This window comes from Rhinoraja longicauda, chromosome 35 (assembly GCF_053455715.1).
Source record: "Rhinoraja longicauda isolate Sanriku21f chromosome 35, sRhiLon1.1, whole genome shotgun sequence".
In the NCBI taxonomy this organism is placed as follows: domain Eukaryota; kingdom Metazoa; phylum Chordata; class Chondrichthyes; order Rajiformes; family Arhynchobatidae; genus Rhinoraja; species Rhinoraja longicauda.
Window position 1 is genome coordinate 11564502 of NC_135987.1, and position 121896 is coordinate 11686397.

General features: G+C 41.1%; 4 protein-coding genes across 5 annotated transcripts in view; 3 read left to right on the forward strand and 1 right to left on the reverse strand.

Moving 5' to 3' along the window:
* The window catches only part of LOC144610112 (protein transport protein Sec24C-like), a 54588-nt gene extending 5543 nt beyond the window's left edge, over positions 1 to 49045 (reverse strand). The window contains exons 1-20 of one of the 2 annotated variants that reach the window (XM_078428673.1): positions 48988 to 49045; positions 35389 to 35594; positions 31383 to 31521; positions 27588 to 27766; positions 26702 to 27106; positions 26027 to 26148; positions 23833 to 23901; positions 22310 to 22421; positions 21066 to 21193; positions 16401 to 16539; positions 15853 to 15968; positions 14405 to 14529; positions 13229 to 13420; positions 12318 to 12411; positions 11300 to 11416; positions 10461 to 10631; positions 7373 to 7469; positions 6468 to 6613; positions 4481 to 4619; positions 1588 to 1706 (exon numbers count right to left, since the gene is read on the reverse strand). In XM_078428673.1, the coding sequence (XP_078284799.1) occupies positions 1588 to 1706; positions 4481 to 4619; positions 6468 to 6613; positions 7373 to 7469; positions 10461 to 10631; positions 11300 to 11416; positions 12318 to 12411; positions 13229 to 13420; positions 14405 to 14529; positions 15853 to 15968; positions 16401 to 16539; positions 21066 to 21193; positions 22310 to 22421; positions 23833 to 23901; positions 26027 to 26148; positions 26702 to 27106; positions 27588 to 27766; positions 31383 to 31521; positions 35389 to 35557 (2778 nt within the window). In that variant the 5' untranslated portion in view covers positions 35558 to 35594; positions 48988 to 49045. The remainder of the gene's footprint in view (positions 1 to 1587; positions 1707 to 4480; positions 4620 to 6467; positions 6614 to 7372; positions 7470 to 10460; positions 10632 to 11299; positions 11417 to 12317; positions 12412 to 13228; positions 13421 to 14404; positions 14530 to 15852; positions 15969 to 16400; positions 16540 to 21065; positions 21194 to 22309; positions 22422 to 23832; positions 23902 to 26026; positions 26149 to 26701; positions 27107 to 27587; positions 27767 to 31382; positions 31522 to 35388; positions 35595 to 48987) is intronic. The other variant, XM_078428674.1, reaches the window with a different exon arrangement.
* A 5778-nt stretch (positions 49046 to 54823) lies between these two features.
* LOC144609945 (uncharacterized) lies at positions 54824 to 77792 on the forward strand. Its single transcript, XM_078428349.1, has 4 exons — positions 54824 to 54981; positions 75514 to 75665; positions 76729 to 77678; positions 77788 to 77792. Exons 1-4 carry the CDS (start codon positions 54877 to 54879, stop codon positions 77790 to 77792), a joined length of 1212 nt encoding a protein of 403 aa, XP_078284475.1. The 5' UTR covers positions 54824 to 54876.
* On the forward strand, positions 77658 to 91154 carry LOC144610021 (synaptopodin 2-like protein). The gene is made up of 2 exons (XM_078428475.1): positions 77658 to 77885; positions 85452 to 91154. The coding sequence occupies exons 1-2, from the start codon at positions 77813 to 77815 to the stop codon at positions 88292 to 88294; spliced, it is 2916 nt and encodes a 971-aa protein (XP_078284601.1). The 5' UTR covers positions 77658 to 77812; the 3' UTR covers positions 88295 to 91154.
* Positions 91155 to 105730: 14576 nt separating this feature from the next.
* myoz1a (myozenin 1a) lies at positions 105731 to 121547 on the forward strand. Its single transcript, XM_078428551.1, has 5 exons — positions 105731 to 105822; positions 106474 to 106643; positions 112549 to 112801; positions 114523 to 114706; positions 121316 to 121547. Exons 1-5 carry the CDS (start codon positions 105747 to 105749, stop codon positions 121545 to 121547), a joined length of 915 nt encoding a protein of 304 aa, XP_078284677.1. The 5' UTR covers positions 105731 to 105746.
* Positions 121548 to 121896: the final 349 nt, after the last annotated feature.

Sequence of the window (121896 nt, forward strand, 5' to 3'; positions counted from 1 at the left end):
CAGTTTGGAGAACTGGCATTTGTTGCTTTACAACTAAAAAAGTAAAGGGAATCTGAATGAGGTTTCATGTTTAGAATGTGGATGCAAAGAAGTGCAAGTGCTGATTTTTTTTTTTTTTTTTAAAGACAAAGTACTGGAGTAACTCAGTGGGTTAGGCAGCATCTCTGTTGAAAATGGATAGGTAACATTCAGGTTGGGACCCTTCTTTAGAAGAATGGTCCTAACCTGAAATGGCACCTAATCCATGTTCTTCTGAGATGCTGCCCGACCCGCTGAGTTACTCCAGTACTCTGTTTTTTCAGGTTTAAAATTACTATTTCTGACTGGGTAAATTGTTAAACATCAGTAAGCTAGTGAGAGGACAAAACAAATCACACCATATGGCTACTTAGATAAAAATGACTCATGGGGGAATCCAGATAGGATCAATGATTATTTGATTGAATACAAAGACCTTCAACTCCGAGGCTCTATATTTTTCAACTATTTTTTTGATGGAATTTCCAACTTTTCCTCACATCAAGATATCCCTCTTTGCGTGGCAGCTAATGCTATATCTGGTGTTGTCCTTTCCTTACAGCGCCGAAATTTGTAGGGGCTGACTAAGGAAGTTCCAGGTAAGGTCCAGAGTACATGCTCCCATCCAATCAAGAATGCAAATTTAGCATGTAATCTGTATTAATATTTAAACAGCTTCAACAAATTATGTTCTTCACAGAGGGAAACTGGAGCAGGGGAATCATCTGGTGCAAATATTGAATAATGTACATTTAGGTTAGTTTAGAGATACAGCATGGAATGATGTCGTTCGGCCCGCTGAGTCCACATTGACCATCAATCTACCGTTCAACTAATTCTCCGTAATGCCACTTTCTCATCCATTCCCTACACATAATGGGCTTCTTTTTTACTGGGGTCAATTGGCCTACAAAGCCACACATCTTTGGAAAGAAACCAGAACATCCAGCAGAAACCCAGAGGAAGAATGGGCAAACTTCATACAGACAGCCCCAGAGGTCAGGATCGAACCCGGGTCTTTGGTGGTGAGAGGCAGCAGCTCTACCAGCTGCACCACCCAAGAATACTCAGTTACTTGTAAAATACAAGGAACAAACGAGATTAAACCAAGTGGCAAATGTGGAGAAAAGCACCAGCGCAACATTGCTAATGATAAATTCAAGATTTCATTAGAAATGCTCCCGAATGCCAGTACAAAGACTTCAACACTCATGCTATGTTCCTCTCTAAGTATAGGGTGTGATCACATAATAGTCTGGTGTGGTAGTCATGTAACAAAACTACTGGATTCCAATGTTTTAATCCCATCATGAGAAAATTAAGTGAGAATAATCAATCTGAAATGAAAGGCGTGCCAATAAGCACAAAAATACTGGATTGTCATAAAAACAATTATGGTTCATTAATACCATTTACAGTTCAATATTTTTTATCTCCCAAAATAGTGCTGACAAGGCATTCAAGGGGACTTGAGGATAGGCAATAAATGATGGTCTTGTCAACAATACTGACCGTTTGTGAATAATAACCAAAGTAATTACAATCTAATTTGCAAAAAAAGACTCTTACCTGTCCAGCCGAAGATGGACTTGCACAATTCTTGCGGTAGCATGCCAAAATCTGAGCAGACTGGTTAATTAAGGACTCCCGTACAGTCTTTGTGGAGTTGTTCAGAACAGCGCGATAAGCTGCAAAGACATTTGAACTGTTAGATAAACTGCATGAACAACATGACAGCACATTTCGAGAATGGAGGGCTTCAAAATAATATATACTGTGCAGATCAATATCTTAACCCAATTACTATTCTGACAGGAACAATTTAGAAAACTTCAAGGTTCCCTCAAGAGAACACGGATGATAAGTATCATAATTCATTGGGGTTCACTAATCCTTCATGCTGTTAATATGTGCGAGTGTTGAGAGGAAAATGGGAGGAAAATTATTTTTATTTTTACATTTTATGAAGATGATGAATAAAAGAACAAAGATTACTGGATCAAGGGAAAATATGTTTTTTTCATGTTGCTAAATATTCTTTCCAATTAGAACTGAAATGTAAGGTTTCAGGGGGATTGTTGAAGAAAAAAACAAATATGATGCCACCCATTTTGGCAGAAAATTAGAAAATTCAGCTCAACATTTGAAGAGTTTAGCTGTTCAGAGATGTACATGAATCAATAGGAAAGCAAAGTATAAGGAAACTACATCATAATTAGAAGAAATTGTAGGTTGGACTTTACAACAATCAGATCTGAACACAGTAAATATGCCATACTGAGAGGGCCAGACAGAGACCAAATATGGAATTGCATGTCTAGTCCAGGTCTTCCGACCCAAAGATGAGGGATTGCAGTAATAGGATTGGTAAAATGGGATTGGTTTCTGCAAAGAGTGATTAAATAGACTTGACCTATAATCTGAGAGTTGAGAAAAGTGGTAGGTAATCATAATGAAGATGCAAGTTCACTTTAGGCCTTAGGGCTTGAAGATCGACACATTTCCCCTGGTTGAGGCATTTAGTACTGGGGGCGTCAGTCACAAAACACGGGGTCAATCAATCAGGACCTAAATGAGAAATGTCCAGTCAGAGTCTGGTGAACAGTGTAAGAGGCTATAGATACATAGGTTAGAATGGAAGTGGGATTGTGAATTAAAGTGGCAGGCAAATGGGTACTTCTACAGACTGAATGCAAGTGGTTTTCAAAACAATTAACCAATCTGCATTTGGCTTCTCCATCATAGTGGAGATCACATTATGGGAAAGAGTCTGAAGAACAGATGTTGCTTTTCCTGTAGTTGTTTCAGTAATGCCATAAGGCAGTAAAAAAATGAGAATTCAGTTCTACTTCTGAAAACTTGCTTTTTTTGCCTATTTCGCACCATTGGTGGAAGATCTCGTATTTGAAACATGTTTTTTTTTTCCCTCTCTCCACAGATGCTACCTGGCCTACTGATTGCTTCCAACATTGTTTTTATTTCTGATTTCCAATATTTTTTTAATCTTCCTTTACTGAAGCCGAATGGTCTACTCTTATTATTATTTATGTTTAGCACTGTTCACATATAGCAAGGGAAGCTTCATCTGTTTCATTTAGCCTCAGTAACTTAGTGTCCGAACACATGCACATTAGTAACCGACCAAAGAAAAGCTGCCTTCGGCAGTATGACAAATTAATTACAAAAACCTTTAAATTTAAAGATGATTTACTGTTACACATACAATGTATTGCATGAATGTACTGTTGGCCTTTGAAAATAATGTTTTCTCAATTCTTCCTGAAGCACTAAGAATCCTGCCTGATAGCACACATAAACATCTTCGCAGAGAATTTATCTGCACTGGCTTTGTTCCAGGAAACATGAGCTGGCAATAAAGGTAGCAAAGCAAAACCAACTTACTAAATAACATGCATCAATTAGCTGGAGAACATGATTTTTTTTATCTAGCCAATAAATTACATGAATCTCAAGGATTTTTCAGGGTTCACTGTATGACTCAATGGACATTTCATTTTAAAACTGCACATGAAATTAAATTTGAGGAATAGATAGTTTTGCATGTAATGAACTTGGGGTAGCTAACAATTATTTGAAACCACAACCCAGCCTTGGATTTTGATGGTTTCTATAGCCAACTGTGGTGTCACTTTTCTCTGCTAGCTTTCACCTCTCATCTTCTGTGGGTGTCAAATGGAGGTCGATTCCATGGCACAGGTGCCTCTTTGGGTAATGCAAAGTGAGCACTACTCAGACATGCAGGTAACCAGTCAGTCTGGACAGAGTTTTAGAAACACACAAACTTATAAAACCCATCTGGAGGAGCCATTTATGCTTAATTCAGTTATTGTCATGGTGTTATGGCTATGTTTTAATATTTCTAGTTTATGTCTTTTTTGCCTGCTTGTGGGTGTGGCTTAATGCGTAATGGGGAGTGTCTAGATGGGAGGAGGCTAGCGTGTCGACAGAGGTTGTGGGTCAGTTTAGACTCGGAGAATGGTGAGCATACAGTTCTTTACCATGCGCTCGCACAGGTTATATTTGTAGGAACCATACGGTAATAACTGCAAGATTTCTAGATATTGTTAGAAGAAGAAACAGTTGATAAAGTACGGAAACTGATGAATTACTGTGATGTGTGCTATTTTAATAAAACAAATTAATGAAGAAAAGTTTGGAAGATTCGTTTTGTCATATCAGGGTGCGACGTGTGCGTAAGCTACAACTACATTTCATCCCCGAGAAGTAATGGCTATCGAAGTGGGATTTCGAGATAGTATAGAAACTGCCATTACACCATCTTCTCCTCATGCATGATGGATGTGCTTTGCTTAGAGAGAATTGAGAACTGACAAGTCACATCATTTTACAAGGCAAGGTGAATAACGTTTGCTGAACACATCTCACTATTCAGCACATAAATACAATTTTGGAATACAGCCAATTTTAGCAGCAGCCATACCCAGTTTTACGAAGAAGTTGATAAGTGTGTCGGTCTCACAGTTTCTGTACAGGTCAGCAAGCTGAGTACAGCAATTAAGGGAAACATTGTGTATGCGTAGCCTCCTCTGTCCACTGCAACTGGTGTAGAGCAAAGCACACTGCAGAGGAGAAAGGCGAGAAAAAAATGTTAATTTAGCAAATGCATGAATATATAAAGCTGAACAGAAACCAAAATTTACTTGAGGAAAAATCAGAGAAATGTGGTCTAAGTGGAGAATACAAAAACAGACCAGCATTTTAAAAGCACTTTTTACGTCCCTTTTCAAACATCCCAAAACACCTCACAGCCAACTCAATACTTATTAAAACCATGGTCACTTTTGTAATAGTCAATTCACGTACAACAGCTTTGCCAAATGGCAACATAATAATCATGAGATCTATTTTGGTGATTGGGAGACGAGGGAAATATTGTGGCTGGGACACCAAGACACATTCCTGGTCACCCAAAATAGTGGCAGATCTTTATATATCCACGCGAGAGAGCAGCCAGGAGACCTTAAACAAAAGACACTATTTATCAATTCCTTCGCTACCACACAGTGGTGTCTGATCTGATTCTTTCCTCCGTGTCTGGAGTAACACATGAACTTCCAAACATTGATCGTGCTTTCCATGGAGCTTTAGCTTCCAAAGTAGTTGCAACTTAAATTGAATATGAATACAAATCAGTGCATTGATTGATGTAAAAGGAGGAGCAAACCTAATAGTAACTTTTTTTTTAAAAAAGTCCAAATTAATAGGAGACTAGGAAAATACACAGAGGCATGAAAAGTGCTGTGGAGTGTTACCAAAATTACTTTCTAAAAGGTGGAACATGCACAACAGATTTATAAGCTGACAACGCGCTGAGGTAACTCAGCAGGTCAGGCAGCATATCTCTGGAGAAAATGGTTTTCCAGAGATGCTGCCTGACCGAGTTACACAACCACTTTGTGCCTTTTTTTTTTTGTTGTAAACCAGCAGCTGTTTCCTGCGTTGTAGGATTTCACTACTCATTGAGACGTAGTTTTGACCATGTCCATTAGCCTACCGGATTATTTAAATGGCCCCATGCACTCAAAATGCAAGCGGCAAATTATCCACCGTTATACAATTGCAGGGTATATTTTACAAGTAGAACCCATCTGATTGAGGGTGAAGAATTCACGTTAATACAACTCAGCTTTTGTTTCTGTAAGACTGTCCCGAGCAACAAGTGCCAGGCCAGAGTAGTCTTGAGTACAAAGATCTACACTAACATTCCTGTTAGCTAATGATATCAGATAAAACGTTAAACCAAAGTCCAACTGCTCTCTCTCATGGAAGGATAAGCAGTGCAGAGTTCTTTTAGGGGATCAAAGTGTCTCTGAAATTCCACTCAGCAATTCCTCAAGCAACATGCCCTTCATATTATCTAATCCTCATCAAACTGCTGCGGCGAGGATCTAACTGTTTCTCACATTAGCTATTGCACTTCTTTTAAAGTATATTTAATCAATGATGCAAACAAAATAATAAAACTGGGTTAATAACAAATGAAGTACACCACAGTGCAATGAGCTCAATTTGTAGAGTGCTCTGGTCAGAGTACTTAGTTCATATCTGATTATACAGATGCAGAGCATATATTCATGTTCTAGAGGCAATTCGCTGAGGCCTACAGTAGATATTAGAGAGCAGAGTTATAAGCAAACAATGAAAATTGAATTTTTATCTTGACAATGACTATGATGCATAAACGAGGTAGTTAAATACCAATCAATCGACAATAGACAATAGGTGCTGAAGATGGAATATCAATAGTCGTGGACTCAGAACTAGGTACAGGAAAAGAAAGAGTGGCAAACGCTATCATCACCAAATAAAATCATTCAAAATTCCCCAAATTTTAAAGCATTTATAAATATTCAAAAAAGCTACAAATTTAAAATGAATTAGTCATAGCAATCATACAAAATTCTCACCTGAATTTGAGCTCCACTGTCTTCATTCAATTTATCATCATGTTTGAACTCCACAGTGATGGTTTTATCACAGTCTAATGCCGCCAACTCTACGTCAGTTGTGTTACTCATGTAGAACGAGCCAAAGAAATCAATTGCTCTAATCCCTGGAATCAAAGCAGTATTTTTTTTCTCCAGGTGAAACACATAGAAATCAGCTTCAGTCTCCACTTATCCAACAATTAATCTTAAATGTTATATCTGCAGGTTTTTTTTAATACTAGCACAATACGTAGTGCAGCAGGAGTCAGGCATCAAACATAAATATCTAGTGCCTCAATGGGAATTCTTCACACAGGAGGATTTCATTTGCACCATTACAAGGCCTCCAAGTATGCCAAAAGTCATAACACGAATTTACAAGCAGGAAATAAATATTTAAGATGGTGTACATTCTTCAAATAAAGCTGAATTCATTAAACAGCAAATAGATTATTTTTTGGCTAATAGCTGAATACGATACAAATCAATCTTATTATTTATCTGACACAAATGCTTTCAGATTAAAACACTATAAATAATATAACGTGTTTCCACTATCAGCACTTTGCAGATTTGTCTCTGTTGATCAACATTTAATTCCAGATAATTCAACTTGCATTCAGCAACTTATGTTGCTATTTAATGCAACTATTCATACCTATAAATTGGAAATGCATACTAGGTTCAGCAACATACATGCATGAAAGCAAGTCAGTGGCTGGGAGAGCAGACTCCTTGAGAAACATTTTTAAGTGCAAAGGTTGAAGGTTAATCACACGTAAGGAAGCTGTTGAATTTGTACTCTGGACTATCACCTTCTCACAAGATAATTTCAAAATGTATACCAATTATAGTGAAAGATATCAATTAACAAACCAACATACCTGTACTCGTGCGCACCCTCATCACAGCATCAAACCCAATCACTTTTCTAACATCTCTGTGCAGATCATTTAGGAATCGCTCACCATCTGCTTGTGCCTAGTTGGAGAAAAAATACTTTAAATATCTACACATTAAGAAAATGCTAGTTGGTTTTGCTTTTCAAAGTTTAGTTTAAGTAGTTTACTCGGAAAAAAACTACTTGATAATGACCTTGCAGAAATTCAATTTTAGTCTTCAGAAGGCAAAAGTAACAGAAGAATTAAAATTAAGGGTAGAGATTACATATAGTTGAACAGAACACAAACCGGGAATTAGTCAGCATGCTCAGGGTTAAATAGCCTGAAAAAGTAATGAAGGTACAATTTATTCTAATGTTCAGATACCAATGCATTTATTGAGTCTTTGCTTCATTTATTGCTTTTTTCATGACTACTGACATCATTAGTCCAACTATTTAAAAAAAATCAATATTCAAAACAGATTGTGTGATTAGATTATGGATTTTAAAAACTGGATCGCCAATCCTCCAGCTGTCTCCAAGAACAAATTATTGTTTCTCCAGAAAATTGCTGCAATGAACAAACCAGGAATAATATCAAACTGGATAAAAGTTAATTGATCAAAAAACAATTATCTATTTGGTCAATATGTTAACTGACTTCTGATTTATTTTTTTGGTAGGCACAAGGGCAAAGAGAAAATCATTTGAAGAAAATTAAAATAACAAGAAGTGGCAAAGCCAAATTAAACAATGCAACATCAAACTGACCCTTTCTTTACTTTAGGACAGGTTGTAAACACAAGAATTGTGTCCTTTCTTCCCTTGAAATGGACAAACAGTTCCCAGAAAGGTTTCACCGTGGGAATGTTGATCATCAGTTTAAACCCCAGATTCTCAGCAAGCTCTTGTTGAATATCTCAGGAACAATATCAGCGAGGTCTGTTGAATGGTAAAATGACTATAGAGCGCAAAAAAACCCCATCATGTGGACATTATAAAAAAGTTATTTTAAGGTCAGTCACAACTGATTATAATTTTGAAAAGCAAATGAAATGCTAAGGATAAAGTAAAAATAAATACAAAGTGAGGCAGGGATAAATCACTTGGCTCCCATGTCCGCTTGGCAATAAGATTGGATTTGGTGGTCATTTTTAAAAACTCTTCACTTGTTCTGATGCAAAAAGGCTCAGTGAAGTCAAAGATCATTCAAACTCAGTCTCGGTTGCAGCTCCTAGACTGTGGAACAGCATCCCTCTCCCCATCAGAACTGCCCCCTCCATTGACTTCTTTAAGTCCAGGCTCAAAACCTATTCCTAGTGTTTGAGGCCCTCTGAGGGGGAGCTGTGAATTGTTTATGTATGTGCTGTTCTGTTTGTGTGCCATTGTATGTTCGTTCTTAGTACCAGATGTACAGCACTTTGGTCAACGTGGGTTGTTTTTAAATGTGCTATACAAATAAAATTGACGGCAGTCAAAAATCATCAGTGAAGCAGATGGAATTTTAGTAGTGCCATCAGTTCTGGGTTACATTCCAGAGAATGATTTCTTCGCAAGCCAGAAGTGTTCATTATTTTATTGCTACCCATATCGTATTGCTCTATATGCACTTCATATTATTTCTTCATTCCATTTAATAGTCAACCTCACACTACCTATAATTAAACTAATGGAATATACACTGTATCTCATCATTAATGAATACTATGAAACATTTTATAATTTGTTTAATAAAAGCTCTAAAAATGCACACACTTGTGCAAAGTCAGATTTTGTAAGTCAGCTTATCTTATCCTGGGGAACCCCATGGTTCCACATTACCATTAGCTTTTTAATGCATATTTATTTGAATATTAAAATTTTAATTATCTAGCTGTCAGGCTTTGGATATCAATCCAGTCATTTAATTATTCCACTGCACCAAACGTTAAAAGCTATGTCACTTCAGTGGTCATGGTCTGGAGTAAGATGTAGGTCTGAAAGAAACAATTCTTCCCTTCAGTAAGCTTCCTCCACATTTATGACAATCTGGTAGCAATGTCATATGGCAGATCACAATTATAAATTTCCCAATTGCTGTGGCAGGATTTACACTTGTCCAACACACATCAGATTGTCAACGAGGTAATAATCAAAATGCTATCATTCCACATCAACATGTAGTGTTACTTCACAATTTAAAGTATGCGATAATCTTGTACAATGATGAGCAAGACAGCATATATACTTCACTGACCAAAAGAGGCAACTGGAATTCTAAACTGTCTGTTAACTCTCAAGACCCATAACTCTTCTCAAAAAAACATAAATTTAACTTTTCCTGGCAATCTCTTAATACAAGATGATAGTTGTATCAATGAAAGTTCTTGCTAGTTGGAAGCTGACATGGTGTAGCCTAGAAGGTCTCGGCTGTATTCATTCCATTCCGACATATTGGGTGGCTAAAATGATCCCAATCCCACTGCATGCTTGTGGGTTTGCTCAGAGTTTTCGAAACGCAATCAAGTTCTCTCTCTTTAATAATCAAGCATTGAGTACAGATTCTCACCTACACACAGAGAGAAAGCTAAATGCTTTGGCTGTTTGTGGCATTATTTATGTAAGAGCAATCTCTGGTCAAACAAATAACAGCAGAAAATTCCCCAAGGGAATAAGGGTTTGAATCCTTCAATTATCCTTGGGTGCAACAATTTTGGAAAGAGCAAAGGCTTTGAAATGGAAACCACCCACAGCTGTTTCATCCAATCGACAGCCATCAGCAGTACGACAGGTGTGACCTGCACAAAATACGCCGAAGGAATCTGGATTCCACAGGCACAATAGACCGAGATGTTTCCAGAAAAATGTATATTTTTGCTCTCAAATGCACCATTCATTTTTTTTTTTAAACCAAAAACATTTATGCTGCAGTTTATTCCAAGTATTGCATCTCCAAATTATATCTTCACGCCAGTTATCTTGTGACGTGAAGAGTGCATGTTTCTCAATAAAGTTTGATCATTTTACATTGATGGAGCCAGTTCCATGCCAAGCCTTTGAATGAGAGCTGCAAAATTTCTCTGCAACTACAGTAGTCTGACAAACATTACCTGGAAGTATGTGTACTTGTAAATGGAACCTCCGGTCTGATGCGTAACCAGTCCCAAGGTTGCCACATCAACATATTGATTAGGGAACAGGAAGAGATCTACACAGCAACCTTGTGTCACACACTCCTTGCCCAGGTTATTGTAAAAGCTGGTCTGAGGTTGAAACAGTGTCTGCAATAAAGAAATACATACAAATAATATAAAAATTGTGTTGATGTTGAAAAGTGGAAAAAGTGCTAAAGTGGCATATGTTTGGAGTTAACATTCCAGATCAAACAATTAAAGATAAAACACAAAGAACAGAAGGAGGTGGGGAGAAAACAAAAACATCTGTGACAGAACAAGGGGAAGCAGAGATAATAGGACAAAAGACAGCAAAATAAAATGCAATCTGGGGGCTTTAAAGAGATTAATAATCACCAAGGAATAAGGAGTCAATTAAGACTGCCAGAAATTCTGATTATTCGCAATCATTTTCTCAATGTTATGGCTGTAATATGCCGAGTCAGAAAGTGAGGCACAGTTCATTAAGCTTACATTGATTGCAAGTAGAAAGCAGAGTGGGGCAGAGATTGATCAGTGTCTAACCACTCCTGTAAAAACAGGAAATTCAGTTGAATTGTCTTGAAACCTGCCACATATCATTAAAAACCCGATCCTTCAGAGGCATTTGAATCTGCCTTTCCCCAGCCAAATGCTGATTCAGTGTCCTCACTGAGCCAGATACTCAAAGAACAAATGTTTTAATAAACTGCTCAGAAAACACAGTTCTTCAAATACCACTGCCTCAGAAATAATGAGCTTCAATTAATGTAAACCCATCTTTAAGATTATCCTACCTTTTCTTTGTCTGTGTTGAGTAGCTTCTTGTCATCTCTATTCTTTAGCTTTCCAGGAGCCTCAGCAAGAGGCAGGGTTGAGTGGAATATGAACAGTTTGCCAGCACATTCAGCTGCCTGCAAATACAAAATGTCATCAGCACCTTATTAATCAGTGGAGTAGAGGAATGGCAGAACTCAGGGGAAAATGCTCAAAAGGAAATAAAACTCTACTGAAATTGCATCGATTCATCCCAGTAACAGCAAATTTTCTCCAACGAAACAGTGTTCGGCACCCATATTTTTAGGTGTGAGCCAAGGCCAACTCCAATCTGAGGGCAGCTACAGAGTCATACAGCATGGAAACAGGACCCTTGACCCGATCTGCCCATGCCGACCAAAATGCTCAATCTAGACGATTCCCGCCGACCTGCATATGGCCCATATATGTCCCTCTAAATCTTTCCGTTGTGTACCTGTCCAAATGTCTTTTAAATGTTATAGTACCTGTCTCTTCTGGCAGTTTGTTCCATTTAGCTACCACCCTCTGTTGACCCACAGGTATCTTTTAAACTGTTCCCCTCTCACTTTGAACCTATGTCCTCTGGTTCTTGATTCCCCCAAAGACTCCCCTCATGAACCTAATACACCTCTATAAGATCACCACTCGTCCTCTTGTGCACCAAGGAATATAATCCTAGCCTGCCCAACCTCTTCCCTATAACTAATTAATTATGACCATTTTTGCTATGAGGCATGAGATATTCAGTGTAGGAAGGAAATGCAGATGCTGGTGTAAACTGAAGATAGACACCAAAAGCTGGAGTAACTCAGCGGGACAGGCAGCATCTCTGGAGAGAAGGAATGGGTGACGTTTCTTCAGACTGAAAGGTCTTGACCGAAACGTTACCTATTCCTTCTCTCCAGAGATGCTGCATGTCCTGCTGAGTTATTCCAGCTTTTTGGGTCTATGTGTGATATTCCACCCGATTTGCAACCAAAATGCAGATTCTGATGTGGATATAAAAGGGAGACTTACCTTGAGGGCTTCCAGGCCAGCTTGAATAACAGGTCCAAAAACTGTCTCCGTTTCTCTGGTATCACCAAACATCTCAGGAATCTGTTCTAATAAACTGAAAATAATAAATGGCATTATTAATTTGATTTTACTTTAAGCCGATCAGCAAGGCTGCAATTCAGTTACATGAACTGTATTATGGGAATTCAATTGTCAATAGGAAGAAAGAACCAAACATAACAGCTCAAAATGCAAAAGAGCAGAGAAGTCATTTAATTTTAAAGTACAAGGATCTGGTTTTGGTCACGCAATCCAAAGGTCACGAGTGCAAACTGCACTACGGCAAATGATAAAATCAAACTCCATGACGAAAATCCGAGCATCTGAAAATGAATTCCTATCCATATTGCAGGATTGGAGTAGCCACAGAATGAAGGGGCAACAGCTATATCTCAGCAACTGCAAGCTGTAGCAATGATACTAAAGTATCAAAACTTCAGATCTTTTGACTCATTAAGTGTAAGAAAATAACTGCAGATGTTGGTACAAATCGAAGGTATTTATTCACAAAATGCTGGAGTAACTCAGCAGGTCAGGCAGCATCTCAGGAGAGAAGGAATGGGTGACGTTTCAGGTCGAGACCCGAAACCTCATCCATTCCTTCTCTCCTGAGGTGCTGCCTGACCTGCTGAGTTACTCCAGCATTTTGTGAATAAATACATTTGACTCATTAATGTCAGCTCGCGAATACAATTACCCCAATATCATAGGAACAAGCTTTGTAATTTTGCAGTTCATGGTGCAGTGAAATTATCACTCAAAATCTTACACTGATGTATTTTGCTGTGTAGTGTTCTTGTAAGTAGTTGTTGCAAATAGTTTTCTAATATGAAGGACTACAACATAACATCCTCACTAGATGGGTTTCTTACCTGTTTATCACAGCCCGTGACTCATTCACATTGACCAGGAATCCATCAAGCAAGGGCACAAACATGTCAGCTACATCGGACACCACCATCATTTGTGGCTGAGCCAACGAGCTCTTAACATTGTAAAAATGCAAAACTTTGTTATATGTTACAAAGCCAACCCTTATTGCCGATTCTTCTGCATTGCCCTCCCTAGAAGAGAAACAAGAAATTCAAACACTCATTTTTTAGAAACTACGTTTGAAATTGCAAAGGCCCCTAGTGAAATGCCTTAAATAAGGTACTCTTATGCTTGAATATGGGTAACGCACAAGTTATAACAATGGTCTCAAAGAAATATTAAATACAGACGAGACTTCCAAACAGGCAGAAAAAAGTTCAAAATTATGAATAATTTTAGATTGAAGGGAAATATGATGTGGTGTCTCCAAGGGGGTGCAAGAAACATTTAAGTGAGTAGGAAGGACCAGTTGATGCTGGTTAAAAAACAAAGATAGACATAAAATGCTGGAGTAACTCAGTGGGACAGGCAGCATTTCTGGAGAGAAGGAATGGGTGACATTTCGGGTCGCGAAGTCGGGTGGGGTCTGAAGAAGGGTCTCGACCCGAAACATCACCCATTCCTTCTCTCCAGAGATGTTGCCTGTCCTGCTGAGTTACTCCAGCATTTTGTGTCTATCTTCAAGAAATATTTAATATACATTAAGCAAAACACAAATGGCTAGAGGAACTTAGTCAATCTGACAGCATCTGTGGGGGCAATGGACAGGGCTGGAACCCTTTTGGCCTGGAATCCTTCTTCAGTCTAAAGGAGGATCTCGACCTGAAACATCACCTGTTCATTGCCTCCACAGATGCTGCTCGATCTGCTGACTTCCTCCAGTACTATGTTTTTGCTTAAGATTCCAGCATCTGCGGTTCCTTGTGTCTTCATTTTTATAGATAAGTTGTCTCAGTCTGCACACCACACAAGGAAAAGGGCAGAGATTTATCATCATAGCAGAGAAACTGCAAAAGTGGGGTTGCTCACTTTAAAAGAATAAAATAATTTTCCTTTTAAAAGTGTTTAGTAGAATTTTCAGCTGGTCTTTTAGTTAGACTTTCTTGATAAGAAAATGTTGAGAATCAACAGTGACAGTAATTTCCCTTTATGCAGAAACCTCAAAATGATCTTACCTTGGAAGGAAATCCAACAGAGTTTTAAGCTCCTCACATAATAGGTGAACCAGCCCACTTTTCAGTGCATTGTAGGATACATCGATCATAAAGATGAAAGCAGGAGGATTAGGAAATTTATTGTTCTGGAAAATAAATCATTTAAGTTACAATTGAAGAATTATATGTCCATTTCAGCAAAACCATTTGCATCAACCATCTTGCATCTGTGTAGGCAAACATTGCAGAGACTGAAGCCCTTCGTGTATATTAGAGCTGCACCAATTTATAATTAGTCTTTAACAGAAAGATTAAAAATGGGGACAACCAAACTTCATGACAAGGTTCTGCTGAAGCTATACCCGTATGGATATGCCCCGATTTTTATCTTGACAAAATAGGACACCTGGAACAACGGATACAGTAGATGAAGTTGGAGGAGGTGCACGTGAACCTCTGCTCACCTGAAAAGTCTGTCGAGGTCCTTGGATGGAGTTGAGGGGGAGGTAAAGGGAAAGGTGTTGCATCGCCTGTGGTTGCAGGGGAAAGTACCTGAGGAGGGGATGGTTTGGGTGAGAAGGGACAAGTTGACCAGGGAACGGTCTCTGCGGAAAGCCACTACTGGCCACATCTTCCCATCTCCACTCCTTTCTGCTTTCCGCAGAGACCGTTCCCTCCGCAGCTCCCTGGTCAACTCATCCCTTCCCACCCACACCACCTCCACCCCAGGTACTTTCTTCTGCAGCCTCAGGAGATGCAACACCTGCCCCTTCACCTCCCCCCTCGACTCCATCCAAGGGCTCTGACAGTCTTTTCAGGTGAGGCAGAGGTTCCCCCTCCCATTCCCAATCTGACCTTTCTGTCCTGGGCCTCCTCCATTGTCAGAGTGAGGCCCGGCGCAAATTGGAGGAACAGCCCCATATATTTCGTTTGGGTAGCATTATGAACATTGACTTCTCTAACTTCAATTAGCCCTTGCTTTCCCTCTCTCCATCCCCTCCCCCTTCCCAGTTCTCCCACCAGTCTTACTGTCTCCGACTACATTCTATCTCTGTCCCACCCACTGCCATGACATCAATCTGAAGAAGGGTCTCGACCCGAAACGTCACCCATTCCTTTTCTCCAGAGATGCTGCCTGTCCCGCTGAGTTACTCCAGCATTTTGTGTCTACCTTCGATTTAAACCAGCATCTGCAGTTCTTTCCAAAACATTTAATTATTTCTTGATTGGTCTTGGTTTGTTACCCATCAATATTAAATGGTACATATAGGAGACAAGAATTTACAAGTAGAAATGTAGTTACCCACATCAATTAAATTAACATATTATTTAAAGCCATGGGGTGCAATTTAGAAAGCTTGGACTAGATCTGCCAAATGGGCATTTATGTAAATCAAACCCTTAATTTAAAATCTAACTTCAATGATAGGGGTTTGCAGATTAAGAAATAGGTAACATATAAAGAATACCTTGCAGTAGTCTACAGTGGCTAAAAATTCATAGGAACCAAGTGACAGTTCTGGTCGATCGTAGTAGTCCATTCGCTTGCCGGTGTGATCCAAATGTTGGAAATAGTGAGGCAGTACTGAGGAAGGAGAAACAAGAGTTACAATGTGCTATTGGGTATGCTAGAAAGGTAGGATGGGAATCTGGACAAGTCATTCACAACCTCAAAGTGCGAGTCACTAAAAATGCACAGTTTCAATTTAATCGCAGAATTATCAGTAGCATAGAGATTAATTATTTTTAAGAATGTCAAAAATGATAACAAATCAAATATCTTGCAGGGCAAGTAGTTAGAGATCCTGGAGGCTGAGTAATTTATACACATACCCTCAATAGCTCCTGTATCAATGGGCATGGCAGGCAGGGAGGGCATATAATCTCCGACATATTCAGAAGTTAGTATTAGCATGGTGCTACACTGTGCTCTTTCATTCTATTTTTTTATCATGGGAACATTACATGAGGGAGACGTAATTGAGAAAAAATATATAACTCCCATTCTACTAGTTACCTTCTGTGACACAACTACAGAATGCACATTGGAACCTCCGCCCTCCTTCAATAAACTGCATGTAAGGACACATGTAGGCCTTGCACCTATTGCATCGTATTGGTCCAGTCTCTCCATGATCTACAATGAAAGGATGTGCCTGCAATTAAACAAAAAAAACAAAAAAACTTCAGAACAGTTCCACAACTAAGCGCTTCAGAAAATGACAGACATTGAAATAAAACACTTTTAAAAACTGCATCAACCTGGGAATAATTTGCATTGGACTGCACAAAACCTTTTTATAGTATCATTTAAAGTAAGCCTATTTATGTTGCACCTATTATATTCATTTCTTCCTTTTCTGTGCAATTGCTTCCTTATATGTTTAAACAAGTCAGCCATTTTGTTGGTAACAAGAACATTATTTTGGGTGGCGTGGTTTAAGGGTAATAGGTGGCCAGTATACCTCGAGAATTTCCAATCTCATCAAATTGTACAATCAAGTCATGAACTTGGGAGGAAATGATTGGGAGGAAGTGGAGAGGGTCTCCACCTTCAAGTTCCTGGGGACCACCATCTCCCAGGACCTCTCCTGGACTGCAAATATTACAACGGTAGTTAAAAAGTCACAGCAGAGACTGCACTTTTTAAGACTGCTCCGGAATAACAAACTGAAGGAGAATCTGCTGGTCACCTTCTACCGCTCCACCATTGAGAGCGTACTGGCATACTGCACCATAGTATGGTATGCTGGTTGCTCAAAATTATCGGCTGTCCACTACCTTCTCTGAAGGACATATCCAGCTCGCGTTGTCTAAACAGGGCCAGAAATATAATTAAGGACAGCACACACCCAGGATATGAACTGTTTGCTCTCCTGCCCTCTGGGAGACGCTTCAGGAGCCTAAGGGCCAGAACAAACCGACTTAAAAAGTTTCTTTCCCTGGGCTATAAGAACTGTGAATGGAAATACTTGACTTGATGTGACTCTCACTTTCGTTGCACTTTTTTTTAATATATACAGCATCTTAGGTGCAAAACTCATTTATTATTTATTAGTTTTTATTGTTTTTTATTGATATTGGTACTTGTGTTGGTTCCTATGTTTGTGCGATTGTTTTTGAAAGATTTGCACTGTCGCACTGTTTCAGATGTAGCACTTCTAATTTCATTGTACTGTTCGTACAATGACAATAAAGGCATATTATTATTATTATTATTAACAGCCATACAGGACAGAAGGAACCTCAGTTTAACATCTAAACTGCAAGACCCTACCTCCCCTGTACCAAAGTGATCATTGGACACCACAGGTTCAGTCACGGATACATAATATGGGAATAAGCCAGTAAAGTCCAATCAAAGATAGTCCGAGGGTCCCCGAAGAGGTAGATAGTTCAGGACTGCTCTCTGGTTGCGGTAGGATGGTTCAGTTGCCTGATAACAGCTGGGAAGAAACTGTACTTGAATCTGGAGCTGTGTGTTTTCACACTTCTATATCTTTTGCCCGATGGGGGAGGAATAAATTGAATGGAGGTTGGTTAATGTGATGGTCTCGGCTGCGTCCACAATTTGCTGCAATTTCTTACCGTCTTGGATGGAGCTGTTTCCAAACCAAGCTGTGATGCATCCCAATAAAATGCTTTCCACGGCACATCTGTACAGGTTGGTGACAGTTGTTGGGGACAGGCCGAACTTCCTAATCCTTCTTAGGAAGTAGAGGCATTGGTGTGCTTTCTTGGTCGTTACTTCTATATGGGCAGTCCAGGAGAAATTGTTGGTGATATTGACTCCGAGGAATTTGTTGTTTTTAGCCATCTCTACTTTGGCACCATTAATGCAAACTGGGGCTTCCAGAAGTCAATCACTACCTCCTTTGTCTACTATTATGTACCATTTGATATTGCTCCTCAGATCTCCTAAAAGGAGGCAATGCTAATGGACTTCAAGTACTTAAAAGTAGATAAATCACCAGGGCCTGGCCAGGTGCAACCAAGAGCATTCTGGGAAGCAAAGGAAGAGATTGCTCAAGCCCTGGCAGATATTTTTGGATCTTTCTTAGCCATTGGCAAGGTAACAGCAGACTGGACCACGAATAATGTTGTGCCTTTATTTTAGAAGGGCTAGAGGCCACATAAATACAGACGAGTGAGTTTTACAACACAGGTAGGGAAATCACTGGAAAATGATTTAGTTGCACTTGCAAGGGCAAAGACTAATGAGTAGTCAGCTGGGTTTTGTTTGCAGGAGATCATGGGTCCCGGATTTAATTTGAGTTTTTCTTGAGGAGTTAACCAAGGGAATGAACCATGGCCTAATTCTACTCCTATCACCTTTGATCTTATGATTCACAAGGCAGTGTGGTGGATGCTGTCTTCATGGATATTAACAAGGCCTTGGATAAGGGCATACGGAACGAGTTTTCAAAGGCAGTAGTACAGGCAGGTATAATTACAACATATAAGACATTTGAAAAGGTATACTGACAGTGAAGGTTTGGATAGAAAGAGGCCAAATGGTAATAAACAGATATCTTGGTCATCATGGACAAGTTGAGCTGAATTACCTGTTTCCGTGCTGTGATCTAATGATCGGTGTCCTCATTGTTACTAAATTGCATTTACTAACCTAACTCCAACAGCAGACTTGGAAGTTTTCTGCTGATCTAAGACAAACCATGTGCCTTTGATAAGGTTTATATTTAAAGTACCAAAATGTTGTGGAGAAAGGCAATATTTTCTTGTGCTTATGGACCCTTTTCTCCCACGTAAAGTATAAAGTTCACATCCCATCATTAGGTTCAGCCCAACATTTGGAGGTGAAAAGGCAAAATCAGAATGCAATTTCTTCAAATTTAAGGGATCATGAACTCAATCTCCAAATTTCACTACAGCAGAATAACTGAGATCTCATCAAGAAACTGAACCCTCAGATTTTACAGCTGTGACTACTAACCTTAATGTAAAATTAATTCATGTTTTCAGTCTGAAAATTCTTGATCTACTCCAAATTTAACTTTAATTAAAGAGTAAAATAAGTGTATTAACTGCTTCTCAAAAGTGCATGATATACAAATTTGAAATCTCCAAACCAATGTGCTGATCAAGCCACTCCAGCATGGTGTCACTTACAGCTTTTGGATTCATTTCAACAGCTGCAACAGACAAAATGGAACCATCATCACAAAGAACTTGAACAAAATATGACTTTTCATTACTACGTGCATTAGTAATGCTTCTGAAAGACTGTGCATTACTACCTGTTGCTGGGGTGATATTTCCTGAGAAAATACCCTATCATACCCATTAAATAAGTTGCTACCTGTTCGGTAGCCTACCTTAACAAAACTATTTTCTGTGGGGTGAACATGGACTTAATTTTTTCCTTGCCATTAAAGGTTTTATGGAACCGGATAGCTAAATTTAGAGTATTTCCGTAGACAAAAGGTTTTCCTACCCCATAACTGGGGTTCAATGCTTGCTGTTGGCACGTTTAGCAGCTGCCAGTGCAGACATACTCAAATACAGGGAGATCCAATTTCAAAGGTTGAATGTGGAAAGAGTGACAAGTTCACTACCGCGTTTTGCTTCAACTGACCAAGAGGAGTGCTCACTGCTCAGAAATAGAACTTTGTACAAGGATACATTATTTAAGTTATAAACTCCCAACACTCTAATTGGAAATAGAGAGCAAATGAATTTGCCTGCATTTCTTGTCTCATCAGTCCCAGGACAACCATAGCAACACTGTCATGAAACAAATTAACTCATCAAACCAGTGCAATCACTGACAACATAGAAACATAGAAAATAGGTGCAGGAGGAGGCCATTCTGCCCTTTGAGCCAGCACCCCCATTCATTGTGATCATGGCTGATCATCCACAATCAATAACCCGTGCCTGCTTTCTTCCCATATCCCTTGATTCCACGAGCCCTAGAGCTCTATATAACTCTCTCCTAAATCCATCCAGTGATTTGGCTTCCATTGCCCTCTGTGGCAGAGAATTCCATAAATTCACAACTCTCTGGGTGAAAAGGGTCCTTCTCACCTCAGTTTTAACAACGCGCAAATCAAACTATTTAAATTACGAGACAATGGGCTCCACTTTAAGTTTGGATCCATTTGATTTTCTAGTTTACTTTCTCTTTTACCTTATTCATAGCATCGACTGCAGGGTAATGCCAGTTAGGTACTTCCCAGAAAGTCTGCCATGTAGCCAGTATTCATCTGCATAGCATCACTCAATGGTTGCTCTCCAACCAGAGGCTTGAGCTCACCCAAGCTCAGAGACGCCACGAGAATGTTCAACAGTTGCTTCAATCCCAGAATCTTGCCCAGTCAGAAGTCCATTCCAGGTGGAGCCTCTTCACACATGCACACCTCAAGTTGGGTTATTTGCCGCAACTGATTCTCTCCTCCTTGCTTTTACTTAAAGTAACCACACACATAAAGTGACTCGGCAGCTACTCATAATGGGTCTAATTCATATTTAGAGGGTTCATCCAATCAAGGCTAATGCTAACACATTTGCTTTTTAGTACTTCAGTTACCCCCACCTCAGAGTTAAAGATGCTTTGGTAAAATATACACATGACTGCAAACAGATTAAAAAGCAGTGCCTCTGTTTAAAAGGAATATAGTTTGAACATTCCAAGCATTTGGGAGATTGTAGTGCAAATTACCTCATCAGCCGGCAGCGAGGCAAGTGGTTTTATGACTGTAGTGAGGGGAACCTGACATTGTTTTGCCATGTCTGAAGTGCAAGGTATATTGTACGTTGCACATCGAATAAAACGAGGACTTGCATTCCCTGCAAGACAACAAAATAAGTTTTATGCAACGATGCAATCAAAGTTTAAGGAGCTGTATCATTAGTAAACCTCCATTTGGTGCGCGCTTTTTCATTGATTTAACCAAAAAACAGAACTTAATTTACAGTATTTTTCAGTGCTTCATTTGTATGGAACATACAACATTTTTCTGCAAGGAAAAATCAGTGATCTAAAACATTCATGGGTTTAGTTTGAAAAGAGAAAACGATTGGCAAGAAATCACAACTGTGGACAAAATAACAATGCACACATTTAAATGCAAGTACACACCTCACAAGTATGTTTAATAATAGGTCAAACACCCCTAAAAACACATGTAAATTATGTATAACACTCAGTCAGTCTTTAGCTAGATTAATCAATTTAAATGAAAGAACATTCAGTTAAAAGCATATGTGGACTACAAATAAGAACAATTGTGAAATAAGAGTTTATAATTTACTAAGCATAATAAAATTTGGAGCTATGCAACAGGAAACAAGATGCTGCAATTGATTAAGAGATCGGTACAATCAGCTGCGTATGTTCAATGTGTGCTCTGCCATGCCAACGTAATGGGAAAAAAATTGCTCAGGCCCTGCATGTGGAAAATCCAGGATGCTGGAATTGAGGTGGCAGTTTTCTAGTTACTTTGCTGGCTTTAACCCCTTGAACTGTAAATTGAGATATGCAATTCTTGAATCATTGATCCTATTCATTTTAGTTTTTCAGAAGTCTCTATTACATCAATGTGAAAATCATCCAATACTTTTACAACCGAGATATTGACAGATGTGGGTACATCTTGAGCAGCCATAGAATCAGGTTATAAAGGCCCGCCGGCACAACTCATCTATGCCAACCAAGATGCCCAATCTAAGCTAGTACCATTTACCCAAGCCTGGTCCATATCTATGGCCTTTCCTAGCCTCAACTACTTAATTTGGCAGCTTTTTTCATATATCATGTGTGGAAAAAGTTGCTCCTTAGTTTCCTATTAAATCTTTCCCCTCTTTCGTGAAATAGATCAATATGATTTGCATATAAGCTTTGCTTCAAATCACAAATATGAAGGTGTTTTGCTGAACACATCAAGCTGAGCAAATTAAACCTACCTTGATCTTTTACCACAAAGTCAGTAGTCACGAGTGGTGGAACTTGTCCTCTTACACCAGTCGAAAATGGTTCAGATCCTCGATTCGACTTATCATCCTCAATTACTTGGATCTGTTACAGCACACAATACAATATTTTAGAGTCATTTATTAAAAGTTCAAGCGATCCATTATCGTTTGTACAGATGAATAGATGCACTATAAGCTGGTATAAAAGGATGAGCAGCCAATTCCACTATGTAACATTGACTAACCACCTTTGCTAACAGGCTTGTGAATGCGTGTGCTGCCTGAGCCCATAAATGGCCTGGATGCTGAGATAGCAAATCAACATTGGATCACAATTGCCTTTAGCACTCCTAACATGCCAAGAGTAAAGAAATCAGCCCAAATTCCCAATCCCAATCAATGTTCAGTGATAACTGTTCCAATGCAAAGGTGCACACGACTGAGCGTTCAACTGTGGTAGCCTCTCCACCCTGCTCACAGTGGAACAGTCTATTATCTCAATGAACCATTTGGACAGTGTAGCAAATAGGTTTTTGATGCCTGTGGAACAACACAAAAGCACTAAAGCACTAAAGTGCATATCTAAAGTGTGCAACACAGATGAATTGGAAGAAATTGGCAATGCTTGGAAAGGGCAGGGAAAGTAGAAAATCTTTTGCACATCGAATCTAGACTTGCATTACACCAAACATTTGCCAGTCAAAGATATCTCAGACTGGATTACTGAAGGGCCTCCAATTGGAGAAAAACTCATTCAGCACCTGGTTTTCACTGAAAAATTCCAAATAAGTACATTGATTTAATGCGGCCACTAAAATTAGTTATAAAAAGTCACAAAGGTACCAAAGTACCAATAGCTAAAGTCGCAGCTAGCTTTTTCAGTTAGCTTGATTTTGGAATGACATATAATGCCCATTCTAAAACTTCTCCAAACTTATTGTTACTATTAATTAAACACCAAGGATTCTGCAAAAATATCCCAAAAAAGAGACAAGAGGGTTTCCATCTCTTGCACAGGTTTCATAAAAATAATGAAAAATGTGGAGAAATTATATTGATAAAGTGTAATGGAGGGAAAAATAAAAACAGTATCTAGCTAATAAAGCTAGTTAGCGCTGGAAATTAAAATCCAGACCCAAAATGCTCACCATGTATGCAAGTTTAGATCCTGTTATTAAATATAAATTTGTATCTAATGCTAACCTATTAAAACATGACTGTAAGATCACAACATTAATGTGTTCAAGCACTAAATTCTCCACAAGTCATAAGCTAAAAGTTTTAGTAATCTATTAGAAAGATTTGCAGTATAAATATTTTCTTGGGCATACACTTTAACTGTCATTTACCTTTTAATTAAAATGTGGAATTACAAAATAGCACATATAAAGTGAAGGGGAACAACATTATGACCTTACAGCATGTAGCTCACAATTGCAGATCTATGAGCCTTTTGGAGTTTAAGCAGGGCAGTAATGCAGAAGGTAATAGCACGTACATACAAGCAGACTTACTGGACTAGGAATTGCATCTGGATCTATTCTATGCCTTGTTTTCTTTTGAGTTGGCAGTTCATTAAGTTGCTTAAAAAGGCACAAATGAGCAGCAAAACAGGAGAGAAACAAGAGTAACAATTGTTACTTCTACCTTCCTACACAAATGGTGCCATATCAGCAAGTCCTTTGATATACATCATTGCACATGCAAGTAGTGCTAATCAGTTAGACTAGCTATGTGAATACGTCAATACCAAATGCAAGACCTCTTAACTGCCTTAAAAGAGAATCAACATTTCAAGAAAATATTCTGGGAAAATAATTCCATCTGTAAGCATGTTAGCTCTTCAATTATGTGCTTTTCAATAATAATTCAGAAAATCTGCTAAAATTAAGTGCAATTAAAAAAAAACGATTGAAGCTTATATGGTGCAGTTTTAATGTTTCTTTCATTCATGCCAGTTTCCCAGACACAAAAATGAGGTGAGAAAGCTAAATACATTAGACTGACCGCATATGATTAAATGGTTAGTTATGAAAGGAAGATTGCAACATAGCAACCTCATTCATTTCCTGGGTAGGGAAATTTCGATAATTAAAATATCCTCACCAGAATTAACGCCAAATGGTGCAAAACACTGCAACTGCTTAAAGTAAAATAGTACCTCTTTTCCATCAGATCTATTTTTTCTATGGCAACCTATGCAAAAGTGTTGGGATACTGGCGGAATTCTCTTTTCAACCATTTCCTTTTCAATTATAAAAATTCACCTCTACTCGACTCTTACGCTTTTACTGATCTGAAAATATTTGTTTAAAAGTAGAAAGCTGAGAAAAATATTAAAAGCAGCGTATTACCCTAGAATTTAAACACTCCCTAAGAAAGATTCAAGGTCTTTGAATCATCTGCTTTCATAAATTCTGCAAACCCTCCATCCAAAGTCTTGAGGACAACAGTGCAAACAGATATAACATCATTCAAACTCGCCTATTCACAAAGGACCAATAATCTCCCCATCATTGCATTGGTTTCAAAACTAATTATCAAATTCTCAGTTCTACTACTCTTTCCAACGACTCTTCCAAGCATTATCACCAATTAACTCACATGCTTCATGTCCACTTCGACTACTTAAAAGCTCAGCCTGAAAAGTTAACTTTTGGTCTTCAGGTGCCTTACAGGTACCAAAATATTCAATATTGGCAGAGTATTTCTAGCACTTTTGGAATTAGATTTTTAGCATCTGCAGCGATTTGGAATGCTGCTCTTTTTACCCTGAATATAATTGTGAACAGCTTTATACATCTTGGATTGTTTTCAGACATATTGAGAGCTGACAAAACAGCCTGATTTGGGTATCTAAATTCATGTAGTCAGCAACAGCTCAACTGTTAAAATTCTTTTTGAATACGTTAAAATTAAATGTATAATACCACACCATGGATGCTAGGTATTCAACTAACAGATGTAGTAAAATCTACATTGTTAATTAAACATCACCTGATATATCAGGAATAAATCAGCCCTGTAATGGTGCCACAATGGATTACAAGTTTAAAACACCTTATAGCAAGGTTGTTTATTACTTTGCCTCAATACCTATCTTGGCGTTTCAGGTCCAATCCTGCTGCCTTGCCTAACAGCCTCCATCTACTGCTCACTCTTTCTACATCTCAATCTTTCTACATCTCATGCTCTCTGTAGAAATCAACAGACTGAAATACATGACAAGATGAGGAGTACCAACACCAGGTTCACTAGTTGCAACAGCATACTAAATCTTAACGTCTTGGTGGAAAGCAAACTGGAAGCAAAGATATTGATACCAGATCAGGAATGAACTAGTTTGTCCCACAAGAGTAAGACCACCAGAATTCAAAACTATTCTGAAGAAAATTGGATCCATCAAGTAACACAATTTGCTAGTGCAGGAATTGCTATTACTAGACACAGCTTGTGCTGTGACACAAGCTGGTTACATACATGTGAAATATTGAGACTATTAAAAAAATACCGACTTGTGAACACAGGTTCAAGCACATTGAAAAAATATTAGGAGGGGGGGAGGGGTTTACATTCAAATTTCCAACACACCCATGCAAGTGAATCCTTTTCAACCAATTTAGAGTAGAAAGTGAGAAAATTTACTGAGCAGTTCCACAAACATTAGAACACAACAGGGTGAATAACAAAACAAATCTGTTTGCTTACAGGGCTAGGAATGCTGTCTGGGTCCAATCGTTTCTGAGGTGGAGGTTGACTGCTGTAATTTGGTGCTCCAGTGGAAGGTGCGGCATAATTTGGTTGGGGCGCCCTCATTTGCCCAAAAGAACCTAGAACATCACATCAAGGTAAGTAGCAGACTTGCAAGTCATTACAGAACTCGACTATCCATTCTTGCAGCTACAATTTGCTTTTGCGCAAATTCAAAGACAAATTGGATAGTCACCCTTATAAAATAGGCTAAGCAGAATGCATATCAAATACAAAGTACACAGCAAGGTGGGCATCTGGAACATCTAGACAGCATCAGTTTTTCAACAAAAAAAATCATTCGTGTCCCACTTCAGAGCATCTTCCCCAGAATTGTGAAATGTATCTATCCAATTCCTCGTTATAATGTATGACTGGATTGGTCCCACTACCCTTTTTTGCAGCACGTTCAAAATCTTGTTTGGAAAATAATATTCAATTGCTCAACTTTCCTTTCTGCCTTTACTTAGAACTCATATTTGAAAGTGGGACTCATGTGGGTGGAAACAGAAATATTTTAATTTCTGGGCTGTACAGTTCTGAAAATCATTCTGTTCAACACAATGCTAACAGATATGTAGCAAAGATATCGATCAGAGAAAACTTTGTTCTATGTACTGCATAAAAGCTTACCATTCTGTTGTGGTACAAATCCCTGATTAGGTGCTGGATGCATTTGAAAGCCCTGAGTGGGAGCACCAGGGATTGCCCCTGGCATACCAGGCTGAGGGCCCAAAGATCTGTGATTAGGCTGGGGTGGATAAGGTCCGGGTGGCGGCTGTCCTGGCAGAGGTTGTCCATGCATCGTAGGAGGTCTTTGCATTCCAGCTGAAGGAGGATGATTCACACCCATAAGACCTATAGATGTGGGAGGAGACGAGAAGGTTGACACTGGGGAGGTTTGCCCAGGGAAAGGCTGCTGAGGAAGGCTATTATCTTGCGGTGTGCTTGAGGGAACATTCTGAAGCGGTGCAGAATACGCTGCTGGGCCCACAGGCGGCAAACTAGTTGCAGTAGGTGGACGAGAAGCAGGAGGGCCTGAAAACAGAATATATTTACAGTCGTAAAGATTCTCACAGAAACAAAAATAAAAACAGCCATCAAGTTGATATAGTTTACAAATGAGGCAGAAAGAAAAATAATATAAATTTCATAACCAATTTCAGGCATTTGCACCTTGCCCTCATTATTAACCAGGCACCAAATGCTTGCGATATGAACATTTGTGATTTAAAAGGGGGAAAAGTGCAGCACAAATTGTCTTGTATATTAATTAAGCGGGATTACTTCCTGAAAGTGTATGGACAATTTAGAAATGTAATCAGAATTGTAAGGAACTCCATTAATTGAGAGGGACAAAGCACCCCCCCCCCCCATCAATTCCTAAATTGCCCAGTAAATTCTATGATGTTCTTAAAAATATTAGGAATGCTGTTCTCAGAATGGCAAATGATTGTACTATGATGCACACAACTATTTCACAACTTCAACTGTATAAAATCATTTTAACTTTACCTACCATAACCTTGGCTGACAGGCGATGCACTGTTGCTGGAAACTCCAGTGATCTGCATGTGGGCCATCTGGTTTGGTAACTGTTGAGCATGACTGAGTGGGGGCGCATACTGTTGATATGGCATCGGTTGACCAGCAGAATGAAGTGTATTACCAGGCATGTATTGCTGAGACAGTGGAAGCCTACAAAAAGATTTCAACAGTTAATTTGTATGTTTTTAACTGCAGAGCCAGAGTATGAACTGGGATGAAACACAGTTTGAACTGGTTAAACAGTTACTCTGAAGGCAGGCAAATTTACCTCTTTGTCTGGGTTGAGTGCATAAATGCCAACATTCAGCATTATCACTCGAAGCTTCAAACTTACTGTATGATGTTTGCCAACCATTTCTCAACAGTGTTCCAATGCTGGCCTCCGCAAGGACTTCAGCAGTGCATGAAACAGGTGCAATTACCCAGCAGATTACAACACATAAACTCCCCATTAAAATCATGGCACATTAAGGCTATTGCAGGAACAACCTATTCATTCGAATAGGGCAAAACTGATGGAAAGGGATCTAACAGTTACATCATTTCAAGAACAATAGCCAGGTTCATTTCAAAGTTTTTAATTCAATGTTACTATTCTAAATACTTTAAATGTTTACTGCGAAATTCTAGCAGATACCTTGTCCAAATGGCCTCGTACAACTGTCAGAAAATTTAGGGCTTGAATATAACTCATGGTCAACTAAAGTTCCAAACTTCCTGTCATGTCCACCCTGTTGTCATTCCAACTCATGATACAAACGTGGCGTATCAAGCTGTGTTTTCAAGCTGCACAGCAGAAGATTCTGTCTGGTCAACCTGCATCAGCTTAGATGTGCTGCAGAATAAGAAACTTAATTTATTTCAGCGAGGAACCACTGAGGGAGGCGTGGGTTGGGAGTCAGAACATGAGTTGTAAGTAAATAACATTTATTAAATTAACTGTGTGTATCTCAGTGGTTCTTAGCATTTTCATTTTTAAAAGTTATTAATAGTATAATTTTTCACATTTCAATTTTGAGATCATTTGAATGGCAGAAACATTAGCAAGCATTCAAACTCAGTTTTAACAATCAGTAAACCAGGATACGTGGTTTAACCAAATTCATTTCTATGAACAGGACATGTTATTTATATTTGATGGGAGATGAAGTTGGTAGCTGACCTTGTGACCAAGTTGCTTATAGAAGATACATTTCAAGTGCCGAGTACTCAGAAGCAAACTTCATGACAAATTTGCAAACCTTAAATGAGCTGCTGAATTGTTTCCCACCTCTTTTTTGGCATATCTCTCGACAGTCCTCCAAGGCAGCTAATCTTATCCCATAGTGGTTACATTAAGATTGGCATATTTTTGTCAATTAAAAAAATCACTTTACTGTAAATAGAAGTCATGGCAACTAAAGACCACAGAAGCATCAAGTTCAGATACCCTGCAGCAGCTTGTCATGTGCTGATTTGAGTATCAAAGCATGCAGCATCTAAAGTGCATTCCATTGTTGGCCCAATGTTAAGCCAATTTTATAAATAAAGCATTAAAAACCAGCCATCTGCAGCTGCTTTCATTTGAAATGCTTTAGCAAACATCTGAAGTGGATCTTCATGACAAGAAAGTGACAGCACGGTGGCGCAGCGGCAGAGTTGTTGCCTTACAGCATTTGCAGTGCCATAGAACTGGCTTCGATCCTGACTACGGGAGCTGTCTGTCCAGAATTTGTACATTCTCCCCGTCACCACATGGATTTTCTCCGAGATCTTCGGTTCCCCCCCCCACTCCAAAGACATACAGGTAATTAGGTTAAATTGGCTTGGTGCAAGTGTAAAATTTTCCTTAGCGCGTGTAGGATAGTGTTAATGTGCAGGGATCGCTGGTCGGTGCAGACTTGGTGGGTCGATGGGCCTGTTTCCGTGCTGTATCTAAACCAAACTAAAAGTGTGCTGAATTGTTTGGCATGGGCTGGATGATGAGATGTGTTACACCCAAAAATCTATGCACATTACATGAAGAATGTTGCATCCTTGGTTCAACATAATGCTGCATATTTTTATATAAAGAACATGAGGTTATATTTTTACTCTGTATAATAAAGTTTCTAAAGCACCCATTTGTGTAACAACTTTCAGTGGATCAATTTACATTTAAGGTAGTAGAAGCAGTAGAAAAATGCTTTAAAATGTTTAAACTGAATAAAAACAAACAACTGCCTTTCAAGTGAATACAAGGTTGTTAATTTTTAGAAAAAGCAGGAAGGGTTGGGAACTGTTTGTTTTAACATTTGGCTAATATTGATTGATGTGATATGGATGTACAAATATTGTAGATGTGAATAAGCCAACTTCTAAAAAGCTGCCACCCTTTAAGGTATTTCTCTAGTGAATAACAGCTTCGTACAACTGTACCAATCTAGGCCACAAAAAAACAATGAAGAGTCAGCCACTTCACTGTGGATCTGAAGTTACATTAACAAAAATGGTAAGAAATATAATTCTTCATTCTTAAAGGGTCTTTGAGACCTTTTATTTGAGAATCCAGGAACATTACAATCACCATTGTTGAATTAGGCTTTTTATTCCAGATTTATTTTCCACTGTGATGTAACATCCTAATGAGGTCGCAGAATGCACAGCAAATGTTAATAATGAAAGCAACAATCTTATCAATATTTAATAATAGTTTCAGTGAGTAGAAGGAGGAAGTTACTGAAGGAACTGAGCATGTGGGATTAAACATACTACTTGTGCAGAAGAAGCACCAGCATGGACTGAAGGAATCAAATATCTAGCATTGTGCTGGCATTCATACATTTCATATTTTCCAATAAATTCTTCATTTAAATACTCTTTGCCAATAAGCAATAGGCATAATGCTCTCAATCCTAGTTATCCTACTGCTACCTACAGTTCTGTGTACTTAAGGTTGGTTCTTGGCCTTAAATACATGTATAAATTAATTTACTGATATCATTGAATAAATCCACTGGGCCGATTTGACACTATTTGCTGATCTATTGAGTCTTTGATTAGACAGCAGAACCTTGCGATTTCATAACCATCTCTGCTTGTAACTTAATGAAAGTTGTTTGTAAACTAATACCATGTCCTTTTAGGAATTTTAATATTTTAATGTGTTTATTAATGAATGTTAATGCTATTGGAATATTAGAGAGCATATTTTTCCTAATTTGATTAGTGCATTGGGTTTAAAGGAGAGGCCCTTAAGGGTTTAGCATATTTTGTATTTGCATAAAATCCATGGCTCTATCCTTCAAGGATTAAGAGGACCAGATGTACATAAATTTCTTCGACTCAAAATTCTGCTTAGAAATTAAAAGCAACATTTTTCAACAGACTTAAGATTTGCAGCAGGTTACATTTGTAATGGTCTCACCTTATACAGAATTTTTAAACCTATTATGTGCAATCAAACAGGGATCAGGAATGCATTTAACTAAAAATAAATCAACACTCAAGGTGCCTGCACTGTAAAAGCAGTTGAATGGCCTTCACGTGAAAATTGTCATGAGAAACCAAGAACCTTTCAAAATGAATGAGTTCACTGAAACTGACCAGTTCACAAACTATGGGGAAGAGGAGGGAGATGGGGCACTTACCAAGTGTTTTGCATTTCATAAAATCATGTTACGGGTCTGTTCACATTTTGTAAATTGATGTTTGGCAAAGCTGAAGAAAGATCCTCCTAACTCTTGTCTCAATGTATTTCAGTCTATCCACTAATCTATCGGCCTACGAGTTATAAACTTCAACAAACCTTTGCATCTGCTCGGGTGCTGCAGGACCGTTGTGTACATCTCCCTGCCCATACTGATTATATATTGGCTGCTGTGCAGTTGTTGAGGGAGGAATGGAGGTTGGGTGTGGAGCTGATCCTGGTACTGGCCTCAAAGGTCCTATAAGAAACAATGACAGAATTTTAATTAATACAAAGAACCATAAATGCATCTATTTAATTCTGAGATGACATTATTTAAAAAATCAAGAGGTTTAACATTCCTTTCAAAGTAGAACAAAAATTAGAAATTAGTAAACTGATGAACACTGGAAACTCTAGAATTTATTTTTTGAACAAGTATGGCATGGTTCCAAATTCAAATAAACCAGGTATTTGTAAAGAATTGACAATTATGGTATAGCTATCATTTAAAACAAAAAAGCTTAAAATTAGTTACAATTTGGGTCAATTTATCCAGAGCTGTTTGCTTTTGCTAGAAAAATATAACTGAATTTCTTGACAGAAAACGGGACATGAAGGTGGACTGAATCATTGCTGAAATTGTCTTTCCCCAGCAGGGATTTTGTATTCATTGGTCACGTGAAATACCACCACGAGATACTGGTGTATCCCCGAGGGTGCTTGTGGCAATAAAAACAGTTGTCGGGAGAACTACATACAACAAAAGCACTTTGAAAAAGGCTTCACGTCCCAAATTGTGCCAACTTATTAAAAACGAAAGATGAACATTATGTGAAAATTCTAACTTGAACATAATTAAAAATTCTAACCCACCAGACTTAAAATAGAAAATGGTCACATCCAATTCACCTTTTGCACCTTAAAACATCCTTTCTGTCAGCATTGCAGCTGGGTATGGCAACTGGTCTACCCAAAGCTACAAGAAATTGCAGAGTTGTGGATGCCGCCCAGTCCACAATGCAAAACTAGTTTATTCTCCCAATCTGCATCATTACAACCCTTGCACTTTTATTTAATCTACATTTTTCAGTTGCTGCCACCCTATATTCTTCACTGTTTCATTTCTCTTTTGCACCAGAGATCACAAGACTTATGGAATGATTAGCCTGGACAACATACAAATCAAATACTATATCTCAATACACGCTAAAATAACAGCTGTTTTAAACTTTCGAATAAGGTCTTGCAGCCAATTCATTTTAATGGGAACTCTAAACCCAAGGGTAAGAAAAGGAAAATTACATATTTTTAAACTTGCTTGCACAAGGGCATAATTGCTAAAGTGCATTTGCCAAATGATCTTTTCATTCTTCAAAATATAATCATTTATTTTGTTCATTATAGGAAATGCAAAATCACGACTGCTGCAACACGTATCAAAGCTGAAGCTGTGACCGTCATCAGTTAATGTTTCCCTTGGAGAGTTGCGAGTAAACGTGTTCTTATCAGCAAGATTCCTTTTCTGGCTAGAACACAGCAAAAATCACTGTGTAGTGGAGAGAATCTGACATTGCAAGACCAGCCCAGAAGGCAAATGCAAATGCTGACTTATGGGCAACATACAATAGATGCCTTGTGTTGTCACAAGTATGGAAAATTAAATTCAGTTAAAAATTCCACAACTGTAGCCCATTGAAACGCTCTAAACAAAGGGTTGATGGAAAGTTGCTTAATGTGAGATAGCAGGATGAAAATTTAATGGCATTACAGAAATAAAAAAACTCTTGCATTAGAAGGCAAAACATCAAATCTTCATTTAACTTAATTAAAAATTTAGCAATTAATAAAATGACAAATTAAAAATTATCAGGGCTCAATTTTAAGTCATAGATTTCTACAAAATGAAATTTTGCAACCAATACAAAGATTTATGAAGAGCGAATTTAAGATGCAAAATAATTTCAAACACAATCATGCTCTGTAGGGTAGTAATTGGTTATGGGATTGGGAAAAACGAGAAATTACTGCTCATCTTCAATTCTTCCTAAATCAAGTAGTTTTCAGAGGGATTTGTTAAGTGAGATTCTGGAATGACCTGCAGACTAAAGGGAAGATTAATGATAAGCAGACTAAAAGGCGGCAGGGTGGCACAGTGGTAGAGTTGCTGCCTTATAACACTTGCAGCGCCAGAGACACTAGTTCGATCCCGACTACAGGTGCTGTCTGTACGGAGTTTGTACGTTCTCCCCGTGACCACGCGTGTTTTCTCCGAGATCTTCGGTTTCTTCCCACACTCCAAAGACGTACAGGTTTGTAGGTTAATTGGCTTGGTGTAAGTGTAAATTGTCTCTAGTGTGTGCAGGATAGTGTTAATTTGCAGGGATCGCTGGTCGGTGCGGACTCGGTGGGCCGAAGGTCCTGTTTCCAGGCTGTATCTCTAAACTAAACAATGAAGATGACATTTCCAAGTTGAAGGACATTAGAAGGATTTTTAAGCAACATTCTGTAAATTTATGACAACTATTACTGACAACAGGTCTTCTTTAATTGCAGATTTATACAATTACCCAAATTTAATTAATTGAAGGTTCCCGACCCAAAATATCACTTGTCCATTCCCCCCCGCAGGTGCTCCTGATCAGCTGAGTTCCTCCAGCACATTGGGTTTTGATCAAGATTCCAGCATCTGCGGTTCCGTGTCAACATGGTCCGGGACTCTGGATTCTAGCCTAGTGACCTAACTTACTATCCTACCAAACCAATGTGGAGGAAAGTACAACCACAAGATTTAACCACATGCCAAAAGCTAATAAACAAACATGAATTTAATGGCCTCAGATTCTCACAATTCCTCCTCAAGAAGGGAAGTGTCAAAGCAACAGAATAATAAAATGCTCTGCATGCACAGTTGTGGTATTAACAGTGCCTACAAAGTAAATAGTGTTGGCAAGTTGAGGTAGAGAAGTGCACCACAGCAATCTTAACATAATTACGGATGTTATTTCATTTTTAGACTGTCCACTGCTTAAAAATGGCATCATTTCTTTAGAGACAATCCTTTCAAAATCTACCTTAATGCATCATTAACAAACGGATTGCTTTCTGCCAGACTACAGATAATAAAATAATATAAAGCACCATTAAGAGACCTCCCCTCTTCGTCTTCTATTCAATTTTAAAGTAAACTAATTTTTACTTGTACATGAAACTACACTAGCATAAACCATGGGATTAGATAGAGATTACACTTTGGCTAAAAAAGAATCTACATAGCAGAACCCATTTTATTTCCGATATTAAAGATACAAAGAACAGCAGCTGGAGATATTTAGGTATAATTTAAAGCAATCCCAAAGAAATTAAGTGAGAACATTTGACAACCGAGGAATGGTGGATAAACGTAGAACAAGGAAAACCAGAAACAATTTTTTTTTCAATAAGCATAAACTAACAGATAAAAATCATCCTGTGCTAATTTTCCCCCATCACTCTTGAACGTGGGTATATTTTACATCAATTTGCCAAACCCAAGTGGTGAGGAGTGTAGAATGCCTGCCAGAAAGGACCATTTTAGAGATGCATTTTAAATAGTAAAAATGCATTTGTCTGCAGTTTAATATGGTTTCTGCAAATAGCACCCGACTCCTTTCCAAGTCAGTTTATCTTTTTGTCAGTTTGGCACATTATCTTTAAGTTGAATCTCAAAAAACAGTATTTCATACTCAGTTTGCATCTTATCTTGATGGCAGTAGGTTAAAACCAAATTTCAAATGAATTATTTCAACAACCTGAAACGTGGCCCACATAGATTCTTTAAACAAATTTAAGTAAAATGCTGGTTTAAGCCTGCAAAAACTGAAACATATTTCTGCAAAGTTGCACAACTTGATAAAATATGTTTTTCCATAGTGTCTTCAATTTGCCTGATACTCAAATACTCACTGTGGATCAAGAAAGCAGATGAAACAAATACATCTTCAAAAGAATGTATTCATATTTGAAAGCAGTGAATATCAACATCTTAGAAATCCAAGGAAATTGTTCAATATACAATTACATAAAGAAAGGTTTTGCATCTGCTCAACATTGCATCAATTACATTTTGTGTTATTTGATGACATACCTTGCGGCACAGCAGTTTGTTGGTAGCCTTGGACGGGTCCATTGTATGGTCCATATTGAGGGGGCGGGACACCGGTCATGTGCTGGTTGTCATAAGCCAACTGCTGCTGGTACCCTTGGTAGCCAGGCTGGGGCACTCCATAAGATGCCATGTGACCCTGCTGATTCATCTTTATTTGACAAAGTTCATCCCCAAACTGATGTTACCTGAAATTAGTATAGAAAGAAGATTTATTCAGTCATAAAATTTCTCTTTCCATTCTACTGACTACTTTTCTTTAAAGGAAATGTGCAAGTTCACCTTGCAAGGTTCCCAATTTTTGCATGGACAAATTAGTGAACCGTTCTGATTGCACACAGGCTTTGGCAATGACTGTCAATGCAGTTATCACCAGCAGCTTTACACCAATTCAAAACCGTGTACCACAATGGCATTACCAGTTCCCCAGTCAGACAATCTGAAAAAGGGTCTCGAACCGAAACATCACCCATTCCTTCTCTCCAGAGATGCTGCCTGTCCCACTGAGTTACCCCAGCTTTTTGTGTCTATCTTCGGTTTAAACCAGCATATGCAGTTCCTTCCGACACAGACTCTACGCAAGTTAGATAATGAGGCGTCAAGTAGCAGCTTGGTATTTAAAATGACAGGGCCCTTCTGGAAATGGCTGTATTGCTGTATTGTATTATCTTTGTCAGTGAAATCACACTACAAAAGCAATCTCTGGAACAGCATTAAACAGCTTAAATGAACATTAGAGTATAAGATAAACTTTCAATCAGCTTGAATGTATTTGAAAATCAAAACTTCAGGCATTGAAATTTAAAACAAAAACACAAAATTCTAGAAGTGCTCAGCAAGTGGGGAAGAAAATCAATGCTTCAGATTGAAATAGCTTCATCAGAGTTGAAAATGAGACAAAGGAATATATATCACGTATTTGTCAGTTCTAAATCCATCTGGATTTCTTTCTTGATCCCCTTTCAAGAGCACTTCCTTTGCCATCAGCCTATGGACTGCCCTACCATTTTGTACGATGTGGACTTGCAACAGCTATCCAACAAGGAAGTAGAGAAAGCATTCAACTATGAACACAATGGTAACTTTTCATATTCTAATGGTATTGAAGAATCATTATGGCAATATTATTGCTGTTAAAAGACAAAGCAATATATTTTGCATGATTATTACTCGTATTTGATACCAATCAGATGTGGACTTTGGTAATTGTCTGCAATCCTAGCATGTGTCAGTGGAAATGAGTAATTTGTCAACAGGCTGCAGAGGGCACAAGCATATAAACCTGTGGCTGGCATTACATCACATCCTGAGGTATTTAATACACTGAAACATGCTGCACAACAGAACCAAAACTGAGTGGTAGTGAAATGTTAGTGACTAGCTGATTCAACTTTTATTGCTCGACTGCTGCTTCAACATTATTCTCATACAATAGTACCAAAATGTAAGAAAACCCCAGATTATATTTTGCAGAATATTCAGTAATCAGCCTTGAGACGCTGAAAATAATTTGGTCGTATTTCCAAAATTAGGTTGCTTTCCGTATAAACCTGCTCACGAAGTATCAAAACTCAGTAGTAGTCTTTTAGTTCAGCCGTTAAGGCTCTGGTAGGGTGTTATCCAGATAATTCAATCCCCATGAGTTCAACCATCTTTCATAAACCACATTTAAACATTTCTGAATTCTCGAACAGCATATGATGTCCAAGTTTGAACTTGTAGCTCATCAAATGTCACAAAATAAAGAAAGAACACACATTAGGAACTCATCACATCTCGGACATAAAAGCTCAATTAACGAAGGATAATCAGACAGAACAGAGATTTAGCTGATTCTCCACAGATTTGGAATAATACTGGTAAAGTGACATAACAACAGATGATCAATGGTTTGGTCAGGGACAGATTTTCTTAGACATGAAAAGACTGACAATTCCAGGCCTTACAGCCTTTGATGCATACAGCCCATGTTGGCACTTGTAAAGAAATGTGGATAATGAATGTACTAGATGCCTGCACCAAACAAATGGAGATGTCAGAGTCTGCAAGACGAGGAGTGATAAGTAGAACAAGCCCACAACGATTTGAAAGCAAACACAAAATTTAAAATCAAGGCACTTTTTAAACTAAAGCTATTGTAGGTTATTGTACACAGAGGTAATAGATGAGCCTAAATATATGGAGACCACTTGGCACCTGGATTTATTGGAAGCTATCCAAAGCTCAATCTTACACATGCTCAATATCTGCACATTCGTACCTTAAAATGTAAGCTTACAGGCAATAACACAAGATAACCAACTGGTTCAAAGTACTTCAGATTTATGCAATCCCCATTAAAATTCTGTCAGAATTCTATCTTTCTCAAGTATTTCAACTTATCAGTGAACCACAGGAGACTGTGTCAAGTATCCAGCAACTCAAGGTTCACCCTGGCAACATTCTGTGCCACACGTTATAAATGTGATTAGTGTACTGTTCTTTTACAGGGTACAGCATATTTACATATGTAGGTGAGCTGGGTTCTGTGCCCCAACAATTTAAACATAAATGTTCTTGCAGAAGCAACTAGCCACTGATCTTAGAAATACAAAACAAAACTAGGCCATTGAGGGCAATTCTGCCATTCAAAATCACTTTCTCAATACAATATTCCCACGCTGCCCATATATCACATTTCCATTCCTGCATAGAAATCTGATTGCTTCTTTAATATATTCTGCAATTCAAAGGTTTGTGGTAAAGTCTAACATTTTATCTTCCACGTACACTTCCTGCCAAACCATGTCAGTTTAAAAAAAAAAAATCCTTATTCTTCTAAAACTCTCATGAGTAAGGCCTAAGTCGATCTGACTTTATGCAATAATTCCACCATTCCGGGAATCTGCCTAGAACATTTTCTCTGCACTCTATCTCCTCAAAAGACAGTGATCAAATTGCAGAAATACTCCAATCCCGTAAAATACATTGAGCTCTAGTGAAGTCCAACATATCGTTTGCCTTAACAGCTTTATTCACCTGCATGTTTAGGTGTAAACTAAATGTAGTAGGACATCCAGCTGTGTAACAATCACTATTTAAGTGATACTCTTTCCTTCTGGTTTCCCCATTAAGGTAAATAACTTCACGTATATTAATGTTGTGAAGCGCCTGTCATAGTTTTGTCTAATCAGCACATCTAGGAATTTGGGACCCGAAATAGCCCATTATTTTAAGCAAGCAGGACCTAACAATGTCTCGTATTTGTCCCATAGATATTAGTAAAGTGCACAATTCCTCTTCTGTCAGCACAATAAAGGAAGAACATAACCTCTAATCTGCATTTCTGCCCTCCCCGCTAACCCCCCCCCCCGATAATCTTTTACCCCCTTGTTTATGAATAATCTATTTCTAAATTTTAAATTTTCAACGGATCTCCTTTGGCTTCCGTTTGAGGGAAAAGGCTCCACGGATTCAGCGCTTGGAGAAAAATGTCAACTCTGACTAAAATGGGCAACCTCTTACTTTCAAACAGTGCAATGAGGGATAATTGTTTACAGGGAAGGTTGTACTTAAAGTAATAGTTTAAACACATTACTTTTGTTGATTGTGAACAGACTGGAATGATCCTAAAGCCAAATACTCAGTTCAGCAAAATGAGGGATTATTTGAATGTGTATGGGTTTCTTCAGTCTCAGTTAACAACGCGTCACAAAGTGCTGCAGTAACTCAGAAGGCAACATCTCTGGAGAACATGGATAGGTGTCAATGTATTTGGATAAACCTCAAGTTGCTGATGCACAGGAGCAACTTTATTAAGATTGAACTGCATGAGATTTATCATTATTTCATCAGTGTTCACTGATACACTGTGAAGACCTTTGAAAGGCTTGTGCTGGCCCAGCTGCAAAAACATCACAAACCCCCTGCTGGGCCCCCTGCAGTTTGCATACAGGGCCAATAGATCGGTCAATAGATCGGCCAATAGATAGTCAATCTAGGCCTGCACTTCATCCTCCAGCACCTAGACCGCAAGGGGACCTATGCCAGGATTCTGTTTGTGGACTTTAGCTCTGTTTTTAACACCATTGTGCCAGAGCTACTACACTACAACTCTCCCAGCTGACTGTGCCTGAACCCCACTGTCAGTGGATCATCAACTTCCTGACGGACAGGAAGCAGCATGTGAGGCTGGGAAAGCACATCTCGGACCCGCAGACCCTCAGCATAGGAGCTCCGCAAGGCTGCGTACTCTCCCCTCTCCTTTACTCTCTCTACACCAACAACTGCACCTCCACAGACTCCTATGTCAAGGTCCTCAAGTTTGCAGATGTCACTACCCTGTTTGGACTGATCCAGGATGTGGAGGAATCTGCTTACAGAGGGGAAGTGACACAGCTGGCGTACTGGTGCCATTGCAACAACCTGGAGCTCAATGCTCTCAAGACAGTGGAACTAATTGTAGACTTTCAAAGAGATCCCCCTCCCCTCCCCCCACTCACCATCAACAACACCATAGTCACATCTGTGGAGTCATTTAAGTTCCTTGAAACCATCATCTCCCGGGACCTTAAATGGGGGGGGCCATCATCGACTCCACAGTCAAACAGGCCCAACAGAGTATGTACTTCCTGCGGCAACTGAAGAAACACAATCTGCCGCAGGCAGTGATGGTCCAATTCTAAACTGCTATCATTGAGTCCGTCTTCACCGTCTCCATCATGGTCTGGTTTGGCTCAGCCACCAAACACGACATCCAAAGGCTGCAACGGATCGTTCGCACAGCTGAGAAGGTTGTTGGCTGCAACCTTCCCCCCATTGACGAACTGTACACTGCAAGGGCTGGGAAGCGAGCAGGCACGATCATCTCTGACCCCTCTCACCCTGGCCACAAACTCTTCAAAGCACTTCCCTCTGGAAGGCGACTCCGGACTGTCAAGGCAGCCACAGCCAGACATAAAAACAGTTTTTTTCCACGAGTGATAGTTCTACTCAATAACCAAAGTCTGTAGTCGCTTTTTTGCTCTGGTTTATTTTCACCCACATGTTTAGACCGTAATGTTGTATCCTTATTGTTTTGATGTGGTTATGCTTTATTCTTAATTGTTAACTGTATGTTTGTGTTGTCATTTGTGAGCGGAGCACCAAGGCACATTCCTTGTATATGCATACTTGGCCAATAAACTTATTCATTCATTCATTTATTCATATCATCTTTCCCCCATTATTCTGTTCAATTCTGATCTTGACATGTTTTCTAATCTCTAAGACTCCATAATGTTGAATATACTGGTAGGCAGGATGACCTGAACAGGAACCTAGAACAGCATATCAAACTGGAGTGTTTATTCATGTGCATATGCTTCTTCAATTAAAAAAAATTAAAGCCATGGTTCACAAGTTCTTGCAGTCTGCTTTATTTTTAACCACTACAACACTAATTGGACAATTACTGTCAATGTCAGGGGCAGAGACAAAAATAACTCTGGATCTCACAGTTTCAAAAATGTAGTGCAAATACAATACCAGGGAGCTTGACAATAAAGAATTCCCTTTGGTAGTTACAAGTATGTATGTTAATCACTAAAATAAATTCTTGCCCAACAAGACTATATCAAAACTTAGAAACAAGGAACTGCAGATGCTGGTTAATACACAAAAGGACACAAAGTGCTGGAGTAACTCAGCCGGTCAGGAACACGGATAGGCGATGTTCCGGGTCAAGTCTAAAGATGGGTCTTGAAACATCACTTATTCATGTTCTCCAGAGCTACTGCCTGACCTGTTGAGTATCTCCAGCACTGCATGTCTTCTTACTTCTTCTTAAGCCCTTTTCTCCTCTAGGGAGCATAGGCCATTGACAAATGTCCTCCACCTCACTCGGTTGTTGGCGGTTCTTTCGAGATTTCCCAAGTTGAGCCCACTCACTGACATTTCTGCCTGGACACCTCTTCTCCAGCTGTTCCTGGGGCGACCTCTTTTCCTTTTTCATTGGGGGTTCCATTTCAGGGCTTGCTAGGTGATGTTTGTGGCAGGTTTTCTGAGGGTGTGTCCAATCCATTTTCTCCTTTGAATTTATCGCTCCCTCATCTTCCTTTCCGGAGTAGATAATGGACTGCCCACTGGCCAATTTGATCTCCCCTGACTGTGTCCATCTTGTTTCTACCAAGCCCAGGACTGAGAGATTGTATCGCACCATTTCGTTGGCAACAGCGTCAGCTTTGCCAGCCTGGAGCATGGTTAGGACGTTCCATGTCCCCACAAGGATGGATTTCTTTGGCGTCAGAAGGTGTCTCAGCTTCCCAGTGCCCTTGCAGGTTTGGCTGGAAAGTGTCATGTTCTCCGTCGCTGGGGCACCTTCTTCAACCAAGTGTGTCAATTGGTTTTCATTCGTCAAAGTTTCTGTAACTCACACTTTTTTCCAGGGTGGGGTAGCCCAACCCCCAACTTGGAGGACCAGGGACTGCTTCATCTGCCTCCTGACCCATGACCTATCCGGTTTGGTTGAACCTGCCAGGGATATAAAACCCCATCCGACATAGCTCACAGGATCACTGGAGTATGCAAGCCTCTCCACCACGTCAAGGTTGCAGTCCAGGGGAAGAGGACTGCATGGCCTTTGCATCAAAACTTCCTAGTTCTATACCATGCCTTTTGCACTGATATTTCAGATTAGCAGTACGAATGCTAATTAACAGCCTGCTGAAAATCAAGTCAAGGTGATTCTATGCGTCCTGCCACATTCCTGCCCAAATCCTCATCTGCTCAATATTGGAAAATGGTTTAATTTCAAGAATGAAAAAAACAAGATTAAGCAACCACTGTCTTCAGAGATAGAGAATATCGGAGATTTACTTTCCCATGAAAGTTCAACCTTTGTCTTACATGTCCAACTTGAGACTACCCTAAGTTGAAAATTCTGTAAATGTAGCACAAAGTCCCTTGAAGAAACAGTATCACAACATCTATTCTGCCATTTCCTTTCAGGATCTTGCATGTTAATAAAATCTTGTATTGTTATAAGCTTCATCATGTGTTGGCCAATCTTCCTGGATTTAGTGTTGTGTAATGATCCTGATCTGATAAGGGGACTAGAGGTAAAAGAGCCATTAGGAGGCAGTGATCACAACATGATAAGTTTTACTCTGCAAATGGAAAGGTAGAAGGGAAAATCGGAAGTGTCAGTATTACAGCATAGCAAAGGGGATTACAGAGGCATGAGGCTGGAGCTGGCCAAAATTGACTGGAAGGAGGCCCTACCAGGGAAGACGGTAGAACAGCAATGGCAGGTATTCCTGGGAATAATGCAGAGGTTGCAGGATCAATTTATCCCAAAGAGGCGGAAAGACTCTAAGGGGAGTAAGAGACACCTGTGGCTGACAAGGGAAGTCAAGGACAGCATAAAAATTAAGGAGAGGAAGTATAACATAGCAAAGAAGAGTGGGAAGACAGAGGATTGGGACTCTTTTAAAGAGCAACAAAAGTTAACTAAAAAGGCAATACGGGGAGAAAAGATGAGGTACGAGGGTAAACTAGCCAATAATATAAAGGAGGATAGCAAAAGTTTTTTTAGGTACGTGAAGAGGAAAAAAATAGTCAAGGCAAATGTGGGTCCCTTGAAGACAGAAGCAGGGGAATTTATTATGGGGAACAAAGAAATGGCAGACGAGTTAAACCGGTACTTTGGATCTGTCTTCACTGAGGAAGATACACACAATCTCCCAAATGTTCTAGGGGCCGGAGAACCTAGGGTGATGGAGGAACTGAAGGAAATCCACATTAGGCAGGAAATGGTTTTGGGTAGACTGATGGGACTGAAGGCTGATAATCCCCTGATGGTCTGCATCCCAGGGTACTTAAGGAGGTAGCTCTAGAAATAGTGGAAGCATTGGAGATCATTTTTCAATGTTCTATAGATTCAGGATCAGTTCCTGTGGATTGGAGGATAGCAAATGTTATCCCACTTTTTAAGAAAGGAGGGAGAGAGAAAACGGGCCAGTTAGTCTGACATCAGTGGTGGGGAAGATGCTGGAGTCAATTATAAAAGACGAAATTGCTGAGCATTTGGATAGCAGTAACAGGATCATTCCGAGTCAGCATGGATTTACGAAGGGGAAATCATGCTTGACAAATCTACTGGAATTTTTTGAGGATGTAACTAGGAAAATTGACAGGGGAGAGTCAGTGGATGTGGTGTACCTCGACTTTCAGAAAGCCTTCGACAAGGTCCCACATAGGAGATTAGTGGGCAAAATTAGAGCACATGGTATTGGGGGTAGGGTACTGACATGGATAGAAATTGGTTGACAGACAGAAAGCAAAGAGTGGGGATAAATGGGTCCCTTTCGGAATGGCAGGCAGTGACCAGTGGGGTACCGCAAGGTTCGGTGCTGGGACCCCAGCTATTTACGATATACATTAATGACTTGGATGAAGGGATTAAAAGTACCATTAGCAAATTTGCAGATGATACTAAGCTGGGGGGTAGTGTGAATTGTGAGGAAGATGCAATAAGGCTGCAGGGTGACTTGGACAGGTTGTGTGAGTGGGCGGATACATGGCAGATGCAGTTTAATGTAGATAAGTGTGAGGTTATTCACTTTGGAAGTAAGAATAGAAAGGCAGATTATTATCTGAATGGTGTCAAGTTAGGAAGAGGGGATGTCCAACGAGATCTGGGGGTCCTAGTGCATCAGTCACTGAAAGGAAGCATGCAAGTACAGCAGGCAGTGAAGAAAGCCAATGGAATGTTGGCCTTCATAACAAGAGGAGTTGAGAGTAGGAGCAAAGAGGTCCTTCTACAGTTGTACCGGGCCCTGGTGAGACCGCACCTGGAGTACTGTGTGCAGTTTTGGTCTCCAAATTTGAGGAAGGATATTCTTGCTATTGAGGGCGTGCAGCGTAGGTTCACTAGGTTAATTCCCGGAATGGCGGGACTGTCATATGTTTAAAGGCTGGAGCAATTAGGCTTGTATACACTGGAATTTAGAAGGATGAGGGGGGATCTTATTGAAACATATAAGATAATTAGGGGATTGGACAAATTAGAGGCAGGAAACATGTTCCCAATGTTGAGGGAGTCCAGAACAAGGGGCCACAGTTTAAGAATAAGGGTAGGCCATTTAGAACGGAGATGAGGAAGAACTTTTTCAGTCAGAGAGTGATGAAGGTGTGGAATTCTCTGCCTCAGAAGGCAGTGGAGGCCAGTTCGTTGGATGCTTTCAAGAGAGAGCTGGATAGAGCTCTTAAGGATAGCGGAGTGAGGGGGTATGGGGAGAAGGCAGGAACGGGGTACTGATTGAGAGTGATCAGCCATGATCGCATTGAATGCCGGTGCTGGCTCGAAGGGCTGAATGGCCTACTCCTGCACCTATTGTCTATTGTCTATTGTCCTTTATTTTCCTTATTGCACCTTCACAGTAACTGATCACTGAAGACACAAATCATACGTAGAACAGTAAATCATTTCAGTAATATGTTTTAGGAACGCAGTTATAATTTAGGAAACACAGATTAATCTTTCTTCACTTGACAATCCACTAAAATCACCTCAGGTAGAGTAACTCAGCTGACTTGCTCCAGCATTTTGTGTCATATTTGGCATAATCCAGCAGTTCATTTTTATTACACTAAAATCACCCGTCTTTGCACACTGAATTCAGAACAAAACTTGGTCAAACGTGTTTTTTTGCTCACTGTTGAGCAAAGAGAGGACACACAGCAATCAGCTGCATTTATCATAAGGCATTTCAGATTTTCCTTAAAAGAAACTTAGTTCATGGATTCTGCTCACCTTCCAAGTGATCTAGACGAGGCAGCAAGTTACAATTTGTCTCAACATCGTTCTGAAGTCCCATGTGATTTAATTATCACCAAATAGTTTTATTTTAAATTAACTTCTCAGATATCTGTTCAAATTAATAATCAGTTCATAGTCTTCACACGATACAATAGAACTTTATTTATCAATTCCCCCCCTGGGATAAATAAAGTTCTATCGTATCGTACGAAGACTAACACACGATTTGGCAATTGCTAAAACAGATGCATTCACTGCAGAGTAGTCAGTGGACAATAATTTTTTTTTTAAATCAATACATAGACAACTTGATGAGGAGAAAAGCCCTCTGACAAGAAAACAAAGTTTAAAAATTCACAGGATATGACAAATGGAAAGCTCTGTTACCAACCAGAAAGGAAAAGCAGAGGTATGAGTGGAAATGAAGGGCAAAAGGTAATTGACACAAATGCAATGTGGCCATATTAGCATTAGAAGACCATGCACTAATAAACAATGTACTACAGGACAAAGAACTGACATGGGTCAAAATATTCATCAGTGATTGGTAAGAAGTTAATGGGTGATAGAATGTGGGAGAAGCTGCTGAAATGAGAGCAGAAGGCATGCGAGAGGGCTGTTGAAATTAAGTCTTGAATTATCCAAAGCAGCTACGTATATTGACAACAAGGAATGGGCAAAGAATACCTCAAGAGTAAAGATTAGTTGAAAATGCAGAAGCCCCTAAAAAACTATTTTAGGATTTTAGATGTGGTTGGAATAGGATTTTAGAAAGGGATGAGAAAGTAGACTAAGTAGCCATTTTCAAAATAAACTTGACAAGTGAATGGAAAATCTATATTTTTTCATAATAGGCAGCATCACAAACAATGCAACCACTTCATGATTCTGCCCAGAGTGACGGAGATAAAGTGATAAAAGAAAAAATGCAAAGGTACATAGCTTTGAGCTGAATTTGCAAGTCTCGGAAGAAATAATCTTTCAAGTTATCCTGGGGTTAGTGATATAAAACAGTGATCTGACTATATGCTGCAAGAATCCAAAAGCAACCTTCGCTGAAGTAAAATACATTTTTTTCTCTTTATGCTCCAACATGTTACTGGAAATGGCAAGATATTTGCACTCGAATATGCACACAAGACATCTGCAACCTACAAGATTAGATGTGCACATGGGGAGTGATCAAAACTGCAGTCCATTTAAAGATGCTACGCTCTTACTGAGCTTGGCTTAATTCCAGTTTAGCAAATTTGAATACATCACCAGACCATTAGATTTCAGAGATTCCCCCAACAGGCAACACTTGGATGCACAGCAACTCAATGCATCAGCATGGCAAAAAAATCACCAGCCTATTTATCACAACCATAAACTTTTCAGTACACTTCTAACTGCGGTACCAATTTCTCATGAACCGTCAACCAATAATTTAACAACTCGGTTGAATCTCATTAATGCTGTTTAAAGAGAAAAATGGACAGTGAGGAAGCATATCCAAGTTTACAATGGGATCTAGATCTGGTGGGTAGATACATCAAAGGAATGGAAAATGGAATTTAACCCTGGCATAGGTGAGTAGTTGCACTTGTCCAAACATGGTCAGATTGCAAAAGGTGGGCCAAAGAGACAGTTTCTGCTGTATAGCTCTACTACTCAAACTATCCAGGAACAAGTGTCCTCAAGTGGGAACAAAATGCATCTCAAGGAGGTGTTGGCACTGATATGTGGACAACTCCCACATCAGAAGTCTGTGGATTCACATCCCACCTCAGGAATAGCTTCACCTGAAAATTAATGCATTACAAGGTGCTAACACCACCACATCTCAAGAACAATTTGAAAAAAATAAAGGAAATCAACTGGACAGGTAGCATCTGTGGAGGGCATAGACAAATTATGTTTCTGGCCAGGACCTTTCTTCAGCTGGCCTTGAGTAAATAAAAGTGCAATCACAAAAACCTAACCTGACTGAATAAAGCAATGCCAGAGGACACTACTCTTTATGGAGTCGCACCACACTGCTAAACAAGCCTTCTGTCTGGTGAGGCATCAACTCAGCTATCTTTTGGGTGAGCCTATGTTGTCAGGCTTCTGATCGGTCCTTCCATAAGCTCAGCTCTTGTCCAGCATACCTCATTACACACAATGAACTTTGTCTCTAGAAGTGCTACAATACAACACCGAGAACTATATTCTGCGCTCTGTACCCTGCTCATCAGTCTATATTTTGTTCTTGTCCCAAGTCCACACCTTTCACCCCATCAGCCGTCACATACAGCACACAATCCTCTGACATTTCTGCCACCTCCAACAGAATCCACCACTCGTCACATCTTACCATCTCCACCCATTTCCAGTTACCTCCGCAACTGGTTAACTTGTCCATTCCCACCCAAATCACCACCTGCCCGGGTACCTTCCCCTGCAAACATAGGAGGTGCAACGCCTGACCCTATACCTCCTCCCTCGACTCTGTCCAGGGACCCCAACAGTCCTTTCTGGTGAGGAAAAGTTCACTTGCACCTCCTCCAACCTTATCTACTGTATCCGCTGTTCCAGGTGTGGACTCCTCTATATCAGCGAGACCAAGTGCAGAATGGATGATCTATGTACCTTTTCATATCTGTCGTTTCCCTCTCCCCTAACTCAATGTGAAGGGTCTCGAACAGAAACAGCATCTATTCCTTTTCTCCAGAGATGCTGCCTGACCCCCTTTTTGTGACTCCAGCTTTTTGTGGTCTTCTGTGTAAACCAGCATCTGCAGTTCCTTCCTACACGTTTTGCCTTGGTTGTATATGTACAGTATTATCTGATTAGCTAGCATACAAGCTGTCCACTACACTTCATTATACGGGACAATTGTACAGTTAAATCAACTCGTCTCTTCTTTCAGGTGAGACCAACTCATCTCCTCTATCAGGTGAGATATCAACTCATCTCTTCCGTCAGATTAATGTAAAAGTTGCATTTTGAAGCATTGATAAGTTTTCACCAGAACCTCTGCCATTCCACAAATAAAAAAGAAGATAGACACAAAAAGCTGGAGTAACTCAGCAGGACAGACAGCATCTCTGGAGAGAAGGAATGGGTGACGTTTCGGGTCGAGGCCCTTCTTCAAACTAGTCTGGGGAAAGCGAAACAAGAGATAGAGATGATGATGTAGAGTGAAGTAGAACAAATAAAAAAACTTGTCAATGGCAGGAGTGATCACACTCCCATCTGATACGTCTGGATGCATTGAAATACGCTCCAATATTTCAGACTACAACTTCAGAAAATGAAGTGGGCCTCAACCAAGGGCACATCACATGGTTAAGTGGGTTAAACCGGGCGGACGCGTCGGTTTTTGTACTAGAAAATGCGGAAATGTGTCGAAACAGCTGCTCAACATCATTTCCAGGCCCAAGACTTGGCCTCACCGGCCTTTTGGGCCGTAAACATGGGGCCTGTTTCAACGAAACGCCGGACAAGGCCGTGAGCAGAGGGAGCGGATGCGTTGTAATCATGACACACCCGTGGGACGATTGCCTGGAAGCTCCGGGCCACACAACGCTTCCACGACCGCCCCAGGCTGCATGGCATAGGACTGGGCGGGCCCCGGCAAACCAGCCGCCTGCCGCGGCGACCCATTCACCGCCTACATCGGGCTAAGCCTTTGGCCTCACACCGTCAAGCAAAGGGCCTAGGCCTGTGCCATTCGTGCCCACCGAGGATCCGGTCCAATCCAGTCCATGCCAGAGCGGGCTGAAGGCCTGAGCCCGACCCCCCCAGCCGGGTCCGCGGCCGCTCCGCGGGATACTCACCGCCTTCCCGGGCCGAGGCCTCTCTCCACTCGCTGCCACGTCCGTCTCTCGCCCGCCGCGCTGACGCAATGACGCACGCGCGTGCGTCACGGCGCACAACAAGCTCCCGGGTGTCGCGCATGCTCACTGCGCGCAGTGAAGCCCGGCGCCATTTGCCGGCATCGAGGGGAGAGGAGAGGAGTTTGCTGCCGCCGCCACTGTCGGTCGAGGCTGCCTCAGGTCGTACTCCGCAGGGTCTCATCCCCACCCATTCCCATTCTTAAGCCGATAGGGATGTGTCGATGCTGGTTTACACCGAAGATAGACACAAAATACTGGAGTAACTGGGTCTCGACCCGAAACGTCACCCATTGCTTCTCTCGAGATGCTGCCTGTCCCGCTGAGTTACTCCAGCATTTTGTGTGCACCTAAGCTGATAGGGCCCCACGTTTGATTTACAAGAGAGACCCCGTGGTTGTATTAAATGGACTGGTTCATAGAGTCCTGAACTACTATCTACCTCATTGGTAGTCAGGGGAAATGGAAATGAGAGATTATGGATGATGATAGAGAGATTATAGAACAAATGAATGAAAGAAATGCAAAGAAACTTAACAATGATCAAGGATATGGTCCATTGTTAGCTGCGGACTAGGTGAAAACGAGTTATACAAAGGAGGAAGAGATTGAACTTTTTTCGCCTTACACCACAGTGAGGAATGTGGCGAAAAAAGTTAAACCTCTCCCTCCTTTGTATAACTCGTTTTCACCTAGTCCGCAGCTAACAACGAACCATATCCTTGATCATTGTTATTTTGTGTGTCCTGTTGCTTTTTATTGTTATGACTGTATGGCAAATGAAGTTCCTTGTATGTTGCAAAACATACTTGGCTAATAAAGTATTATTGTGATTGATTGTGATTGTGATTACAGACAATGAAACCCACCGGGACGACAGTGAGACGAGTACAATGACAAGGGTGGGGAAAGGATGGAGAGAGAAAGAGGGGGGCTGCAATGGTTACTTGAAGTTAGAGAAATCAATACTCATACCACTGGGGTGTAAACTGCCCAAGCAAAATGTGTGCTCTAATTTGGGTTTGGCCTCACTCTGACAATGGAGGAGGCCCAAGACATGGGAATGGGAGTTAAAGTGTTTGGCAACCAGGAGATTGCGTAAGCCCAGGTCGTACAGACCCAGCATAGGTATTCAGCAAAACAATCGCCCAGTCTATATTTGGTCTCACCGATGTATAAAAGTCCACACCTCGAATAACAGAAACAGTAGATATCGGACTTTGGCCTACTACTTGCAGACACCTGCTCTAGAGGAACAACCTCGCAGCATCCATTCTCTCAGTAGCCTTCAAAGTCATGAACATTTTAAAAATAAAGGTGCTGCCGATTTAAATTTAAAATAAAAAACATTCAGCAAGTCTGGCAACATCTGTGGAATGAGAAGGTGCATTAATGTTCTAGATTGAGGACTTAATCTGAGCACTTATAGAGGGGAAGGAGTCCAAAAGGATCAGGAATTCTGGACAGGAATGTTCGGATCAACAGTCTGGGTTGAAGATTCCTCATTGATGGAATGGGCATAAAAGCAGAGACGGCAGAAAAAGAGTTTGGGGTCTAGCTGGACTCATAATTCATTGAGATGGGGATGGAGTGGAAAACTGAAAATCAGGAAAGCACCAGAATGGAAAATGTTAGGGGAGTGATTGGGTTAAAGGAAAGTGCCAGGGGAGAAAGATACAAAAACAAATTGTGGTCTTTAATAAAAGGATTAACACAGTACAAAATGCAATGTATATAAAGTGGATCTACATACCAGGTCTTGAGATAAAGTGAGTCTATTTTGTTGCTGAGAGAGGTCAAGAGCATGAAAACACATCTCAGAATGCAATGAGAATAGTGCCCTGAGAAATGTTGGGTAATCTGAATCCACCGTGATCCTGGGTAGATCCAAATTATACAGAGTAGAATTTCAATTAGAATTCACTTGGAATAAGCTGAGGCTGGAAATGGTTTTAGTTTTAGAGATACAGTGTGAAATAGGCCCTTCAGTCCATCGAGTTCATGCTGACCAGCAGTTCTATCCTACACACTTGACAATTTGCAAAAGCCAATTAACTACAGAAGCTACAATCCTGCACGAAATGTAGGAGGACATTGAGGCACCCGGAAAAACCCACTCGGTCACAGAGCGAATGTACGAACTCTGTACAGGCAGCACCCATAGTCAGGATGGAATCCGGGTCTCTGGCGCTGTGAGGCAGCAACTCTACTGCGGCGCTACTGTGCCACCCTGTTTACCAAAGAATGGGAGGTGGCTGTGGGACCTAGTTTTGTTCAACACCTTATTGTAGACGAGAAGGGAAGTGAACAGGCAAAGAGAGAGAGGGAGAGAGAAATCCTGTAAGATCAATACTGAAAGATGAGCAAAGCTTCAAGGTGGGGAATCCTGAGAAATAACAGTAAATTCAACAGTAAATAAAAATCGGAAAAACAGCACCTGCAGTTCCTTTTATTTCTGTTCTTACAGGGCTTTTGGGATCTGATAGTAGGATCATTCTAATTTACATGTCAATTGCTCTTACTTGGTAACCCTTACCTCTAAATCAGGTGTTGAATACAATTACCATTCTGTGACATAACTTGTTACCTTTCGGTTTATTCATCTTAATTGACACCCAGTGAAGAATTGAGGAAATTCTGTACTTTTCCATTGGCTGTTTTTGTTTAATGTTAACAAAGGCACAGAGTTGGAGCACTGCTGCCTCAGCTCCCAGTATCCAGGTTTGATCCTAACCTTGGATGTTGCCTTGATGTAGTTTGTGCATTCTCCCCATGTTAGGTTTCTACCCCTGCAGAAATACTGTTCTATTAATTGACTAATTATCCCTTAAGTGAACATGTGAGATAATTGGAAACAAAGAATTGCAAATGCGGGTTAATACGCCAATGGATACAAAGACACAAAACACAAGGAAATCTGAATTAGACTCAGGAATGCAAGCAGCATCTGTGGAGAGAGAGATGCCGTTTATATTTGTGAAAATCTCACTGAAATAAATCGCTCTGTCAGGCAAAAATTAACTGCTTCGTTTCCTACCGCGCAACAGTGACTGGGAACCTATTATTTGACTGCACAGGAAAGAAAACTGCAGATGCTGGTTTAAATCGAAGGTAGAAACAAAATGCTGGAATAACTCAGCGGGTCAGGCAGCAACTCTGGAGAGAAGGAATGGGTGATGTTTCGGGTCGGGACCCTTTTTCAGACTCAGCAGGTCAGACTCACCAGAAACGTCACCTATTCCTTCTCTCTAGAGATGCTGCCTGACCCGCTGAGTTACTCCAGCATTTTATGTCTATTTGACTGTACAGTTTGAAAGGTCCAATTTTAACATAATATCATATCATATATAGCCGGAAACAGGCCTTTTCGGCCCTCCAAGTCCGTGCCGCCCAGCGATCCCCGTACTAGGCTTGTATACACTGGAATTTAGGATGAGAGGGGATCTTATCGAAACGTAGAAGATTATTAAGGGGATGGACACGTTAGAGGCAGGAAACATGTTCCCAATGTTGGGGGAGTCCAGCACCAGGGGCCACAGTTTAAAAATAAGGGGTAGGCCATTTAGAACGGAGATGAGGAAAAACTTTTTCAGTCAGAGAGTTGTGAATCTGTGGAATTCTCTGCCTCAGAAGGCAGTGGAGGCCAGTTCTTTGAATGCATTCAAGAGAGTGATAGATAGAGCTCTTAAGGATAGCGGAGTCAGGGGGTATGGGGAGAAGGCAGGAACGGGGTACTGATTGAGAATGATCAGCCATGATCACATTGAATGGCGGTGCTGGCTCGAGGGGCTGAATGGCCTACTCCTGCACCTATTGTCTATTGTCTATTGCACTTGAGCAGAAAGTACAAAAGCATGCAAACACAAAACTCCAGATTCAAGAACAGCCTTGCCACCTTGAGTAAACTCTGAACGAACCAAGCACAAAGTACCAATCTTCCAATCTACCTTGTTGCAGTCTTGCACTTTCTTATCTGCCCTTCCTCCGCAGCTGCAATACAACCTTCAGCACTCTTGTTAATTCTCTCATTTGCACCCGACGTGCTTATATATGGCATAATGTGCCTGGATACTACACAAAATAAACTTTGTCACTTGGCTTGGTACATGTGAACATGATAAATCAATAGCAATTTACTCTAATCCTGCACTAATCCTATTTTATTCCCAATAACTCCTCCCGGATTTTACCATTCCAACACACAGATTTCCAGCACCTGCAGTTTTATTAGATTGAACCACACAAAGTGATCGACGCATTTTCCTCCCGCTGTGTGCAGAATCTTGATATGCATAATGTCACTCCCATGTTTTCGACAATACAGCGATCCAAAATGGTTCCTGTGTCCAAATGCTGTGAAAGGCAGTGCAGAATTTACAACCAGGGGCCACAGTTTAAGAATAAGGGGTAGGCCATTTAGAACGGAGATGAGGAAAAACTTTTTCAGTCAGAGAGTTGTAAATCTGTGGAATTCTCTGCCTCAGAAGGCAGTGGAGTACAATTCTCTGGATGCTTTCAAGAGAGAGCTAGATAGAGCTCTTAAAAATAGGGGGTATGGGGAGAAGGCAGGAACGGGGTACTGATTGTGAATGATCAGCCTTGATCACATTGAATGGTGGTGCTGGCTCGAAAGGCTGAAAGGCCTACTCCTGCACCTATTGTCTGTTGTCAAATTTGTCCTATCCATGTACCTGTCTAACTGTTTCTTAAACGTTGGGATAGTCCCTGCCTCAACTACCTCCTCTGGCAGCTCATTACATACACCCACCACCCTTTGTGTGAAAAAGTTACCCCTCAGGTTCCTATTAAATCGTTTCCCCTTCACCTTCAACCTGTGTCCTCTGGGAGACTGGGGGAGATGTGTGATGGAGAAAGGGAAAGGAGAGGATAGAGGTAACGGTGAGGGGAGGGGAGGAGTGGAAGAGAGGAGAGGATAGGAGAGAGTAAACAGGGAGAAACGAGGAGGGAACGAAGTGACAGGGAGAAAGGAAAGGAAATGTTGGCCAGCTCAAGCAATTTGCGCAGAGAATATATTGACAAATTAGAGCTGATTGGAGCATCTTATTGAAATAGCTATTATCGTCAGTCATAGCAGGGGATGGAATGAATCCAAAAGCATTCCAAGAAATGAAGACCGAGTGTGTTGTGACTTATTCAAGCAAATCTTCCTGCAGAATCAAACATATTTTAGCATTAATGTTGTGAAGCGGCAATTCCCATGTAATAATGTGCACAATTAATATTTCTGCGTAGCGAGTGTCCGCATATTCAACACCTGAAACGACAACAGTGTTATTCATTGCAGTGTAAACAGAAGTTAAATTAGAACCCAGAGAATGCCCAAAACAATCAGAAACGGATATTGGCCTCTCACAATTAATTCAGTTTTCGAAGTGAACAAATGTCCCAAAATACTTTCGCTGCAAATCGCTGTGCAACCTCTGGAAACAATGGTGACCAATGTGACTTGATCACAAATCCTAGCATTATGTTTTTGGTGCTGACAAAACAGATAAAACCAAGAAGGGGCACTTCAGCTGCCATTTAAAGCGGTGTTTTAAACCTGAACTCAGGCATTTACATTTTCCTTATGGATCTTTCCACAGCAGCGCTGTGAGATTGACGTAACATGTGCTGAAATTTGGCCTTCAACCAAGAGCCCCTTACGTTTGTTGCTGCTTTGCTGTGGGGAGGAGAGCGCAAACCAGTTGTCTCGCACTGACCTCCCGGCGGCCGCAACCAGCCACCTCGCTCAAGATGTGAATGATGACGAGAACCAGGGCCATGGAGACCTCCCGGGGCCAAAGCCTTTGCTGAAGAGAAGCGGAGGTCATGGGGACCGGCGAAGAAACCCTCGTCACCTTGAGTGGTGGCGCGCCCTGGGGCTTCAGGCTACATGGAGGATCCCACAAAAGCATGCCGCTTCGAGTCGCCAAGGTAGGACAGCGGCCCAACACATTAACCCCCCTTCCCCACCCCCACACCCGGCCAGGGAGAGTCCCCAACGGGACCCACCAAAGAGGGATCCCAGATAAAAGAGAGATACTCCAAGACAGTGGTGGGGCGAGAAGTAGGGACCGCAACACAGAGATAGACCCCAACTCATTGAGATCCGTACCCGAGCAAAGCCTTTCCTCCCCCTCCCCCCCTTTCGGACCCCAGCCCCACAGAGAAACGAGAGAGAGAGAGAGCGGGACGACCGATAGCAAGATATATCCTTTCCAAAGATACGTGCTCAGAGCCCTGCCGAGAAAGAGACCCTCAAACCCAGGGAGACGAGAGAAAGACGCTTAACTGCGCCCCACGTTGGAGGGAGGGAGGGAGGGAGGGGATTGCCAGGAAGACATTGACAGCCAGGAAGAAAGACCTAGCCCAGCGGCTATTGCGCCAGAAACACCCTCAGACCAAGAGACACCCCTAAAGTTCGCTAAACTGGGAAAGCGAACACCCCCAGCCCTCGTCTGTAAATCGTTTGTGGAGTTCGGGACACACACAAACATCGCACTTCCACATTATTTACTGCTATTATGCTCGATTCCGTTTTCGCACCGGCCAATTACTTTTAACTTTGATCTCAAATTACTCGGGGCAAAGACCCCGAACGTGTAAAAGCGGTCGGTAAAGTCAGACCAACTTTGAACGGCGGCGTGTGCGCACCGCGGGGGATTTTGCAGGAGCCAAACTCTTCTCAGGATTGCACATGTATCATATCGATTTACCCTGTCGCTCAGGCCCAGCGCGTGGAATCAATATCACCCGGCTCCAATGCATCTCCAGCAAGATCTTTCAACCTGTAACACGAATATACACACAAGACCAGCTGAATTAATTTCAGCGAAAACTTTTCCAGGTCCGTTGATTTGGCCAGTCTGGCTGGCAATTGGGAATATTCACACATGATGTCGATACTCGCTAGATCTGATTGAATCACTCTGCACCCCTGCACCATTAACGCGGGCAGCGGCCAAAAGATTTTGGAGGTCAAGATGCCAAATAAATCCTCCATGGGATAAGAGGGGAGGAGGATATTGACATTTGCTTTCACTTTATTTCCAAGTCCCCATTCTGGAATAATATTGGAACAATTTTTAATTGTTATTAAATATTTAAACTACAAAGGTGACTATACCACAAAAGTACGCTATTGGATGTAAATTGCACTGAGGCAATCAAAGGTTCTGCAAAGCGCCTTGCAAATGCATTCTTTCTTTGTTAGTGGGCGTCAAGTATATCATGTGTAGGAAGGAACTGCAGATGCTAGTTTACACCGAAGATAGACACAAAAAGCTGGAGCAACTCAGCAGGTCAGACTGGAGAAGGGTCTCCACCCAAAACATCACCTATTCCTTCTTTCCAGAGATGTTGCCTGAGTGTGTCTATCTTCCAAGTATATCCATGACCCTTTCACATAGCTAGCACAGACATACTGGTTCAAACAGCCTTCTTCTCTACAATGTAATTCTGTGGTTCTCGATAACCTGCTTTATTCCTTGACCTGTTTTTAGGCCTTAGTAACTGATTACTAACAGTGATTACATACTTTGCTGGAACAGTAATCACTTTGGAAAGAGTGGAAACAGATGGTATAAAGAATACAAAAAATAAAAGCATGTTTGTGACCTTTATGTGAGCTGACAGTATTGGATCAGAAATATCCCACCCAGCAAGCTGTCTCCATTGCCAACACCACACATCTTTTAGATTTTCAGGATACTTGATAGAGTATGAAAACAATTGTCAATTCAGCAATTCTTTGTTCAGAAGATTGCAAATCTACACCAATTTAAATAAGTTGCTGATTTGAAGGGTCTTGACCCAAAACGTCACCCATTACTTCTCTCCAGAGATGCTGCCTGCCCCGCTGCATTACTCCAGCATTTTGTGTCTATCTTCGGTATATAACCAGCACCTGCAGTTCCTTACTACACAATTCTTTTTCGTTGTCTGTGTGTTACCAATGTCACATTCAGATTAAGGGGGTGATGCAGTTGTAATGCCGATAACAGAAACGGTTGTGCTGAATCACTGTTCAAAATGGGCAAGTAAGCAGTTTTGTCTTTCAATGAGAATTCGAGGCTACAGAATGGATTCAGGTTCAAAATAAATCTTATCAGTTAGGAATAGGGTTTAGTAATGAGACCTGTGTCTGCTCTAATGAGTGTAGTGAGTGCAAAAGGAAAGTGAAGGAGTGGGAAAAGCAGGCACTGGGGGACGTTTTCAGAGAAAACATGTAAAACAGATCAGAGCAAGTTTTGTGATGCTGGGTTTTGGAGAGATTAATGGTGGCATTTAAGGTTAGGATAGTGAATGTTGGAGCCAAGACATGTCTAAATTGCAGTCCACATCAAACATCTATGTTCTCCATTTATTTGTGTCCAGGGAAAGATTATTGGTGACATTGAATGGAGGAAATAATAATTCATGAAAAATGTTAAGAAGGACAATGTGGTAAACTGGGTAGCCAAAAAGTAGTTGATTGGTCAGATCGTTGTAAATATGAGCCTATTATGATGATGGGATAAAAGCATTTTTATTTGTTTGTCCAAAACTTTATACAATCTAAATGACATAATAGAAAGCAAGAAATAAATTTCTCATAGACTTGCTCACATCAGAAGAGTGTTGTCGGACAACAGAGGAGCATGGATTTAGGTCTCTTCGAGATGGTATGCAGCATCAGATTGGTTTAAGTCAACAGAGGTCCATTGCATTCAAGCTTAATCAATGTTCAGATACGTTGCTCTTGTGAGATTTCTCTAAATGTTAAACTTTATTAAGAGTACATTACCACTGATAACGAGTGCCACTGTAAATATAGGAGATGGTCAGAATGTGCATTGGTGAGTATAATTCTATTTACCATTAGTTGGTAGTTCAATGTTATCACATGAAATTGTTGAAAATTTGAAATATGAATATAAAGATTAAAAATCACTCCAAAATTCAAGTGCTCCTCTGAAAAGAATGATACTACAGTATCTCCAAATGTGGCTTGGTGTTCATTTTTATCTGATTACATTCTGTGAAGTTCCAAAGTATTTTATTCTCTTTAGTTAAATTAATACAAGTTGTTGTTGAAACCTACCTCAACCCATTCACCGTGTTGCTCCAGTATGATGCTGATAATATGATAAATTGAACTGGGAAATGTACCCAGAAATGTAATGAGTATCAATTAGGACACAGGCAGCAGGGATTAGATGAAATTAGGTTTAAAATGATCGAACCAGGAATGGTAGTAGATAAATTGTGGCAGTGACAGGTAATGTTGCAGAGAATTAATTAGCATGACCGATCAATATGGGGTCACCAGTGCAGTTCATAATCAGATAAGGCACACAGATTGCACATTCTCAAACATTTTTTACTCGTTGAAGGATCAATTAAATTGATTATTTTGACAAGATGAATTAGAGCAATTAAGTATTTTAGAAGCTTGCAAAGGAATTTTAAAAAACTCAAGATTACAAAATCTATTATGCTCCTCGACAACCGTTAACTATTTGTAAATTTAGCATGAAATTACAAAGGGCATATTGAAAACATATTTTCTGAGCACTGCTCTCATTTATTGCTAAATATTGTTCCCACAATTAATTACAGATTTGCCCCACATCTTGTGACGGTGCTGGATTTTATTTGTTTTTGGGTAGGGTATAAGGTCACTTTCAATCAGCTGATGGAAAGAAAAGGTCATCCTTTCCTTGGTTGAACGCTTGACGGAGAATTTGAATATGTGGCATGCAGTTCTGACTATGGAAAAGGTGAGAAGCTCTTCGGACATTGCTCGCTAGCATTTTGGCTTGATCGATGGTGACATCACCTGGCTCAGTTAACAGAGTATTATCTGTGGACGCAGGCACTGCTCATCTATTGCCACAGTCTCTGAAGGACTGTTCTTTAAATCAGAGTTTGAACCGAGTTCCTGTCTGCTTGTTGGAATGAGTGGAAATAGTGATATGGGATTTGATATGGGAAGGCACAGCTGCTGAATCCTTGCCAGAGAGCATTCCCAGTGCTCAGTATTTCATAGAGACATACGGCAGAGCAACACGTCTTAAGAGCAACACTAAAGCAAAACTAAAGGTTGCTTTAGTTTAGTTTAAATCAGTTTATTATCATGGGTACTGCTGTACAGTGAAAAGCTTTTGGTGCATGCACGTTTCAACTTTTTGACTAATTTTGCATTTTTTTTCCTTTTCACATATTTGTTAATTTCCCTGTTGTAACTTCTGCTTTTACAAACCTCTCGCGTTGCATTGAAAACAATCCTCCATTTCTCACTTTTTGGGCCAGGATCTGCAAAAACATCAGATCACATTCTGGAGAGATTTTTTTGAGATTAAATAATTTAGTTTCATTTTCATTTTATAAATGTCAATCTAAATGATGAAATTTCCCAGAAATTATTCAGATCAGATAGGGGCAGCTGCCTTAAAGCACTTGCAGTGACTCTGGGTGCTGTCCGTATGGAGTTTGGACATTCTCCCTGTGACCGCGTAGGTTTTCTCCGTGATCTTTGGTTTCCTCCCACACTCTAAAGACGTACAGGTTTGTAGGTTAATTGGCTTGGTATTAGTGTAAAGTCCTTAGCATGTGTAGGATAGTGTTAATGTCTGGGGATCACTGGTCGGTTCGTACTCGGTGGGTCGAAAGGCCTGATTCCGCGCTGTATCTCTAAACTAAACTAAAATCACATACAGTAAAGGAGCAGCCCCGATCACTGGTATTTTGATAAGCCCTTGTACATTTCTCTCCCTCAGCCATTTATCCATTTCCCTTTATAAAACTTTTGTGAATTATGCCTCCACATTGTTTCTTGTCACAGAATCCCCCTGCATTGAAACCGTTCCTAATCCCCCCCACTTTTTCCATGACGTTTGTAAATTTATCCCCATAGTTACTGACATACCTACCAGTGGAAAGAGTTTGCTCCTATTTATAAATACCTTTGAACCCCTTGAACAGTTCTGCTCTTATAGCTGATTGTTCTCGTGAAAAGAGCAGCAACTTCTCTCAGGTAGACACAAAATGCTAGAGTAACTCAGCGGGCCAGACTGAAGAGGGGTCTCGACCCGAAATGTCACCCATTCATTCTCCCCCGAGATGCTGCCTGACCCGTTGAGTTACTCTAGCATTTTGTGTCTACCTTCGATTTAAGCCAGCATCTGCAGTTTTTTTTCCTAAGCAACTTCTCTCATGCCTCTTCACAATTAAATCCTCTCACTCCCAGGATCAAATGTTGAAACCGCACACGAAGATGGAACACTTGTTCTAACATTGCAAATGGCAAGGCTGCTTTTGGACTATATTGTTCAGTTTTGCTTACTCTGCTATTGGAAGGATGCTGTTAAGCTGGAAAGAGTACAGAGAAGAATTATGAGGATGTTGCCAGGACTTGAGGGTCAGAGCTATAGGGAGAGATTGGGCAGGCTAGGACTTTATTCATGGAGCACAGGAGGATGAGGGTGACCCTATAAAGGTGTTTAACATCATGAAGGGAATGCAGTCTTTTGCCCAGATAGGGAAATCAAGAGCCAGAGGAGATAGGTTTGCGAGAGGGGAAAAAACTAATAGGATGCTGGGGAGCAACTTTTCCATGCAGAGCAGGGTGGATGTATGGAATGGGCTGCCCGAGGAAGTAGTTGAGGCAAGTACTATAACATTTAAAATACATTTGGACAGGTATAATAATAGGAAAGGTTTAGAGGGATGTAGGGCAAATGCAGGGAGGTGGGACTGGTGTAGATGGGGTATCTGCTGTACGACTCTAAATCTCGAGTTTAAATGAGCCACCTGCCACCAAACATATGAAAATCTTCAGAGAGTAGACTTAGGACTAATTTTATAATATTATAAACCAAATGACCAATTTATACTCGGGAGATAATGCATCGCCTCATTAATTGGTGATCTGCTTGATTCTCAACCCATTGACAATTAAATTAGTGTATAATGTGTGTAATTTGTGCCCATTTGTGTTTGTGTCCATTTACACCACTAGATTATTACTCAGGTGGGACAGGTGCAAGTTACACTCCATGTGTCATCAGTAATCAAGACATTAGGTCCAAATTGTCAGTCAGAACTATATTTAGGTCAACAGAATGTTCTTTCATACCATGAAATGCCACCTAGCTAGTCCCAAAGGCAGCCTCGTACATTGAGTATGCAATGACACATTGCATACTCAATGTGATGTGTGTGGTATCAGGTGTGGAGATGGTGTTGAAAGCTCTATGGTTGGATTAAAAATTGTTTAAGTCCACAAAAATAATGAAATGATCTTATGGCATGTAGATTATTTCTCAGCACTTTCTTCTATAAGCTAAATTATAATTTTAAAGTGTGTTTAGGTTTTTTGCCAGGTAATCATTCAGGATTGAGGATGACTTGCTTCCACTTCTATCTTTGGCTCTGAGGTGACATAGGTCAATGTGAGAGCAACATAATCTTTCATAGTTGGGCAAGAGGTTCTTGACAGTGTGGGTGTTGGGTAGTTTGTGAGGTGGTGCGCTCCTATGGGTTTCTTTGTGCTCCCAACCCATGGACCTGAGGTTCTGATTTCTATTTTGATTCCTCCTTTTCCATTTCAAGTGGTCATGGGCCAAATATTCCTGAAGTCAATGGAATGTTGCAGTTTTTTGAGGAGACTAACCATGTCCTTGAATCTTTTCTTCTTTCAACATGGAAATCAGGTTCATTTAGCCAATAGCCATAAATGATGAATCTGATGTTAGCAAGCATCCATAATAGTTATGGTATTCCTTAAGAACATTAAAAAAAAGTAGGATCCGGAGCAAATCCCATGGCTTCTTAAAACTATTCCATCATTCAGTATAATTGTGGCTGATCCCCTCCCTTATCCACTCTCACACTTCACTTCTGTGGTCCAAACATCCATCAGAAACATAAAAACATGGAAAATAGGTGCCGGAGGAGGCCATTTGGCCCTTCGAGCCAGCACCGCCACTCATTGTGATCATGGCTGATCGTCCCCAATCAATCATGAGAATTAATTTTGATTTTACTCAATCACTGAAAATCCAAAGCCCACCAGTATACACAAATTCATTGTAGTTATTCTCCCATAAGTAGTTTACCATGAGTCTATGTCCCCTTGCTCTAGAACATGATAGTTCATTCTGTGCTTCATGAGAAATGAATTCATCTCATCTGCACCATTTAATCTCTTGTTTGGTTATATTGGTAAAGATTCAATTTCCCAATGTAAACAAATAAATACTGATTGCTGTGGAATCCACATTGATCTTCTTTGTTATGGAATCCTTAATCCACAATTCCCAAAATGCTTTGAATGTTTTATACTTTGCTATATTTGTTTTGTGGATCTAGCTACCACTGGCAAGTCAGGCATCTATTGCCAATTTCTGATTACTTCACAGAATGTAATGGTGAGCCACTTTCTTGAAACACTGCTGGTGAACGTATTCTCACAATACTATTAGGTAGGGAGGTAGGACGATGAATGAACCACAGTATATTTCTAAATCTGGTTGGTGTGCAACTTGAAGAGTAAAAGGTACTTGCTCTATTTGTTCGTATTAGAGTCATACAGCATGGAAACAGGACCTTCGGTCCAACTCTCCCACACTGATCAAAATGCCCCATCTACACGAGTCCCACCTGCCTGCCACCCATATCCTTCTAAACCTTTCCAATCCATGTACCTGTTCAAATATCTTTTAAGTGTTCTTTTAGTACCTGCCTCAATCACCCACTCTGGCAGCTTGTTCCTCATACCCATCACCCTTTGTGTGAAAGCCCCTCAGATTCCTATTAAATCTTTCTCATCACAGCTTAAATTTATGTCCCCTGGTTCATGATTGCACTACTCTGAGTAAAGGACTGTGCATTTAATCTATCTATTCCCCTCGTGATTTTACAGTGCCCTTCATAATGTTTGGGACAAAGACCCATCATTTATTTATTTGCCTCTGTACTCCACAATTTGAGATTTGTAATAGAAAAAATCACATGTGGTTAAAGTGCACATTGTCAGATTTTATTAAAGGGTATTTTTATACATTTTAGTTTCACCATGTAGAAATTACAGCTGTTTATCCTTTAATAAAATCTGACAATGTGCACTTTAACCACATGTGATTTGTTTCTATTACAAATCTCAAATTGCGGATTACAGAGGCAAATAAATAAATGATGGGTCTTTGTCCCAAACATTATGAACGACACTGTATATGACTCTATTAGATCACCCTTCATCCTCCTGCTCCCCAAGGAATAAAGTCCGAGCCTGCTCAACCACTACGTATAGCTCAGGCCCTCAGGTTCTGGCAATATCCTTGTAAATCTTCTCTGTAAGCATTCCAGCTTATCTCTGCATCCTATCCAGCTTATTGATAGCCAAGGATGTAGGTTTGGATGGCACTATATCGGCATTATCCAGGGGAGTAACTGCACTCAATCACTTTGCATTACCACAGGAGGGAATTAATATTTAGGCTATTATATTGTGTACCATCAAGCAGGCAGCTTTGACCCATTGGGGTAGAGCTTCTTGAATGTTATTAGAGCTGAACTGATCCAGGTAAGAAGAAAGCATTTGTTTCTGATCTAGACAGAGGAAATGTTTGTCCTTGCAGCGATGTGAGGAGATTTTAAGAGTGAACAAATCATCACTTTCTTGCTCTTGCCAATTTCAGATAACTAGTCTGAAGGCATTCCTGTGAATACTTCTTGCAGAACCCAATTCAATTTGCTAATGTTACGCTGAGCTTTTATGTTGGAGAGGCTTAGTGCAGTATTGAGGAATTATAAGCTGTGAAGAGAGAAAAAGAGTTTCTCTAAAGACTGCTTCATCCAATAAATGTTGGAACCTCATGCATTATTCAATCATACTACAACCACAGCATCTGTTAGGAGAGTGGAAGAGATTCTTCCCAAAGTCAACCAAGCCACCTGCAAGCCATGTGACTGAAGATGCCATGTGACTGTGACTGTACAGGACCCAATGAACTTACAAACCTACATGTTTTTGGAACATGGGAGGAAACTGGAGCACCCAGAGAAAATCCACACGGTCACAGGAAGAACGTACAAACTCCATACAGAAAACACCCATAGTGAGGGTTCCTGCCACAGCAAGGCAGCAACTCTACCATTGTGCCACTGTGCCCAGGGTGCATTTAGTGGTGGGTGAACAGTACTGGATACATAATGAAACCTATTTCTCTGTCCACCCTGAAGTTTGATCAGATCATTGCATCGCCCGTCTCAGAGAGTTGTTTTGTCACTAACAATACAACCCAATTAACCTACCTCCTCAGAATGACCTTGTCCCAAGGTGACAATCAACTAAGTTGCAGTTTGCTGATGCTTTCAGTTCATCACACAGCCAATTAACAAGCACCAAGCACCAACTTCTTTTGTACTTTAAACAGAATAAGTGACGGAATTGCAAAAGGTGATTCCCAACATAAGAATGAGATTTCGTAAAAAGCAAGATAAATAGCTGGGATAAATGGCCAATGACCCCTCATAAATCTGACAAAATCCAAATGGTCCGAGCTGGGGTACGAGTGACACCTCATCAACCTTGCAGTAGTATGAATTATAAGTGTTTTCTTGGAGACAAAGCATTGGGCAAATGCATGGAAATACAAGTAATCTCAGTCAAGAACAAGCTAGAGCTCAGAGAAATTCCACACTCGGTTGTCAGAAACAGGAACCCAGAATACTAAGGATAATTGTTGCCTGATTTGTGTCTGACCACAGATTAGAGGTTTGATCTGAGGCTGTTCCAGTTTGTACACTCAGTTACGCATTGAACAGTACATTTATTTATTCATGAACAATGAAGGCCATTAAATCATACTTGAAAGACAGCGACAATACACCAGTTTCATTCTATTTCTGGTTAACTGTTACTTGAAGCAGAAATAATGTGTTTTGATAGAAGGAAAAAAACTTGCATTTATCCAACACCCTTTACAATCTCTGAATATCCTAAAGATTTTACTGCCAATGAAATACTTTGGTAATGGAGTTATTAGTGTGTGAATAAAAGTAGCAGCCAATTTATACGATATGTTTTCCACAAAGAGCAATGAGTAATCTATACGATGAGCAACAGATCATCTGTTGTTGTGATGTTGATTGATGGGTAATTACTCACCAAATCACAGGGGAAAGCAGACCGAAGGCTGACATTTCATCATTGGGGCATTGCTAGATTCATTTTATGATATGCTGAAGATAAAGCGGGAAATGTTTCCCTTTTTAAAAAGAATATACTTGGAAATAGATGGCAGCAATCAAATTAAGTGAACTTGAAATGGTCTAATCGCATAACATGACAGTCTGCTTTCTTTGGTTTCCTGTGATGCCAAGGTGACTCCTTACATGAGAATGAGATTTGGGGAAAAAGCACGGTACATAGATGGGATAAATGGCCACTGACCCCTCATATGCATCATATGATCAGATGTGTCTCCAGTCTGGCTAATCAATCATAAGTAAACAGCCAAAGAAAGAGTTTAGGGCTCATTAGATTGCTATCAATGGATGTCAGTGACTGCAGAACAGCATTGACCCAGGCTTTGGATGAAATGGTAGGCTATCCGATGAAGTCTAGGATGATGGTCAGGATGAGAGGCAAAGAGAAATGAATCCACAACCGTCTCTTGACTAAAAGTGGTGCTCAGTCTTCCTTATCAAAGGGTTGTGAAGAATTAATGAGCGGGACTTTCATAGCTGGGCTGTGGTTGATACGGATAACAGGCAGTTTGAACCCAAGAACAAAAGGATTAGTCGCCCATGGTTGCTCTTGCTTACTTCTTGGTTTCTGGTTCCTAAGGAGAGCTCCCTTTGAGTCCTGTTTCTCATCACTTCTCTCCCCATCCCCTGATCTCCATGTCTTCTCACCACCTTCTCTCCTATTTTGGTCGAATGTAAGGAAGCCGCAACAAATTTATGATCCATTTTCATTGCATTATTTCTGGAAAAATAAGGTGAGCACCTGCTTGGCTCAAAATATACCATTCTCTGGTATCAATAATTCACTGTGATGAAGGATCTTTCAATTTTAGGCTTCGGAATAGAATATAATTGGATTTTGTCCATGCGTTTTGAATTAAAATGTTATAAAACAAGAAATGAGAATGGGTTCTGGAGAAATTTATTTCCAGCAAAGCATTTAAAATCGTCAACATATTTGTGACTAGATAATGAATGAGGTGAAAGGATTTGGTGCATTAGTAAACCGGAAGGCTCTCTGGCCTTCTAAAGACAGAGATTGCGTGGAGAAAATTAATTTATCCTTTACTTCTTTGAGCTGTCGCATTGTTTTATATTAGCTCAGCTCCTGAATATACAGTAATGGCAAATGCTCCCTCCCCAATCTGATGACCTATTTTTGGATGGGGAACGCATACTGCAATAGTATTTATTTTTATCCAGTACCACATGCCATGGCATTCCGGAGCTCATTTCCATCCACAAGCATTTTACACGGATTGGGACAGATTACTGTCAGGGAGGAGGCCAGGAGAATGGGAATGACTGGCAACGTGCCGATGGTCACGTAACCACAATGCCAGATAAAGCTATTATGGGTAAAATGGCGAGACCAGGTGCAATCTTGATTTCAAGTGCTATTTATGTGCAATCTACACCATTGTCAATAGGAGTAAGATTTTGGCCAAGTCACTTAATAGACCATATTCTGAAAAACTGTCGGGTTGATTTAATTAAGAAACAGACGGAGGAGTATTGCGATAGCATGCTCACTATTCCAAAAAATCACAATGGCTTAAACTGAGGTTTTTTTTTCAATACAGATGGTGAAAATCTGAAACAAAATTACTGATGAGTGGTTCCCATATTTTCTGTTTTTATTTCTGGATAATCTAATATTGGTCAAAACACAATTTTCCTGCTCTCTTTGCAAAACCCTTGATTCCTTGCGTTGCTAGAGACAAGGGACTGCAGATGCTGGTTTACAACAAAAAACTGCTGGAGTAACTCAGCGGGTCAAGCAGCATCTGTGGAAGGCATGGAGATGTGACTCATCTGAAGAAAGGTCTTATTCTGAAGCTGATTCACCAGCTCTAGATACCACCACTATGGAAAACATCCACTCAGCATTCACCCTGTTAATTCTCCTCAGAATCTTGTCTCTCAATAAGATCAACCCTCACTCCTCGGAACTCCAATAAGCACAGGCCCAATCTGTAAAACCTTTCTTCATACATCAACCCTTTCATTGCAGGAGTCAACAGTGAACCATCTCTGCACTGACTACATGTAAATATATCTTTCCTTGACCATGAATACTGAAACCACATCAACACTCTGGTGCCCTGTAAAGTTGCATCAAGAATTCCTGACCTTTGTAGTCCATACTCTGAAATAAAGGCCAATGTTCCCATTAATCTTCCTAACTACTTGCTGTCTGGCATACCAACCATTTGTGTTTCATGCACTAAGGCAACCCCTTAGCACACCATGGCAATTTGTCATCTCACTCCATTTAAATAATAATTTGCTATTTAATTCTTCCTTCTGAAATAGTTTCATATTTTCCCATGTTATTTTTCCATCTGCCAGTTTGTTACCTGCTCACTTAATCTTTCTGTGCAATTTTCCAGGTGCTTTGTGTCCTTATCATAAGTTACATATAGACAATAGGTGCAGGTGTAGGCCATTCGGCCCTTCGAGCCAGCACCGCCATTCAATGTGATCATGGCTGATCATTCTCAATCAGTACCCCGTTCCTCCCTTCTCCCCATACTCCCTGACTCCGCAATCCTTAAGAGCTCTATCTAGCTCTCTCTTGAATGCATTCAGAGAATTGGCCTCCACTGCCTTCTGAGGCAGAGAATTCCACAGATTTACAACTCCTCTGACTGAAAAAGTTTTTCCACATCTCCGTTCTAAATGGCCCACCCCTTATTCTTAAACTGGCCCCTGGTTCTGGACTCCCCCAACATTGGGAACATGTTTCCTGCCTCTAACGTGTCCAACCCCTTAATAATCTTATATCTTTCTAACATCGACAAAGTTTAATGCAATAAGATCAGTTCCTTCAGTCAAGTCACCAATGCAGATTGTATAGGTTGTCCCATGGTTATGAGCACCAAACCTAAGGATGTTCATACATAATATTAAATTCAAAAGTCCAACGCACAGACAAGTCAATTTCCACAAACAACAGAACTGTTTCCTCTCTCCCTCTGTTTTTCATAGTTGTTTTTAATACACCATTCTTATGTGCTTTTGATGCCTTTCTCTACAGTAGATTATTATATTGAGCGAATTTTGTGCATTTCCCAACTTACGGACAATAGATATCTGTAAAATTGGAAACCATTCATTACACGGGACAACCTGTAAATATTTGAAGCCCCTGGCCTGAACACTGCCACCCCCCCTAGTGACTGACTGCCAATCTGAAAATGACCCACGTCCTGAATTTATGTTTTCTATTTATTAACCACTCATCGACGCATGCCCATATATTAACCCCCATCCCATGCCTATTTGCCTTGTTCAATGAACCTTTACATGGCACCTTATTGAATGCCTTCTTGAAATCCAATTCTACTGGTTCACCTTAATCCATTCTATTTATTACATCCTTATTGAGTCCTGGCAGATTTGTCATATAATTTCCCTTGCCTCAAACTAAATTGACTCTGATTGATTGTCTGACATTTTTTAAATTGTCCTGCTGTTACATCTTTAATAATGAATATCATGAATAATGAAAATAATTTTCTCAACGACAAATATAATGTTAACTGATCTATAGTTTCCACCTTTCTGTCTCCCTCCTTTTTTGAATAGTGCCATTTTACTTGTGATCCTTCAATCCACTGTGAATTCTCCAGCATCTATGGAGTTCTGGAGGATAAAAACCCATGTCTCCATTAAAGATAGACACAAAATGCTGGAGTAACTCAGCGGGTCAGGCAACATCAGCAGACTGAGGCTGTATAGATAATAGACAATAGGTGCAGGAGTAGGCCATTCGGCCCTTCGAGCCAGCATCGCCATTCAATATGATCATTGCTGATCATTCACAATCAGTACCCCGTTCCTGCCTTCTCCCCATACCCCCTGACTCCGCTATCTTTAAGAGCTCTATCTAGCTCTCTCTTGAAAGCATCCAGAGAATTGGACCCCACTGCCTTCTGAGGCAGAGAATTCCACAGATTTACAACTCTCTGTAGAAGGATCTCGACCCGAAACGTCACCTATTTCTTTTCTTCAGAGACGCTGCCTGACCCGTTGATTTATTCCAGCATTTTGTGTCTATCTTCAATGTAAACCAGTGTCTGCAGTTCCTTCCTAAACACCATGTATCCTAGGATCCAAGCCATCAGATCCAGAGGACTACTTCAATATTGGCCCCATTAGGTTGCCATTGTTTTTTCTTCCTTGCCTTATGCCCCTTGATTCTCAATTCTTAGAGTCACAGAGGGATACAGCATGGAAACGGGCGCTTCCTCCCTCCGAGTTCACAGTGACCTGTAGCCATCCATTTATATCAATCCAACATTAGCCCCATTTCTTTCTCCCCATATTATCTTTTCAGATTCTACTACTCATCCACACACTATTGCCAATTTACATTGGACAATTAGCCTACTAACCTTTGGAATCACCGACCCAACAGCATTGTGATGGTACCTTCACCAGCACAGTTCAAGACTAACTTGCACGTGTTTGGAGGAAAGTGGAGCACCTGGCAGAAACCGTATGGTAACCAGGAATATGTACCACACCAGAGCAACACATGGTGCAAGACAGGTGACCACTGAATTTGGGGGCAATGAAAAATTTGTGCAAATAAATCAAAGCTCTGTCTGTTCTCTGAGGTAAAAGGTCCAAAGGCACCATTTTAAAGAATACCAATTCTCCTTGGTGTCCTAGTTTGTATTTATCTCACAACCAACAGCTTAAAACACTTTGAGTCACTATTTGGTCGTTACCTCTGTTACTAGGGTTTGTTCTTCATCTCCAGCCCTTCCCTCTCCCTCTCCCTCTCCCCCCCTCCTCTCCCCCTCCTCCTCCTCCCCACCTGGCTGGCAGCATGGTTCACCTACAAATACTCTGCAGTTACCAAGGCAACTCCAACAGCACCTCCAAACTGCAATGTCTGCCACTAAGAAGGACAAGGGTGGTCGGTCAATGGAAATTAAATAAACCCACTTGGAATCACTCCACCTGAATGAGACCTATCATATATCCCTTCAGCATTGTGATAGCACCTTAACCAGCGCAGGTTCAAGAAAGTGCTCACTGCCACTTTCTCAAGGACAAATGAGGATTGGCAGTGTATACTAGCCCTGGTAATATGCCCATAATTCCATAATAAACTAAAATATTGACATTTGGGAAGGTCTTTATTTGCGACTTTACTTTTTTTAAGTGCTCCTCATGCCTAGATTGAAACTTTGAGCTAATGCACTAGAGTGTATTAACATTCTTAATAAGTGTATCTACCTTTTAATTAATTTTAAATATAATTTATGCATTAACTTCATAGGGTGAGTTGTTGTCAGCTGACACCAGGTAGGTGTGTAGTTTTGGAAAGATGTTCGTGGATTATAAGTTTTTTTTCAATTCGCCAGATCTGGGGATTGCTGGCAAGAGGGACACTAATTACTCATCCTTAGTTTTCTTTCAAAACATGATGTTGTAATGACAGTGCCTATGGGGTGCTATTAACTATGATTTCCAGGATTTTAACCCAAAGGCAAATGTGAAATATGTTAAGTTTGAACTGATGGATTCCATGTGTTAATAGTGTATGTGCCTGCTGCCAATGTCATTTGAGATGATAGGGACCAAAGTTAGAGGCACTTCAAATTCCATGTCATCAGCTGAGAATGAAGCAGGAACCCAGAGTCAGTTTGTAGATAAGGGAGGCGAGTGGATCATTTTCGGATTCCAGGATCTGCAGTTTTATTTATTTGCCATTGGAAAAGTTGAGAAAACTAATTACTTTTATCAGATGGGTTGAAAATAAAGTTTTCTTCTGTTTGCTCTTTTGCTGAAACAATATATACTTTGATTTTGCAGTCAAATCTTTTTTTTAAGTTGCCCTGAATGTTCTATGTCAAGGCCCAACAATTAGATGTGCTATGTTAAGTTCAAATTAAACTTGTCATCAAGCTTACTATGTCATCTTCCCACTGTAAATCTTTTTATTTCCTCCATTGTAGAAAGTGCTAATTCCAAGTTTTTTTTATCAGTATTTCAGCCAGTTGGTTCTTGTTTACGCATGAGTTTCATAACTGAGTGCAGGGAAGTCACAATGTAATCCAATCCAGGGATCCTCCAGCTCTGAACAGGAACATTTCCAGTTGGGGAGGTTTTGACAACTAAATTCCTATAAATAATTAAAGCACAAGAAAACCTCCCATCCTTGGCTCTCAAAGTGGGGGAAAAGATAGAGGAAGGAAACTAATAAGCAAACCCCAGAGAGAAAGAAATGAAGGTTACAAAGTGACGTCAGCCGGTGAAAATAGGATGTGTCTCTTAAAAAACACTTATGGTTGCTACACCATGACTGAGAGAAACTGTTTCTCAGTACTTACTGGGGAATGGTATACAGGCATTCCAGATAAGTTAGTGCCTTAAATAAACTGTGTGCGGAGAGATAATGCATGTGAAATGACAGCCAAGTGCAGTGCCCGCGACGTATGGACCGCCTGCAATGACACCTGTCATTGAGCTGATTGCTATTTTCGGGCATTGAGTAATTTGGGATTTGCCTTCAGCTCTCAACTCGGCAAAGTAGCAGCATAGGATCACAAAGACAGACTTTTGCACATTGCGGGCAATGCAGGGCAGTTTTTAGCAGCATTGATCATTCTGTTGGTTGAGCTAAGCATACAGGGAAGACTCAACTGCTATTAGAAGCCACATCCTGTGATATGTCTTAGATTTCAGTTTAATATTGGTATTTATTAACGTTGATTCTGAACCATGAGACAGTCTATTGAGAGAAATAAAATGATCGCTGACCTGTGCTTCCATTATTTGGTAATGTCTGATTATTGGGCAAATATTGTCAGGGAGTCACACTGATTGAAATAATTGTCATTTAGTTATCAGAAAATAAGTGATTGTAAACAACAACTCAGAGAGCAAGCCTACACCACTTGGCCTATTAAGCCAGCTCAGTCAGTGATCTGCCAATCTTTGGCAGGTTGCAGTCAGTATGGACAAGCTATTATTTTACATCAATGAAAGGGAGGTCAGGGAGTTATCGTTGTATAATACGACACAATACGACAGAACTTTATTCATCCCAGGAGGGAAATTGATCTGTCACTAGTCATAAAATACAAGAAACATGAAACATGAAATTAAAGTGACGAGTGGAAAGGATTGGGGATGTGCAAAGATTGGGAGGGGAGTCAGTCTACCCCATGACAGAAGGGGAGGAGTTATACAGTTTGATAGCCACAGGGAAAAAGGATCTCCTGTAGTGTTCTGTACTCCATCTGTAAACTCCATGGTCATGCTCTACAAGATGACAATCACAGCGATCAATGACCTTTCTTTTTATCTATCATAAACTGCACACGCTGTTATTTCCAATGACACTAATTTCTTCCAAACAATCTTGATAACATTGATTCTTAATAAGTGTGTGCCTTTTAATTAATTTTAAATATAATTTATGCATTAACGTCATAGGGTGATTCATAGGCAGCAATAATTGTGCTTTGCACAAGTGAACTTGTTCCATTGCACATCTTCTCACAACCAAACTCGTTCATCTTTTGTGAACCTCTTTGATATCCGCCTGTGAAAATCTTGCCCCAAACCGCAGCAGCTTGGGGGATTACTTAGTTTTAAGATCACAGGATTGAGGAAGTTTATGAAGCACAATTTTGAACAAATGTCAGCGTATTTCATTGATATTACTTGGAATTTCATGCTGGAAATGAGTGAAACGGTTCATGTTTATCTGAAGAATGGTCATTGAACTAAAACATGAAATCAAGTCAAGTCAAGTCAAATTTATTTGTCACATACACATACACGATGTGCAGTGAAATGAAAGTGGCAATGCCTGCGGGTTGTGCACAAAAAGAATTACAGTTACAGCATATAAATAAAGTTAATAAGTTACTATTAGTGTCGACAAAAATTTAGTCATGGGGTTATAAAAGTTGACAGTCCTGATGGCCTGTGGGAAAAAGCTCCGTCTCATCCTCTCCGTTTTCACAGCGTGACAGCGGAGACGTTTGCCTGATCGTAGCATCTGGAACAGTCCGTTGCTGGGGTGGCAGGGGTCCCTCATGATCTATTTCTCTTACCACAGACACTGTCTGACCTGCTAATTATTGACACCATTTTTTGTTATATTTTGCATTTCCAGCATCTGCAGTACTTGGCTTTTGAAATTTAATGCTGCACAGCAAAAAGATTACAAGGAGGGTCCTGACCCAAAACGTCACCTGTCCCTTCTGATCCGAAATGTTAACTGTCCATTCCTTCTACCTTTGCTGCCTAACCTCCTGAGTTTGTGTTTTGTACAAATGTTATGTTCAGTCCTATTCTGGACATGTTTTTCTGATGTACTGCTTCACAAACAGGAGTCACCTTTTGATATCTGACTCACTGTTGCTGTTTAAGGGGCCTTCCATCGCCCGGCGCGGCTCGGCTGCGGGACTTAGCTGCGCACGGCTCGGCCGCGGGGCCTTCCATCGCCCGGCTCAGCCGCGAGACGTTTCAGTGCCCGGTGCGGCTCGGCCGCGGGCCATCCCCTTGCGGGGACTGTGCGGGTCGGTCGGGGACGAGCTGTCTGTCCGTGGGCGTGGGGAAGAGAGTGGAAGTTTTGTTGCCTCCATCACAGTGAGGGGGTGTTTGGAGTCACTGTGATGGATGTTTGTGTTGGGGTCATGTGTCTTGTGTTCTTTTTCTTTTTTGTGTGACTGCTATGTAGTTTCGTTCGGTACCTTGGTACCGAATGACAAATAAAGCTCTGTTGACTGTTGACTGTTAAGCAGGAGCAGACTATTCAGCAAAGGTATTGCAGCTAACCTCTGTGTAATCCTCCCCCAATAACTCATGGAGTCAAAATCAGGATTTGGCCAATGACTAATTTTCACTGCTGCAATGCCAGGAGTTGTACAGTTCCTATAATCAGCGATCTCGTGACATTATCCAATAAGTCACCCACATATAATTGTCCTCATTGGCTTTAGCTATTGAAATCTGAATCTGCGTTCTACATCACAATAATGTTGTACAATTCCTTTGGTCATCTCTATACTTTTCCAGGCATTTTTCTCCACTGATACTGGATTGCAAGGGTGGTGTTTACGGAGGACATTGGGACACGAGGGAAAGAAGGGCACCTTGAATAAATAGTTGATTTCTTTTTCACCTGAGAAGTTTTGGGGCGTTTTAATCTTCCTTTAAACAAGTCACCATTCTGTACTGAGTTTCTTCAGCATAGATGGGATTTGAAGACACTTACTTGTAAATTGATATTTAAAGTGTTTTATAAATAATTTATATGTGTGTTGGTTGGTAGCTTTTGTACACCAATTGTTAGCTGGTAGGAGTTTCTGAGTAGGATTGACTTCGCCTCTGATTACAGAGCTTAGTCATGTTGACCTAATAATTCTGCTTTCAGATTTATTAGTAAATTCAGCACAAATTCAGCAAAAGTTTCAGGTGTGACTGTGTCCAGCTTAGGTCTTTGCTCCAAACTGGTTGCATATTGCCTAGTGCAAAGACTGGGCATGGACCAGCGCAATTCTACAGTTGTTTGTGTGATTTATAAATATATATTTTTGTACATCCCTGTTATATTTAAGATGTGGTTTCATTAACAAAGCAGAAAACATATTTTTACAAAAAAGAAAATTTTAGTCAATCTCCCAACCTGAGACACAATTTTTGAATGAAAACTGACTTTCTGAATTCAACAGAACCATTTATAGGTATCATTTTAAATGTGCTATACAAATAACATTGACTTGACTTGGCTTGTGTACAATGGTCAAATTTGAATAAATTAAGTATTTTTTTCATATTTACCATTAATGTCTTTTATGTCTATTAATATTTCTAAGAATATCCGGAATTAGTGCAATTAGCAACAACGTTTCAAGATAATTAATTATTCTGCAGTATCATACGTTTTATTGCTGAATTCTAGCACAATATTTTAAAAAAACTAGCTCGTTTCTGAAACAATTGGCATTGGGTATAACTCCTACTGAATATTTCTCAATCTCATGCTCCTTTCTAACTGATTTCATTGTTCTGAAAGTAACAGATCAACTCAACGCAGTTCACACCTGGGTGAATGAGCGTAAGAGTTCATCTTTTTGCAACCAAAACTTTACCATGAGATAATGTGAAGGAGATTTTTTAGAAATAGTGCAAAATAATGAGTGCAAAATACTCCCTTGAGTTCGGACATCACAGATTCTTTTAATCGTGTTATTCCAGGTGCGGAAGCGAGGGAAAGCTTGTAGAGGTGGGCTACGTGAGGATGATATCCTCCTGACTATCAATGGAAGATCTTGCAGTGGAATTTCACATGCAGATGCCATGGACATCATAGACTCTTCAGACGGGACTCTGCGCATCTGTGTCAAGAGGTATTAAACACGGACAGTTCAAAATGCAAAAACCTGTTCTGTACTTAAGCAGTTTATCAATCCTTAGATGTTTAAATGTTTGGGAAAACCCAGTTAAGGTTGTTCAATGATAAAGGAATATGAAAGAGTGGGTGCAGAAATGTTATCCCATCTGTTTGGAATTCCAAGGTTGCCCAACAATGCAGTGGTGAAATATTACCCAGAGATTCTGTTTTTGGTTATTATTTCAGGCATGTCAACCTAGTTAAGTACTGAAAGGAAGGTGAGGTGCACTTCGGAGTTGGACATCATGTTTAACACTCACTGGCCAAGTTCTCCAGGGTGGAATAACTGCGACCCTGGAATAGCATAAAATTCAACCCTTCTGGTCTTGGGGGACACTTTATAATAATAATAATAATACATTACATTTATATAGCGCTTTTCATATACTCAAAGACGCTTTACAGGGATTTAGAGAACATAGGGAAGTGAATAAATAGATTAGTGGGAATGTATCATAAAGTGCATTCAAGGGTGAGATATATTTGGGATGTATAAGCAATCGGGGCAGGGGAGGATATGGTGACATCCGACTGGACGGGGTTATGTAATCGCCTTCTGCCTTTATGTTCTTTAAAATGCCCAACACGCCCTCTTCGCCTCCCCACCCCCTCCCACAGCCTCAGCACCGACAAAGCCCCATGCGGTTTAAACGTTTATCTCTGTAACTTGGCTGAAGGGACTGAGAAAGAGTCTCAGTCTTTCTAAGAATATCCGGAATTAGTGCAATTAGCAGCAACGTGTCAAGATAATTAATTCTTCTGCAGTATCATAAGTTTTATTGCTGAATTCTAGCACGATATTTTAAAAACTAGCTCGTTTCTGAAACAAATGGCATTGGGTATAACTCCTACTGAATTCGGACACTTGATATTTGAACCCATGACTGGCGCCCTCGCCCACTGATCCCAGTCCAGCCAGTGCCAGCCACTGAGGTGCCACTAATCAAGGAGGGTGCTAGTCCATCCCTGGTTCAATTGTTCCATCGCTTCTGATCCCAGTAACTTGAATCCCCTTCTAGGATTTCGTGCAGCCCGGCATCTGGCAGCTTTCAATCCGAGACCAGCCTGGCCGCCGCCCCCTGTCAACAGAGCCAAGAAACTTCAAAAGTCCCCGTGCTGATGCGGGACCCCCCCAGTGTGAAGCCAGAGTCGTCCCGCGGCACCAGTGGTCTCCGGGTCCAGAGGGAGTGCTACACCTCACCCCCGGACAGCGAGGCGTACTACGGCGAGACCGACAGCGACGCGGACCACACGGCCAACGAGAGGCAGCGGAGGCAGAAAAAGCGCTGGCCGGGTCCCAGGGCACCAGTGCGGGGATCGGCCGACGAGGCGTCGGAGCAGAGCGAGTACGACAGCGCCCCAGAGCCGGTGTGGAGCGACTGCCGCTCCCCTCTCAGCCCCCTGTCGCCTGAACCCTCACCATCCGCCTGTCTGGATCCTCCCAGCCTCGCCCAGGGGGCAATCCCGAGGATGTTTCAGCCCAGGAAGGTGGAAGCCAAGATGAATATCTGGCAGCCCAAGGTGGAGATGGCAATTTCCCCCAAGTCTAGTCTCGCCCACTCCATCCCCACCCCCAGCAGCCACACTCACCCCACTCCCAGTTACCCCACCACCAACCCCAACTATCCCAGCTACCACCCCACCTACCCCAACACCAAACCCACCAACCCCAACACCAAACCCACCTACCCCAACACCAACCCCACCTACCCCAACACCAACCCCACCTACCCCAACATCAACCCCACCTACCCCAACACCAACCCCAACTATCCCAACACCAACCCCACCTACCCCAACACCAACCCCTCCTACCCCAACACCAACCCCTCCTACTCCAACACCAACCCCTACCCCAACACCAACCCCACCTACCCCAACACCAAACCCACCTACCCCAACACCAACCCCTCCTATGCCAACACCTGGTCTGCCCAGTCCAGCGGCGAAGATGTCCCTCTCCGACATGGTATCCTGGGCACGTCGGAAACTGACAGCGGCTTTCAGGAGGTACCTGCCCAGGCCGGCTCATCTGAGCAGAAGCTGCTGCCGACCGCCAGCCTGCCCAACTTGCCCAGCCTGAGGGAGACACAGCTGGTGCCCATGGTGGGCCCAGTGAATAACCCCGTGGACGAGGTGCTCATCGCCACCTACAAAGCGAAGGCCAAGCAAGCCAGTAAGTTTCTTTAGTTACCTTCTAAGATAGCCTCAAATAATTTTAAACCTAAAGTCCTCCGGTGCTCTGGGCTTTTCTGGTGTGTTCAATGTGCTGCTATTTAGGGGAACACGAAAGGTTTAGAGGATATGAGGTTAACTCTCTGAAAAGTGCATCAGTTGCTATCTGTTACTTGATAGTCTGTGTGATCTCATTGTCAAGAGTTGAAACAGTTGGTTAAACATACCCATGAAAGCTCCGTGGCATGTATATACATATATATATATATGATTTACTAGAGTTCTAGAGTTAGATAGAGCTCTAGAGGCTAGTGGAATCAAGGGACATGGGGAGAAGGCAGGCAAGGTTTACTGATTGTGGATGATCAGCCATGATCACAATGAATGGCGGTGCTGGCTCGAAAGGCCGAATGGCCTCCTCCTGCACCTATTTTCTATATTTCTATGTTTTACTACAATACTGCTGTCCTTTAAAGCTTTCGAATAAAACAAAGTTTTATTTTTTGATGCAGCAAAATGTATTACTCTGGGATAATTATGGGGTGGGATGGATGAGTGTTGTTCTCAGGTACATACAGATTCCACTGAAATGGTGTGACAATGGTTTAATATAGCAACCCTTGTCAATGAGATTTCTAGGTGTAGACCAGAAAACTTTCGCGGAATGATTTGGTGACTGTAAGTCACTGGCGATAACAAAGACTAAGTAGGGCAATGGGGCTCAGGGCTTTCTAGGGAATTTTAGATTGCTAGGTTGTGATGGATGAAAGACATGTAGGGATGGTGAGAAAGGGAATCAGAGGGCGTGTTGTCAGAAAATCCAAGGATGGGCGAGGGAATCGAGCATTTAGAAAGGGTGTCAGCTGTTATGGGGAGAAGGCAGGAGAATGGGGTTGAGAGGGAAAGACAGGTCAGCTATGATTGAATGGCGGCGTAGACTTGATGGGCCGAATGGCCTAATTCTACTCCCAGAACTCATGAAGGCTTGAGGAAGTTGCTTCTGGAGTATTAAAATGCCATTGAAGAGAGTTGAGGATAAAGAGGATTTTTTTTGTCTAACATTCATGAATTGCTGACACTAATGACCTATTTAAACTCCAGCATTTAAAATTAAACATGCCTTAAATTTTATATGGAGACAAGAATTATCCTCTTGATATTGCTTACTGCTACACTTTGCAGCCAATGATTTTTTTCCACTAGGGTCAATTTATAGATCTAAAGTATATTCAGCTTTTGACCATGTTTACTTGACTTTAGAAACAATGTTTTCTTGTTTATCCCACAGTTATGAGTATGGAAAGTATTTTAATGACATCACTGCCCTAGTCTTTGACACATTTCATTCTTGTGACAATCGCCACAATTTTCTTTTAGCTTTACTTGTCTGAAAAAAAATCGCTTGAAGGTCCGTTTGAGCGCAGACAGATGCTTAAACCCATCACACAACTAGTTGGTATGTAATGGGTAAAAATAGTCAAACGGACAGAAGTTCTTAACCGTCCTTTTGTCCGGTCTGACAAGGGGAGTAAAACGCGATAAGAGAGCGTGCCAGACTTAAGAGTCTTGGGCTCACTCCAGTTTATGAGAGATTACAGTCTCTATATGGAACTGAGGACTCAAAGTAATACTCCAAAGATTATCAGAATGCCGAGATCACAAACTGAAGAAGCAGAAAAGAAAAACAGCAAGCATCAAATTTATGCAGGTATTTGAATGTGTACATACTTTTAAAGTGTTAGCCAATTCTACTGTGATTGGTCTACAATTGATTTTTGTTCTATCCTTAAAAGTCTTACAATTGAAATTGGTTTCATGCCTGCAGCCCAAGGTAAGATGGAAGATCAAATTTTCAGCACCAACTTATTTTATTCAATGTTTTAAATATTTAATGCAAGAGTATGGAAATTTCAGTTTACTCTTTACCACAGAAACAAATGCTCAAAAGAGTGTTAACCTTGGTATATCTTACACAGTTAAAAATGATAGATGTACAGTTTCAAAACTACCAATTGAGCCAAAGATGTTTGCTTTGCAAATCATCACCTTGTGACTGCAAATATTTACTCAGCTAGACTCTGCTGGTGTAGGGTTTTTTTTAAGAACGTAAAAAAATGATCTGGCTTATTTTTCAACCCTGGGGATGTTATTGATATGGAACAGTGACATTTTACAATGTTTTGGGTTTCCAGTGTTTACAATGGTGGGAGAAGAGGGAGAGCTCCTATTGCTGGTGGTTGGTTGTAGCAAAATTAACATGAGCTCCTTCAAATTTTGAAGAGCCCCATTTTCCCCCCTGTGTTTCATGCTTTAAAATTGACTTTTTTTGCCAAAGTGAAATAGAAGCATGATAACTTGTGGGTGATTTTATGTAATTCCCGAACTTACACCGTGGTCTTCTTGAAGTGATTCACCCCTGCGTTCCTGAAACGATTTTTGCATCTGTTGTGCTACAGGATGCATCAATCCCAGTCCAACGCCCCTTTTGGAACATTACAGGAAAAATTGGACTAAATTGGCCTGGGAACAGCCCCTTTGGACAATGATGTCTTAATACTGCAGATTTTGATTAAGACACTTTGGCCTTACACCCACACTGCACTGATATACCCTGTGTTCCAAGACCTAGGTCCAAAAGCTCTCTGATCTCCAAACTGTTCTTCCTTCCCATTGGTCTGGGCTATCCAAGACAAATGCCACAAACACCCAAAGTGATGTCAATCCCTGCACTTCAAATTGGTCTATCTTGTGCCATTTGGTGAACGCAATGATCCCATGAGATCCTATGGGGGTTCCACTTATCCTTCCCCTCCTTTCCACTGACCACTCACCTGATCATTACACTTCAACTCTGGGCCTCTGTTCTTTTTTTTGCCAACCCCTTTTACTGGTCCTGATTTTTGCAATATCCCTTCCTGGTCCCAGTCCTTGGCTTATAATCATAGGTCCTCTTTACCCCTGACCCGGAACAGGCTCAACTCCAGGTGATATCCAGTTACAAAATCCTACCACCACAACCATCTAGCATAACCATCTGGGTGCAATATAATTTCCAGGCAGCAGTTTTTATCAGTCAGGTTTCCATTTCACTGCCATTCATGTTAAACTAAATCTTCTATTATAGTAATATATATATATATATATATATATATATATATATATATATATATATATATATATAAATCTTTTCCTCTCCCAGGAGGGGTCTGGCTCCCCAAATAAGCTAATCTCTTGAAATGGCCTTTGCTTAAATATTCAATAGATGTGGACTCCATGTATGTTCTTATGGGGTTTTATACCAGTGTTATAGAAAGAGCAACTCATTAGCTGGCCAAAAGGAAACATTTAATACTTCTTCAATAGAAATGATCACAATGAAATCAGCTGAACACATAGCAAATGGATATGTTTCAATATCCTAGTAATTCTGGATATATCAATAGTTAATAAATGCAATTGTTTTTCCCAAACACATCAGCATTGAACACATTGATACAATGTCGCCCTTTCTCGCAGAATAAATTGAGATTACCTCATAGAAGGTCAGATGGAAAAATAACAGCAACATTTTAAAACGCCGATCAGAAATGTGTTTTGGGGATACTTCCAATAAACTTGCAGCACAATGATTTTCCCTCGATCATCTGAAGATTCATTAATGTTAGCCTCCAGCCTGTCAACATTCTTCTGCAATTTTGGTCATGCGTTTTTTGACATCTGGGCAGCATTTATTGCCCACCCTTAATCGGCCTGGAGAAAGAGATGATGAATCACTTTCTTCATTCACTGTTGTCTTTCTTGTGAAGGCTGCTGAGTCCCTGATAGTATTTACCTTCTTGAATGTTGCCGGAGTTGCATTCATTGAACAGCCTTGCACTTTTGTCAATGGTAGAAAAGTGTTGAGGTGTTAGTGAGTCACCCACTGATAATACATAGCTTTAGACCTGCTTTAGTGGTCACCATCCTGAAGTGGCTGATCCAGTTCAGTGAAGACACAAGGACCTGCTGATACTGGTTTACAAAAAAAATGACACAAAGCGTGAAGAAGGCCTTGACCTGAAATGTCAACTATCCATGTTCTCCAGAGAAGCTATCTGACCCACTGAGTTACTCCAGCACTTGGTGTCTTTTTTTGATCCAGTTTATTTCCTGACTAATGCTGACCACCAGAAAGTAGATGACGTGGAACTCCGAAATAGTAATTCTATTGAATATCAAGAGGCGGTTCAACACTCTCTTGCTGGAGATGGCCATTGCCTGACACTTCAGTGGTACAAATGTTACCTGCTACTTATTAGCCCATGCTGAATGGAGGTATAGACTGGTCGTCTTGCTGAGGAGTTATGAAAGGTATTAAACATCCTGCGCTTTCTTGTAATGGAAGGGTGGTCACTGATGAAGCTGCTGAAGATGACTGGGTCTTGGACTCGCTTCTCGTGAACTCCAGCAGTGCTTTCCTGGGGCTGGGATGATTGACCTCAAACAGCCACAACCATCTTGGAAGGTGCAAAGCATGACATCGACCATTGAAGTGTTTCCCCCCTTACAGCCTACTGACTTTAGTTTTACAAAGCATTTTGATGCCACACTTGCTATCATGATGACATAGCAGTTACTCTCAACGCATGTGTGAAATCAGCTCCCAGGTTCATGTTGGGACAAGGTCTGTGATGGGGTCTGGAGCCAAGCAATCCTGGTGAATGTGAGACAGGAGGTAAATGGAGAGTATGTACCATTGGATAGCACTGTCGGCACCTTCCATCACTTTAGAACAAGCATGAAAATTCATGTAAATATATCATGTCAGAGATAGGACATCTCCAGAGGAGGAGTCTATGACTCCCCAAAGTTATTCCGCTATCTAAATGCAATTCAGAAGCGTAACGTAACAATCTGTGTATGAATAAAAACATACTTGCTAATTGCTCATTGTATTTTTCACAAAGTCAAGGTGAGGTCCAGTTGCTTCTTGGAAGAAGCAGAACTATAGGCAGGGGGTATTTTCACTGAAGGATTTTAGTCCCCACCTCTAAGGTATAAAAAACTTTATCCTTTTCGATTTTAGATGAATTCTTCTCGATTTATCCTGTTGCAGTTATATCTTCCTGCCACTGGTGGCCCCACTGGTGAAATGTGGAATAACAGGCCGATGAGGTTCTAATCAGCAAGTTCTTTTCCAATAAAAGTAACTTGAGATTTATATTGGGGAAGTTCACAGGCCACTCATGGAAATGGGAGATTGTGAACTTGGAAAACATACTTGTAAAAACCCTGCCTCTGGCATTATTCCACCAGACTTAAGTTCTCATACCACAGAGCACCAGAGGAGCAGATTCCACAGGTTTTCAGGCTGACATGTGCACCCTTTACACCACAAGGTGATCAATCCTCAATAGGTGGTTTACCCCTTTACATCAATTCACCTACACAGTGCCTAACCTGTGTCTTAGGAGGAACAGACAATGTCAAACAATGGAGTCACAAGAGACTACAGATGCTGGAATCTGCAGCAAAAAGCAAATTGCTGGAGGAATTCATCAGGGTGGGCAGCATCCGTAGAAGGAAGGGAATTGTCGATGTTTTGGGTCGATATCCTCTATCAGGATTGAGAGTCTCAATTACTTTCCCTTCACAGAAACATCAACCATTCCGTTCCCTCCACAGATACTGCTCGACCCATTGAGTCTCTCCAGTAGTTACTGTGCTTGAGGTCACACAGTTGATGTGCTTCTGATCTCATCTGAGCTGTAGTGCACAATTTGGCCAGAGCAGCAGAGTTTTTAATCTTACATCTTGGGCACTACCTTTGCTCAGCTACTCAAAGACACTTGGGGCAATCAGCTTTCTCTTTCTTTGCCAATCCTACTCAGCCTCTGTGTGGAGATCCTTTAATGCAGCTGGGATAATTAATTCGCCTGGTCTGCATGCATTTCCTCAGCCACAGTGGTGTAGTTGGTGGAGTCGATGTCTTACAGTGCCAGAGACCCAAGTCCTCGGGTGCTGCCTGAGGAGAGCTTGCATGTTCTCCCTGTGAATGCATAGGTTTTCTTCAAGTGCTTCAGTTTCCTCCCATGTTCCAGATGTGCAGAGTGGAAATTGGCCACAGGAAATTGCCCCTTGTGATAGATTCTGGAAGCACTGATAAGAATTTGGGGAGAATAAATAAAATGGATTAATGCAGTATATGTGTAAAAAGGTGGCTGATGACCAACAAGGAACCCAGTGGGCCGAAGAGCCTGTTTCTATGCTGCATTCTCTATGACTCAGATCACAGAGTGCAGATACACTGAGTTTCTCAGGGTTGCGAGGTGGTCTTTTCGTTTTCAGAAAATAGGGTAAAGGGCATTTCATTGTGAAGTTTATGTCAGTAGTGTGATAAAGACTTTGCCCATGGAGTGTTGAAAGAAATATTTTGTGTATAAATGCCAGCAATTTAAATAATTAATCTTTGTGTTGCTAAATACAGGGTGATGGAGAATGAAGTAACTCCTGTGTATAGTGTGACATCTATTATACCCTCCTGGTTCAGGTATGGTTTGTGCTAGTAACGACATTGTCAGCTCATACCCCAGTACCAATGCAGCTTCTGAGGAAGGCAGCCATCAAGGATTTGGGTCCTTTGTCATTGGGATAACCCATAATTTATTGCGATGAGTTTGAGAAATATAATCCCATTTTAATTTGGGATATACTGCAGCCATTTTGTGCTCGGCAAGGGATGATCAACATAATAACCAGGTAATCCATGTAAGTGAAATAGAAAATGCTAGAGTTCTGATGAATTGTCTCCAACCTGAAACATTGACTCTGTTTCTCTCTCTTCAGATACTGCCTGATCTGCTGAGTATCTCCAACATTTTCTGGTTGCATTTAATTTTTTTTCAGCATTTTGAGTTTCTATTTTCTTTTTTTACTGGCATTATTTGGGTGATCAATATTGCCCTGGGCACCAGGGAGAACGCCGTGTCTCTTTTTCTCTGACCACCTGAGAGATAGAAGGTTTATCACCTCATCTGAAAGACTGCAACAGAACCGTATCCTGTGGAGAGCCAGCCTAGTTTTTTGAGCTTTGATTTTGGGGTGGTATTTGTACCCAGAGTCTGACTCAGAGAGCACCAACTCACTGAGAGTTAATGACAGGCAGCAGAATCGGAAGAATTTCCACGCTGTCTTACGCCATTACTTTGTTCCCCTCTGATGGTAATTCTCCATAAGGGCTGAAAATTCACTCCACCACACTCCATTTTTCACTGTCCTGGACCGAGATACTGTCCAGCACTTCACAGACTTAGGCAAACATTTTTTTTTTAAAGATCTGATTGCTTTAATCACTTCTTAATTAATGTCTTCCATGTCACTTTCTATTTGTGATTAAAACCAATGTAGTATAACATGAAGAATATCTTCGGGATTGTTGTTGTTTTGAACAAGGCTAAATAAAGAAAATACCCTTTGGTGCTGCGGGATTATTTTGTTACGCTTGGAATCTAGGATGTGTAATTCTCTTGTGTTCACAGTAATGTTTCAGAAGCTTGTTAGTTTATTCCTTTGTGTTCTGACATTGCAGAGTTACATCGGAGTGAAAGTGTGCTGGAGAAGCAAGCGAAGGAGGCCAGGACAAAATGCAAGACCATCGCATCTCTCCTCACCTCTGCACCAAATCCTCACTCAAAGGGGGTTCTGATGTTTAAGAAGCGCCGTCAAAGGGCAAAGAAGTACACCCTCGTTAGTTATGGAAGTGTAGATGAGGAGAAGCAGAGTATGGACGAGGATGGGGAACTGCTGCCTACCAGTGAGTCTGAATTTGACGAAGAGGCGTTTTCTGATGCAAAAAGTTTGACAAATCAGTCAATGGGATCAGACTGGGACAGTTCTTACCTGGACATTGAAAAGCCCAAATCTGAGCCCCATGGTCTAACTGCAACCAAAGGGAAGGGTGTGATATTATTTGAACATCAGAGACAACGAGCAAAGGACTATGTATTGGAGGAACCTCCGATTCAGACACAACACAATCTACCAATGAAACCAAAGACAGAGGCTGAAGTGATGAGGTGCAGCGCAATGAATGGAGTCCCTGCCTGGTCCAGGAGTACGGCTGTATGTGCTGGGAATCCAGCCTTGGACCCATTGAACTACCATACAGAAATGCATCTGTCACCAATAGTACATGCAGAGACCAGTTTGCCAAGGCCGGGTGAGCAGCATCATTCACAGCACATCGTACAAGGTCTCCCTGGCCTGCCTGGGGTGGCAAATTGGACAGCAAGACCATTTACTCCAGGTTGTCAGCAGAGCCATGTGAGTCCTGTACACTCTGTCTCTGCTCCAGTGCTATATCGGCAAGGTACAACAAATACAGCTCCTGTCAAACCCTGGGAACAAGCTGCTGTGCAAAACAAACCCACAAAACCTTTCTCACCTCCAGCAGTGGTAGTCTCCAGGCCAACTGTGAATGCCATCCCTCAACCTGAACCAAAGAAAGCTTCAGTGCCAATGAAAATGGGAACCCCTTATTTGCCGGCAGCTGCTTTAATATCACCACCACCGGCTGTGATGTCATCTCCACCTGATGCAATGTCACCACCACCTGCTGTAAAGTCACCTCCACCTGCTGTGATGTCACCACCACCTGCTGTGATGTCACCACCACCTGCTGTGATGTCGCCACCACCTGCTGTGATGTCACCACCACCTGCTGTGATGTCGCCACCACCTGCTGTGATGTCGCCACCACCTGCTGTGATGTCACCACCACCTGCTGTGATGTCACCTCCACCTGCTGTGATGTCACCACCAACCACAGTCATGTTACCATCGTGTACAACGATGACAACAGAATGCACAGCGATGCCACCACTGGCCCCGGTGACCTCGCCAAAGCCGGCGGTGATGGTGTCATCATTCATGGCGATGTCACCACCATGCGCAGCAATGTCAGCAGATTGTACCATGGCATCACCACCAGCTGCAGTGATGTCACCACCACCAGCAGTGATGTTACCACCAGCAGCAGTGATGTCGCCACCATCTGCAGTGATGTCACCACCACCATTGATGACGTCACTATTGACAGCAACTCCATATTCGCCACCTCAGGCTCCGATCACCAGCACTGCTACCTTTCGCATTTCCTCAACACTGCTGCCACAGAAAAGGAGCGAAGCCCCTCCTGAAGCCGTAGTGAATGCTCCTTCCATTGCGAGCACGTCATCAACAGCTTGGACATCCAACCAGCCACCTGAGAGCTTGGCTACGAGAGAGCAACGAATTTCAGTACCTGCTTCAAAAACTGGCATCTTGCAGGAGGCTCGTCGCAGAAGCACTAGGAAGCCGATGTTTACAAAGACTGAACAGAAAAAAGCCTCTCCAAACCCTGAACTTCTTTCCATGGTACAAAACCTGGATGAAAAGAAGCCTGATCATGTTGGAGCTGGATTTGAGTCAGGACCTGAAGAAGACTTTTTGAGTCTTGGAGCCGAAGCTTCTAATTTTATGCAGTCTCAGGCTCGTAGGCAAAGTATACCTCCTCCAGTAGCCCCAAAGCCTCATTTAAAGCCTCAGTTAGTTGGCGGTTGTTATCCTGTGGTGAATGGAAACTGCACACCAGCAACCCTGCAGTTGAAAGGAAAGGGGGCAGAACTTTTTGCAAGGAGACAAAGTCGTATGGAAAAATTTATTGTTGATTCAGTACCAACCCACTCTTCCGAGCCAAGAGGACCATCTCCCACTCCTTCCCTTCCTGCTACATGGAAATATTCTCCCAACATCCGGGCTCCACCACCAATCGGTTATAACCCCATGTATTCCCCATCATATCCATTAGCAGCCAGCAAGTCCCAAACAATCCCCAGAGCAGAGAAGAAGTGGAGGCCAGGAGGGAACCAAAAGGTGGGAATAAAAGCCATTGATTTCATGAGACGTCAGCCTTACCAATTAAATCCGGGCATGTTCAGTTCCGATGAATCCAGCTTGAGATCACAAGGGTGGTCAGGATGTGCTCCAACCACGCCACAAGGCCAAAAATCCTTTATTTCCACAAAGAATGTCCCTGTGAAGACTCCAAGAGCCTTCGAGATCAGACGCTTCTCAACCCCAGTGCCAACCATCACTCCCACAGTGATCGCCCCGCGGTCAGCCACCACACTCGCTGAACCCGTGTGGATGTCGGCGCCCAACTCCCCCCCACCGGTGTCAGCCAAAGTATTTAACAGCAATGGGCTGGCTCACCAACACTGGAGAGCAGCTGGAGACAGTTCGGAAGTGGCCTTTCAACCATCAGTTCGTCAATTCCCGTCCAAGGTAGATATGCAAAAGAAGCCATCGGTTCCGACCCCTAGACCGAGGTTCTCGGCTGTGAGGGGTGGAAGCGGTGGTCATACATGGAGACCTGGGCCAATCCAGGAATGAAAGTATGTTTATGTGCATTCTTGATTCTTAGTGGATAGGTGAAAAATTTCCAACAAAAAGAGGACTCTTATCCTGAAAGAAAAGGACGATTTACATTTATATAATCACCTCTCTGGACCTCATGACACCCCAAATTATTTTACAGTTTTGATGTGAGTCACGGTGTAGGAAACACCGCTGCCAACCTCTGTGCACAGCAAGCTTCCACAAGTAGCAACATGATGGTAACCAGATGATCTGGTTTTAGTTTTTAGTTGCGAGGTAGATTATTAGCCAGGGTTTTATTAGCGCAGGTTTTTCCTCCCCATGTTTTTTTTTGTTTCAAATTGGCACCTTGCCCTCTTGAACACTCATCCAAGTGGGGCAAATGAGGTGGTCTCTGTAGGGCAGCTGGTAGAGCAGAGCTGTTTCAGTCCTGCACTGGCATCTGTTGACATGCAGTCAAGTCTCTGAGAGGGACAAAGACTCACAATTTGTTGACGCATTCAAAAATGCTGCCACTTACATCTAAAGAACTGCCATTCTAAATCTAAGTGATTTTTCATAGAGCTCTGTAGTAAGGATTTGTGACCACGTAATGTCATTTAAAATGTAATAGTTAATTGTTTTGCATTAACTGCAGGAATAGACCTCTTTATACCCAAAAAATGTAGCGGAGATGGAGATGGTGTCATCTTGAGGTCTCTCTATGCATTGCAATTCTTTATTCGAACCTGTCAGTGGTCTGATTGATAAAATACAGTGGGCCACAGAATGAAATATCATTCTTCCCAGAATATCTCCCTTGGAACACATAAAGGAAGCACATCATCATGTTTTGCAATTAGCTGAATTTGTACCGTGTTGTTTGACATTGATTTATTTATAAAAGATTCTTCTTCAGTGCACACGAAATTCCATTTTCTACTGTGTGATAAGCAATACATAAACATTAAATGTTTAAACCGAACAAGCAGAAATTCCCAGAGCAATGGAAAAGGATTTCAAGAGTGAATATTTTCAGAGGAATACAGTATATGGATTTGGTTAAGTTCCTCATAGTAGTGACTAGCGTGAGTTATGAATGATCATACCAACAATTGCAGGCACGTGGCAATAGAATTAGATTGTTATTACTGTTCTGAAGCAGACTGCGATTGTGATGACATTTTGGGAGGTAAAGATAAACATCAGGAGATTCTCAGGAAAATCCAACACAAAATGGTGTGATCGTTCTTTTCAGACAAATGCTGTATCCGCAGTTAAGGAAACAGAACCAACTCCGGCGCAGTTGATTGTCAGTTTAGACTTGTTTCCAAATTAATCTTCCATTTAAATAAAGGGTGACTGAGTTGTCAATGATCTGGTACCATCCTTTCAAGTGTTGAGCTTTCATTCATCAATTGTGTAATACCAGTTAGCTCTTAAGGATAGGCGCAATGCCTACCCACTCCATTACACGCCCAAATTTACCATTGTTGCCACCTTTAGATATTGTTCAATTGTCCAACTGCGGTGAAGACGACGTGACCATATCACATACTTAGCTGATCAATCATGTGCCATGCTTCAGATGTAAATAACACTATCAAAGGACAAAAATTGCTCCGATAAAGTGCTCTGACACTTGTCAGTGGGAAAATACAAATTGTATTATTTATTCAAATCACGCAATTTGTTCCTAAATTATAATCGGACAGAACCAAATAGCGACCATAGATCTTATTATTGATAACAACGTACTCTTAATGATAAATCTAATTTTTGGATGCCAGAGTGCAAAAATTTGCAGTGCTATTGTTAAACAAGTGATATAAAACTGACTGTATTTGTTGCAAAACAATTAAGATGAATGAAGACTGTGGGTACATTGTGATGATATGAAGTAGCTATGGTCAGAAATGGTGGAATTGATTGGAAATGCAAGGAAGATTGGATCAGATGGGACATGGGTGATCTTGGTTTCTGTATGTCGAGATGGGAAGCAGAGTAAATGGAACTGGGGATTCGTTCAATGATTTGAGCTGGTGTAAGGTGTAATGTTTAATAATGCAAGGGTTAATCATTTGCAAAGATGAATAATTTGTAAATGTTTTCTTCGTGCTTTGGGTTTTGCCCAACCACTGAGACGTAACACATATTAGAGTTCAGCAGTGAAAATCTTCACTTTTTGCAATTTCACACAAAACTGATAAGTGCCTTGATTATTAGCATTGCCAAACTGAAGAGTTTAAAATCAGTTTTGGCTTGCAAAGCTGCTGTGATTTGAAAGCCGTAAATCGCACTTGCTTTAATTCTCCATCACCACTAATTTGCATTTAGCTTTGAAGAAAATGGGCTCAGGAGATTGACACTAACTCGTGTTCTTGTTCGATTGCTCTCTTCATGTGTCCTAGTTAGGCTCTATACAAAACATTCAGCAATGGATAATTACCAAATCATTCAATAATTACCTGCAAATCAAAGGCAAAATATTGGATCTGGAAATATGAAATAAAAACAAAAACTGCTTGAAATGCTCATTGGCATTAATTCTGTTCCTCTTCACAAATAAACAATAACTCTGGATCAGGCTTTCGAGATGAAGTTCCATGGCCAAGCTGTTGACCTTAAATAGCTAACTGTTTTTCCCCACATAAACTGGCATGCTGACTGAGCATTCCCAGCACCTTTTGTCTTTTATTCCCAGTAATTACCTGATAAAAGTACCTTTACAGAGTCTGAGTGCTTTATTGGGAGTGTCTTTGGAGTGACAGATTTTCCATAAATGAATAACATGCATATCCCCTTATAGGTTTTAGAGCACTTTGGCTACTGTAAGTGAAGCAACACAGCTCTGCACTTTATCAATACCAATAGATGTGTCTTATTCATTAGATGTTTAGCCTTACTTTGTGCAAATTATATGCATTTCTTGCAGTTTTACTGTTCAAACTGTGCTATGTATGCGGATGTAAAATAATAAAATGTGAATACTTGATACATTTGTAGGTGCTGTCAGAATGAAAATGTGACTGGCAGGGTGTGGAGTGGGTTACAACTGCATATTTGGAACAAGCTAAGGTGGGAGATGATGGATATTGTTTGGCTCTTTTCAAAGGAGCTGGATCATTATCTTCCCAGGAATATCGAAATTTCAAAACACAAGCACAACGTTTGTTCTTTCTTGCTCTAAGGCTGTGAGTCTTCCAGGATAGCCTGGAATCTGCAGGAATTGCAAATCTCCAAGAAATTGCTGGATGAAAAGCTGGGAAAACAAATTTCAGGGACAACAAAAATATGTAACAATGAAGGGCAAATAGATTGCTTGATGAATGGAGATTATGCACCAAAACCTCCAGGAATATATCTGTTCAGAGCTGGTAACTCTGATAATTTCCTTCTTTGAAGTTTAATTTTATTTGCTGCAAGGATGGGGACAATTTACGTTTTTCATTTTTTTATTGGGTGTGAGCATTCCTTTTAATGACGCATTCCCTAATTATCCTCGAGAAAGCTTCTTAGTAATTGCTTTCTTGAGATCTTCTGATGAAGGTACATGCTGTTGGTTCAGGAATTCCAGCTTTTGAACCAGTGGCAACATAGGGATGGAAATTATGTTTTCAAGTCTGAATAGTCTATGACTTGGAGTAGAAAACCTGCAACTGGCGGCATCTTCTTGCATCTATGTGCTTCTAGAAAGCAAAGGTTGCAAGTTTAGAAGGTGTTCGCCTGGGTGACTAATTGTGGTGTGTTTTGTGGACATTGCAAGTAGTGTAGGGAGCAAATTTGGGGCCTATTTTCTTTGCTGTTCTCGAAGAATGAAGGATTACCTTATGCAACATATAAGGTCCTGGTGATCCCCTTACTTTAAAAAGAACATGGTAACATTGGAGACTGTCCAAAGAAGATTCACCAGACAGGATTGACATATGAAGAAAGGTTAGATGATTTGGTTTCATTCCTTAGAGTTTAAAGAACTGAAGCATGACTTTATTCAAATCTAGAAGATCTCAAGGGGACTTGACAGGGTAGATATTGGGATGTTTTCACTAGCAGGGAGTCATGAACAAGATTACAAGAGACCAATCATTTAAAAACTGAGATACATGGAAAATTCTTCTTTCAGAAGGTAGTGCATGTCTGGAATTATTTTCTCCTGTGATGGCCAGATCGTCAGATATATTTATATCATATGGATAAATATTGACAGATCAGGGAATTGAGGACTAAGGGGAATAGGCACAGAAGAGGAGCTGAGACCGGTATAGATCAACTGTGGTCGTGTTGAATGGGAGGGCAAGTTTGGGAGCTGATGGCCTACTTGTGCTCCTCTTTCCATGTGTTCCTGTAAGGATTTTACTGAGGTCACCTTCACACACCCGGATGTCAGGTTCACTGAAATCTTGAGTAAGGAAACTCTTACTTTCCTGTATTTTATGATTCCAGTGAGCTGACCACAAAGTTGTTCACACGCCTAACATGGAGATGGTGGAAGAGCTTTGGGGAGAAAGCAGATGAGTGACTCACTGGAGCCTTGATGACTGGCAATGAATTCCATCCACGACGGAGGGATTTGCTCATGTGTTTTGGGCGCATCAGCTGTTGTGGTTTCTTCGACGTTTAGCCTTTCCCTTTGTGAATTGACGGGGCACAGCAGAGTCTTGTTTGTGCTGGCAATTCTTCCAAAGAGGCTCAGCAGGCGGAACAGATATGTAGCAATCCATCGTCAGCTTGCAACTGGCAGGTTCCCTGCTGGTCTAGGAGCAAGGTGACGTAAGGGATAAAATTACCTCCAGTGATGGACAGAATGAAATCAAAGTAGGAGTCGAACATGAAGGGAACTGCGAACCTGTCACAAAACACACAAGGATTATTAACCGGGCAGCTGTCATGAATACCAACAGGGGCAGCAAACATAGAGTACCATTATGTTCAAGGAGCAGGTTAGCACATCATATGATAACGTGAAGCGTTGCAACCCACCATGTGATAATGCACCACTGACAGTACATAGCATGAGACCACACCATGCACACCACTAGTGAATTGGACAGGGTACAGCAGTGGATAGGGCGCGTGACTGAACTGCCAGACAGTGTACTATGTGACAGTAGACAAGGTGGGAGGGTGCACTGCCTGACGGTGTATAGTGTGGGAGTGTACAAGTTGTGAGAGTGCACTGCCTGATGGTGTATAATGTGAGAATTTGCAGGGGGTAGACATAGTTCCACCTAACAAGGGCACTGCCAGGCACGGCAAGGGAGTACGTCAAATACATTGCATGTTCAGATGGTGTGACAGAACCCAATCTGATGGAGCACACCATGTAAGAGGAGAGTATGAGTGTGACAGGACATTGTATGAAGCCTTGTGTGTCTAGGACATGTGATATTATTCAGTTCAAGGTATGCCAAGGCAACATGTGACAGTGCAATGTATGAAGGTGATGCACTGTTTAATTTAACCAAACATCAAGTGACAGCTTTTAAAATAAAAGTGTGTTTACATATTTACAATGTGTCCATTTCCATCAGAATATATATATATATATATATAAATCAAATTCAAATTAAAACACAACTAATCTAGTGATGGTGCACCTTTCAATAATAACACAATTTGATAAATGTTAGTATCATGTGTGACAATGCACCTTGTGAAAGAAAGAGCAGAACTTGTGACAGAGTGCTGTGTAACAATAGTGTGAAAGTGCCACAGTGAAGCATGTGAGAGCACGAGAGTGCAAGCTGTGACGAAGGGCAGCCAAAAAGCTATTGACAATTACATCAGTACAATGCATTATGTGATTTTGTAACATGGCGGTTTGTAACATGACACAAAGTACGACATGTGACACTGCGATGCATGGCTGTGGAATAATACAATGCAACTTGACAGCACAGCTTGCAACACTTGCAGGCTGATAGAGGAATGAGTTTCAGTGCACCATTTGTTAACGAAACAGTGCAACATGACAGGGCCACATTGGAATCAGCACCATTTGAGAGAATAACATGTGACAATGTATGACATATAATAATGCAACAGGTGACAGCACAGCGTGTGATAATATTCAATGGCATGACATGCACACCAGAATGCATGACGGCACAAAATATGGCAGTGCAATGTGTGTCAATGTGACTGCACTGTCTGTGACAATGGAAGAAGTGGTCTGCCCGGACCTGTGAATGGCCACCCAATAGAAGGTAATCTCATGTCTGAAGAAGAGTTCCAGACTGAAAAATCGTCTGTCCATTTCCCTCCACAGATGCTGCATGACCTGCTGAGTTCCTCCAACAGTTTGTTTTTGTGCTCAAGATTCCAGTATCTGGATTATCCAGTGTCTCCTTTGACTTGACCAACCTGCCCTCCTCAGGCACCTTACGGGATGTTCAAAGGAGAGGAGCATGGAGCTGAAGTTTAGATTTTTAAATTTAGAGATACAGCGCGGAAACAGGTCCTTCGGCCCACCGAGTCTGCGCCGCCCAGCGATCCCCGCACATTAACAGTATCCTACACACACTAGGGACAATTTTTACATTTACCCAGTCAATTAACCTACTTACCTGTACGTCTTTGGAGTGCGACCAAAGGTTGAAGAGTCGCCTTTTCAAATACTTAAAAACTGGAGCTGAAACCTTTCACTTTCTATGTAAACACAGACACAAACTCCTCCAGGATACAAAAATATTTGAGGGATTGGGAGTCCAAGAACCAAATTAAAACCCCCTGCAGGGTATTGCTCCGTGCACTTCTCTCCATCCCAAATCTTTGATGTAAAGGAAGAGGACACCCATGGAGGGAGACCTTCACTGGGGATCCCCCTTGCTACCGCATGGCAAAACAGCCTGAAGGGACATGTCCGGATTGCAGATAAGAGTAAGGAATTGGAGAGTATGCAGGAGTAACCTGTACAGGAAATGCTTCCGTGTGGTGTGGAAGAGCACAGCAGTCAATTCTGAGGGAAAACCCAGATTCATAGATTCATAAAGGAATGTGAATATTTGGAAACATTCTCTTCAGCCGATCTCGTCCATGCTGACCAAGATGCCTATCTACTCTAATCTTATTTGCCTGTTTTGCCAATTTGCCTCTAAATCTTTGCAATCAGTGTACCTGCCCAAATGTTTTTTAAACATTATAATTATACCTGTCTCTATCACTTCATCCGGCAGCTCATTCCATAAACCCACCGTCCCCTGTGTGAAAGACACATCCTTCACATCTTATAGAGTCATAGAGTGATACAGCGTGGAAACAGGCCTTTCGGCCCAACTTGCCCACACCACCCAACATATCCCAGCTACACTAATCCCACCTGCCTGCGATTGGTCCATATACCTCCAAACCTGTCCTATCCATGTACCTGGCTAACTGTTTCTTAAACGTTGGGATAGTCCCAGCCTCAACTATCTCCTCTGGCAGTTTGTTCCATACACCCACCACCCTTTGTGTGAAAAAGTTACCCCTCAGATTCCTATTAAATCTTTTCCCCTTCACCTTAAACCTCTGTCCTCTGGTCCTCGATTCACCAACTCTGGGCAAGAGACTCTGTGCATCTACCCGATCTATTCCTCTCAGGGATAGTAACATCCAGTCCTACTAATTAATCAATATGGTTTCATATACTTCTAGAAGATCACCTCTCATCCTCCTGCGTTCCAAGGAATAGAGTCTCAGCCTGCTCAACCTCTCCCTATAGCTCAGACCCTCCGGTCCTGGCAACATCCTCGTAAATCTTCTCTGTACCCTTTCCATCTTCTTTAAACCCCTCCCCTCTCACCTAAACCTATGCCATCTAGTTTCCACCTGCCTCTGCTGAAAAAACAACCGTGACAATCTACTGTGACTATTTATGCTCTTCAGAATTTTATAAACCTCTATAAAGTCACTCTGTAGCTTCCTTCGCCCCAGGGAAAACAGTCACAGCCTATCCAATCTCTCTTTGTAAGTCAAGGGATCCAGTCCAGGCAACATTCCTGGAATCCTTTCTGCATCCTCTCCAGCTTAATCACATCTTTCTTATAGTGCGGTGACCAAAACTACACGCAAAACTCCAAGCTGCCCAACCAACGATTTGTACAATTATAACCTGACGTCCCAATCCTGTGGTGCTTCGATCAATGAAGGCAAGCATGCCCTATGTCTACTTCAACACACTGTCTACCTGTGTTGCTATGTTCAGGGAACTAAATACTGGTACCCCAAGGTGTCATAGTTTAATCACACTTCTCAGGTTTCTGCCATTCATTGCATATATACTCTTTTGTAGTTTACTTCCCTATATAGGTCCCTATTGGTTAAGTTAAATTCCATCAGCCATCCTTTGCCCACTTTTCTAGATGATCTAGATCCTATTGTAATCTCACATAACATTTTTTATTGTCTAATATGTTGCCAATTTTGGTGTCGTTTTCAAAATTACAAATCATGACACTCACATTCTCCTCCAAATCATTCATACATAATGAACAGTAATGATCCTGCTCCAATCCCTGTGGCACACCATTTGTTACCAGTCTCTAATCTGAAACGCAACCCTCCGTTACCACCCTCTGCCACTTCGCACCAAAACAAATTTAGCTCCAGTTTTCTATCTCACCCGAGATACCATGTATTCTAACCAGCATTACACACGCAACCTTCTCTAAAGCTTTACTAAAGTCCATTTAAACGTGGCCTGCTGCCATTTGAGTATAGGAGCAGGGAGGTTCTGCTGCAGTTGTACAGGGCATTGGTGAGACCACACCTGGAGTATTGTGTACAGTTTTGGTCTAATCTGAGGAAAGACATTCTTGCCATAGAGGGAGTACAGAGAAGGTTCACCAGATTGATTCCTGGGATGGCAGGACTTTCATATGAAGAAAGACTGGATAGACTCGGCTTGTACTCGCTGGAATTTAGAAGATTGAGGGGGGATCTTATAGAAACTTACAAAATTCTTAAGCGGTTGGACAGGCTAGATGCAGGAGGATTGTTCCCGATGTTGGGGAAGTGCAGAACAAGGGGTCACAGTTTAATGATAAGGGGGAAGTCTTTTAGGACCGAGATGAGAGTTTTTTTTCACACAGAGAGTGGTGAATCTGTGGAATTCTCTGCCACAGAAGGTAGTTGAGGCCAGTTCATTGGCTATATTTAAGAGGGAGTTGGATGTGGCTCTTGTGGCTAAAGGGATCAGGGGGTATGGAGAGAAGGCAGGTACGGGATACTGAGTTGGATGATCAGCCATGATCATATTGAATGGCGGTGCAGGCTCGAAGGGCCGAATGGCCTACTCCTGCACCTATTTTCTGTTTCTATGTTTCTATGCCCTCATGAATCCTCTAAGTTACCTCCTCAAAAAACGCAATCAATTTTGTGAGACATGGATCCCCCACAAAGAAAGCCATCACTAATCAGTTCTTTGCCTTTGCAAATGCAGATAAATCCTGTCCCTCAGAATCCCTTGCAATAACTTAACCACCACTGATGTTCACCTAAGGTAGTCTGAAGAAGGGTCTCGACCCGAAATGTCACCCATTCCTTCTCTCCAGAGATGCTGCCTGAGTTACTCCAGCATTTTGTGTCTCCCTTCGATTTAAACCAGCATCTGCAGTTCTTTCCGACACACTGATGTTCACCTCACAGGTCTGCAGTTCCCTGGCTTGTCCTTGCAGTGGGATGAATGGCCTCTTTCTATCCTGTCTAGCACAAAATACAATGAAGCATCACATGACGGCACAGCATGCAGCAACATTAGGTTGAGGGATGGTGCAATAGTGCAACATGTGAAAGCACAGCATGTAACAAGAGCCTGCTCAACCTGAGACTGTATTAGAGTACTATGTGATGACATTTTGATTAATTACAGGGCAACATAATTATCTGACTCCAATCAGTATCACTTAAGCCACGACTGTTGGCAGCAAAGAGAACGCCAGAGAGCAAGTGGACTCGAGATGGTCACAGCCTGGAACAGGTGTACGAAGCTGGATTTCAGAGCAGGAGAGGGGTTGCTGGACAAGAATAAAATCATTCTTTATTCTAGAAATATACTATTTGTATTTGAATTGAATTGAATTGAATAAATTTTATTGGCCACGTATGTATATTGTGATGTCTTGAGAGGTCGGGAGCTTTTCTCTTGAAGGTTGGGAGGTGTGGGTGCCGGAAATGAAGACAGAAACGTTCTTGTTTTCAAACTTAAATTCCAAAAACAGATAAACTTAATTGTTTGCAGACAGGTACACAAAACCAAAACAGGTAGTTAAATCAAAACTGTAGCTTGCTGCCTTCTTACAAAATATAACTCAAACACTGCTTCTCTCCCCCTTTTAGCTCTCTCACTGAGGCAATCAGCTCATCTGGTTCAGCTGGGCAGCAATCAGTGTCAGCAGCAATCAGTTTCAGCAGCAATCAGTGTCAGCAGGGCAGGCAGCCCTGCTGACTATGGGTTTTGTAGTCTTTTGCTGGCAGCCATGATGGTTTGTAGTCCATGTTGCATCCACCGGGAGGAAATGTATTTCCCCTCTATGACTCTACCTCTCATGATATCACAATATATACAAGGAATTTGCCTTGGTGCTTTGCTTGCAAGTAACAACACGAGTCGCAAGTAACAACACTTGGCTCCAATTTTGGTATTTTTGCCCACAAGATACTCGTTTTGATTTATTATTGTCTTGTGTACTGAGGTACAGTGAAAAGCATTTGTTTGCGTGCTCTCCGATCAAATCACACAGTATATTAAGATAATCAAGCCATACATAGGCAGAAAGGTGGAGCAAAGAGAAAAATGCCAGAAGAGGAAAAATACAGTTGTGTGTTGCTCTCGTAAATAATACCTGGATTACTGCCCAAGTAGGAGAAGATGCGTAGATTTAAACCTAAAGAAGGCAACAAACAATCTCCGCAGCTTCCCTTCTTGAAGAGTGACACAAGGACCACAAGTATGATGCAGGCCCACCATGCCTATCCAGGCTCTCAACAAGAGCACCACTCTTTCCTTCTCTCTCATAGCTCTGGAAACTATGACTTATTAAAATTGCCTTTGGAATTTTCCACTGAATTTCCTTTCATAGTTGCATGACCTGGATCATTAATAATGGATAAACACATTCTCATCGTCTCCCCTTTGGTTCTCGTACTATTCACCTAAAATCTGTGTTAGCTACTAAGCTTCCAGTGTTGGCAATATTTCATTACCTTTCATTTCATCATGTCTTTCCAATATGACTCTTTTATAATACTTGAAAAACCAAAATAAAGTATCAATTGAGGCATGTCACAACTCACAATGATATTGTCATTTCAGTATGAGTGCTTGTTGGAGAACATATGGAGCATCGAATAAGCACACACCTCTACTCTATGTACTCACCTCATACCACCCAAAATCATTGCTCTCCCTCTTCCCGTCTCCTTTTTTCCCCAATATTGTCACTTTATCATCCTTTTCGATTTTCAATACGCAGAAAATTCTCTCCACATGCCATTTTTTTTTCATTTCTACTTCACACTTCCTCGTACTCTCAATCCCTCACCTTTACATCTCGTTTTCATCTCTTTCGCCCTCTTCCTATCCACCCACTTTTTCCTCATCCTCTCGTCCTAACCTCTTTCTGTATTCTCTCCCTCTGTCCTTCTTCCTCCCTCGAAATCCCTGTCACACTCACCATTCCCCAATCCCCATCCCCTCTTCTCATTCTCCTTCCTTTCTCCTGATCTCTACCTTTCTCTCTCTACCTCCTCCCCATTTCTATCCACCTTTATTCTGCCCTCTCAATCCTTCCTCCCTCTCCTTTCTTTCGATTCCCTCTCCTCTCCCTACAATCCCATATATTTTCCCTTATTGCTCCCTCTTTCATTTTCCTCTGTTACAGAGGGACATAAGAAATAAACTAGGGTAAGCCATGTTATGTGCTATGTTCCTCTGTCCTCTGTACCATATTCCTCAATCAATCCCATCTTCTTTGATTCCTTTAATATCCAAAATCCACTGTTTTGGATAGATATTGAATGATTGAGCTTTGATGGCCCTCTTAGGTAGAGAATTACACACTCCAGATGAAAAAGATGTCTTCCCATGTAAGTCCTGAATGCCTAATAAATATGATCGATATATTGAAACATCAACCCTTCATTCTTGATGTCCCAGACTGGGGAAACATTATTCTTGCTTCCACAATGTCAAACCCCAAATAATTTTGTGTCTTTCAATGCGATTGTCTCTTGGGTTTTGAAATATGAGAGAATAAAAGATGTTTTTAAAGATAAAAAGTGCTGGAGTAACTTAGCGGGTCAAGCAGCATCCCTGGAGAATATGGATAGGTAATGCAAGGGCTTATTTTGATAGGCGGATGATTAGACAAAGGCAAGAGATGAAAAATAGCTGTGAGACGAAAGGATTGAGCAATTCCAATTGTGAATCCAGAGGAAGGAATTTAGGTGCACTGTCGGTGGAGGGGATGTGCAGAAATCGGTGCACGTCCAGGTGGGGCATGGAGGAGGGGGAGCAGTGAAAGAGGGTCTTACAGACCTCCTGTCAGAGAAAGCAGAACCTATTTAAAGTAGGCATATCTTGAGATGACGTTGCACCTTTATTTACCTCCTTAATCAGTAGTAGATCCTTGGGCAATGAAACCAGATGAGTAACATTATTCCAGGTGAGATCTCACCAGTGCCAATAGACAATAGACAATAGACAATAGGTGCAGGAGTAGGCCATTCAGCCCTTCGAGCCAGCTCCGCCATTCAATGCGATCATGGCTGATCACTCTCAATCAGTACCCCGTTCCTGCCTTCTCCCCATACCCCCTCACTCCGCTATCCTTAAGAGCTCTATCCAGCTCTCTCTTGAAAGCATCCAACGAACTGGCCTCCACTGCCTTCTGAGGCAGAGAATTCCACACCTTCACCACTCTCTGACTGAAAAAGTTCTTCCTCATCTCAGTTCTAAATGGCCTACCCCTTATCCTTAAACGGTGGCCCCTTGTTCTGGACTCCCCCAACACTGGGAACATGTTTCCTGCCTCTAATGTGTCCAATCCCCTAATTATCTTATATGTTTCAATAAGATCCCCCCTCATCCTTCTAAATTCCAGTGTATACAAGCCCAATCGCTCCAGCCTTTCAACATACGACAGTCCCGCCATTCCGGGAATTAACCTAGTGAACCTACGCTGCACGCCCTCCATAGCAAGAATATCCTTCCTCAAATTTGGAGACCAAAACTGCACACAGTACTCCAGGTGGGGTCTCACCAGGGCCCGTTACAACTGTAGAAGGACCTCTTTGCTCCTATACTCAACTCCTCTTGTTATGAAGGCCAACATTCCATTGGCTTTCTTCACCGCCTGCTGTACCTGCATGCTTCCTTTCATTGACTGATGCACTAGGACACCCAGATCTCGTTGAACTCCCCCTCCTCCTAACTTGACACCATTCAGATAATAATCTGTAGTAAGACCTCTGGTACTCAACTCATATTACAATGAAGACCAATATACCATTTGCCTCTTAATTTCATCTTATTTTACCTTTAATTTTACCATTGCTACTGCAATTCACAGGAGGCTATTTTATTAAGTTAGGAAGTGACAGTAGTTAAATTGATCATTCGTAAAGCCATTTGCCCCGCACAAATTACACCTCCCCTGAAATACACCTGGCCCTGGCCCCACTCAGTCTCTATCCCGACCAAACTACATCCTAACTCACTTAAGTTACCTCTGCCAGAATTACTCCCCACTTCATCTAAAGCTGGCTGATCTTTATCTTTTTTAAAAAAATATATTTTATTTAAGTTTTAACAGAACTCATACATTATACATTTCATAGTAAACAATAACTACCTTATAAATTCGATTATACACGTATTGTTCTGTATTTTCTCCCCTCCCCCACCCCCCCAGTTAAATAGAAGGAAAAAGAAAAAGCAGAAGAAAGAGAGAAAAAAGAGAGAGAGCTCTCTTTCTTCGGCTGATCTTTATCTGAAATGTACTTATTTTACCTTAATTTATACTTCACCTGAATCACCCCGCAAATTGACTCCCACTCACCCCACCACACTTGAACTACAATGTACCAGCCGGATTTGAACTACATCTCATCCAAATTACATTTGGCCTTAACTACACCTGCTTCACTTGGATTACATAGTGTTCAAACTGGTCGGCATCCCATATGAATCATACCAACCCAAACCATATCCATCTTAAACTGTACCTCGTCTAAACCACACCCAATTGTACTTGAACTACACCTGCCCGAACCATAGCTCAACCCATTTGAAATACACCTTGTCCAAACTACACCCTGCCCCATTTATTAAAACCTGTCCAAAGTGTATATCCAATTCCATTAAAACAGTGCACTTCCCAATCTACTTCCCAACTCATTTGAACTACACCATGCTCAACTTGAAATAGGCCCTGCCCAAACTGAAGAAAGATCTCGGCCTGAAACGTCACCCATTCCTTCTCTCCAGAGATGCTGCCTGACCCGCTGAGTTACTCCAGCATTTTGTGTCTCCCTTCGATTTAAACCAGCATCTGCAGTTCTTTCCTACACACTGATGTTCACCTCACAGGTCTGCAGTTCCCTGGCTTGTCCTTGCAGTTGGAGGAATGGCCTTTTTCTATCCTGCCTCGGTCACAGGTGCATGAAGCTGGATTCCAGAGCAGGAGAGGGGTTGCTGGACAAGAATAATAACATTCTTTATTCCAGAAATATACTATTTACATTTGGCTCCAATTTTGGTATTTTTGCCCACGATATACTTGTTTTGATTCATTATTAATCAGGACCACACTCTAGCTGATGCGAGGACCGTTCAGTTGCCGGATAATAGCTGGGAATAAACTGTTCCTTAATCTGGAGATACGTGTTTTCAAACTTCTGTACCTCCTGCCCGATGGGAAAAAAAGGGAGTGACTGGGGTGAGACTGATTATACTGGCGGCCTTGGAGGCAATGGAAGGGAGGCTGGTTTGTATGATGGTCTGAGCTACGTTCACAACTCTGCAATTTCTTGCAGTCATGGCTGGAGCTATTCCCAAACCACGCTGTGATGCATCCTGATAAGATGCTTTCAACGGCACATCTGTAGAAGTTGGGGTGGGTTGTTGGGGACATTCCAAAGTTCCTAAGACGTCTAAGGAAGTAAGGTACATTGGTGTGCTTTCCTGGCCATAGCTTCGATGTGACTGGTCCAGGCCAAATTGTTGTTGCTATTTATTCCTAGGTACTTAACGCTTACAGCCATCTCTACTTCGGCACCATCAATGTAGACTGGGATGTGTGTACTGTTTCGCTTCCTGAAGTCAATCACTATCTCCTTTGTCTTGTTGACATTGAGAGAGAGGTTGTTGTCGTGGCACCAAGTTACAAGCTTCTCAATCACCTTTCTGTACTCTGTCTCGTCGTTATTCGATGGTGGTGTATTGGCAAACTTGATGTTAATCAATTGAGAAAATCAAACTTGATTTAAATTAAGGTCAATAACATTTGATCAGAACATGTATTCTTTCCATGGATGCTGACTGACCTGCTGAGTATTTCCATTTTTATTACCAAATTTATTGTGCTCGGTCTTGGTTGGAGGGAAAAGCACATTATCTGGTGCTAGACACCAGATACCTAGAGACATCAGAGATTTGAGAAAGATAGAGAAGGATAGACCTAGGTAGCAAGCAACAACATGTCTTCCAATAATATGTTGCTGAGGGACAGAATATAGATGAAAAACACAAGGGGACCAAGAATGGATTATTGTGAAGTGTAACGGACCGCAGGTAGACCCAAATGCAGCACACGGAACCAAGGAATTTGTTTTAGAATGAGCTTTATTTCTACCTGCTCGTGGTCGGGGACGGAAGACTGAGGCGTTCACCAGGGCTACGACGAGGCATGAAGGTCGGGAGCAGGCAGGGTCGGCAACGGGAAATCAGTCCAAGAGAGAATGCTGGCGAGTCTTGCATGAGGGCTAAGAACAATCTGGCAAAGAGTGTGAGTGCAGGAAGGGTTTATATGCTGGCTTGATTGGTGATCTGGAGCAGGTGAGTGAACAGGTGAGGGGAGTTGGCTTAACATGGTGGGCTTGGCTGGCAGGTGAGTGAACAGGACAGACTGTGACAGTGAAGATTGTAAACGAGAGATTGAGAAAAAAACTGTGATAGAATTTCCAACCCAGATGAGATTGTCCCGAGTGTTTCTTAATGTAAAGGCACGACAGAGAAGTTCTTGGTAGGATCCATGCATTCTGAAAGTCTGGGCTAATGGTCTCCAATGGCCTTTTCTTGCATTCCATGGTGAGAAAAAGGAGTCCATGACATTGCAGGAATGCTGGTTTACAGAATCAATGCTAGAGATTGACATGTGGCTGCAGATCTTCACGTTTTGAGCTGAGCTGAATTGTTTATGCTAACATATGCAGTCAGGTGCTATCCCATTCTACAGGAGTTAGGGAATGGTAACTCTGTAAGATGATTTAGCTCTTGCCTCAGCTGGGGACATTGTCACTTCCAATAACTCACTCACCACCCTGGGCAGCATCTGTTAACTTAGCACAGGACAGCAAGCAAATATGCCAACTTCCTGGCTTCAATACTCAGTACCATTGTACATGAGTCAGCAGGGGAGCAGTAAGACTTTGTTTTGTTACTTGAATAAAAAGCAACACACATCTTGGAAATTCTGACCCCAGTTTACTGCTTTGTGATTGTATCACAAAAAAACAGTTCCTCACCATTCTTCACACCTTCACTCCATTTTTGTTTGTTTGTTTCCACCTTAACATGCAAAGTTTGAAGACTGCTTACATACATGGTTTTATCTGGTGTCTCTGCTATCTGAGACCCTTGGTTCAATACTATATATATCTCAATGATGCACATGCGAGAAAAACATTTGGAATCAAATTCGCTGCACTTTGCATCAGCACTTGGTGCTGTGCAGACACAACTCCTGTCTGTCCTTTCAGCACAATCTCTGCAGTTTATCCCATGAAGACCATTTAGCAAACTCGGAGGTGAGCCTGCAACCAGCAGCCAGATATCCCAGCAGATTTTTAAAAGGTAAGTCACCACAAACATCTCCATATTATAAGATAATGTTGGATAGTCTTGGCAGTGGTTGTATCTCCCTGGATTTGGAAAAGGAGTTCAGAGCTTTACATGGTTGACCTAATATAAGGGTAACTGTTCTCTTTCAATATCTTTGTCATATAAATGTTTGAAAATAGGAATAAGATTGAACATTTTATTTACCCTCTTGCATGCATTCCTTGTTGTGGATTCAGTATGTACTCAATATGTCAAGATCAAAACATTTGTGTTTCTTAAGTCACTAATTTTGGAGTACTTAATGAGAATCAGTCAAAATGTGAATGCTTTTGGCAGTAGTCAGTGCGCACCGTTAGAAATGTTCCCCTGGGTGTAAATGTCATTGCCAATGCGTGTGGTTTCTTTTCTTCATCCTTCAGTGGCAAGAAAGGACAGACTCCATCGACCATGCCGTTAGCTGGGACACCCGCGCCCTCCAAGAGGAAAAAGTCATCGAGAACCATTATAAAAACGTTGAAGGATGGTAGGTCCAAGACATGAGAAATCTCTCCACAAACATCTAGGATCACAGCCTTCCCCATAAAGATACCAAGCTCTTCCAAAAAAAGCTGAAGCGGTTACTCGGATTACAGGGTCATTTATCTTGGTGGTTGTATTTATCCGCAGCTGATTTGCAATGCGGTAAACTGTGAAATGGAGTTTCTGCCCAGTGCCGGCATTTCTATGATTAGTTGTGGCTGATATGGAATAGCTGGCCTTTTATCGTTTAAGTGAGACGTTTTGCAGGCTGCGTCTTATTAATAAACACCTAATTTCCCCCTAGATTAAAAAAAAAAAAGATTCACCGATTGGTTGATTGGCCGACAATGAAACATGGGAATATTTTTGGATATCCTTTTAATCTGAGCCTGCTGCAAACTTTGGCAAAAACCTGTCCAGAGCCAGAGATCTCCCCTCTCCTCTCAGGAGTACACGCCAGTCCTTCGAGCTGGCGAACGCAAACAGCTGAAGATGTGTGTGATTTACGGAGTGCAATGTCTGTGATATGTGCCGCGCTCGCCTGTAATTTCAGCCAAGGAGAGAGGAATTGGCGAGCGCACAGTTCAATAAATACCCAGCGCCAAAGGTGTCGCTGATAACTCTTTCACTATTTTAAACATATTTTCTATCACAGCCGGGGCCGAGATCAACTTCGGGAAAAAGATCAGCATCCCTCGGGATGTGATGTTGGAGGAACTGTCCCTCTTGAAGAATAAAGGGTCGCAGATGTTTAAAGAACGGCAGCGCAGGGTCGAGAGGTTCATCTATGAGTCACATCCCGACGTCTTTAACCCAGATTCGATGGTAGGCATTTCTTCCTTCAGGATGTTACCAGTTAAAACCCAACCTCAGAACAAATCTTGGAAACAACATGTTCCCACATATCCTTACCACTCAGGCTACCTCTCCATTTCTCCTTGTGTATTTTCTAATGGCTGATAGTGAACATCTACCATTTAAGATAAAGGGAATCCCAATACAAGATGTGGAGTAGCCGCAGGCTGTTATCACATCTCCAGCCTTGTCCCAATGATGTATATACACCTTCATCTTCAGGATCCCAATCCAGGTGAAGTATGTTAACCCGAAATGTCGACCGTCCATTTCCCTCCAAAGATGGTGATGGATTCAATGACTTCCACCTGCGAATTACTTGTTGCTCCTGATTCAAGCATCTACACCCTCTTGTGTGCCAGCATCCTCAGGTACGAGGTATGCTAACCTGAACATAGATGTTCAAGTGGCTTCACCATTCCTCCCCGAACCACATCATGCACTGTTGGGACAAATCCAAAGCATCCCTGAGAGAGAAATTATCTCTGACTTTCATCTTCCGTTGTTAAGGTCCTTCTCAATTGATTGTCCCCTGGCCGTGCTAACCACGCCTCTGACAAGAAGAATGAGGTCCCTCTTATAACAAGATGGACACCCGGTTTCAGTCTACCCTGTCCATTTCCCAACCACACCAAGCAGGACTTGAGGATTCCACTCAATCCTGTGATCACACTGCATTGATAGTTCCATTCCCCCCATGAACCAAGCTTCTATCATCCATAAAGCCAATCTTCTGCTCATTCTCATTAAACATCTATATCAACTTCTCTTCCAGATACCCATGTGTGTTATGATAAGTGGTCCCACCTCCCCTTCATAATGAACATGATCAACTTTAAACTGCAAAATTTGGCATTTCCCCAATTAACTGTTTAACATCACCACCCAATCATCGCATCACATCTTTGCATACTGTTTTGGGGTAATACATTTTTATTATACGTCCTCCAAAAAGGTGTATTTACAAGCATTTTGTGGTGAAAAATCACAGAAATATTTTCCCCATTACATACAGAAAGAATTATATTTGTCAATTGGTTTGAAATTTCTGCAGACAGGTTGTTATTCAGAGCCATCTCTTCTTGAGATGAAGACATGGAATAAAATGAAAATAACATCAAAATAAGAAATCCTCTCATCCATAGAGAATGGATTTTGTGCTATGAGTGATATTTAATTTGCTCATACTTTAAAATTAGGATTGGGCAGATTGATAAAATATTTAAAAATAAAATGCTCTTTTGCTAGTGTGGCCCGGTGATAATTCATGGACACTTGTACGAGCAATCTGACCGATCAAACCCAAGTATTACAGATTAGAAACTATTTTGCTGACATGGTAAAAAAAAGAGAAACCTGAAATTACAGTAACAAGAGGAATGCGAAGAATAAGATAGCCATTGGAAATAGCGACCTGGCCTGGCGGAGGCCAGAGAAAAGGCAAGACGCCAGGCAGTTTTAGATAAGGGTCTTTATTAGGCTGTGAGCTCCTGCTCACAGCGTAGTCCACCTAGGGATGAGCCACGCCTCCCAACGGGCTGGCTTTTAACCCCTTACGCCTGTCCGTCACGTGATGAGGGGGCTGACCGAAAGAGTGGCCTGATCCCCAGGGACCGCCACAGGACCCCTCCCCAAGAACCGGAGGTACAAAACGGACAGGAGGGCGCACGAGGCGACCAGCCCGGGTGCGCACCATGACCGGCGCAGGGACCGGCGACTGACCGACAGGTGGAGGGGTCGTAGCAGACACTGGCGGGGGTAACGTGGACGGGGGGACTATTTCCAATGGCTATCTTATTCTTCGCATTCCTCTTGTTACTGTAATTTCAGGTTTCTCTTTTTTTTTACCACATCAGCAAAATAGTTTCTAATCTGTAATACTTGGGTTTGATCGGTCAGATTGCTCGTACAAGTGTCCGTGAATTATCACCGTAGACATTAGTGAACCTATCATTACAATGTGGACTCTGTGTACACTAAGCAATTATAATACAATCTTCAGTGAGAGAGACATGTTCCAAGGCATACTGAATGAATTCATAAAGAATTGACTCCTTACCTATTGTAGCACCAGCCTCTGCATGATATACTTCACTCCTGATTTTAAGCCATGTTGAGTGTTTTCCAAGAATACTTTACACCATGCCAACTTGTATCACAATTTCAAACACGCTAGATCTGCTCACCATCTGATTTAATCCATCTGATTGACATCCAGCCTCATTGTCACCCTTATCCAATTTACATTATTTTCATTTTCTTTTCTCTTGAAGTTGATGCATAAATTAATTTTATCACCATAATTTGGTCTAAATTAAAATTTATAGAATTTTAATCCAAGAAGAGGATTAGGCTGAGGGGAGACCTGATAGAAGTATGAGTGGCATACATCGTCATGCAGATTGAATTAATAAAGTTGGAAAAAATTAGCCAAGGGAATGAATTCATGGGGTGCATTTGGGATAATTTTTTTAGAGGAATATATTATAGATCCAGCAAAAAACAGGTTACCTTGGATCTGATAATGAGAAATGTAGCAGGTTTTTAATTATTAACCACAGTGAAAGATCATAGCATGATAATATTTTGTAATTAATTTGAGAGGGAGAAATTTGGGTCAGAAACAGTTGTGTTTAACTTAAAACAAGGAATTAAAATGAATGTGGATTTAATTGGCTATAGTTGACTGGACTGATAAATTAGTGGGAAAGACAATTGATGGTAAAGGCAAATTTGTAAGAAGGTAATTCATAACACTCAGCAAATTTATCATAGTAAAGAGAAACATTTCCATGGAAAGGATGAACCAAGTAGAGCTAACCAAGAAATTGAACAAAGTTATTTAAAGAGAAAACATATAGAGGCAAACATCAGCTGTGGACCTGAAGACTGGGCTAAATTCGGCCTCAGGCAAAGGAGGCCATCATAGTAATAAAATAGAGAAAATAAACTATGAGAGCAAATATATGGGAGTGTAAACCTGGACAATAAGAGGTTCTTTCAGGATGTGTAAAGGAAGAATGAAGTCTGTGATCATTGGCACCTTAAAGAATGAACTTGTGAAATAGTTTTGAGGTAGATGTGACAGAGGAATTAAACGGAGACTTTGCACCCATTTGTATAGTGGAAGATATGACAAACATCTCATTAATACTGAATGTTGAGGGGTGGAATTAAATACCTTCACCATCACAAGAGGTTTAGAATGAAGCCAACTAATGGGGAGAATGGCTGATTATTTCTTGGCCCAGATGGCTTGTATAATAGAACCCTAAAAGAAATAGCTATTGAGGTCATGGATGCACTAATATCTTTCACAAATCCTTTGGTTCTGGAGAAGTGTCGCAGTATTAGACAACTGCTAATTTGACACCCTTACCCTTAAGATTCTTTTGGGGTTCAGCAGGAAAACATTGAAAGGATATTTCCTCTCATGGGGAATATGTTAAGCAGTAGTCTCAGAAAGAAGGAAGAGCTGTTGTAAGCTTGATGTCTCTCACACGTATGTGAATCTTTAGAACTACTGACCACAGAGAGATGTGGGCAAATGTCTAATCTGTATAGGAATCAAGACTGATGGAAAGTGGTATCCAGGAATATTATCCAGGTATCACCTATGATCCAACACTCCTCGATAATGAATGGCGGTCCAAGCTTGAGGGGCTAAATGACCTACTCCTGTTCCTACTTCTGATGGTCTTCTGGTCTTACAGAAGGTTAGAGGTCTGAACAAGAGATTAAAACCCGATTATAAATTGACTGCTTAGATCCTACATGAGATGCTTTCCAGAACTATTCCTTATTTTTTCTTCTTTTTTTTCCTAAGTTCAGTAGTCTTGAAGTCAGACAATGAGTAAATGCTAAATGCATTGACCTGAAGTTCCATTGCTGTTCAAAAGTGGGTCAATATCCTTTGTGGAGACAGGATATGCAGACTGATGCTTTTAACACTGATCCAATAATCCCCTCTTTCAAGCTCAGTGATACTGATCTTCTATAGAGCAAATTCAAGCTCAAATTTAGTCTCTGGGAAAGAATGATCAGAATATGAAAGTTAACTAAAAGGACATATACAGCACAAACAAAACTGAGAAAAGTGAATTAAATTTAAACAAAAGTAAACCAGAATCAATGGAACTATGATTCCTCTCTAATTAGTAGATACCAGACTAACAGGCTAGATCAATGCAATCCAATGGGCCACGCTATCCAGTTAATTACAGAATAATTTACAGTCATTGGTACAACTCCAAATATCCGTGTTGCTATATACTTGTAGTCTGCAGCAAAGGCCAGATAATTTTATGCCACTTTGCAGATACTATTAAAATCACATTGCATGTAGCTTTAGCCATCTATCAGGATTAGTGATGCAGAACAAATGGTGTTTAATAATAAAAAAGACTGTTACTATAAGTAACATGTTGGCTGATTAGATACATACCTCATCTGTCAACAAGGTCATTCATCATAATCATTGTTCCTATGATGCCGACAAGCAATTGATAGTATCGCGTAGAACAGGTGAATAGACTAGATAGACTTGGTTCATCTTTCATGGTAAAATAGAGTAATGCAGAAGAGAAACTTTAATGCACAGATTTACAGGTTTTTAATGTAGATCTGGATAGGGATAAAGAATTCTCAGTAACCAAATTGGCAATTAGTTCATAGTTAGTGGACTAACAGTGGCACAGCTGTACAGCGCTAGAGACCTGGATTCAACCCTGACTAAGGGTGCAGTCTGTACAGAGTTTATATGTTCTTCCTGTGATCAGGTGGGTTTTCTCCAGATGTTCCGGTTTCCTCACACATTCCAAAATCGTGCAGGTTTATAGGTTAATTGCATGGACTTAGTGGGCTGAAGGGTCAGTTTCCATGCTGTATCTCTAAACTAAACTATACTAATTTCAGTATTGGGTAACGCCATGGAGGAGGGATAGAAAAATATTGATCTATAAGCATCTTGTCAGGACATATGAGGTTGCGATGGGAGACGGGAGACTGAAATGACTTAGGATGGGTTATTGCAATGAAAGAACAGAAGTTATTTGATAATGGAAAATATTTTGTCCAGTGGATCCTATGTAACCTATTTCCAGTTCATTGCTCAATTGTTGAAATCTGAAGGGAAAATGGATCAATTACTAAAAAAATGGTTTGAGGAGAGTGATGGGATGATGGCATTGGGTGAATTGCAACTCAATAGAAGAACATTTCTAAATGAAGTAACATTAGGATGGCGGACCTAAATGAAAGAAATGACATGGCTCATGGAGATCTAAAAGGGAAATGTGTCAGAGGGAGAGATATTCAGGTTGGTCTGTGGTAGATTTTGATTAGAGTATTGAGGAAATATTTTGAGAGGAAAATTTCATCTCACACTTTAGTTCTTCCATTGGCAGCATTTGCATAGTTAGTGAACTATTCCAAGGCACCAAGACCCTGCTCCACTTCTGGTTTAATGTGGACGCAGCCCGAACCATCACGCAAACCAAACCTCCCTTCCATTGACTCCATTTGCACTTCACGCTGTCTCTGGAAGGCCACCAGCATAAGTAAGAACCAGTCTCACCCCGGACACTCCGTCTTCTCCTCTCTCCCATTAGGTATAGAAGTGTGAAAATGTGTATCTCCAGATTCAGGGACAGTTTCTTCCCAGCTGATATCAGGCAATTGAACCATCCTATCACTAACTAGAGTGTGATCCTGACCAACCATTTACCTCATTGAAGACCCTCAGATTGACTTTAATTGAATTTTACCTTGTACTTGCATGATTCCCTTTATCCTCTATCTGTACACCATCTGTACACCATGGACGGCTTGATTGTAAAGTTTCTTGTTTTTTTTCTTTGCTATTTTAATTTTCCAGGAAAACTTTCAGAAATTCCTTCCTGGTTCTGGTGTTGTGTTGACGACTGGGCCAGGTGGTATTCAGATAATGGACTCCAAATTCCGAAGCGGGCACAGCCAGTATGGATCACATGCAAAGGGCACAGCACCGGCGCCATACCCCAAACCTCAGCATCTTGCTGCTGTCTCCGGGATCATTGGAAAACATGGAGGTGGCCAAGGAGAAGGAGGAAGCGGCGAGGCTGGAGGTGCAGCGGGAAGTGGGGTTCAGGGTAAGCATGTGAATGAGGTTCACCCTAACAAAATCAAGTAGCCCTTGCAGAAAGTGTCGAGGACCTGAGGAAATCACACTTGAGCCTTGTCAGTAAACATGCGAGGTTCTCTGAAGCTGTTCATCTGTCAGAATCTTAGCAATTCCACCTCATGATGCATGTTTGAATTAGAGGAAGGGATTAATTGGGATAAATGATAGAAAAACCAAGGGGCAGTTTTGTTGTGTCTTGGAGTGAGAGAGGTCAATCTATCTCCGAAGAGTCACCATTCTAGTGACCCCACAGTCTACAGAAGGCTTGGAAATGCCAATGAGAATGAGACATCCATGTCGCTTGAGAATTAGATGACATGTCTACATATTACACAGTAAGCAGAGCTGCTCAGAAAATAAAGATGCTAACCAATTTGAAAGTAATTTAAAACTTGTATGATGCTCAGGCATTGAATTAGTTAAAATTGTATTTGTCAGGCCAAGAAACAGCAAGAGTAATGTTAACCCAGACCAATGTGTGTAAAGTTAGGAAGTAAAATGGATTCTATGATGCCTTTCAAAACTTCAAAATATCCCAGCACATTTTTCAGCCAATTAACTTGTTTTGGAATTGATCCTTAGTTATGAATGGATTGAACTGCTTCATATATTTTCCAGAATTGCATTATTTTTTTAGTCAGGATTTTCATAGAATTTGCGATTTGTGAAGAACTTGGGAAAAGTGAAGCAATTCTTATCTTTCAATTGGTAACAATTGGTAACAAAATTGGTAACAAAAAGGAAGCATATTTTTCTGGACATCGTTGGGAATGTGACTGGCAGTGACAATGGCACATTTATGTCCCTGCCGAACTAGAGAGAAGACAATGTTGGGTCTTCTCCTTGAGTAGAGGTGCTGAAGGCCAATCGACAGATGGGACTTGGGCAAGCTACCTGAAAACGCTTCGCAACAACTGCAGATTTTAGTCATTGGCCTCACTCTCTGGAGAATAGAATGAGAATCATCAATCTATAGCTTGCTTATGATTGTATTTAGCTGTAGTTCCCCCTCGGATAATTGACCTTGTGTTCAGGGAGACACATTGATGATTTGACTCATGACTAGGCGATGAAATTAAAGATGTTCATGTCATAGGAGCAGAATTAGGTCATTCGATCCATCAAGTCTACTCTGTCATTCAGTCATAGTTGATCTATCTTTCCTTCTCAACCCCATTCTCCTGCCATCTCCCCATAATCTTTGACACCTTTACTAAACAAGAATCTGTCACTCGCCGCTTTAAAAATACCCAATGACTTGGCCGCCTCATTTAAGATTCACCAAGGAAACCTTCCCTATATCTATCATGTCAATCCTAGTCAGGATTTCCCAATTAAATCACATCTCATTCTTCTTAACACTTGAGTAAAGGCAAATCTTACTTAATCTTTCCCCATAAGGCAATTCCATCATTCCTGGAATCATGTAACCTACTCCAACATCTATTTCATGTTATGTCCTTAAAAGCCCAGGAACTGTGTAAATCCAATTGCATTGTGTATAGTCATATTAATGGGTACTGGTAATCTTTGGTCTCTGCTCTCCTGGTGATCAGGATTATGTGAATGTTAAAATGGCATTATCAGGAATGTTAAAATGGCATTATCAGGAATGTTAAAATGGCATCACGTCTAAATGCATGATTGCTCAGCCCCTCACTTTTTACTGTGCTGTTTGCTCCCCAACAGGTGGTGGTGATGAAGGGAAGGGAGTTGGAGCAGGAGGCAAAAAGCACACATCGGTAATCAAAACCTATTTATCACCCTGGGAACATGCCATGGGGAATGATGCAGATTTGAAGTCCACCATGAATCTTCACATGGCGTTACCAGGTTCTGCAACCAAACTTTGTGTCTACAAGTCTTTCAACAGGTGAGGTTCCTGTCATGTTATAACTAGTTACCCAGTAATTAAATCACATTGAAGGAGATTTTTATCCCCTTCTCCTTTGGTTGATTATCTGTCCAATTACAGGAAATGAAGACAAGGGAGTATGATATGGGTAGAAAGGATGGGAGAGATGTGGGGGCAGGTGTGGCATATGGGTATGAAATCCATTCTGTCTGGAGTGAAAATCCTCCCAACTCAATCAGTGCATGTGCGATGATGTTGGCACTCTCGGGCTTTCCCAGCAACTTAGTCCTGGTCTTCGAAGGAGGAAGCGTGGTGATCTCAGGCTTCTACCTGCAGTTCGCCCCCGTCTCGAGAGGATCTGCTGGTAGTACAGGATTCTTCCTGGCAGCTCAACTTTGGGTTTGGAAAGGCTACACTGGAGGTCTCTGGATTATTCCGGCAGCCAGTCTTTGCCTCTGTGAGTGTGGGTGCAGTCCCTCGTTGTCTGTGGGCAGGTAGAGTTTCAGGCAACTCAGGCTTGCCCTGGCCATTCAGTCTTAGCCTCAGGTAGAGGTGCAGGCTATTTTGGGCTTCTTTCCTGGCAGTCTGGTCTTGACTACACAGTGGCGCTGGTGGTCTCGGGTCTGTCACAGTGGCTCAGTCTTCTTCATACCTGCAACGGGGGAACACAACTGGGAGGGAGGCAGCCTCCCTTCCTCCCATCTTCCTTCTCCTTTTTCCACGTTCTCTTCTACTTCCTCTCTCATCCTCTCCCTTCTCCCAATCTCCCTCTCTGGCTTGAAATCCTGGGTTTTATAGAGAGTACGTTGACAAGGTAAAAAGTGGCCAACCAATAGCAATAATGCTGGGAATTGGTCTCTCCTGGTCGGTCACCCTCTTAAAGGGATCAGAGCGGCACGCAAGGGAGATGGCACTATCACAAACGGTATGATAGCTCAAAAGAACAGTTCTGAGGAAATTTACTATGGTTTTACCAGGCTGGAGAATTATAGTTACATGGGGAGACCAATCAGGCCAGCATTGTTTACTTTGGAATTTACGAGGTTGCGGGCCAATTTAATTGAGGTGTTCAGTTATGAGAAACTATTAGGCACAGTGGCACAGCTAGTTGACCCACTGCCTCAACACCAGAGACCAGGTTCAATCCTGATCTTGCTTGCCATCCGTGTGGAATTTGCATGTTCTCTTCTGACTGCATGGATTTTCTCTGGTGCTTTGATTTTCTCCCACATCTTAAATACATGCAAGTTGCTAGATTAATTTGCCCCAATGTGTCAGTTAGTGGTAGAATCTGGTGTGTAAAATTGTGTGGTTAATGATCGGTGTGGACTCGATGAACTGAAGGACCTGCTTCTGCATGGTATCATTGCTCTAAGTTTCCATGGTGTGCAAACGACTGAAGTTTGTTTTTTCTCTCTTTTTCTTTATTTGCTTACTTGCATGTATCATTTGGTTCCTTCCAAATTCTATCAGAATTTGTCCAGGCACCAAAGTGGTTTCTTATTGTGAATTCCTTCAAGAGGCTAGCATATGATTGCTTTTACATGCATTAAGTTACCCAAGAGAATGAAGATGTGACAGTGAAGAAGTGCAATAGATACACACATGGACCTCCAAAAGGCACTTCATGAGTAACCAAGGTGCATGAGTAACCACATCAGAATTAATCAAAAAACTGTGAAACAGACAAACTGTGGAACAATTCAGCATGGTTCTCTTTGCTAATGTTTTCTGTACTTTCAATTTCAATCCTCTTTCCATCCATTAAGAGAGGCATGAGGTGGTGTTCCCAGATCCATAAAACCATGTCCTAATTCAGCGATAGACACAAAATGCTGGAGCAACTCAGCGGGACAGGCAGCATCTCTGGAGAGAAGGAATGGGTGATGTTTCAGGTCAAGACCCTTCTTCAGACTTCAGACATCAGAGATGCTGCCCACCCCGCTGGGTTACTCCAGCATTTTGTGTCTATCTTTGGTTTAAACCAGTATCTGCAGTTCCTTCATACACATCCTAATTCAGCGACTACTCTTGGTCAAGTGACTAATATTTCCACAATTACCATCTGGGCAGGCAGCTCATGGATAGTTATAACATAGAAAATACATATATCTTGTATATGAAAATAGGAGGAGGCTGATTATGCTCTCAATTCTGCCATTAAATATCATTCAACCACTTTTTTTTTGCCCAATTACATATCCCTTGATCTCTTTGACAATGATTACATTCTAAATATTAACAAAGAATTACTCTACGCATAGCTGTATGCATCTATGATAGATGTTTTTACTCTTCATTACCTCTGAGATGTTCAATCATTTAGAAAATGGCGATCTTCCCAGTGGAGGTGTCCTGGGAGCAGGCTAAGGCTATTTCTGTCGGCATTTTCATCTAACAGGCATGTGAAGTAAGCTGGTGTATTCCAAATGTAGCCAAAGGTACTTATGTTCTATCTCCCTTGCTCCTCTCCTCCTCCACCTCAGACCTGGGTAGCCTGTTGTAATTGCCTAAGTTCTTTTCCAGTTAGAAAATGTCTAGAATGGGGTACTCCATTTTCTGACCCAAGAGCAATCCCTTGCCATAGCACTAAGTTCTGCATGGAACCACCAGATCCCAACCTTTCCACCAGATTTTGACATTCTGTTGGTGCAGTTCATTCTACCCTGAAAATGAATGAAACACTGGATTGGGGAAAGAATGTGGAGCCACTGTTTTCTGAAGAAAGGATCCTGCTTTCAGGAATGTTTTCATATTTCTCTTGACCTCTTTGAGCAACACTAGGTAATATAAATGAAAGCCCTGTTGCAGGTGTCCATATTTGTATGTGCAACCAGAATTAGAGCTAGGAATGAAGTGAGGAAACACATCACTCTGGTAAATATTTGTAAATTCCAGTTCTTAGTTGACTGGTAAATTTCTGTTACAAGGTATTAAGGATTGTCAAATATGAGGCTGTTGTCACAAGTCAATCCTACAGTCACTGATTATCGGAAAGGTCTGAGAGGCTGAATGACCTTTAGATCCAATGTGCAGCTTAAAGGAGGTGCAGGTAGTTGCCAGCGGTCATTCCAACAAAACCAGTAGACTGAAGGTGGCGGTTGTAGGGGTGACGGCTTGGGGAGAAGACATTTTGTGTGTAGAAAATGCTTGTGTCACAAGTCTTGTTGCTTCGAACAACTGCCCAGATTGCACTGTCTTCAGCAGCACTTTGGTTACAAAGACCAGCTGGCCAAAAACAAGCCCACCCTTCAACTAGCAGATGATTAACAAACGCAGGCTCAGAGTGACTAGAGCTAATTTTGTAGCCACCAATAAATGTAGAGTAATATGGACATGAAAGAACAGTTTTGCATGTAACCGTCCCAAAGACGATGAGAGTTTGAAAACTACACTGCCAAAAGTCTCTAATATCTGTGTGACCTGATCAGTATTCTTAAATTAGACTTTTGCCCTGTGACTTGATATAGCTGTGTCACTGGATATGGTGGCTTAGTTTTGAAATCAATCCACATTCTTCCTGTAGAGCTGCCTCACTTAAAGGACTTCAGACTCCTTGGAAAATGAAATAAATATCAAATGCACTTTCTGCAAAAATGGCGTCATATTGGGAAGTACTTGTAGTACAGAATTAAATAAATGGATGACAATCCAATGATTTACATTAATAATCCAGAGAAAAAAAAAAGACGCAAGGTGCTGATTCAACGGGTCAGGCAAAATCTCTGGAGAACATGGATAGGTGACATTTTGGGTTGGGACCCTTCTTCAGACTGCATTATTTATTCCTGACTCTAATTTCCGAGTCTGAAGAAGGGCCCCAACCCAAAACATTACCCATTGAGTCTGCAGAAGGGTCCCAACCCAAAACACCACCTATCAATGTTCTCCAGAGATGCTGCCTGACCTGCTGAGTTATTCCAGCACTTTGTATCTTTTTTCATAAACCGGCATCTGCAGTTCCTTATGTCTACATTTTATTGCTCTCATGCAAAATCTCCTCAAAATATGTCTACTTTGAAGAAGTTCTCATTTGTCTGAAGGTGGGGCCTTTATCCTTCTCTCATACTATCTATATTATCTCATATTATCTATAAGTATCCTTATCTCATACTTTTGATGTTTTAATCTCTGGCCTTTATCCAACCATCTGTCAATCCGAAACTGCCCTCACCTATATCCATCTATCATTTGTGTAGGAAAGAACTGCAGATACTGGTTTAAATCAAAGGTAGACACAAAATGCTGGAGTAACTCAGGCAGGACAGGCAGCATTTCTGGAGAGAAGTCTGAAGAAGGGTATCAATCCGAAACGTCACCCATTCCTTCTCTCCAGAGATGCTGCCTGTCCCGCTGAGTTATTCCAGCATTTTGTGTCAACCTTCCATCTATCACTTGCCAGGCTGTGTCCTGCCCCCATCTCTCTTCCAGTTTTCTTCCCCCTACTACAATCAGCCTGAAGGCCCAGATTGAGTGGATGTGGAAAGAACGTTTCCAGTAATGGGAGAGTCTAGAACCAGAGGGCACAGACTCAGAATAAAAGACCGTACCTTTAGAATGGAGATGAGGGGAATTTATTTAGCCGAAGGGTGGTGATTTGTGGAATTCATTGTCAGAAATGGCTGTGGAGGCCCAAAGATTTAAAGCAGAGATTGATAGGTTCTTGATTAGTAAGGGTATCAAAGATTATGGGAGAAGGCAAGAAAATGGAGTTGATAGGGAAAAATAGATCAACCATGAGTAGACTCAATGGGCCGAATGGCCTAATTCTGCTCCTATGTCTTTTGGTTTAAGAAGTTTCGACCTGAAACATCACCCATCCACATTCTCCTGAGATCAAGTCAAGTCAAGTCAAGTTTATTTGTCACATACATATACAAGATGTGCAGTGAAATGAAAGTGGCAACGCCTGCGGATTGTGCAAAACAGAATAGAGAAAAAAAAAATTAACACAAAAAAAAAATTAATACAGTGAATTAAATTAGTCCCTGGTGATATGAGAGTTAACAGTCCTGATGGCCTGTGGGAAGAAACTCCGTCTCATCCTCTCTGTTTTCACAGCGTGACAGTGGAGGCATTTGCCTGACTGTAGCAGCTGGAAGACCTGCTGAATTACTCCAGCACTTTGTGTCTTTTTCAGTTAGAGCAGAATTTTATTTCACGATAACTTGTATTCTTGTGACCAGAGCATCCGTCATTCTATCATTAAAGTCAAGCCAAGAGCTCAGCCTGGATTTAGTAAAGAGAGTGGAAGGGTAGGCCAGAAATAGCACTAGGCATACCTAAAAACGAATTGCCAACATGGCAAAATTGTAATATTAACTACATGAATGCCAAAAATATGGTTCAGTTGGCTTGTAAACAATAGTCAAATTCAACTCTCTGCAATCCTGCTTCTGTAATTGGTAGTAAACCACTAACATTTGGCCATGGGAAACATTAATCAAAGGAAAATGCTCCATCATTTGGAGTCATACTTCTCCAGGAAGATGGCTTCAGTTGCTGTAAGATAATCATCACGGTCTCATGATTCCAATAAGATTGTATCCTCGGCACAATTATTTTCAGATTCTTCATTGGGAATGACCATCTCCAAAGTGGGACAATCTAATCGCACCTTTGAAATCCAGAGACATTGCTATCACAGTTCTACAGGATCAACAGCCTAGGGAGTCACCATTTACTAGAAATTCAGTGAGACCACTCACATAAATGCCCCAGCCAGAAGAACAGATCCAAGGTTAAATTGACTCCTGTAGTGAATGAGTCACATCCTGACTCCCAAAACCTTTCCACCATCTGCAAAATGAAAGTCAGGAATATTATGGAATATTTATGGATGAGGGTGGCTTAATCAACACCTGAGGAGCTCAATATTATCTCAGACAAAACAGGGGGGTTGGATTGACACATTATTATATAATCATTCCCTCCTTCCACCGCTGCCACCATTTTTAAGATGCAATGTAATTACTCAATTTGGTTACTTTGAACAGCACCTGATAAATCTAATACCTCGTCACCAATAATGACAAGGAAAGTATGTACATAGCTATGCACATTACCGATACATTCCCTTCAAAATGATAAACCGTTCTGACTTCGAAATATTTTGTAATTTTTTCATTGTTACTAGGATTTAAATATTTAAATTCCATATCAAATAGTACCGTGGAAGTACGTTCATAATTGGTGATTCGCCATCCCAACTTAAGGCCAATTAGTGAAGGACAATAAGTGCTGACATTGCACCAGCAATGGCCACTTTCAATGAATGGAGATATTAAAGTTGTGGGGCATCTGATTTTTTAATATATCTGTCACTTTTGTATTTTTGTATTTTGTATTTTTAAACAACTTTGCACGTATTTACCTGCAATACAGGTGCATGCTATTTGCTCCATTGTATCCGTATAAGATGTTTGTGCTCCTCTCAGGGCTCTTACATTCATCCTGTTAATATTTCTATTCATTATTTTTCTTGCGTGTTATTGTCGCTGACTCATGTACATTTCAAATGACGACAGAATGTTATTATTCCTAAAGGATGAAACAAAGATCAGGAGCCAATTTAAAATATTGTCCGATGTAATAATTAAACTCAAACATATTTAAAATCCCTTGCAGAACTGCAATGCCCTATGGAGGGTTTGATAAGGCAGCGAAACTGATGACTTTTCAGCTGCCAGAATTTGAGGCAGCTCTTCCAGAACCTGAGCCCATGCTTGTGTTCCACCAAGATATCAGCACTCGGCCTAATTTTAACAGGACCCCTCTGGGCTGGACTCCAACAAGCACAGAGAATTTGGTTAACCTTGGAATAGATCTCGAGTTTAACGCTGAAACTGATGACCTGTAGAGGCCTTGGAAAAGTGCCTTGAAGCCATCTGTTTCGAACACTCAGATGATGAGTGCTCAGGAGCACTTGGAAAATATTGGATTAGCAGTAACACTTGGCTATAATCATCACTGCATAAAATGTGTATTCTTAAAAGCTGGTTGCTTCGCCCCCCCATTATCAACACATTTTATAACTTTACTGTACACTGATCTAGAACAACATTTTGGGTTCCCGTGACAGATGGAATCCACATTAAGATTAAATAAAATCAAATATGGTGAATATACATTTATGCCTTACAGATGCCTCTATTTATTGTTGGGCAAATATTTTCTAAATGAAATAAAATGTTAACAAAATCAGTCTA

Bases quoted from the DNA above. Each gene is read 5' to 3' on its own strand.
- LOC144610021 (XM_078428475.1), top strand. From the start codon at position 77,813: ATGGTGGGCCCAGTGAATAACCCCGTGGACGAGGTGCTCATCGCCACC. The intron at 77,886-85,451 runs GTAAGTTTCTTT...CTGACATTGCAG, and splicing joins AGCGAAGGCCAAGCAAGCCA to AGTTACATCGGAGTGAAAGT.
- LOC144609945 (XM_078428349.1), top strand. From the start codon at position 54,877: ATGGGGACCGGCGAAGAAACCCTCGTCACCTTGAGTGGTGGCGCGCCC. The intron at 54,982-75,513 runs GTAGGACAGCGG...GTGTTATTCCAG, and splicing joins TGCCGCTTCGAGTCGCCAAG to GTGCGGAAGCGAGGGAAAGC. The intron at 75,666-76,728 runs GTATTAAACACG...ATCCCCTTCTAG, and splicing joins CTGCGCATCTGTGTCAAGAG to GATTTCGTGCAGCCCGGCAT.
- myoz1a (XM_078428551.1), top strand. From the start codon at position 105,747: ATGCCGTTAGCTGGGACACCCGCGCCCTCCAAGAGGAAAAAGTCATCG. The intron at 105,823-106,473 runs GTAGGTCCAAGA...TTTCTATCACAG, and splicing joins TATAAAAACGTTGAAGGATG to CCGGGGCCGAGATCAACTTC. The intron at 114,707-121,315 runs GTGAGGTTCCTG...AATCCCTTGCAG, and splicing joins GTCTACAAGTCTTTCAACAG to AACTGCAATGCCCTATGGAG.